The 107,437-nt window shown below is 37.9% G+C and overlaps 6 protein-coding genes across 7 annotated transcripts in view; 4 read left to right on the top strand and 2 right to left on the bottom strand.

Moving 5' to 3' along the window:
- The window catches only part of six4b (SIX homeobox 4b), a 6,308-nt gene extending 1,385 nt beyond the window's left edge, over positions 1 to 4,923 (top strand). The window contains exons 2-3 of the mRNA XM_079474736.1: positions 1,293 to 1,930; positions 3,548 to 4,923. Of these exons, the coding sequence (XP_079330862.1) occupies positions 1,293 to 1,930; positions 3,548 to 4,044 (1,135 nt within the window). The 3' untranslated portion in view covers positions 4,045 to 4,923. The remainder of the gene's footprint in view (positions 1 to 1,292; positions 1,931 to 3,547) is intronic.
- A 5,072-nt stretch (positions 4,924 to 9,995) lies between these two features.
- six1b (SIX homeobox 1b) lies at positions 9,996 to 11,965 on the top strand. Its single transcript, XM_079474737.1, has 2 exons — positions 9,996 to 10,803; positions 11,342 to 11,965. The coding sequence occupies exons 1-2, from the start codon at positions 10,244 to 10,246 to the stop codon at positions 11,634 to 11,636; spliced, it is 855 nt and encodes a 284-aa protein (XP_079330863.1). The 5' UTR covers positions 9,996 to 10,243; the 3' UTR covers positions 11,637 to 11,965.
- A 13,740-nt stretch (positions 11,966 to 25,705) lies between these two features.
- Positions 25,706 to 28,677, bottom strand: six6b (SIX homeobox 6b). Its single transcript, XM_079473945.1, has 2 exons — positions 27,703 to 28,677; positions 25,706 to 26,595 (listed from the first exon to the last, which is right to left on the bottom strand). Exons 1-2 carry the CDS (start codon positions 28,272 to 28,274, stop codon positions 26,430 to 26,432), a joined length of 738 nt encoding a protein of 245 aa, XP_079330071.1. The 5' UTR covers positions 28,275 to 28,677; the 3' UTR covers positions 25,706 to 26,429.
- A 29,850-nt stretch (positions 28,678 to 58,527) lies between these two features.
- Positions 58,528 to 63,776, bottom strand: ppm1ab (protein phosphatase, Mg2+/Mn2+ dependent, 1Ab). The gene is made up of 4 exons (XM_079475123.1): positions 63,458 to 63,776; positions 63,203 to 63,270; positions 61,973 to 62,833; positions 58,528 to 61,545 (listed from the first exon to the last, which is right to left on the bottom strand). Exons 1-4 carry the CDS (start codon positions 63,474 to 63,476, stop codon positions 61,402 to 61,404), a joined length of 1,092 nt encoding a protein of 363 aa, XP_079331249.1. The 5' UTR covers positions 63,477 to 63,776; the 3' UTR covers positions 58,528 to 61,401.
- An 8,444-nt stretch (positions 63,777 to 72,220) lies between these two features.
- rtn1b (reticulon 1b) lies at positions 72,221 to 95,890 on the top strand. 2 transcript variants are annotated; one of them, XM_079474590.1, is made up of 9 exons: positions 72,221 to 72,627; positions 79,030 to 79,752; positions 80,084 to 80,878; positions 93,159 to 93,366; positions 93,512 to 93,650; positions 93,945 to 94,014; positions 94,091 to 94,137; positions 94,282 to 94,340; positions 94,956 to 95,890. In XM_079474590.1, exons 1-9 carry the CDS (start codon positions 72,417 to 72,419, stop codon positions 94,996 to 94,998), a joined length of 2,295 nt encoding a protein of 764 aa, XP_079330716.1. In that variant the 5' UTR covers positions 72,221 to 72,416; the 3' UTR covers positions 94,999 to 95,890. The 2 variants fall into 2 exon arrangements, with proteins under 2 accessions (XP_079330716.1, XP_079330717.1); XM_079474591.1 differs by lacking the exons at positions 72,221 to 72,627; positions 79,030 to 79,752; positions 80,084 to 80,878 and adding an exon at positions 85,868 to 86,083 and having other exon boundaries at positions 94,956 to 95,884.
- A 4,568-nt stretch (positions 95,891 to 100,458) lies between these two features.
- Positions 100,459 to 104,465, top strand: rd3l (RD3 like). The gene is made up of 3 exons (XM_079475308.1): positions 100,459 to 100,737; positions 102,872 to 103,171; positions 103,350 to 104,465. Exons 1-3 carry the CDS (start codon positions 100,694 to 100,696, stop codon positions 103,705 to 103,707), a joined length of 702 nt encoding a protein of 233 aa, XP_079331434.1. The 5' UTR covers positions 100,459 to 100,693; the 3' UTR covers positions 103,708 to 104,465.
- Positions 104,466 to 107,437: the final 2,972 nt, after the last annotated feature.

Raw genomic sequence — 107,437 nt, 5'->3', positions numbered from 1 at the left:
ATTTGCAAAGTTCTTGTTTGCTTTACAGACGTTCAAGCTGCGCTAGAAAATAGTTTTAAATCATCCCGCCCGCATATGTCAATGGCATACGTCGCTTTATTTTTAAATATTAAAATCTAAAGCTTGTAAATAAGGGATGTTTTCCCTGTGCGTCAGGACTGATGCTTTGATGTAACACTGATACCATCGCCCTGACTAAGATAAGTACTTATTGTGTGAACGGAGATGCTCATGAACTCCATATGTGAGCTACGGATGAAAAAACACTAACGGCCTGTCGTGTCAATAAGATCTTTGTATAGATGACTTAGACCTCTCTGGCCGATGCACCCGCAGCTGTCATAGTCTGTAAAGAGACCCACCAAATGCCTCCAAGAGCCCTGATCCTTTTATCTCATTTTTGACCCCTGGGGGCAAGAGGTCCACTCTGGAAATGATGACTGAGATATATACAGATTTTTTCGTGTAAATTGTTTTTCTAGAGCAATACCTTTTTAAACGTTACCTACTTTTAAACTTTTATTGTAGCCCATTATTGCAGTGGTTTTAAAATTGATTTATAAAGCCGTATTAAGTTGTATTCCAATAGTGGATTGCCACTGTAGATTTAAACCAATAGTAGGCCTATATGTAATAAAAATATTATTTATATATTTGTTTGGCCATTGTATTTTATTTAGCATATTATAAAGTGTTAATTTTTTTAAACAGGGCAAAAATGCCCCACTTCTTGCTGTCATGACTTTTTGAAATGAATGTTTGACCAAAAACATACATTATTTACAGCAAAGCTTATTAAATATATATATATATATATATATATATATATATATATATATATATATATATATATATTGACACACAAATATTGTTTTGGTTTGTATTGTCTGCCTCTCAAACTACAATGTTGGCTTAAAGGGACAGTTCACCCAAAAATAAAAAATATTTTATTATTTACTCACCCACATGTCACTTCAAACATGTATGACTGACTTTACACAAAATATATTTTTAAGAACACTGGTAACCAAACAATATTGCCCCCCATTGACATCCATTGAATGAACATAAAACCAATTTTTTTGTGTTCTGCATAAGAACAAATCCTATACAGGTTTTAAACCACATGAAGGTCAATAAATGAAAGATGTCACCCCTTAAAACCAAAGACCCCAATCATTCCAAAGTTATTAAACGCAGTAGATTTGATCATTTTGACAATTTCATCAAGTTTTAACCGTTTATCAATAATGCGAACGATCTGTATTATAAACTATATGTTTTTCTAACAGCGAGTCAGATGGCAATCACAGCACAGAAGATGAGTCCAGTAAGGGCCAGGAGGACTTGTCACCACGACCCCTGTCCAGCGGTTCTTCAAGCTCAGCCACACACGGAACAGCCCCCCCTTCAGTTTACTCGGACGGAGGAACGACTGTTATTCAACAGATTGGAGATGTAAAGATGTCCTTACATGCAGCTGGAGGAATGGGTTTTAATGGTGACCTGGCCAGTGTGAATGCCCACTACATCAACGGCGGAGCCTACGCTCAGTCCCATAGTAACAATGCTCTCCTGAATGGACTTGGTGCCACAGGTGGCCATTTCTTGACCTTTGATTCTCAGAGGGTCTCCCATCATAGCCAGGAGAGGCTGTTAGGAGGGTCTTCTGTTTCTTATGCTCCTTTCTCAATGGGGGCTAATGAAACGGGTTCTGGAAAGCTGGAGACCATGCAGACTCTAGTTTCAAATGCTGAAGATGGAGTTATTTCTTCAGTGGTCTCCTTCGCTTCTGCCACCTCCACACCCTCCACTACCTCAGGAGCTCTTCATCTCAACAGTTACAGCGTGGTCAATCTCCCTGGAAGCGAAATAACCATGGGTCTCCCTCCTCTGATGCTCCCGCCGTCCTCTACATCATCCACTCATGGTAAGAGGACCTTATATACAGTATCAATTACAGTATAAAAATCTTAAATTTATGATTTAACTGGGTGTAGACAGGAGTAATATTTTCCTGACACTTTTAATTTGAAATGGCAGACTTGGTCTCTCTGCGGCTCATGCATATTTCTTTGAAGATACAAAAACACGAATGTATAAAGTAGTCAAGAGCACTTCCAGTGAGCTCATAAGAGCCGGAATAATGACATCATCACTTCGGAGAACACTATGACAGAACGTTGTACATAGTTGAGCTTGCCAAAAGCAACCACAACGCCGGATGCTAAAACGGTTTGAAAGAGGTTTCGTAAGAGAGCATTGTGGGTCACGGGTAGGTGGGGTGTATTGTGGGTAAAATAGCGAGAGGCATGTGGGGGTCTAGGTCAACTGGCTAGAGGATCATACCAAATGCAGGCCTCTCAACACCATCCCCACCTCCTCTCCATGGCTCTAACCACTCACTAATGGTTCTTTCCATGAATATTTTATGGCCACATCAATAACAGCAAGGCTAGCTGTGTTCGGCTCCTCTCTCGCTCGTCTGTTTTATCCTTTAATATGCAGTTTACGAGCCACATAAAAACAAACCCACCCCTGGCTGAACTTTTGATTTAGAGGGAAAACAGTCGAGCCCAAACGATCCAGCACAAAAATGAAGATATTAAAATTGTTTAGCCCAAACCCGGTTTCCTTCTGCTCGTAATTTAAAAGGCAATCCAATAAAATATTTCTTCATAACAACACACAAAATTTGATGTCCAGGACCAGAATTACAAAGAAACAATATAAATTTCCTTATAGTGCTGTTTTTGTATATAAAAAAGCAAAAACAAGCGCGATACGGTTACAGATCTTAACTTCAACAATAGCGAGTAATCCACAAGCAAAAATGTCCAATTTTAAAAGTGGAGGGAAAATCTGATCGTTTCAAGTTTCTGAACCACCTTCACAATGATCTCCACTAAGCAATGCCTAGAGGAAACTCAAGAAAACGTGAAAAATTTGGTTCTAGTTTCATAAATGTGTATAAGGGGGGGGGGGGGGGGGGGGTTGGGGGGCGTAGGCGCTGTGATTGTTTATCAGACATTTCTGCGAGCCTAATGGAAGAAAAGTGTCGGGCCACAAGCCAGAGGCTGTCACTGCATGAGACATGTGCCAAGAACCACATTCTAGAGTTACAAGGAAATCACAGCGAGTCCAACCGCAAACAGAAAAAGAAAAAGGTGTTTCATTTTACAGTTCACAAGAAAAGTTCAGAGGGATAGAAAGGAAGAGAGGCACAAAGAGATATTGACAGCAAGAGCCAGAGAGAAACAAGTGAATCTCTTGGGATAGAAATTAAGGAGTCTCCTCTCGATAAACCAATCACACTTTCCTCTCTCTTAGCTCTCATTGAGCTGTTATAAGTGGAGAAACTATAGCCAGCTACAAGAAAAAACAGCGCTGTGGGGGTGCAGGGTTGTTTCGTAGTCTGGTTTGGCCCAGTCAAAGTGTTTGGGGTTACCTTGAAGTCACAGCACAATATATTCATTAGTTTATGAAGTAAACATAAATCTTCAGCATAAAGCGAAACTAAATCCGTTGACCTTTTATCCCCGTACAGGCTCTGCTCCTTTGGGCAATGTGGTCAGCGATTCCCCCCAGCATTCGAGCCAAACCCTGCTCTACACCCAGACTGTCAAGCAGGAGCCTCTGGATGTGACTGGAAGCTACACCTATCCTTCTGAAATCTCTCTGGACCAAGGCAGCAACCTGGGCTACACAGCCTCGCTTTTCCTTTCTTCAAATCTCGGCTCTTCTTCATCCAACGGCGGTTCTCTTGCCCCTACCGTAACAGCCACAGTCACTTCCGACCTCTCTAGCACAGCGGTCCACCACTCCTTGAATCAAGCTGGACGTAGCCTCCAGGAAAACAACGGCACTCTGTGTTCAGACTACGGATCCGAAGGTATCCATATGCCTCTGTCCAACAGCCTGCAGGGCCCCGCTAGGGCAGTAAATGGTCCGGTCAGGGTCATGTGTGGAGATATGGAGATGGAAGGTAAGGAGCTTGCCAAGCTGCAGACCGTACAAATGGATGATGATGGAAGTGACCTCTGACTCTGAGCTTGTGCTGGACTGGTTTTGTCGCGACACGTTGTGGCATAATAACAGGGACCCTGGAAGCACAAATCCAAGTTTTGAAGCCTGATGGTGGATGTACGCGGCGAAACGATGTGAACAGTGCCTTTCTGTCCCAACTTGCACTAAGAGGGATGCAGAATGTACCAAGCAATGCACTGACCCTTTGAAGATTATGCAGCTTTACTGTCTTAGCGCTCACCTCAAAAAAATATATGAATGAAAGTCAGACACGTTAAAGCACAACGCGAATATGCTCAGAATCAAACTTAAAACTGTAGCCTCATGGTTGTTTCTTTTAACAAAATGTTGTAGAAGCACAAATGTGTTTTTGTTGTTGTTGGAATTTTTGTATTTAAATATTTTGAGTGTGATTATACAAATGTGATAAAGGTTATTTTGTTATGTTTGATTTTTGAGGAATTTAATGTTTTTTTGTGATTGCCATTGTTTTTTCAGGTATATGATCTCGACCATTAGCGGAACTGGTCACGTGTGCCTTCTATATAAAATGTAAACGTACAATGAAGCGATAACATGTAGGCTAGACAGGCAGCAAAGTTTGCAGGAATTAATCATAAGTAACTGAGCGTTTGTTTTTCTTTGTTGTGTGACGACTGTTTTTAAATAATTTTGATGTTTTGTTACATCTACTTCGGTTTTGTTTCACATTTCCTTTTGGATCAGAAAAGGCCCAACAATGAGCTCAGTGATGATCGCAGGACGTCCAGATAAATATACCAAACATAGCACTGTAGATACTGCAAGAACCACAAGAAACCTTCCAACCTATGTCCCGCCTAAAACCTATTTTTCTAAACCCTCCACAATATTAAATATTTATATTTGTACATACTTAATGAATGATCTGTGAGTTGTCTGTCATATACACCGATGTTCTACTACATTAGAGTCCTCAAGTCTCATAATTCAATAAGGGAATGACATCACTTGAAATGAATCATCTCTTATTGAAAGCACCAGGTAAGATGCCTTACGCTTTTAACCAATGGCAGGTGTGACGTCAGTCTTAAGGATATCCATTTAACAAGATTAGGCTACAGCTTGGACCCCCTGGATGGCCGGCTGTGATCTCAGACATTACTAATGCATGGACGTACACATATGCGGCGCACTAGAGATCAGGCTTGTGTTCTCACCAGGGGCGTCCTCTGTGATCGTCTGCCAAAGCCTGGCAGCTGAACACCCCCACTAGCTTTAACACAGTGTCATATGGTACCTGTCACTACTCAAAGTAAAGGTCATCCAAAAAGACAGGGTATACGAGGAGAAGTTACATATCCTTATTAGATTTCCTGAAACGTTGTCACTGGATCAGGCTGGAAGAGAATTTTGGCCGGGACTTGGGGGCAAAATCGGACTCATCTTCTTTTGCTGTTTATGAATATACATATTCAAATAACATTATTATCATTAAACTGGATTCTGCAGGTTATAAGCTGTACCAAATACTTTAACTCACAAATTGGGTACAGAATGCCAGTTTTGATTCTACAACAATGAGTAGGACAGTATACTTTCGTGGGAACATTTCCTGCTCTTGATGCACCGTCTACACCGGCCCGTGTGAGTCAGCGCTAATTGAATGCCGCCCAGGTAAGATTTTCTCCCTTGCACAAAGGAAAGACAAAAAAGCACATTGGGTAAAGAATCTATTGTTACCTGCCCAAAGGTGACCCTGTCGCCTAGGGCACCAGATTAGCTGATTGCCAGGTATCCGATGACGCCTCCTGGAATATTGAAGGGTAAGAAAGCGCCATTGTCTGGGGCTTTGAGCAAAGAAGCGGTGGCCGCAAGAATAAAGCGACATGCGTGTTTCATGTCCCCCATTTCCCCTCGGCTGACTGTGTGTCACTGTGTGTTTCATGGGAAATGGTATCGTGTTGCTTTTACCGTATTATTTCAATACAGACGTCACACCATCTTGTACAATGAATAGGGTGAATTATTGAGTGACCTTAAAGTACTTACAAAAGGCACAGAAGAGCAGAAAAATTCCTTCTTTTTAACTCCCTATCCAGTTTCACCGAAAGAATGAAGAAAAAATAAAGACGCACAACCTGAAGCAAACCAAACATTCTTACGAGAAAGGCACATGAAAATCATAAACAGAGTGCATTCGACAGATAAACAGGAATACGTCAAAATAGTCTCACGCTGCTACAAGAAAAAATATTCAGCATGCTTCCCTCCATGTTTTTAAGCATAGTATCAAAGATAGTAATAAATCCTGAGAGAGGTGGGCCATAAAAAAGAAGGAACCCTGCAGAAGTGGACTTATTAAAGAACCTGACCCCTGACTTTTTCTGGAGGTTTCAAAGTGTGACATTTAGTGAGGCGCAGCAGACTCCGTGGCATATGTAACCTGACCCTTGTGCCCACTGCGCCACAACACTATACCCTGTGCTAATGTGAGGTCAAGGGGCAACTGGGTTGGGGACCCACCACTTCTGTACTCTCCCACTTATGTCTAGTGAGCAAGGATTCTGTGGGGCCACATTCAGGGTTCGTTTTGTAAAAATACCGGGTTGAAGAATGCGTTTGCATGCGTAGGCTGGAGAATGGATTTGAACAAACCAATCTTTCCAATATGTAAATTCACATAGAGCAGGTAAATAATTGGGAATTTTATATTTATTTCTATTGGCTGTGTATGAATTGTATACGTTTAAAGGACTGCTATAGCTTGAACATCCAAGCCAGCAGGGGTCAGTGCTATATGACTTCCATGTCTGTAGTCTATTAATATTGTGACAGATAATATCATTCATTTTTAGTTTAAAAATGTAAGCAAGAAATGTTTTCAAAACAAAAATAATTATTGACAGTAAAATAAGAATATTTTTTTGTGAGATTAATTTAGTCGTCCTCTTCACCTGTTCCTGTCTCTCCAAGAGGTGAAACAACATGCAATCCATCAAGATTTACTTATTGTATTTGAAACTGAGAACGTGAGTTTTTAAGATGTATATTTAAAATATATTTAATATTGGTATTGTACCTTGATGTCAATTCATTTTAAAACTAACAGAGTAATGGGTATTTTGAACAGAATGTTATTTTTAAAATGATCTAATAATGTGAAATGTATGGTATTTGTGAAATAAATCGTGTAACTAAATTACTTTTAGAGATTACAATTATTATTTAGGACCATTCGTTTTATACATTTTAATCCAAGCTGAGCAAAATAAAAATAATTTTTAGGCAAACAAAGAAAAATCAGCATTCTCAAAATGGTCATGGAATAATAACCTTTGGACATAAGAACAAAACTAAAAATTATTTTAAATGACTTGAAATGTCTATGGCGACTTAAAGTCCGACATTGTCACCGAACAAAAATAAGACTTAACAAAAAGAGCCAAGCATAACACATGATTATAACATAAACATTTCATGTCCAACTTTTATTATTAATTGTATATCTTCACAAATGAATAAAAAATAAGCTAGTTGTAACAAACCAACCATTTTTTGTTATTTCAGAATATTGAATTAATTTGTTGCATAGCACGAAATGTTGATGTATCGAAAATGTAGATTTACGCTATTCATTTAACCTAAAGAAACGCACATTCAAAGTGGACTTTGAGTTTAGACTGTCATGAGACTCATAGGAGAATAACCTCATTGTATACTACACCTTGTCTACGGTAGTGATGTATTTTTTGGAGGGAAGTAGTTTATGGTGTGTTTACCATTGGTATGTGTTGCAGGAGTTAGCTTCGACCTTGCCAGCCCTCGCCTTTAGGCCATAAAAGAGCACATCTTGAAATGATCAAGGCCTGAGAACGGGCACGGCCTTTCGATTTCTGAGGTTTAGGGAGGGGGCGCGCCGCAATGTGGTGGAGACATTACGACAACCCGAGCGCCGTCAATCACGACCCGTGTGCGGTTACACTGGAGCTGATACTTGACCCTGCTTATGAATCGGCCTAAATGTCGTTAAATTCAATAAAGTATACAGTCAAATATACAGCAATTAAAATTTTGTTACGAATTGGAAAACCACCGTTACAAACTGATGAAACTCCGTTAGTCCAATAAGAAATGAAGTGATGCATGTCAAAAAATTTAAGAAAAAATATTGCCATAACATTTTCGCCTTTGAAAAAGCAAGCAGTTGTTAAATTTTTACCTTCATTTAAAGAACCCAAATTTAGTTAAACAAAATACAAATGTGCAAATCAAAAAGTAATTTTGTGAACACATTTTTATTTATTGCATTTTAAAGGAAAATATCACCTCAAGTGTATATATTGAACATCCTTATATTTTAAATGTTCAGCGAAAGAAAAAACGCATGTGTTGGGGTTGATTCCTAAGGACAGATGGATGGGGCAGCTTTCATTAGCCTGTTCCTCTCTGACCCTTCAGAGACAGTGAGCAAAAAGTTGTTTTCACAGGTGTACGGATTGGCTGCTAAAACCGATTAAGTCCTCGTTTCATCCCAAAGTTTCGAGGCTGAAAATGAGTTTGCAAGATCATTTCAGCTTTAGACACAGGGAACGCGGGAGGCTCCTATAGCGTCGGGCCCCTGCGCAGAGAGCGTTAGAAGGACTTCTTAAAAATGAACGTTGCGTCTAAATTAAATTAAAAAGAGGTGCTCCATTCTGGGTGAGTGATTGTGAGTTTTGCGTCGCCATGGTGTCAGGTTGCAGATTTTGACGAAGATAACGAAACGCGATCCGTGCCTTAAAACAACGTCTGGATGGCAAAACCTCGACGAACACAGAACTCATTTACTAATGCACCGGTTTTAGATTTCACTGTATAGAGAGAGGGGAGAGTGAACGTGGAAGAGCGAGGTGGGAAGAAAATGTCAATTCTGAGCCAGAACTATACAAATTATTTACGTGCCATAGGGCTATATTTACGGTATGATGTTTAAAGAAAGACAATTTATTGTTATAGGACTTAATGATTTAATGTATTGAAGCAACACTATTTCTTACATTTCCTTTCTCTCTCAAATGTTTCCACGCAAATTTTGTGGAATTCATATAAACACCAGATGGGGGAACTTCATTTTCCCTTTTCCCCGTATATAAACGCGTCTTATTCTTTTACCACAATATCCTTTAACACGCTTTGAAAAACTGCTCAAGGTTTTTTTTGTGCAGTGATGTCATCGTAGAACTATTTTTGCGTCCCCAAAATAAATGACCGTGAAATGCTCTTTAAAGAACTTCTTCTTTTAAACATTTTTACGATACACCGCGCCTTCAGGACAACAGAAAGGTTCTGCGGATTTTTAAGGTTCTATATGGAACCCTATCCTGACAATGCACCTCTGAGGATTGTAGGCTTGCGCATTCAGTCGAATAATCTTAAGAGCCGCCGTCGTTTTTATCTTGTGTCAAGCATTGGGTTATCTTACCAGCTGATTGTTTTAATGGATCTCCAAGTATCTCCGCGTGTATCTCCTTGCGCACAACGTGTGCCCTTGACAATGAGCACAAGCCAAGCCATAAAGTGAAAATTACCAATCTCATCACCTGTATGACAATTATTATAATACTCTTAATTGATGCGTATATCCATATAAACAGACACTAATATGCGATTGTTGTTGTTCTCTGGAATAGGATAAAATGGAAAAGAAACTAAATAAAATAATCCTCGTCAGTGTCCTTATGTCTTTATTTTCGAAATTATGATTTAACGTTGGCAAGGACGAAAAAAGTTCGCTTAAGAACATGTAAAGGCTTTATGTGAAATATGAGTAAACGCTACCTTTAGACAGTTGCTATAATTGATTAGTATCGAGGTGCCCGTCTCCCTCAGGTAGAACTGGAGACGGGGGATCCAGTTTCAGACCACCGGGTCCCCGTGGGAGGAAATGGAAGCAGAGTTCTCTCCACATGCTGCTGGGGATAGGGCAGATGGAGAGCCAATCAGCAGACGCGCACTGCTCTTTTAGCGCGACATGACTCGATAGTGCGCAAACTGTCTTGAACAAACACCCAAAACTTCACGGCTCGCGCAGCGGACGTCGCCAAACGCAGTGACCTGCGCAAAAATCTCGCCCGACGACCTCATCGCTCCAATTAAACGAAGACAAACAGAAGCTGTCAACCATTCCGCTTCCTTCATAGCATCACAGCGAGGAGAGCGGTTTGGCAGTTGGGATTCAGCTCACTGACCGGACGTCATGTCAATGTTGCCTTCTTTCGGGTTTACCCAGGAGCAAGTCGCGTGTGTGTGCGAGGTGCTGCAACAAGGGGGGAACCTTGAGCGTCTCGGCCGATTTCTGTGGTCTCTTCCGGCTTGCGACCATCTCCACAAGAACGAGAGCGTCCTTAAAGCCAAGGCTGTGGTCGCCTTTCATCGTGGAAACTTTAGGGAGCTTTATAAGATATTAGAGAGCCACCAGTTCTCTCCGCACAACCACCCGAAACTGCAGCAGCTATGGCTCAAGGCCCATTACGTTGAGGCTGAGAAGCTGAGGGGACGACCACTGGGAGCGGTGGGTAAATATAGGGTGCGGAGGAAATTTCCTCTGCCGCGTACGATATGGGACGGCGAGGAGACCAGCTACTGTTTTAAGGAAAAATCCCGCGGTGTACTGCGCGAATGGTACACTCACAATCCCTATCCATCTCCCCGGGAAAAGAGGGAACTGGCCGAGGCCACGGGGCTGACCACTACACAAGTGAGCAACTGGTTTAAAAACAGACGGCAACGGGATCGCGCAGCTGAGGCGAAAGAAAGGTAAGATAAATCACCTGAGCGGATGAGGATAAAAATGTGCTTTATACACAAAACAGCTTGCAAGCAATCGATTACGCGTTCTACTTTTAAGATTTTGATCATCACACGATTTGTAACGATGCTTGTTATTGTTTGTGGAGCGATGATGCTATTGTTGACAAACAGAACACGTAGAATATTTTAGTCCACGAGTGCTAATTTATTTGAGGTCTAATAACAGTATAGACATTAAAATGTAAGATTATTATTACAAGAAATGAACAGTGTAAGATATAGATTATTTCTCTTTTTGACCTTTTAGTTATCAATCATAATAAATAAGCTTTCGGTGAAGACGACATGCTTTTTCTTGTATCAATTATACCTTTCTAATGCTATTTGGCTTTGTAAAAATCTAAACAAGATTGCTTTTCAATACTGCATTTCATAATTAATTCTGTTATTTTTGAATATAAGGCCTGGAATATATAAAGAGTTTTAAAGATAAAACTAAATGCGTATACATCACATGTTCTGTGCATCTCACGATTTCTGGCAGAGAGAACAGCGAAAACAACAACGCGGGTGCTAACAAACAGAACCAGCTGTCACCGTTGGACGGCGGGAAGTCCCTGATGTCAAGCTCGGAGGACGAATTCTCGCCCCCGCAGAGTCCTGACCAGAACTCCGTGCTCCTGCTACAGGGTAACATGAGCCACCCCGGCGCGTCCGCGTACCCCATGACCGGCCTCGGCGCCGCACAGTCGGTACACGGCATGCAAGGACACCCACATCAGCTCCAAGATTCATTACTGGGACCTTTAACTTCAAGCCTAGTGGACCTTGGTTCTTAAATGATTATGACTGAGTTTTTATTTATTTTTGTTTATTTTGTACCGAATAGACTGAGATCTGCCACTTTTACTGTATATATGAAAAAGGAACAGTATAAATCTAATCAAAAACCCTTAGTTATTCTCTGGTTTGCAGAGAAATGCTCTGTGATACGCTTTACCGTGGTAGATTATTACGGACTGACATTTGCCAAGTCGTTAAACTGGTCAGAAGACAAACCAAAAGCAGTTAATAAAAGAATTCTTTTTCTTAAATTCACAAGACTTTCTTCTAGCATTTCATTATGCAATGTACTGTTTTGCACCAATAAAATCCGTTGAGACAAAGCTAAATCAGTGGAAATTTTGCTGATATTTCGGGGTGCCAATATTCGCAATAAATATATATAGGGAGGTCGAACAAAATACAGATAGGGATTCACGTTTTTTATTCTAATGTAATTATTTTAAAATTCAATGTACAATTAACTGCTAAGCAATAAAATGTTAAATTAAAAATGAAGATTGTACTATAGGTGCAAAGGGTGCCAGATGTTTATTTTTTGAAAGCATCGGTCCAAATGTGAAATGTTAAGCATTTTTTTAAATATTGTTTTACAAAAACACGTAGCTTCAAAATATATAGGCTCGATAAGTGTTTCACAAGTATTGTAAATAATAAAACTATTGTGGAATATCTTACGCTTTTTGTGTTCCTCCCAGATGTCACTTAAATATGTAAAATAGAAAGAATAATATTAAATATTAAATCAAATATAAAAAAATATACGTTTTCGATTTCCTTTCAATAAATCACCCATTTTATTCACATATCCATGTCACAAACGTTCTCATAATAATGTGGGTCAACAAAAAAGCTGGGAGTTGTTGATTTTCCTTTAGCCTCAGGAGGCGCGTGTTGCTTTTGTGGTCTCAGTGCATCGTTGGGTTTGTAGTGGGGTGTTTACTTTGCGCTCTCTCAATGTTTGTTCTGGCGGTTCTGGGCCAAAGAGAAGACATACCAGCTGCAGGAGGCACACTCACGTGGCTTCATTCATAAGTTTCTTTTGAGCAAAAACGCAAACATGCATTTCAGACAGCTGACCCGTGTTCTTTTATTTATGATTGTTCTTTCTGGATTCTGTGTATTACATATGAGGACCAAGTCTTCAGATGATGAGAATCACAACATCAAAAAATAGGCTATTGTCTCTATGCTGTACAGGTTGGAGACTTTTTGGCATGTTGAATATCGGCTCACCTACAAATATGTTCAGATGGAAGGAAAGATTTTGCAAGGACCCCTGATATCAGTTCTCAGCCTCCCACCCATCTCCACGCACGCACGTCAGGGTAATTGTTTTTAGCAGGGAGTACCGAGGATTTCCGGTCGCTAATCGGAACCAGTTGCTCGCGCTAGGTCCACTTTGTAGAGCACTGGAGGCCCAGAACCGCCCATAGAGGGGAAACTGCAATTTTGCCCCAAGGGTACGTGCAATTTTGACGTTGAATGCAACTTTTGTTGACGGCTGTAACATGTATTTTTTCATTTTTCGTTTTTGACTCTTGACCCTTGCTTTATTTACTTCTTAATATTGTTTTATCAAAAATTGTAAGTAACTTGTAAATGGCTTTCTAAAACGAATTATTGATGGTTTGGGGTTACGCAGTAAAGTATCGGGCGATTGAAGATCCTTTAATTGACTCATTTGTACTTGATAACTTTATTTAAACTTTAGGTTCATTTATAGTAAAACAAAATTGAGCCTAGCACCCCATCATGAGCCAAATATCACAGTCTTGAGAAACGAGAAAACGATTTTAAAATCTGTATCCTTGCATTTTTACTGCGTTATTTAAATCAATTATACTATAAAAAATATTATAGCTACATAAAGTATTGGTTAATTTCATTAAAAAAATAATAAGCATAACAAACATTTAATGAATTTAAAATCAATTTGATGTCAAATTTGCATGCAGGTTCAATGAGGCGTTTTAAATGTGCAAGGAATTAAACTACGTGAAACATAAGAACATGCAGGTGCATGAGAGAAATGAGAAAATATGAAGCTTTGTATTTCACTCTTGTAGCCCTAAGAGAGGGTGGGTTTGGAACGGGTGTATGGATCTGTAGGCCAAGGCGGCTTTTAAAAGGTTCAGGTTTCTAGTGCCCGTTCACTCTCAGTGCATGAGCTCCGTGCTACCGTAAAGCCAAGGTGAAGACACAAAGCACAGGCCTGTGCAAATGGTGAAAGAGACAAATCGAGTTTTTTTGTTTGGGAAGCAAAAGGGTTCGGCTGTAATGTGAGCAGCCTTCGTGGGGTTTAGGAGGGGGAATGAGTGAGTGCTATTTTCTTCATAGATAATAGTTTAGACTTTGGGGAGTTGTTAAGGGGGGTAAGAGAGAACAGGTGGGCTTCATGGCTCTCTGCCCTCTCTCTGTATTACCTTTTGTCACCTGAGCTCAGGTCATCCCTCGCCTGGAGGTTCGGCTCAATGAGGCATCATGGGATGGGACAACAAACAAACAACATAAAAAGTTTGGACAGACTGCAAAGGTTTTGAATGTCTGGAAGGGTTCTCGCGGCTATGAATTATGCATATTAAAGGAGTAGTTCAGCCAAAAATGTAAATTCTGTAATCATTTAGTCACTCGTTTTAAAGTCATAACCTTGACTTTCTTTCTTCTGCAAAACACAAAAGAAGATATTTTGTTGAATGTTGATGACCAAAAACACGGGTCCCCATTGTATTCTTTGTATGGACACAAAACGTTTTTCGTTTACCAACATTCTTCAAAATAGAACAAAGTCATACAGGTTTGAAATGACAAGAGGGTGAAAAATTTATGACAGATTTACATAAATGGTTCAACAGAAAGGAGGATATACATGTAACCGGTTTAATGAATCTTGAAAATGGGAAGATTAAGACAGCTTTTCAAGGAAAATGTTAGTTTGTGTTAACAACTTATAATGAATCACCGGAGTGCCGGAGAGGTTTGGATATTTACAAGGAAAGCGAAAGCGGTTTTCCATATGGTTGTAATGTTACAGAACCTGGCCTTGGAGGGACGTTTAACATCCCTTATCAACTCTAGTGGACTCCAAAAACCCAATGGACCATTTATTACAAAACAGAGTCATAAATCAAAAAGGAAAGATGATCCAATATCATTATTCAAAAACCATGTATTAATAATGTAGAATAATAGAACAAACCAACATGTTTGTAATGCATTAGAAGAACAGTGGGCGATATTTAAAATAATTGTTTTTCACTCTTCTCCCTTAAACATCCAAAACAAAAAAGATTTGAGCAATGTGAACGAGCCCGATAGAGTACATTGTATCCCTTTACAGGAAGCCATGACTAATTGCACAATACCACCGTGACTGTGCGTTTCTCAGACTGTCGATTAACCAGCATTGTATTGCATTACAAAATGACATCAATTTTACATTAACTATTACGTTTTAATTCACTTTATTACCTCTTCAGACAAAACAGTGCTCTCATAGCACACCACTCTGTACAGTAAGGGGAAAATAATTGTCTGCAAAGAAGGTCAGGGGAAAAAAAGCTTCAATTATGAACAAACACATGCCACGTTGCCAAATGCATTTACAAACACTCAAGCAAACACACATCATGAAGTCTTGTGTACAAAAGGGCGGGATTAAACCTGTACCGCACACCTGCCCGTCCGTGTGTCGTCACTGAACACCAAATTTCAGGGGAAGCTTTTGTCTTCCGTTCTCTTTCCGCTATAGATTTGTCAAAGAGAGACTTGCTCCATCAATTTGCAGTTTTTTCACGCTTTTATCAGTACAGAGTCGAGGGTCACACGCTTTCCCAGCACCCTCACTGGTCATGGTCTGTTCTGCAGAGTTGGGTAACGGATTACTTCCAAACGGTCACAGAAGCTCAGGTTTCAAAGCCAAGCCCCACTGATAAACGAGTGGAGGCAGTTGTCGCCCAGGCAGGGAGTCCTCCATCAGCGGTGTCTGAGGAGAAAGAGGGCAGGGGTTTTTCACAGCCTCTCTGCAAGCCTGGCGTCAGTCGCTCCAGGGTTCATACATGATATGTGGATTTGGATACACATGAACATTTTCAAACAAACCACATGCATGTTTATCTCCTAGCCTACTTGGTAGAAGAACTGTTTAGATCATTAGATAAATATTATTTATTTAGATAAATAATGTGATATTGGTTTTTCCACAAAATACGGACTGTAAAACCCTTTAACTATTCAAATCAAATAGTGACACATCCTCTTGTGGCTTATTGCTTCCAGAAGTGTTCTTCTGTTCCATTGACATCTAATTATACACAAATGCTGCAGACCGGAAATTCAAGTTCATACTAAAAAAAATCACATTTGGAGAATAATTCTGATCGGAGACTTCATAGCATGTGAAGAACGACAGAAGACTGATATGCCAGCATGACCTTTTCAAGTGCAGAAAACGTTGAAAGTAAAAGTATTATTGAACAATCTCAATTTATGCAATACAAATCTACAATATTTGGACATACGTATTTGGATGCCCCCTTCACTCAAAAATAAAAATGTCATCATTTACTCACCCTCTTGTCATTTTAAACCTGTATGACTTTCTTCTGCAAAACACAAAAGAAGATATTTTAAAGAATGTTGGTAACTGTACAACGTCGGTGCCCATTCGCAAGATCAATGCAAGTCAATGGTTACCGCCATTGTTCGGCTACCAAGTACCAATATTCTTCAAAATATCTTCTTTCGTGTTCTGTAGAAAAGGCCATAGAGGTTTGAAATGACAAGGGTGTGAGTCAATTACAACAGAACCTTTTTTTTGACCTATCCCTTTAATATTTGTTTTGATTAGAATTTACTGGAATAGATAAACATGTTTATCAGAAGGGGGTGTACCAATATTTTTGTCCACAATAAAACGCTTTGGCATATTTGGTGATATTATATTCGGATGCTGAAATTTTGCATGCCAAGTAAAATAAAACTTCTGTGATTTGGTTTCAAAGTTAAAGAGACAAAAAAACAAAATTGAACAAACTGGAACACTCCACACTGGGTTTTTGGAGCGTAGGCCTGACAAACGCCGAAAGCAGACCCTTCCTGTGCGGACACGCACGATTACAGAGGTGAAGAGGGGCAATGTGGGAGGAGACTCCCAGGTGACCGGTGCTGACAGACCCCTTGTCACAACATCTTGATCTGAGAAAAGGTTAATCATTTCGATTTGCACTGCTTTAAACCATATACTGCTATTAACCAAATTTGGAATAATATCACTCATCCTGAACTGATGCTTTTGATCTGCTCAATGTATATTGTAATACAGTTTAGGAACTATATCATTTTTCTGAGTGCGTTTTGAGTGCACCCTGAGCAAAAACCAATTATAACGGGATGGGGTACGTACTCAGATCTCAAGTCAAAGAGAGAGTCGTTTGTTCGCTGATGGCTAAGTGACTGGCCAGGTAACTCGAGCTCCTTTACCCCCACCCCCTCTCCTTACTGAGTGTAAGGGCCACTGATAAAACCCTGGATGTTCCCTCAAACATTTCAGGAAATGAAAGTTTGAAACATGATCTGGCAACGCCAACATCTCCTCCTGCTCTGGGACAAAAGAGGCTCACAAACCTGGCGGATACTGTTCACCTAACAGATGATGGAGGGCAGAGTGAACTGAAGGAGAGAGAGAGGAGGATGCCAGAGAGGTTAGTCAGGGAGAGGGTGACAAAGAGGAGACGCAAAAAAAGTGTATACTACAAATTCGCATTGTGAACTTTTCACTGTACAAAACAAAAAACAAAAGGATTTTCAGTAATGTAATTTTTATATGTGCAATTTTGGTTTTCATTAAATTCACAAAGAAATATATATTTTTATTGGCAACAATAGCCGGAAACCAAAATCCATAATATCAAATGAATACAATTAATTTTGATAGAAAGTTATGATATGATGTATAAACAACAATTGTCAATTCATTCTCAAACCTATGTTTCCAAGTCAATCACAATTTTGACATAAATGTAACTGAGCTACATAACAAAACTTAATAAAAAAATATATATTTAAAAAAAATCGCTGAATTCACAACCATCTCTAATCAGTACAAGTGCACAAAAACACATGTTCAGGACAAGATCACTATAATAAAAAGTACAAAGCAGCATTAGCCCGGTACTGTCACTTTTCCTCTAGACCCGGGTTCCAAAGTCATCCTGATTTTATCAGTCACACATCACAAAACCAAGCACTCTCTTTCTATCCTTTAATTTAGTTATATCCATTTCTAGTTCACCCAAAAATGAAAATGCCGTCATGAATTACTCTCTAGTTGTTCTGAACCTGTAGAAATATCTTTGTTTGGTTGAACCATATAGCAGGAAATATTACAATGGTAGTAAGAGGTGAACAGGACATTCTTCAAAATATGTTCTTGTGTTCAACAGAACAAACAATTATAATATATTTTCTACTATGGTAGTCAATGGGGTCCTAGAACTGTTTGGTTATGAGCATTCTTCCAAATATGTCTCTCTGTGTTCATCAGAACAAATATATTTATTCAGATTTGGAACAACTCGAAGGTGAGTAATTGATGACAGAACTGTTATTTTTGGGTGAACTATTCCTTTAATACTGGCACAGCTGTCCCGTTCCCTACTGCTCGGAATGTTTAGTGTTGTCTGTCATTGCTCACTGCAGAGCTAGTCACGCTTCGCTGAACCGTGTCTTGAGAGTTAAAGGAGTGAAAAAGCATAAACTCATAAGGTGAGACAAAAACTGGAAACCTTTGATGTCCTGCGCCTTTACTGAGACAGGTCTGGACATCTCTGTGCAGGAAATAACCTCACGTCTAGTCCTTCATTGTCTCTGCACTGCGTATTAACACCAGAAGGTATGTCCGTCCAACACTGTCTCCATCCCTTCCATTGCAAAAGTCATAACAGTCATAATTCAACAAAACAGCAATTGATTTAATTAATAATGTCAATGTGGTGTGGCTGAATTGCATTGAATTTGTGCATGTAGATATATAGGCCAGTGTGCTGTGTGTAACTTGGTTTAAATAGTCTTTATAAAGTAAGCTTTCCCATCTAAGGCTCAGGTTTTCGCTTATCCACTAAAACATCTCCGGCATTGTATTTATAGAAGCTACTCCAGTGTGATGTCAGAAGAATGAGACAAAGCCCTGATGCGCTACTGAACATTCACATCCCTACGGATGTGGCTGCTTTAGCCTCATTAGCACCCGGTGTCATCTAAAGGCCCGCTGGGATTCTGTGTGTGGGACAGGAATAACAGCAAAGAGATTCAGTGGCTCAGTCTGTATCCGTCCATCCTGGGGTGCATTAGGTTTTAACCAGGGTCTGTTTCACACTGCAAGGTGAGCATAAATTATGGATACAGGAGGAAATTTTAATGAAAAATAATCTTATTCTTCTTTTCCAAGAATGGAAAAGTACACTAATCTTTTATACATTGTATTTTTAGATACAATATGAAAACAAAAAGATCTTGCACGCACAGATCTGTTTTTGCACTTTCTGTTATTAGGGTCAATTTGGGTGAATATTGAAGAGTTTATTTGCAAAAAGAGATTTGAAATTTTTCTAAAATCATGTTTTTAACTGTGAATTCTTATTAATATCAATCAAACTGCAGTTTTTTTATAAAAAAAACAGCTAACGCAGTAAAACACAACAAAACATAACATCATAAAAACCATGATTTTAAAAGAGTTATCTCTTTTTGGAAATAAACTCTTCATATAGACTTGTTAGGATTTGGACTTGTTAGGATTTGAGAGTGTACACAGAGAGCTACAAGGAGTAGGAATGAACTGTGGTGACAGCTGCAGAAACCAGAGACCGCAGTTATTTATAAACCCTACACTGTACGATTTCAATCCTTAGACAAGTGCACTTATCAATTGGTGCCATTAATCATGCGCTATCTATACATTACAAGCATCAATATATAGGAAAATTACTTCAATCAAATAACCTGTGATATAATTTTGCATTGTATTATCATTCTAGCATTTGTTAAAAACACACAAAATTATATCTGAACATGCTTATACACCTTTTTTCCAGAGCATCTGTTGTGGGATCAATTGTGTTTTTGCGTCAGAGACAGTCACTGCATCAATAATGTGTTGCTATATTAGCAAGACGTGCTAAAGGTACAGTCCATCTGGACTGCAGGCCCAAAGGTGACAGGGAAGAGTTGTTGTGTCCTGGGCCATCAATCTAAAATTGAAGTCATTTTACAGCTTTTCATCAAGATCAATGGGAAACATGTATAAATTATTGTTTAGAGGGGTGTCATGGTATAATGCAAATTACAAATGTAATTTTCAGATTTTTTAACAAAGTGAGTAGGGGGCATGTTTGTGTGTGCATGCACCAATCTGTAAAAATATAAGAACAAATGTTCTATGGCTGTCAGACAGATAGGACCTTTGCAAAATGAAGTAACACCCCCCACACACTGGCAATAAATTCTTAAGCCTTTGGGGTGTATTCACACATCGTGGGTAGACCTCCACCTCCTGGCCATTACCAAGTATTACAAGACTTCCTAAGAGTTGTTCGTGGCTCAAGAGACAGGATTTTTCAATAAATTTAAAATAAGGTCACTTTTTAAAATTCTAAATCACTGAGACTGCAAGAATACTGTGAATGTGTAAAAAGGTATAACCCTGCTGGGAAAATAACTCGATTTCTGAATTTCTTTTGAGAAGGAATCATTGCAATACTGAATGTGTTATATTTGCTGCCATCTGGTGGACAGAGTTTGTATACCCCTCCCATGTACCCCTCCCTGCAATTGGGAATAAAAATAGCCCTGTTTGCATTGATAGTGTTAAAATCCCTATGCATTTTAACACATTTTCATCGTTTTAATCAAATTAAAATAGACAGTCCCTTGTTACATTGTTGATTTGTAGACTATTTTTGGGTTATCTTATTAAAGGGATAGATACTATTTATTCATCGTTGTATTACTTTCTTCTGCAGAACACACACAAGATAAAAGATATTGGTCCCCATTGATTTCCACTGTATGGACACAAAGCCACTGATACATTTCTCAAAATATCTTCTTTTGTATTCACAGACAACACGAAAACAAAGCTTTCATGTTCGGGTCAACTATCCCTTTAAGAAATACAACAATATATGGTTAAAAATCAGAAAGCATTGCTTTGCTTAACCCAGGACTTTGACTTAGTCAAATTAGAATATTTAAATTGCATTAACTAAAATGCCTTTTAAAAACATTACTGAGACAAAACAATGGCAATGACATGTTTTAAGATAGGTCAGGGCAATTTATTTTCAGTTACTTTAGTCTGGAACTAGTCACATAACTATAATAGCTGTAGCTGTTATACTTTTAACATAATACATTTTACACAGACTGAGGAATGAATATGAGTAAAACACCTTCAGTTAGTAACAAAAAGGGTATTTTTTAAAGTACCCAGATAATGGTATCGGATTAAAAGGGTAAAGTTAGAGTAAGGGGTCAGTTAACGTCTGTGGCACTTTAGGCGGACGATTTAGGTGAAAAGGTATAGAGGGTTCCCATGATTCCTCAGAGAGGAATAGAGGGAATGGACCTGTCGTCACTTGACCACGTGAGCCCCCATGAAAAACATTCAGCAAAATTACTGCTTACAATATCAGGAAACGCAATTCTGTGCAACATTTCAGTGTCCAGGAACACCTGATGCCTTGTAATTTCACCAAGCAGCTAATTGGCAAGGTTTTAGTCCTGGTTTCTTTCTTTCTCCTATTCTCCTCAGACATTTTGCTGCGTGTTTTACCACTCAAGGAAAGTGTCCTGGCTCTCAAGGGGGGCGTTTCCCGGCATGGGAAAGAGAGGTCAATGCATACCCTCTATATGTAAGACAGACACGTGGTTGCAAAGAGGGTGTGAGGTTACACAGGCACTGGCCTTGGTGCTGAAACAGAGAATGACTGACAAAAGCTTGTTTTCAGTAGTCATGCTGGTTCAATACAAATAGTAAAAATATTATAGAACCTTATGTGTATATTCTAAATACAATATCTTCCTAAATTTCAAGGTGGGGTATTGCATTTTGCTAGCCTAAGACAATAGTTTGTACATTGTTAGAATTCTTATCAAATGCCACGTCCAATTTTGTTATTTTAATCTCAGATCAACCTATAAAGCCGCAAACAAGAGATCACTGAGATAGAGATGCAGATTACTCCACCCAAAAATGAAAATCATCATGGATTACTCACCCTCTAGTTGTTTCAAACCTGTATGAACTTCTTTGTTTGGTTGAACACAAAGAAAGATATTTGGAAGAAATATCTGACGGACAGTTCTGGGGCACCATTGACTACCAAAGTAGAATTGTTTTGCTTTCCTACATTCTTCAAAATATCTTCTTCTGTGTTCAACAGAACCAAACAATTCTACAATTCATTTTCCGACTTTGGCAGTAAATGATGCCCCAGATTTGTCAGTTGCTAAACATCCTTCCAAATATCTTCGTGTTCAACCGAACAAAGACATTTATACAGGATTGAAACAACTAGAGGGTGAGAAATTCATGACAGAATTTTCATTTTTAGCTGGAGTATCCCGTTCACACAGCTTCCACAAAAAGTGGAAAACTGGTCTTTCTTACAAGTGAAATGTAACAAGAACAATTTGAACATCCATATGTTTGTCCATTAACTGATCAGGAAACTGAAAGTGATTATTAGATATTGTTCAATATCTCAATTACATTATTAAGATATTGTCTTTTTATTTTTCTCAGCAAACATAGACTTGTCTTTTCATCACTTCAAGTTAAGTAGGTAATGATAAGAAGTACATTTTAAGTACAACTTGTGCTTGTCAGGGAGCCCCACGAAGAATAGCATGGGCTGGATTTTACATATTCATCCTGTCAACATATTTTTTGATCTTGGATCACTCTTGGCCCATTAACTGTACCCTTAATAACAGACTTTCAAAAAAATGACTGATTGATCAACAAGAAACAAGTGTGGGGACGACCAGTTTAAAACAACACTCATTGTGCGTGCCACATGACGGGTCAATTATTCACACGAGACACAGGACAGTCTCTGCAGATTTACACAGGACGTGTTTGACATCTACATCAAGAGAAGATTCTCAATAAAGTAAAGAAAAACTAACGGAGGAAGCAGCAAACTGCACCTCACCTCTTAATTGATCGCGTTGTCCACCTATCTTCGTTCCTCGATCGCCGCCTTGGATTATGGGAAGAAGTGTGTCTGCGTTTAGGTTTGAAAATGGTGAAAATGGCCGACACACGATGTCGTGCAATATCGAGAAAAGAACAATCTTGCGGATGATCGGCGACCAGAGTCTACACATAGTCTTGCAAATGGTTGAAAGTGAGTAAAACTATTAAAGCTGCTGCTTCTAAGGGATTTCTTCAAACGTAGACCTACTCCCACCTTCGGAACAGATTAAAAACGCACTTTTTATTTACCTCCGTGTTCAAACTAAACCCACATCTCCTTTAGGCTATTATAGACTGTTTTTATTATAGCCTTTTTGAGAGAATAACACCGAGCATTTTGACGATGCGTCATTTGAATGTTGATCTGCCCAGACACATCACGGTTTTATTATTGTAGCGATTTTCACATATCCTTCCTTTGAAAGGCTACAGACAATTGTGGCTTTGGAATTTAAAAGTATGTTTTGTTACTGCAAACTTTGAACTTAACCAATGTTTAACTTTTAAATCCGGGTCCTTCGTTTTAACTGCAGAGGGCGCTCTTTTCTACTAAAGGGAAATTCATGCCTTGTTCTCGCCTGCGTTCGTCAGACGTCAAGGCACTTAAAAGTGACTTTTAACGTCTTAAAACGTATTAACTTCATTAACGTTGTCCATGTACGCAGGGAAAGGGAAAACATCTTGAATGTTTAACACCACCAGGCAAATGTGTGATTTGTGTTTCTGCAACAACCACCACACGACCAATAAATTACGAATCGGCCTAGTAAAGAAAAGAACAGATTCAGTCCTCCGACATAAGCATATTTTCTTTCGATGTATTCATAAATAACGAGATTTTGGTAAATATCCAACAACAGTCTTTCAACACAGAATAAGGAACCCGAACCCAAACATTGTAGGATATTAGGCCTACAACCAGATGTCATCTGAATTTAAAATTACACGAAAATAAGTTACAAATTCGACATTTGTGAACCGTTTGTCAAAAGAATGACTGCTTTCATGTACCAAACATATCCTTGTATCATCAGTCGCATGTGGCCTTATGCACAACCTAGAGGCACTGAATAGTTTTCTCATTGGCCCAGCTTTATGCTAGGCTTCCAAAAATCTACAACGTTTATTTTTTTTAGAGAATTTCAAAATAATAATTAGGAGGCCTAACACTTTACTACAATTTTCATTATTGGCTTGTCAAAATATCAGCATTGACTTGACCCAGTCTCATAGCAGTTCATAGTCATGACATTTAATCTATTTTTTTCGTGTCGCACACAAGGACTTAAATTACATAGACTGCGTGTGTATTTACATTTATATATTTATAACCTAATTTCAAACGTCTAAAATCACAGCCGCAAAGGCTAATTTAGTTAAAAACACGAGTTTCACCAAATGGTTCCGCTAACCCCGCCCCTAAACCTAACGTCAAAAGGGAAAAGTCAAATCATAACAAAACATATATCGTAGGAAATAGGAATTAACACGAATAAGTAACCTTGTAAAATAGGTATGAATTCCCGTCAGATTGCGTTGATGTTTATGTAGGCCTATACATATGAAAGATTCCGCGTAGTAAAATTCATTAGACTGAAAGTCGTGCTCACTGTTACGAAAAAAGGCGGACAGTCGTGTCGGGTAAAACGTAACGAAAACGACTGTATCAAGAATTCCCGTGAGACTCTGTTGTGTTATGCATACAGTATACAGTTTAAATATTTTAAAGTTGAATAAGGGTAGGCTTGTTAGTGCATATTGGGGAGAAAGCTCCCCTTCAACCCCAACAGAGTTTGAAGGGCTCACTATTGTTCCAGTAGGGTTTGAAAAGCGGTCATTACCGCTGATTAGCGCTGAAGAGTTTGACAACCATATTGACTGTGAGAAACACACTGTTCACCTTTCCGCTTTTGTCCCTTGGCAAACTCAATAACCCGCACTCTCTTTCCTACCTCAAATATATTTTCCTTTGGCTTAACACTTAGAAACAAATGTGTAGTATAATGCCATGTAAGCCTTTGGATAAGCGTCTGCCAAGTGCGTAAATGAAAATATTAATAACAATTAGTCATGGCTGGAATACACCACAAGACTTTTAAAAGAGATTTGTTAAAGCAGACATCACACACTTGCAGACTTTTTTGAAAGTTTCAGATAGAGACATACTAACTGATCGAATCTGCAGACTGGCACAGACGTTCTGCAATAAATCCACGCTGAAAATCTGGCCAAAATAGTTTTGTAGTGTATTTTAGCCAAGCATTATCAATTTATTTTAAGCAAGTTGTTCTTTAGCTCGTGGGACAGAAGTGACATTTGAATTCTAATATGACATTAAACATAAAACGAGTAAGTAACAATTTATCATGTAAGTGTTACTATAATCATAACAATAATGCATGTCATATCCTACAGGAGTCTTCGTGGCTATGCAATATTGAACTGACTTTGCTTAACAATTCAGTATGTCTTATCAACATTAACAGTTTTGTAGTATTTCTGGGTCAAATCAAATCATGAAGCGTCAGGCCTTTATATTTTACGAGTTCGAATTTACTGTATCTAGAAGCTTTTCCTAGTTTGCTCGTTTTGAAAGCAATATTAGGCGCTACGCCCTCTCGTTGACCTTCTCCTGTCAGAATGCATTACCGAACTGCGAACCCAATCACTCGGCGCGGTTAACACGTCTGGACACGCAGTAAGCTATCAGGTTAAACACACCACTATAGCCTACATTTACGGATTACTGACTGTGCATGGACCTCACACCATTTATACCAGGAATACAGAGGCAAAAGTTCAAATGGTTTGCATGCGTATAATGAAATGTGGCAGACAAATTGCATTCACACATGCTAATTCGTTTGTACATGCTGACAAAATATGGTTCGTGGGACAAGAGCAGCGTACAAAAGAATTCGAAATATGTAAATAACAACAGATGATAGAATTTGGGTTGATGTTGATTAGTAGGCTAAATATAAGTCTCTATGATACTTTGATCATCAAACAAATTTTATTAGCTTTAAGTCTTGCATTCATTAAATCATCTTATGGCGCACATGCTTTAAAGATCGACCGGTTTTCATCGAAAATGACCAGACTTAAAATGACCAAACATGTCCAAACACTTTAAAAAACCTGGAAAAACATTTAATCAAAGTCCTTAAACAATAAGGATTTGGACAAATTATTTTATGGGCACCATTTGCTTGAGGCAATCAAGGGCACCTAATGGCTTACAAAAGTGGTTTTCATTTTTTATATAATATAATTTATACGTGTTTGCCCCAATTTGCTGGAAAACTATAATAAATACAATTTTAACACAAAGCATTCCATGAATCTCATGATTCCGGGCTGGTGCCCTTCAAATAAAAAACAACAAAATAAAAAAGACGGCCTCTGATACGGTAAGGCAGGCACTATTGTGCTTGTTTATCTTGCTGATTGTCTGAATTTCCTTCGTTATGTGTTAATTTTCTCATAGTCTTCCTGTATAGCCCCCGGGGCAGTTTGTGGTGCGATGTTAGATGTCACATTCGCTGTCACTTGAAGTGATGGAGATAGCCGAAGCAGCGGCTTTGCGCGACAGGCTCGCTTCAGGGCTGGACGCGTTTTCCAGTCGATCCACAGCACCATCCTCTCCCGTTAAGGACCGAAGCGAGCCATTTGACAACACCTGCTGTTGTAACCTATAAGGGTAAAATAGTTTTATATTAAATGTGTTCCTTTTAATAAACTTAAAAATATATGTCAGTGTTTCACAGTTACAGGGTTTATGCAGAATTTGTTAAAAAAAACGCGGCTAAAATATGAGCATGCATGTTGCTTAATGTTATAAAACGCTATGCTAAATTCAGCTATGGATTAAGCCTACTAACTTAATGCCCCGGAAGAAGAAGAAATTGAAGCGCATACAACCAATACGCGTAAAGCATTTTTAATCTGTGCCGGTTATTTGAAAAAAAATAAGATTAAAATATTACACTTAGAAATTTAGTCTATTTCTAAACAATGTATCTAAACATAATCTGAAGTATAATTCAAAATCTTAACAGTTTTGAATTTCGGTCATTTTAATGGGCGTTACTAACGAAACATTTAAAATATAGTCTACAGCAAAAACGTACAGCAAAAATAAACAGAAAATATTTGACACTTTAAAAAAAGTTTTTGGCATTTTAGGTTAATAATTTTGTGGATAAGTGCCTTTTGTTTACGTCAATGACATTAACACAGTAACAGCTAGCAAAACAGAATGCATAGCCACACTTAATCGATTAAAGCCAAAAAAGGGTAGTTATTAGATAGAACGTTAAACTGATAACCAGCAATTCATCTTAATGCTTTTTTTAAATCGTTGTGATGCATCGAAAAGTGTTTTACCCAGTGATGTAGACTAGGCCCAAACCATGATACACACAAACGCAAGCGATCATTGTTTTGGTCAAAACCGACGAGTCTGCTTATACTCCCACTGAAATTTAAATGACATTACATGTCCTATATCTTCGGTTAAGATTAGAAAATAATACACTTAGTTATATCACGTTATACAATTATAATGAATTATTCGTCACAATAATGCGGGGCTCATTGGGATTTGGTACGCATTGGAATGCGTACCAAGTAAACACTGACAAATATTTGTTGTTATACTCCTCTTTCTTTTACAGTGAGCACAACATGTCTTATGTTGTACAAATGTATTGTTTAATGCGAGCTCACTTAAGGAAAAAACCCTATAGCTCAATTTGCCCTCATGGATGAAATCTGGCAAAATAAAACATAGGCTATACCTGTTTTTAGCTGCCGCAGCTCTGTCCCTTTGTCTTCGATTTTTAAACCAATTCCCCACTTGAGTGGGAGTGAGTCCAGTAGCTTGTGCAAGCTCTCTCTTTTTACTTGGGTTCGGATAAGGGTCCTGGAGATACCATTCTCGAAGTAAATGCCGGGTCCTTTCTTTAAAGCAGTGCGTCTTTTGTTCTCCATCCCAAATAGTGTTAGGCAGAGGAAACTTCTTTCGTACCCGGTATTTGTCCACTGGTCCTAACGGGCGGCCTCGGAGCTTTTCTGCCTCCTGATAGTGTGACTCCAGCCAAAGTGCTTGCAGTTTGGAGTGAGACTCTTTGGTGAACTTGTGGTTCTCCAGAATGTGATAAAGCTCACGGAAATTCCCAGTGTGAAAGGCTACGATCGCTCGAGCCCTCAGCACGGACTCATTTCGGTTAAGCACCTCGCAGGCAGCGGGCGCGACCGGTAGCGACCAGAGGAATCGGCCGAGACGCTCGATGTCTCCGCTCTCTTCCAAAGTCTCGCATACCCCCGCTACCTGCTGGGGACTAAAATTCAAGATTGGCAACTGAAACATGAAGGCTTTTCTTCCCCCCTCAGAGTCCCCTTTACCTCTAGCACAGCTTCGTTCTTTATGTGCTTTCTCTCCCAGTCGAATCCAGACAAAAAGGCAATTCCAGAGGCAATTGATGGGCGCTAGACGAACGACGACGCAGAGGAATAGAAACGACGCTCCGGCTGACTGCTGCAGCCTCGATTGGGAATACCGAGAGTTCGAGGGCACGAGATTATAGCACGAGAATGAAGATATTTTTTATGTTGAGGAGGGAAAAGACGTGCTGCCCACTTCTGATTTTCTATTGGACTTGGCAGATTGGTTGCGTAGTTTCCACGGACGCCTGTCAATCACTGTCAAGTGTGCAAATCACGCGGAATGAAGCGAGAGTAGATTTCAGCACCTCCCAGACTTCGACAGCTCCTTAGATTGTTAACATCAGTGAGTTTTGCTTCCACGAGTTATTTACGCTCAAATGCGTGTTTTTACGCACAACTTTTGACTTCAATTAATTTTAACCAGAAATGAAAGCCTACTGAAATAAACAGGGTCGTATTATCTACCACTAAGCGAGATATCCGCTTACTGGTCGACAGTCTAAATTCACGCGATTGTTTTTCTTTTTAGCATAAATTCGTGCTCACAGCAGCGTATTACGAAGACGCGGACATTTTTTTAGGATGAAATAAAAAATGATATTAAACAAGATTATTCGTGCGATGTAGATTTTCAGTGAAGACGCTATAAATAGAGGACTAGGGGGAAAATTAAGCAAGATTCGTTCAGTTACGCATTCACTGATGTGAGCTCTGACAACTCAGCGCGACACTCATTGGACTGTCAAATTTAATTTAGTGCTGTTTAGAATGAAACGAGTCTTTGCTGGACACAACATTCAGCTTTACGCACGTGGATATTAGTCTTTTAATTTTTTACAAATAAGTATTACATAAGTATTTCTAAACCAGTATTTTAAACGTTATCACTTAAAACAGACTACAGATCAATGATCTTTTTATTGCGAATTCCTAATGAGATGATTGTATTCCTAAACCAGTGCTTTCATTCCATATTATGATCATCGTCCATAATTTCAGTATTTTTGAGAATTGATCGGCATTTGACGTTCGGTATCAACGGAAAGACCTGTCCTGCGATTCGTGGAGATGCGATAGAGAAACACTGATGCTATGGTATCAGGCACAACTCGTTCTGTGATCCGGCTGGGGCAATAAATAAGAAGGCGGATGGATAGCGCAGATGGTTTGAAGTGTCGGGTCAGATTATTTCACGGCTGACTACAGTAGAAAAGTTCATTCTGACGGAAAGCCCCTGATACTATTTTCACAGACCCACACAGTTCATTTGAAGAAACCCTTCGGGCCCTTTTTGCATGATGTATGAGCTCCGATTATACGACTGTGTGTACTGGAAGCTGCTCATTTTCATGCACTGCAGTCATGTCACCGCGACTGATCCTCCTTTACACCATCATAATCTAGATTTGTACCATAGACTGTTTTAACCTTAACATCATTAGCAACAAGTTACATTTGATCTTAAATCTGCAATAATTATAATAATAAAGCATTATCTTAAAAGTGAAAAAAGAAAAAGCTTTATTGACGGATTTTCTTAATAAAAAGTTTAGAAGAATGTCATGACACAAGGTAATCGATAAATCCATTGGTTACATACTTCTTTCACCATTTGGTAAAAATGAGATGTAACATTTCAATGTCTTAAATTTGTATGGGAATCATTTGAGAATTCAACAGAGAGCTATTGACTTTTGTCTCGTATAACGTAAATGAAATATGCATTGCCGGTCGTACGAGCTTATGAAACAAACACAAACGACGTTTTAGGGTTAACATACTTCGGTCATCAAACATTTAAAGACGCTTTTATTTGATTTTATTAAATATTAATAATAATGTGTTTGAAATAGCACACCGAAAGACAAACAAGGCGATATTGTTCCTCCAAAAAACACATTCTCGGTGTCTTGGTGCAGCGTTCTTAAGTGAAACCATCATCAATTGGTAGATGAACAAATCATGATTAAAATCTCTTCTAAACGGCGTATATATTTTTGGAATCAAATGTAACATTACAGCTATACGACAATGTAATAATATTGATAAAGATAGGATTAAATTATGACACTTTTTTATTTGCTTTACATCAGTAAAGAGTTGGGCAGGGAAAAGACACAAAGCTACAAAACTGAAACTATTTAATTCCTTAAATATAACTATTTAATTTTAGGTTCCAAATCCAAAACAATTATATTATATGTATTGTTATCATAGGTGTATTTTTGTGACACATTTTCTAAATAAAAAGAAAAACGCGAATGCTGTAGGTCTATAAAGTGAAAGTCTTTTTTTAGGACAGTTGAAGCCATTTGCTGACCATAGATATTCCCACGGTGCAGGGTCACAGCATGGCCCAGAGCACAAAAAAGAGGGAGAGAAGGAGTGAGAAAGCAGGAATAGTGGGTGAGGGGCCATTAGGTGTCCCAGATTCCTCTGGATGAGCTGTGCATCATTCATAGACAGGAAAGCAGACCTCTCTCTCTCTCTCTCACACACACACACACACACCATATATCTATCATTGTATATTCCCCTCTTTAATCCATGCTATATATGGATTGAATATGCTTAAAATATATCACTCTGCCTTTATACATGCCATCATCCTGTTTCACAGAGCCCTGGTGTTCATGGCTCATTATCCATGTCTGGCACTCCCCAGTCAAACTAAGGATTATCATTCATCAAACATGTTAGATCAGTGATCATTAGATTGTGAATACTGAAAAAAATCCACAGGGGAACAGATTAAACAAACATGGGTCTAATTTTGTAAGGCTACAATCTCAGAAGATGGAGGGCTATTGCAATGTTTGGATTATGTTGTAATTAAGGTATCATGCCAGAAGTCATATTAACAACCCCTCTGGTGGACTAAATATGCACAATTAAGCCGTAAATGGGCATTTATAGTGACAGAGATCCCAGGATGATTTGGAATGTTGAGGATAATGTAGTGGATAAATCTGCTGCTTTGGATGGTGCCATCCAGTATTATAAAAGCTGCCTTTTTATAAATCATAATCTACGGATGTACAGTGTTGCGATCTCATTTCACAGGGCAGCAGACACTTAATAATCATTTACACAGGCACACACACACTTTCAGCTATCTTGTGGTCATAATCCTTTATATTAACAGGTTATTTGTAACCGTTTTTATTATAATTCTTGCAATTTAATCTTATGTTTAAATCACATTCACATTACATAGAGATAATATGACAATATATACATTTTTCAGAAGGTAAAATAACTGTAAACAAATATTTTCATGTCAGATATCCCCACACACAGCGTCAGGTTATATTACCTTCGTATGATTGCGTTAACCGCCTCAATTCAAGCAAATGTACTGAAAATAATGCTATTGCAACTGTGAGCTTTGACGTAATCTATTCCATTTATCTTTCCACATGAACATGTTCAATGTAACATTAAAATGCCTTCACACACAAATAAATACACAAACACTCTGATGGTAAAAGTGAATGCACTTTCAGTTTGTCAAGTTGCATGTAGCACAATGAGCCGAGGGGTGGAAGGAAGGTGGTTCAGGAAGAGTGAAGGCTATTTGTGTGATGACTTTATAACCATGTTTACTGTTATGATACAAGATATAAGAGCTTTGAGCTCCGTCTAGCTAATCGGCTTATTGGGAACAAATGTAAATCGGCTTAGAAGGCATGGTGGTAAATATGACTTGTAAGCACATGCTCAACACCACATCAGTTTGAAATTAAATTAAAATTTGTTTATTTCAGTTGGGCATCTACTTTTTCATTTGGGAAGGGGCGTATATTTATAAGATTTTTTATAAAAAATATATTCTGCTCCTTCGGCCAATCACATCTCTAGATCCAGATGTGATAGATTTGCTGCTACATTGTTGACAGATCAGCGCTAACTTGATGCTTTCGTTGTGAAAGTCTAATACACTCAAGCTGTACAAAGATTGAAGACATGCTGACTTGACCTTGAGACAAGGACTGTTTAACAGACCACTGCTTTATACAACCACACAAACAGCTCAGGGTCATCCCCAACTCTCCTGATCCAATTGAAAGGAGCTATGTTCAGCAAAGTAGATCACACACTATTTTGAACTCTAAAAAGAGCATTGTTTCCTGATTTGGTGCCGGTGCATGTTGTGATTCCTATTAAAAGAAACGGGATTAGGAGTAACCAGCCCTTGAGGATTCCAAGAATAAGTTGAATAAGTTATAAATAGTGTTTTGCAATGGTTTGTGCTTAACCACAAATATCACATTGATTTGCCTAAAATACCACGTGTTAAATAAAGAAATGTTGGGGAAGATTGCATAAAAGCATGTGTGGATTATGAAATAAATAAAAATGAGATAACTTGAAACTAGCAGAAGATCAAATCTGCAACACATCAATTTCTTAATATATCTTGAACCTAAAAATATCAGTCTAGGATCTAAACCAGTAGTAGCTGGAAAGAATACCTTCCCTGCAAGAAGTTGAAACATTTGAATCATTACAAAACGAAATGTTGTTGTTATTATAAAAATTAGGAACCTGTGGCATTCAGAATTTATTTGGCTAAATCCAAATAAACGTGTTTGTGATGTGATTTCATTGACTTGAAAGATATCACAATCTACTAGGTATCAGATTCACCAGAAGTATTGTTTTTAAGAGAGGATCACCATAAAGTGTGGTTGTCTTGTCTCAGTTCTCCATTTCGTCCCTCGCTGTGATCTAGTGTGCATGTTTAATATAAAGACGAAAGTGCTGTCATCGAGGTGCCGTGTGTGGCTATGAAGCTTTTGAATAATGAAGAGGGCCAATGGCACCCATGCAAGTTTCATGATGCCTGCTCTCCGTGTCCGTGTGCAGGGAACGCAAGAGCGCCTCGCGGGTGTTGTCTTGTCAGACGGTGAAGACAAGTGAACTTTCATTTCTGCCTGAATGAGCAAAACTCCATCTCTGCCCCCACAGAATCACACACAACCTGTTTCCATATAATACATGTGCTTGCTTGGCTGTTTTTATGATGTGTGTGGCGTTCTCTTAAAGAGGTCAAACTTCTTATGAACGCAGTTTCGCCCACTCACTTTTATTTCACCCATGTTTAAATATAACCATACATCACATGTTTAATATGGATTCATTATAGGAATATGAAAATGTTTTATTACTAATAAGATTAATGTGCCCAGTTTTACGAGACTTGGAGACTGTTTGGCAAAGAATAATCGTAAAACTAAGCGCTTCGCAAGACGACAGAATGCAGTAGTATAGTATAGTAGCCTATACCTGCAGGACAACAGCAAAATTACACATTACTTAACCAAGTTCATGTTGATATTATATTATATATTTATAATATGCACATCAGTTTAATAAAATAATATTTTATTTAGATAATATTGCATGATAAATAAAACAATAACGCGACCAATAAAAAAGGTACATTTGTAAATATTGAAGGAATACACTGGGTGGACGAGAATGCATTTGGTAGAAACATGTTTTGCAGAAAGCGGTTTTAATGAAATGTAAAAGACTAATGGAAGAATGCAAAGATGTGCTTTGCAGCTTGAATAAAATAGGGATTGTCTACTGTGCGTGTAAAAACGTAGCATTTTGACATTTCAGCAAATAACGAATGGACAGCGACACTGAAGGGAACACTCGCACATTCGTAGCTTTTGCACGTGTGTCAATTTAGCCAAAGAAAACACTCAACACTAAAATTCAGCGCTATCGGAATTAGCAATTGTAAAAAGGCAGCACTATAGAAACAAATGTAGTTTTTTTGTTCTGTTGACACATAATGAGATATTTTGAAGAATTTAGGAAAACAAAGAGTTCTTGAGAAACTTTGACTACCGTTTAATTCTTCCTATGGTAGCCAATGATGTCCCAGAACTGAACATTACTATCATTCTTCCAAATAGCTTTCTCTGTGTTCATCGGAACGAAGTAATTTATACAGGTTTGAAATTATATACAGTAAGAGCAAGTAAATGATGACAGAATCTAAAGTTACTTTAAGTAAAGGATGTAACGTTACTGTGCTTATACAAATGGTCATCACTAAGGATGCACCGTTATGTGAATTTAGCCAATGACCTATATATTATCCGAAATAAAGTATTAGTTCTGGCCTAATGGTTAGAGAATCGGATTTGTGACCAGAAGGTTGCCGGTTCAATTCTCAGGGCTGGTGGGTGATGACTGAGGTTCTCTCGAGCAAAAGCACCTTACTGCTACTTGCTGCAGTGATAGCTGCCCACTACTCTCTGGATGGATTAACTGCTGAGGTCACATTTCAGGTATGGGTCACCATATCTGACAAATAGGTAACTTTCACTTTTTCCAACTGAAAATGAATGTACCAAGCCTACTTTACACTACTCAACTGTTCTTTAACCTTCAAACTTTGCATTTAAACAAACGAACTACAGATGTTCTTCCAGAGCAACCCAACCCAGAAATTTTTTCTTAATATCCACATGTCTAAGATGTCTGATGTGGACGATAATTTATCTTACATTCCTAGTCATCAGAGTTTTAATCTTTTTGACTACAATGAGCCAAAGAGGGAAATCCTTTTGTGACAGTTTGTGAGAGCCAGAAGCCCTAAAAGCTCTTTGCCAGTAGGTAAAGAAACAATGACAAAGCAAATGTGTTTAATTCCATAAAACTGTATTCACTTACAAACTTTTCAACATGATGTATAGTATCACAACTTGACATTGCATTTGTGCATTTTGGCAGAGGAAGATGCAAATATGCTCCATATGTGCTGCTTTGGGCATCAAACCTTTTGTGCCGCTGGCGCAATGCTCTATCAGTTGAGATACAGCAATACAGTGCTATACATCATACAAAATAATACAATAATACAATTTCCAGCACGTTTAAAAACCAGAAGCTGACAAATAGTCTATTGGAAAGTACATGAGCAAACAAAAAAAGATTCCATGTATAGTAAATTACAAGCGAAAAGGATTTAAAAGCAAGTATGAAACAATAAAAACTGATTACTAAATATACTAAGTGATGCTTATTTGACGATTGTGAAACAGGTTTTTGTGAGATATTTTACAGTTTATATAGTATAAAAGTCATTATGTCTGTTTTCCTACAATGTAAACCTGGCACGTGTCTGTTAATACCAACTAAAATCTCCACTTTCCTTACAGAACCTGGTAATCGATTGTTTTGGCGGGTTGGCTGCCCTTCCCTTAACACTGAACAGATTGACCTCATGTGTGACACATGTCCAGCAGTAATGCCATCTTAGCGCTGCTGAGCCTCTTATCAACTCATTAAGTGGAGGCCAATGAAGTGATGGAAATCAGAAAGGTATGCATAGTCCACACCAGCAAAGATAACAATTGAAATGGTTACCATTGTTACAATTGAATGTACATTTCCGCATTTGGCAGACGCTTTTATCCAAAGCAACTTACATTGCATTATACTTTGTTTCTAAGTATGTGCAATCCCTGGGATCGAACCCATGACCTTGACGTGGTGAACTCCATGCTCTAGCCACTTCGCGACAGGAAAGCTATAGCTACATTTAGATTTCTTTAAAATGACATATACGTACATTTAGTGCATGGAGTGCATACCGAAGAACTGCATGTTAACAATGATGACATTTTTCTGATAATTCAGAAAAAAAGCCTGAAGTGTAACAAAAAGGACACGATACAAAATGACAAATTGAAATATATTAACTTTCGAAAATATACACTGTATAATACATTGTTAACATATTACAATAGGCAAATTCAAAGTTATACACAAGGAATTGGCGCTTTTCATATAATGAAAAATGTAAGCATTTGTAATCACAGCAATAAATGAAAATGTATTATATAATATACATAATTCATAAGATGTTTCAATAAATTCCCATATATTTAGGGTTTTGCCTATTATTTATGTGATGGTTCGATAAATGTATATCACTGCTTTAACAGTGGGTGAACTAGAGTTTTAGAGACACATGGATATGGAAAACATGGCTTAAGGAGGGATTGTGGGAAGGGAGTGGGGACTTCGCTTGCTAATATGATCAGTGGTTCGTAAGGATGAGTGGCTCGGGGCATAAGCCCATAAAGGAGCATTATTGCCTAATCACTTTGACAGATACCAGGTTAAAGAGACTTACAAGACCAAAGTTTTGGGACCTTCCTCGTAACATGGCTTCGTACTGCATGTGTAGTTTAATGTATTTACGAGCTTAAAAAAATTATTATGTATTTGATGACTTCTGTGTACATTAGTTGGTTTGCTGAAGATGTTTCACATAATACATATTTGCTGAATAATTTATTATAAATAGGCAATGTTCATAAAGAAGCTAGATGTGCCATGATGTCATGTCAGCGTACTGTAAAAATGTCACAACACAAACTAAACAGTGAGAGATGTTGTAAACCGTATTGGATACTGGTCAGAAATTTTCTGGCTTTGCGTAAACGGATGTCACAGAAGACCACATCACATCAGGTCACTTATAGCCACTGGTCCAGTCTTGTGTTTTTGGCTGGCATGCCAAGGTTGATTTAGCTGGTCAGATGCTTGCTGTCACCAGACCGGGTGGAGGAGCTTAGAGTCCTCTGGAGACTGTCTCAACATGGATGTTTAATAGTAGTGAAGCCAGTGGCAAGCACGGCTGTCTGCATGCAAATGTGGAGACTCGAAGACAGTGATATGCAAGACCTAGAGGGGCAAAGGAATCATTCTGACCTCTGTGAACATTCTGACCCTGTAAATCCCTAACAATATGCGTAGCCTATCTTCTGTATCTTCAGGATATTCCGTACATTTAAAAAAAGCTATTTTTGCATTATATCTGAACAAGATTTTGTCTCAACAGCAGAATGCAGGGATGCTAAGTGCAATCTACAGGAATGTATCTGAGCTATAGACATGTGTCATAATCTAGAGTGATTTAATGTATGATTGATGCTCCGGTTACACTGAGGAGAATCAATGCTCTATTTGTGACACTGGGTGCACTGAAAGCTTAAACAATACAAGCCTTAGGACTGTGAAATCATGCCATGAGCTCAGAGACGCTTGTGCACTGAGGACTGTGATGTCATCCAGCTAGAGAGACAACAGAAGATGTTTTTTAAATGAGAGATGAGTGAAAATGACATCAAAATGTGATTACTGTAAACATATATGACCTTTAATCAAAACGTGCAGGGGAAACAATATTAAATAATTTTCCTAAAGAATCAATACATACATTTCTGAAGAGAATGTCGGACATTGTATGCTGTATGTTTACATTCCAGGGAAAAACTACATTTATAATGAAAATTTGTAATCCCAGTGTTATTGATGTGACATTTTCAGTCAAAACCCGAAATATAAATTCTTAGAAAATGTATCTGAATCATCACAAGTGAAAAATGAATGCGTTTGATGCACTTCTTTGAGAGACTTCATACTTAGGATTTCAGTGAATTAAAATGCACAAACCAGAAGCAATAATACCCAGCAAATGGAGAAGGGATTGCTATTCATAAAACATAAAAAGTTACTATATTTTAATTTGTATGTGCCAATTTATAAGGAATTTGTACAGTTATGGATGTGAGAATTTACTTACCTGTCTATGGAAAACTATGTTCTAAAAACTTCACACATTAAACCACCAAATATTGACATCTGACCAATCAGAATGATGAAAACCAATTGATATTTCTAGATTTAAAATGTTCTCAAGGTTGACATTTGCATGGAATTCCCAAATAGACTATGACTGGCTATGTGGCCAATAACAGGTGTTTATACAAAACAAAACATGATATTATTATTCGTATTGTACCAAAAATATAAGCAAAAACATGCAGTTGCTACAAGCTTTTGTATTGTGCTGCTATATTGTGTTCTGTCAGACAGAGTTTCTGTTCAACAGCTTATTGAGAATCATCACTATAACCAGCACAGAAGAGCACAAGGAGGGTTAAAGACAATGTTTCCCTCTTTGGGAACTCTTTATATCGCAGTAAGTGGCAGTAGTAACGACAGGATGCGACGAGAAAGAAAAAAGCTGGGAGTGGAACGGAGAATTGAACAGCGCATAAAAGAAAAAGACGAACACGCTGCGGTTGTTAGTCACCTAGCAACAAGTCGTCCATCAACCGCCCCCCTCCAATTCCCTCAGCCTCTCTTCCAAAGTCTCCCTACTGTGCTTCCTTAATTCAGCAAATGTGCTACGGATGTACCTCCCTCCCCCTCACCCCGAGCAGTGGCGAGGACGCGAACCCGCACCTCACACACAACCACTCAGCCTCCCCATTGACCGCTGAGGCCTTTCTCTCAGCACACAAAGACCCAAGGCACAAAGCCCTGAAAAGAGGGGCAGCCCCAACAGGGAAAACATTTGCTTCTAATTGTGATTGACTGCATAATTAAAATGATGTTCTTTTTTTGTTGGGGGGGCCCTAAATGCTGAGGAGGGGCAGAAGGATGCTTGTTAAAGACAGCACTTTGTCACCAAGTAATGAGGAGAAAGCATTCCTGCCGGGTAGAGTGGCCAAATATTGAGATTGCGTCTGGAACAACTCCGAGCGCCTCTTCAAGTGTTTGCACAATAAGAAGAGAAATGCAATGGGGTCTCACACATGTGCACACGATTAGCGCCGTTCTAAGGAGACAGTATAGAAAAATTAATGCACACGTTGAAAATGTAGACTTGAGATGTACTCGCGAGACTCCACAGCGACAACATTTTCAAGAACCAATTACATGCGTGCATTTTACCATTTGATCAAATTCTTTCTGGATGCTGATTCAGATTTTTACAATTTTGTGGATATGCAGATAGTCTAGTACTTTTGTTGTTAACACGATAAAATACAAGATGGTTAATGCCCTCGAAAGCTAGACTGCAATTCAGACCTCCACGCAGGCAAACTGGAGGGCATTTGTCATCACAAGTCCCACCCAGGGTGCCATAATAGAGACATCCAAACAGCCCCAAAGGTCAACTTGTTTTCACTGCTTTTGAATATCAGAATCACCTTGGCCACCATTCTCCCCTCACCTCCATCAGTGGGTTGCCTGTTCTGTCTTCTCCCTTTGTCTCCTGCCTCAGTGGGTATACGATGGGTCACACGCCATCAAAACAAACAGACAGGAGGGTGGTAAACCTGTGGGACACCAACGGGAAAGCATTTTCAAATGCATACGGATATCTGCAAATTTGTATAAATTGACATGTTTATTGACACATTTTGCTCTGGCTCGTCTCCATGGCCATTAAAAAGAGATACAATACACAGGAAGGTTGAAAAGCCATGAGAGAGGCTGTAGTTGTAAATGGAAATGATGCACTAAGGATCATGAATGTAAAGGGAAAATTGTGCTGTGGATGGAATAGGAAAAATATATGGCTTTCGATCAGAGGTACAAAACGACTGACCCTCTCAGTGAACAGTGCAGAGATTTTATTTATGGTTTAATTTAAACCATGTTTCTGGTGCCACTGAGATCAAGCTTATCTTAGTGGTGCTTCAGGCCCGATTCACAGTCGCATATTGGCAGGTGCGCGCAAATAGGTGGCGACGCGGTCGCACATTTTTCTAGAGATGGCATCGAGAAGGAAATAGTTCAACCTTTCGGAGTGCCACGTGCTCGCGCTTTCCGCACGGTTTTAGAAGTGAAATGTGAATCGGGCCTCAGAATACATGTGACCCAATGGTTAAAGGGACTTATTGGATGTACATACATCATAACATTCTCCTTCGTATCTTAACAAAACCATTTCATGGTGAATTCAATGGTGAAGAGTAAACAGCTAAATTGGGTCCCGGATAAATATAAAGGCATACTGCAAATTTCTTTGTTTCAAGAATTGATTTGATTTGTGTTTAAAAATGTTTTATATTTATGTTTCTTCTGTATTTTTCTTTAATTTTAAAGGAAATCAACGGCTAATTCGTTAACTGTTATTAACATTTGTTAACTTTTACTCAGGCCCGGTATTGAATAACTACTGGTTGGGAAAACATTGCTCAAATAATATTATCATAGTTGGGTGCATTTAAAATGTTACAAAATTTCATTATTATTTAATACATAATAGGAAATACTTGATATCCAATTTTTTTAATTGTCAGCTGCACATTTTTGGAGTGTTTCAAAGAAAAAGTGAGGGAAAAACCCCACCATAGCCCCCGCGGACTTGGCCCTGCTTTTATTAGCTAAATATTTACAGCCTTAAAGGGATACTTCAACCAGAAAACTCCTCCACCACCGACCACCACCCCACCCATGTTGTTCCAAACCTGTAAACATTTATTTGTTCTGTTGAACACAAAGAAAAAAGATATTTGCAAAAAATATTAGCAACTGACATTTCTGCAACATCATTTACTACCAAAATTTAAATGGTTGTTAAAGGTGCACAAGAACTTTTCGCTTTTCTAAATTCTTAGACCTGTGTTACCAAAACAGTATTCCTTAAAAAATGGTCCTAGAAATGTCAGTTGCTAACATTTTTCATAAATATATTTTTTAATCACATTGCTAAAACATTTTACAAAATGCTGTATTAAAACACGTTGGACACAAACGGTATAATTCCTGAAAATGTCCCATGAACTAAAATATCCAGATCATCCTTTGTTTAGACATTTCTTGAATGCTATCTGTCTCGAACTAATGAGCTTGAGTTCAAACACAACCGTGCCTTCGAACGCAGAGTTGAGATGAGCTCTCCACAGGCCCCTACTCTGGCCCACCCATCACCTTTAGGTCTAAAATGATGTGACAGAGCAGGGACTGATCATCCCGGGCAAATTCGAGCGAGGAAAGCCCAGTCACTGCAGTCTTTCCAATAGCAGTTTGTAAAAGGTCATGAAGACTAGCTATCCTCCCAGAGCCCCTCAATGTGTCTCTTAGCTGCAGAGACTTTAAACTGACACCAATTAAAGAAATTATACGTCTCAGTTTAAAAGGCACGCTGAAGGTGATTTTATCTGACAAGGTTACCAGATGTCAGGCAGGGAGGGCACGACCTCTGAGGGTTTCAAGTGGCTTCTTAAGAGTGTTGATTTTATCACTCAAAACGCCAGTACCCACAGGCCTGCCTCTGAAGGCGTTAGTATGAATGTTGCTTCTGGTGGGAGTTAAATATACATTTATGCTCTGTCACATGAAACCAGCCTACAAATATGTTTTGAATTTGTGTTAAGTGTACACAAGTAATATGTTATATATAATATTATTTTGTATTATTAATATAATATGCTGTTAGCACGTGGTAGTCCTTTGTGCAACTCCCAGTATTTACTGACTCTCTTGTCATTCCAAACCTGTATGAATCTGCATAACACAAAAGGAGATTTTTTTAGAACATCATTGACCTCCATTGTATGGACAAAAAAAACCCACTTATTTTAAAATAGCTTATTTTGTGTTTAACAGACTTCAAATGACATAATGGTGATTGGTTAAACAAAGACACAATAAAACTACCCTTTAAAAATAAAAGGCGTTCTTTGTAGCCATACTTTTGTTTCCCAAAGAACATTTTAGGTAATGGCTGGAATACACTACAAGACCTTTAAAATCTGACATCACTGGCAGACTTTTTGAAAGTTTCAGATAGAAACATAGTAACTGACTGGCACAGACGTTCTGCAACAAGTCCAGATTGAAAATCTGAGCAAAAGTCTTGTAGTCTATTTAGCCTTAAATGCTCTTTAAAGAACCATTTACCTTTTGACAATCTCAAGAACTTTTATCCACTTCAAATAACTTTTTTGGAATGTTAAAATGTTAAAGGCTCTTTATAGAACCGTACAGAGCAACATTATACACATTTGGCAATGTTGTATGGACACAAAACCACTGATAAACTTAAAAATAGCTTATTTGTGTTTAACAGACTTTAAATGACACGACAGTGATTAAACAAAGACATACTTTTTATTTCTAGGAAAACTACTCTTTAAAAATAAAGGTCTGAAAAAAGAGTTCTTTGTAGCCATGGAAGAAACATTTGTGTTCCCCAAAGCAATTTAGGTAAATGTTCTTTTAAGAACCATTTACCTTTTGACAATCTAAACATCTTTTATCCACTAAAAATAACCTTTTTTGGAATGTTAAAATGTTAAATGCTCTTTATAGAACCCTGCATGCCAATCAAACATTTTCTTTTTGGAACTACATAATACACATTTGTAGGCCTGTACTTGCTTCTTTAAAATGATTTCAGTGTTCAATAAATAAAAGTAAATATTGACTGTGATAACAAAATGATGAATTCTCGTCAATTTTGTGAAGCACGAGTTTGTTTTCCAGAAAGCATGAAAGCTATTTTAATAGTTTACAAAAAGCTAATTGCAGAGCAACTGATTCTTTTTGTTGTGTGCATAAACACAAATGCTTGTTTCATAAAAGAACCTTGTGTGTTAAACAAGGCTGATGTAATATTCTGAGCGAACGTACTGCTGTGAATCAGCTGCTTTTTGATGAATTCTTACAAGTATTTTACTGCTTTAGAATTCAGCTCCATGGGGCAGATTGCAGCATATTTAGATGTTATTTCTTCATAGCCTTGTGACTTTTCTTTGCATGTTTTTTTTTTTACTTTTGTTTTGCAAATTTCCATAATCTTGTAATTTCTTTTACATAATATGTTAAAAAATCTTTTTAAATGAAAATTGATAGTCATGAAAAACATTACATTGCAGCATGTTTATGAAACAATTGTATAAAGGAATGTAAAATACATATTTTTTATTTTAAAAGGGTTTTTATTTTAAAGTTCTTAAAATTGGGAATTGAAGGCGGTCAACGTAAAAGTGTGCTGCTTCATTCGAAGAGAATTTGAATTAGACATCACTTTGTATTGTACAATAATGTGTCGAGGATTCAGGAGGATGCTGTTGATTTGTTTGGCTGTTTGAGGCTGCTCAGTTCTTTGTCTGTTTCCTGCCCTTCATTGAAGACTAACTGACCAGCTGCAAAAGTCAATCCCCCACCCCATCCTTTTCCTAATCACAGAGTGAAGAGTTTTTCTGCTTTACCTCCGGAAACAACATTGTGCAGTGCACACGAGAGGCAGGTGCACAGAGGAGGTTTATTTATTTGTGTGTTTATTTGAGGAACAGGTGCAGAGGAACTTGTGCGTGAGAAGGGGAGGGCGGCCTTGCTTTTAGTCTGCAATGCTATCTTCATGTCTATATGTCTGTATATGGCTAGTTTAATATATAAAAGATACACGCGTGCAAGCTTTTTTGGTCAATTACGAGAACTAACTTTTCGAGAAAATAGTAGGTCGGACGAAATTGGTGGAAATGTGGGTGTTCAATAGACAATCTTTTATAAAGGCACTCGATGACTAATACAGACCTATTTCCGAAGCCAAGAAAACAATAAGCAGACGACAGCAGTCGTACGCAGTGAACAGCGATTCCGTTTCGATTTTGTAAAATAAAATCAAAGCAAAACGAAAGCGCATATTATTAAATTGGGGGGAAGTGACTAACACAATAAACACAATTGAATCCATCTTCTTTGACAATATTATTTGGCGGTTAAAACAATGAACGCGTAATTGTCGGTTGCGCCTAAAACAATGCGCCTTTTGTAAAATTGTCAAAATATTTTTCAATCATCAATGTCCGCATGAGACTGTACAATATTCCAAAAGAATAAATCAACCGAAGCATTCGCAGCCGTTAAAACGCAAGGAAACAAATACAAGCTATTATATACACGTGAAGGTCTTTACATTCCGCTTCTTGAATAAGATCATGGCAATCTCGTTCAGGTCACGGAATGTGTTGTTAAAGCAGGAGAAGACACGGCAAATATTTAAATTCCCTCCAGAAATTTTTTTCATGGTGCTGAAATGTGAAAGGCAAGAGGCTGTTGGCTGTTATTATGGCCGTGAATTTAATTTACTTATGTTTTAATCGCCCACAATGTCAAGTTTGACGTCTTTATTTTTCCCAATTAATCTCATTAATGCTTTGGGTGACCTTTTTCAAAAGCAGCGTTTTCCCACAAATGCGGCTGGAGTCCAATCAGACGCGCACTGTAAAACCCATTGTCGACTTAAATGGAACATTCATGACTGGCTTTGGCTCCAAACACTATGGTTTTTGAGAAAAACATTGAATGGGAACACGCTTGCACAGCTGGGTCCTGTTCTGTTAGTTTGGGTGAACGTGTGTGTTGGTATCATCTTGTTCATTGGGGAGCAAAACTGTTTTAATTGAAAACATGATAAAGAAAAGCTAAATAATAGAAGCAGCGTTCGATTTGTGCAGCCTATATTTAAATGTGTATGTCAACCTTGAAAACACGGACAATACTGGAGTAGGCAGCTACAGAAATTTGGATCAAATGACTCACGATTGCACTTTAATATTTAAGTCACGTATTCTTTCTAAAATGTAATAAATCTATCTATATTGATCTTTAAGAGTATATTGCCCATGTGAATCTTTCGATGTTATTATTCTTTTTCATTTAGGCTAAATGTCACTGCTATTGTCACATTTAGCGCTCCCACTGTCTCTCATATCAAAAGAGAGTAACATATGCTCTCAAAACAAGGGCACATAAAGCCACACTTTAGGACCTTGAGATAAAAATGGCTCTATTAAACCGGATCTCTCAATACAGCCAAGAAATAAAGATCTCATACATACATTATAGACTATGATTTTACAAAGACAAACACCAGTGGAGTGGCAGGGGCAACTGCAATCATTGTTGACAAGAATTGATTTCAAAGTAAAAGGCAGATTAGAAATCAACAGAACAGTTTTATCTATAAACAAAAGTGAGAGCGAAATAGAAAAATTTGAGCAAGTTCCGGATATAAATAAAAGCAGGAGAGCAGTGTGTTCAACCAAAAGGATTAAATGACTTTCTGTGATTCCGGAAGTGTGTATATTTATGTATTTTAACATGTATTTGTAGATTATTGTTATTTTTTTTAAAACAACAATCTTGCTGCAAAGACAAATGGTCTCTAATATATGTCTGGCATATTTTAGTTCATATCAGAAGAATATGTTCTCTGTATTTACTTTGTCATTCATTTATTGGAAACTGTTCAAATTCATTTGTTGTTTCAACTTAAAAATTTAAATGACCCCGACTGCCTTAACATTTTGAGTTAATTCAGCTTAAAAATATTACAAATTATATGAATTGTTTGTAAAATAGTTATGATAACTAATATTTTTAAGTTAAATTAACCAAAGGCAGCTGGGTGACATCATTTTTTAAGTTAAAACACATTTTTACCATCCATTTAGGTATCCTCAAGTACTGTTGGCATGGAAACGATATCATCTTAAGCAAAGAATTCATAATTTAACTTAAATATAAGCTTCACTATATCAACCATTTTCAGTTAGGAAAATATTTTTTAGATTTAAGGAATTGTCTTTGCAGTTTGAGGGCCATCTGTGAAATGATCCCATGTTTGACTGTACAATTTACCAGAACCAATCAGTATTGAGCTCATGTTTGAGTGGTGGCCATTACAGAAGCAGGGTATACACCAAATGATACAAAATGCGTGTATTGCGTCTGAGGGAGCACAAATGTAAACAATTTCCTTTAATCACACAATTTCCATGATGTAAAAATATAAATGGTACAATAGTTTGGTGTTCCTTTACTGTATATGTTATCTGTAAAGCATGACACTGACAATGCCAAGGTCATGGGTTTAATTCCCCATGATATTCACTAATGTCATGTAAATTCCATACTACTCAAAAAAAATGATTACTTATTTTAATTGTTCAGTCATGTTTCACAATAAGCAGGTAATACTAAAGATTTAACCTTGCACTTAGGTCAGGCTTGGGCAAACTTTTTACCTCGAGGACCACTCCAAGTTTAAGAATCCTTGTTAAGGGCCGTATATTATTCACACATTAAATAAAATTTGTATTTATTTATTCCAATCTGATATTTGCTTTAACTACTGTGGTGTATGTAGTGTTCATTCATAATTGTCATTGAGTATAGTTGAGTATACACTTAAAGGGATAGTTCATCCAAAAATTTAAAATCTGTCACCATGTATTCACCCTCATGTTGTTAAAACCTGTGGCAAGTTCCAATGTTGTTTGGATACCAACGTTCTTCAAAATATCTTTTCAGTTTTGCAGAAGAAAGTAAAAGGTCTTTTTAGACCCCCAAAACATTGCAAGCTTGATGTATCCTGTGTCATTGTAAATGAAGTGACCTTCAGCTAACTGTAATGTTTCTGGCTTGTTTCAAACACTTCAGTGCATGCAATACGACGACCTTTAACCCCTCATAGCTTGTCAGTCCCGTCCTGCTTCAAGAGAGCCCATGCAGGCAGAGCAGACAATGGCAGTCCAGTTCCAGATGGACCGCAGCTGTGGTTCAGTGGAGCGTGGTCAAACTGCCCTCGTCAGCTGCCTGCATTGCAGCTCTGCCGCATGTTATGCAAGCCACTCGCTCTCTTAATGGCGCCCCGGCATGACTCAGGGGAGAAGGAGTGAGCTCTTTTGAGCCCAGAAAGTCAGATCCAGCATACAGTCACAGCGACAGGCATCTCTGCTGACCCGGCAGTCGTGAAAGATAGTGGGAGTGTGCCGGGAGAATGCTAATTAAAAACCCTGAATCATTTTGCTACTGCAGCAATGGACCATTAAGAAATTAAGGTTGTGCCCTGTCAGGATGTCTTTTGTTCCTATCGTGTAACTGGTAGAGCAATGCATGGGTTCGATTGCAGTGAACACATAAAGGTGCCATTCTTTTGCTGTTTTCAAAGCTTTGATTATGTTTGTTGGGTGTTTAACAATGGATGTTCATGTTTCTAGTTTCAAAAAATACTTTCTTTTTCACATATTTCAAGTCTATTGTTCACTGCTTTCCCTCTTCTAACAAATATTATATAAAGTCCCTCCTTCCAAAACGCTCTGATTGGTAAAGCTGACCCATTCTGTCGTGATTGGTTCCCCACTTAGAGCGTGTGTCTGAAGATGTCCCACCCATACCATAAGAGTGAGCTTCCGCTTCTCAAGCTGTTGTGATTGGTCGGTGCCCTTCTCAGTGCACGTGTATTCATAAGCTTTGGCTTTTATCACTAAACAGTAACAATGGTTTCAACTTCACATCCTCAACAATCTTTGTCAGAGATCGATATTCTTTTCCTACTGACCAGGAAAATGACACCGGACCGATTGGCATCAGACCTTAGGACGTTTCACAGAAGTGTTTTAGAGGTATGCGCACGCATACAATATCAGTGTTTTACACAGACGATGGTAAAGTCATGGAAGCTGTTATTTGACCGTTGGTTATATTAGAATTTGTTTAGCTGAATTCTTATTACCAGCTGTACGACTATGATGAAAGTGAAAGTCATTAAGCGTGGAGCTCAGTTAAATGTATACAATCTCTGATAACCAAACACAACTCCAGCAGCTCTTCCTCTTCTCTAAGGCCTAGCCGCTTTTTGGCGTATTCCTTAGGTTATTCAAAAACTTTGAATAGTGACATAATTTACACGGGAAGTAAAGGACTGTAGTCTGCAGGCTCAGGCTTAGATGGCACTAGGGACGTGGGGGGCATGACCCCCTCAGATTCATAGTGACCCGATCCGTCCCTCTCACTGTCCCTACGAAAGGCAAACATACATCGGTAAAACTGAGGATGAATCAGGGTTTCCGCTTTGTACATTTGCCTAAGTGGTGGCGGGTATGCTCGCTGCTCCCTTAACTATTTTGCCGTCACTGCTTCAGAATCAGGTCAGGTCAGATACAGGCTGACGCACAATAATTATCTACTGGTCACCATTACTTTGTACCCACGTTCTCACTACACGCCGTTCTGTTGTCAACACACATTTACATTCTCTGTGTACTGCTGCTAGCCTGCTACGACTCCTTTCTCTGCCCCCAGGGTCGGGAGCTGTTAGCTGCCTCAATTGTACCTGTAGTAGCGGTAACCATAGTGATTAAATGCCATCGTCTATAACTGAGCTGGTGCTGTTTCCCGAACAAAGAAATTGATTGCATACCTGCCACATAAAGGCAAAGAAGAGAAAAAACAATCCCCTCGTTTTTCAAAAACCAAACAAAGATGCGGCAGATCAGTTTTGTTATTTTTTTGGATAGCTGGTCTTCCGCGCCTAAGAAACACAGCTAAACGTGGAGAGCATGACTATGCAATTAGGTGAGTGGACAGAGGCGAATTGCGAATGAACACAAAATGAATGGTTTCATAAATCAAACAATTTATGGTCAGGAAATAATGTTTTATCTGTACTTGAATTAGGGTCCTGACATAACAACTTCATCTAACACAATTACTGTATAAGTTGACTGAGGTACATTCAATTTAATGATTTATGTTTAAATAAAACATATTTTGAAGAAGGCATGAAGTTTTGGTGTATGATTTGCATATTTGACAAATAACAGTTTGATCATGCATTGCTAGTGTTGATAGGTAGGCTTTTGTTCATTGTTGTTTATCCATGATTTCAAATAAGAATCCTCAAATGGCGTTTTAGTGCAAACCATTAGCCCAAATTACGCAAAGTAACTACTTGATTAGTAACTACTTGATTAGTTAAAGCCCAAATTACACCGTTACAATCATTTGCTGATAGCTTGGTCCCCCCTGGATAAAAAAATCCCATCTGCGCCCCTGGTGGTACAATTCCGGCTGTTCTCTGTAATCCTTTAAAAGCGAATTCTGTTAAAGACAATATCTCACTTGGCATTGAACTTTTTGAGCTTTATCATTTCGCAGATATTATTTATGCTCTAACAGCAACATTACACACTATCTAAAGTTTGAAAATTGACATCACAGGGAACGGCACCTTTAAAGGTTGAGTAGAAAAACATCAAACTGTCAAAAGTTGTAGTTGAATTTTATTCAAGGATATCATCCAGAAGAAAGATGAAGAGAAGCGACATTGAATGTAAATGATCAGAGTGAAGATCGCAGCGCTAGTTTCTGTAGTCTCTCTGGTTAGCGAAAATGAGGTCAACTGATATGGGATACAAACGAGACAATTTAAACAATCTGGGTAAATGCGGAGGCTGAGATGTGACAGAAAATCCCAGTAAAAGAAAGGCAACAGGGCTAGAGACTATCTACAGTTTGACTGTCTTTATCACAGTATTTATTCATAATCATACACACTCACACTAAGAATTCTTGGATATTTTCAAGCCATTGTTGGGTAAAAATCGGACAAACCCAACCTGTTGGATTATATTAAACGAACAGTTCACCCAAAAATGAGAGTTCTGTCTTCGGTCATCATTTACTCATCCTCACGTTGTTCCAAACCTGTAAAAATAGCTTTGTTCTGATGAACACAGAGAAATAGAATTTAGATTTTGCTTTTAACCAAACAGTTCTTCGCCACCATTGAATACCAATAGGAAAAAAGCATTATATATTTATTTTTGTTGAAGAACCTCAAGGCAAGGTTTATGTTTGCTAAAACGGTGAAATGTGCTGTAACATACAGGTGTATGATTTTAGTAATAGATAGAAACCTAATGAAATGGCTCGATACATAATGACCCCTCATTTACAGACAAGAAAAAAAGAAAATTCTGGCTACGCCACTGACTTTGCCACCTTGTAAATTAGTTACGAATTTCTGAGATCACGTCCACCCAACATGATCATAGCACCCAACTCATTTTGTACTTGATACACAATAAAGATTATTCAAGATAAACTAAGATCTACAGTAAATGTACTCACCTGTGCTATTTTGAGACATCATAAAAGTACTAAAGACTATATTTTTTGTATAATTAGTACAAACTTAAACAAAAGAGCACTTTAAGTACACGTATGGAAGTGTACCAAGTTTATATACATGAAGTGAATTTTAGTGCACCATTTTTACCTGCAGTATAAACCCAACAGTTGGGTTTGTCTCTTTTTGACCCAACCATTGCAGTGCATACATATAATTTTGTTTAGCAAGAGTCTATTGCGGGCCAATTGGCCGGAACCCCAAAAAGGTAATATTTGGGACGAGCTATAAAACCTCTATACAATGTGTTTGACCTTGATGAATTGTACCGGAGGCACGGTAGAAGTTGACTGCGAATTGTAAAAACAAGTATACGCATACTACACAACTCTCACAGCAAATACACACACATGCATTTACGCCATTAAAAAATGATATAATGGATCCCAAGACTGGAAGTAAACTGCAGGAGAGAGGGCTGACATCAGATCCCTGGGCTTCAGGGCGGAGCAGGCTAACTGCTGCATGGCCGCGTTAGTCACACTTAATGGCCTCTGTGAGATAAACAGAGCATGATGACATGGGCTAAATAACGCATGCAGCCAGAGCAAACCCAGCACTATGCTGATACAACTGGTTTATAAAGAGCAGTGCTGGGGAGGATCATTCCACCAAACACACTGTTCTCTATGTGCTAGCATGGCATGCATAGTTTTAAATATGAGAAATTTCATTTGATAAAGAAAATACACATTAAATGTTATCTAGTGAAAAATTATCGGGAAGAATATCACAACGGTCCTTCTCGATGTCGGACTTCTTATGTTATATTTCTTCAAGCATAATACAGAGAAATTATACAGTTGAATCTTGTATACTTTTGTAGAATGTTTTGAGTGACATGGAGTGAATTACGAAAAAGGCTCATAGACTTTGATTCTTTCAGATCACAGAGTTTGATTATTTCAACTAAACTCGAAATCTAGTCACCACCGATGTGTCACCAGCCTTATCTTGAATAACAGTGCAGTTGTGTAAACAGTAGAGCTGATGTGGAACAAGACAACTATTGTGAGAGAGACACAGAATATTATGATAAGTGCACAACATTGCAGCAAATAAAGATAAAGATGCTGAGCACGCTCATGTACAATATTGCGTTCCAAGTGACTAACATGCCATATATCCCCTACGGTAATGTTCAGGGTATATTCCAACTACCAATTGGTCAAAAAGCATTGTAGGTAATGAGGACATATGTGACATGTGCATACTTTAAATTAACAGCGGCAGTGTCCAAGTAAACATCAATTTTAATGCATTAGACTCTCTCGCCCACTCTCATAAAAAGCAGTTCAGCAAAACAACATGTTTCAGTGGTAATATTACCTAATCTCATTTGTTTCTCTCTCCATACCATATAACCTCCAGGGAAAAAGCAATGTGGTTTTTGTTTTTGCATTCATGCACTACTCCATATGAAATTGGTATGCCAATTGTACGTATTCTTCTTGACTTTTAGTGTTGAATAATAATTATAGTTAGCTGCAGACTTAAATTTTTCCTGTAATAACAGGCCATAATAATAATATTCAATTAAATTATGTTCAACAGCAACAATAATAATAATAATAACATAACTATTATTAGTATTAATATATTATTAAGTACTTCAATTATAAAAATTATACACAATACTATTATTGTTATTAATGTAATTATTATTAAACAAGGCTAAAATATGTATACATAATATACACATACATACACATAAAATACTCACACTATATAAATTACAACCCTGAAATTACTATAAAGGAATGACATCTCATCTGCTGGAAAAAAATGAGAACGGAAAGGGTTTTGTTCTTAATGGTACTTCAGACGAAATGGTAAAAACTACTTAAACGTGTCATGGAATTTTTTTTAATAAATCTGAGTAGAGACTAAAAGAAGCGAATAGTATTTGAACAAGCACGAATCAGATATATTGTCAATCAAAAGAATGAATCTCCAAGAATCTCTGGCGCCCTCTAGCCACAGTAGATCAGTGCTGTCTGACGGTGCCTGATGTTTATGAGAGCAGAAAATTTGCTTTTTCCTTTAGGCTAAAAAGGTCGAAAGTGTCCATATAGAAATAAATAAAATACATAGTATTTTTAATATTCTATTAAATATTTACTTAATATTCTTACATAATATTCTATTATTGGTAGTACAGAAATAAGATATGACAAGATAAGAAAGAAAGAAAGAAGTTAATTCCACAGTATACAGTAAAACCCATAATTATCCGTCATACAACAACAATAATAATAATAATAAATAAATAAATAATTATTTCCCATTTTCTCTAATTCTATAAAACGACCTTCAATAATAAAATCGCAAGGTCGGCTCACATTCGCACACCAGATGTGTTTATGTGAGTTTGTTTGTGTCCTTGCATGTGCTCTTTCTCTCCCTCTCTCTGACCCTTTGCGCCGAGGGCAGTGCCAAGTTAGGCTAACCGCCCCGCACTAGGTCGCCATATGGCTGCCCAGGAGCTCACAACCCCAGATAGCACAAAGTATCATGCATGAACGATCAGTGAAGCTGTTAATGCTGTAATTAGACAGGCACAGTCAGGTCAGCCGACCCGCATGGTTGGGACTCCGGATGATCCTATCCTCATTAGTGATACTGAAAACAAAAGGGCCCTCAGAGAACAGCATCACACATACTGTATATTAACCCAGAAGCCCCATTTATATATTCCATATAGCACATTAGGAGTAATGGAAGGTCGTGTGATCTTCCAAAGCCACTTAACTTATGTTAAACATTATTTATCCTTTACCAATTGAAGAGTTACATTTTTCAACTTTCAATAAAGGTATTTGTTTGAATATGGGTGTATTCATGTGTATGGTTAGTTTTTTTTCTTCTTACCAACAAGATAAATCTCTCTTATATGATCTTTATAAATATTGATAATATAAAACAATGCAATATATTAACTGTTCCTTTTCTACATTTTGCAATGTCACACCATAGAACACATGTATGATCTTTTCGTCAACTATACCCAAATATAGGTTGTAAGATATACAAAAAATAGATATATATTTTCATTTTACTAAAATCATGTAATGGTCATAAATATATGGGGACATATACATTGGCTGATACGACATTATTCGAAATAATAATTTTAAAAAAAGCCATAAAAACAAACGTCTTTCTTGGTCATTTCTCAAAAGGCATGAAATGAGAAAAAGAAATAAAATAATAACCAAGCGTTGAGCAGACAGAACCAAACATTAGGTCTAAATATATAAAACATGACTTTGGCTGCTGCGCTGGTAATTTGCTAGTCTGATAAAACCACTCTACAGTTGCATCCATACACAATATCCATTACTCTAAGGGAACAGCTGATTGACTGACACTTGCTATCCGGTGTCAGGCTCTAAACTACAGCCTGAGCTTTATAACAGATCCAAAAAAAGAACAAAGACAAAGCGAAAGCCAAATCAAGGCCAAGCAATTGATGATTTCCAATCCAACACTGTTGATGTTGAGACACCTGCACAAGCAGAGAATTCATGTTGAACAATATTTCGGAACTTTGTCTACTTATCCAGATTTTTGCATCTACAACAAGTCTTTACATTTCTGTAATTGTAAACATTTTTTTTATGAGTTTTTATAAATGTGTTTTTGCATTGATTTTTTAAATTATATTAAAAATAAAGAAATCTAAAATAAATGTTATTTTATTTGTATTATTTTAATACCGGTCAACCACACCTCTCACAACATTCAAAAAACGACTTAAACCCATCATTTGTGTGAATATTTTACATGCAATGGAAGAAAGAATACAAATACTAACCCTCTCTCTTTCTCTCCACAGGTAGTGGTCTGGCTTTTGTGGAAACTGGTAACTTAGTATTAGCACCTATTGTATTATTGCTCCTGTATGACATATCGCTTTATTGCTCCCTGAACTCTCTGTAAGTCACTTTGGATAAAAGCGTCTGCTAAATGACTAAATGTAAATTGAATTATTCTTTTTATTTAATTATTTCAATTTGAATTATACAAATGTCTATATGTAAATTTTATTACATAATACCGCTTTTAAATGATTCAATTCACAATAAAACAAACCTGTTTTTTAAACCAGTGTTAAACATCAAACAGGTTTCTACATCTCTGTCACTCAAGCCTTGTCTATTTTAGGTTATTCTGTACCAGGGGTCCCTTCTTTGATCCTCAAAGCAAAGGGTCAGCAAACAGATGCAGTTTGATTCCTATGATGCTCAGATCTGACCAACAATAAATCTTCGCAATTCACATCAATGACAGCTGTTCAGTTCAGTTGCCGAACAATGTTAATATAACCATCACGTCACATTGACGCAACAAAGTCTGGAGCTCCATTGCCTAGTGCGTATAAGGTTAATAATAATCATGAATAAATATGAAAAGAGACCACTCTTAGTGTCAACCCTAGATATGCCCCCATTTACAGAATATAAAAACACAAAACATAGCCTACACACAAGGAGTGGGTCAAATCACACTAGAAGCATCTCACAATGAAGCGTTCAGGTTTATGATAGGGATTCAGATCTTCACACGATGAAATCAATATACGTGTAAAGTGCCAAAACGTGCCCAGGTTAAGGATGTTTACGATAACATTCACCTTCCAAAGACAAAGCCATAAAAGTCCAATTGATATAAAGAAGGCCATAGGAAGACACAAGCAGGAGACTAAAGATGATGTGCCTAGATTAATGCAAACATTTTCAATGGAAACGGAGTCAGAAATCGAATCATTTAAGCACCACATACTGTTGAAGGTTACAGTCTGAATAGGTAGGTCTAAAAGCAGTCGATCATTCATTTAGTATTCAGTCTCTTGCTTATCAATCCCTGCATAATTGGTCCCTGGAAGGTCAGACTAAAAGAGCAAGGCCAGTGATTTGTCTGCGTGTTCTTTTTCTCACCTGCATTTCTCTTCGTCTTAACACAAACTGCGCTGAATAGAGATATTCTCCTCTCCAAGGACAGCAGATGATGGTTCAGACTCTTCCACCGTCCTAATTCATTGTTGCGGACCAATGGAAAAATAATTCCATTAGAGAGAACAGAAAATAAATCCTGCACACTTGTGTCTGATACATACTGGATAAGAGTTTCAAAGAAAATCATAATTTATGATAAGCTGAGGTGTTCTTCGGCCTCCTAATACTTATTTGCATCTCTCTTATCACGTACTCTAGAAATGTAGCATGACATAGTGGATCTTCAATAGAACGGTCAAGTACTGTATCTGCGTTAAATCTGAGGCACTCTTCATGGAAGTGTAAGGAGAACAAAAGAATGTAGATGATGACATTGTGTGGAAAGAGGAGAATCCAAACACCCTGACCACGTTGGCAACTCCATGTCAGTAGCTCAACCTCAATCTGAAAACAAGATGTTCGCACCACCCTATTATTTATACACACACAATACATATGCACGCCCTACGGGTTATTACTAGTCAAAAAGTCGTCTAAAAAAGGATATTTGTGGCAACAACTTCGTATGTAGAGGGAACGACATCCTCTCATAGTCACGACTTAAATGCGTTGCAGCCTGCACTTCTAGCACCTGGAATAATCAGAATTAGATAGACGATTTATTTCAAATTAATATATAGGCTGGAATAAAGAAAAAAATTTTATTAAGGTATTCCCATGTTATATTGAATTGCTTGTGATGGTGCCTATACACAGTGATTGCAATAATAATACCATACACATATTTAAAAAAATTAACGATTAGTGAATGGATGGAAAAAACTGTTTGGTGCCATAGATGAAATGCATTTTATTTATTGGTCATGTTCATTTGAAAGCTGTCTTGCACCATCGTGCGCAATACAATGGTTGGTTTTGACCCATGCACTAGAACTTGCCGTGCATCTACATTTATAATAACAAATTTGAGCACACAAAAGACTTGAGTCCCACGACAAAATACAAACTGCCAGTAAAAAAAAAGAAAGGCATACAAATCTTTGCGGGCTGTGCTCGTGTGAGAAATGACAGACGTCTGCCGAAGCTTCGCAAGTTTAGGGAAGAGCAGAGAAGTTGCACAGACGGGCATATAGGCCCACAAATGTTAAATAATAATAAATATTATTTCAGGAACTGCGCAAGGCCCCTCACATGCCAGGGCCCTGTCTACACAGCCACCCCCCCCCCCCACTTGCGACGCCCCTGTATGTATGTATGTGTGTGTGTGTGTGTGTGTGTGTGTGTGTATATATATATATCTATATATATCATTCGTTATCTTGTATGGAGAAGGACAGGCTGTGAATCCAATGGAATCTGAAACACAAAACAAACAATCCAAACATACATAGTACATAACGTGCACTCTACTTGTGCGCTAGCGCAACAGCAACACAATCTTTATTTCTCATTATTAATTATAGGTTTTGCTGTTAAAACATAGGACATTACGAGAGCGATTATCATTAAAGAGCCGATGTCTCTATTTTGTTGTTCATTTATGTTGGGTTTTTGACAAAATGCTAATTTATGTGCTTATTGACAAACCATAAACAACAAACATCTTTTAAAGTCATTTTGGGGCTCAAACTTTTGTACATCATATTACTGAAAAATTACCTACTGTACCTTTAATATTGCAGGTGCAGCTGCTAAAAATACTGGCTCATTTGTACTTCCTTAAGACTCTGTTGCGTTCAATAATATATTATATTGAGACTCTGCTAAATGTACTGAACAAGCCTAAACAATATGCTTTTATTTTTTACATTCGACAGTCCAGCATCAACTGGCTGGGCTTAATCATTCTCTTACTTATAGAGAAAAGCGCTGTTCTTATTTCTCTTTGTTTGTTCTGCAATTGCCAAATATTTAATTTAACATTTAAAATGCAACAATATATACTACATACTAATAACCCAACAATAGGTCTGATTTAGGCCTATATTTGGCAATAAATATAGATGTAAAGCGGTAATAAAAGCAAATAATTTTCAACGTGACAGCCCTAACCGTTTACGACTAAATAGATTGCACATAACACGTCACGTTTATTTGGGGGATCTTTACGATATGTGTGTAAACGCACACACAGATTCCAGGAAATAACTGGCAGTCAAGGGCCCCGCAACGGTTTGCTTAGGTTTGCCCCAGACATCTAGGATCGGAACTGTGAAGTATAAGATTTAAAAACTACAATTATTAACTACATTAATAATTAAAATTACAATATAAAGGTAAATAATGTAAAAAATTATGATTTTGAGATTATCTTGCAGCCCTCCCATATTGCAAATCAAACCTATTCATTTATGACCGAAACATTAAAAATATGTTGTGGCCTCATCATGCTATGATGTTCTGACTAATTAATATTACTTTCCCACTAGGTAATATCTTGTGGCCACGACAAAACTAAGTGACACGAGCACGTGCCCTCCTGGTCACCGCACATGCGGAATAAGCAGATGACATATTTAAATAGTACAATTCCGCTCACTCGATTTCTCCTACATTTTCCCACATCACACAGATCAGGGCTCTAGAAAAATTTACTCTATTCAGCCGTAAAACAAGTTTTAAAAACAAATTAAAAATAAATAGTGGTGCGCCATTAGTTTACCTCTCACACAAACAAGCACAACGACAAACGCACTTCACACAAACAACTCTTTGAGTCTTATGCACCTTCCAAACTGTATCAAGTGTGCTACAGTATTAAATGCCTTCTTAGCATATATGTCATATACAACATATATGTCACACTGTACAGCCCTGGCTGGATCTTGTTCATAGTGGTATGCTAGCTTGACAGTTTGTTTTAGTTCCCAAGCCTCATGTAACAACTTGCCAAAAATAATGTTTGACTTTGTGGCAATGAGCAGTGACCATAGAAAGGTTTATTTATTTTTTATTAGAAAACGGCTTACATTGTGATGGATAACCAAGAGCTCTTTTTGTAATATTCCCCTTAATCTGAGAATTTCCTTTAAGTGGAGGCCATGATATTATTTTCTCATCAATAGTTCAGTGACATTTTGGAAAGTACTGTATTTGGAAAGGAAGTGTGTATACATTTTAAAATACGTTAATGTAGCTAGCAGCTTGGGAAAAAAATCTTACTTGGTTTTTCTACATAACCTGGAAGCATATTGACATAGAGAAAAGAGCAAAAACACAGCATGAGTCACTGCTTAATAATGACAGGAAGTCTAATAATCATTGTCCTCATGACTCGTGCCTCGCTGCTCCAATCTGTCAAGAATGATGTTATTAAATATCCCCTGGGGCTGATACCAAATCCAAAGTTTATGAGCAACATCCTTTCACTACAACATAAACAAAACAAGCTCACAAAATCTGAGTTTACGTAAATAACTTTATTTGAATCATCTTTGACAGCCAAGAATGTCAAGATCACATTTTGTCTACATTGCCAATACCCGGGTGCTAATGTACAAAAATAAAAAATAAAGAAATAAAATACTGGGTGCTCACCCTCTAATATTGAAATACTTTTCTATGAAATAGTATTTGAAAAATCTTTCAAAATGAGCTTTATAAAACAGTTACCTTCTGAGAGGTAAAATTGAACAACATACAGACACAAACAGTCTGTTGGGATAAGAAAGGACCAATCAAAGATTGCAACCTTAAACATCATCAACCTTGGACCAATCAACTATGACAGAACGGTGAGACTTCTGAAGGTGAATAATCTACTTTGTGTACATGAACCCAAACGTAATGTTATTTAACCTCGCATAACTTTCAGGTTACATGGAGGAATAATGACACGATTATATATTTAACTCACAAATAACAATAAATACATGGAAAAAAGAAGAAAAGCGTTTAATTGCATTAGTAGTGCTTATTTGGCTAAATAAAATGGAATGCATTGACAGTTTTGTCTAGAGGTAAAATATAAAGACTAATAAATAATGAAAATAAATAGTGTCCTCTTTGCTTGTCAGTTTGGACCTGAGAGGTAAAGTAAAATGTAGGAACTAACATCACAATACAACACAGTACAATTATTTGCCAATACGAGAGTCATGTTTGCTACTTATACTCCAGATACATTTTGAATACACGTGTTACAAAAGCCTGCTTCATTTGCCGGCTGGTTACTGACATGCCAATGAGCCAAAATTTGGAAGAAAGACAGACAGACTTGTTTACTATTCTTAAATGTATCCATATTCAGCAGTGCTACAGTGTTTCCAGGAAACTACCTAAAAAACAAGGCAACCTTCTATACAAGGCAGATAATAACTGTCTTGTTTTTTAGTAAGGCAATATTTCTGTAAAGAGTCCCACCCAATTTATTGAGGGTTTGAGTTGTGCTTTGCGCAGCGATCATTTAAGTGAAGTTTGCGTAACTTGCCCGGACAAAGTGTGCTTGGACCTATTTTGCTTAAAATCATGAATGAATGTACACATGCCATTTAAAGAACAAACAAACAAAACGTCAGATGACCAAAAAGTCAAGTGAAATGCTACAATTGGCCATAGAATCACGATCATAGGCACAATTACAGGCTTTCCCGAAAGAACCTACTTGCTTGTTGTAGGTATATAAACAACACATGTCTTGTAAAGTATACAAATGTCAAATGTGTTATTTTGGAAGAAAATAATTAAGGCTAATTTGATAAACAGAGGATTATCTTTTCAAGCTAAAGATGTCAAACAGTGAGGAAACACTACAGCAAACCCAAGCCTAAGGAAACTGATATGGTCCTGAAGTGACCTACAATCATTAGAACAGGCACACACTTTTCATTCAGTTTAACCCATCTTAAAGCTAAAAATATCTTTAAAATACACAGAGACATGCTAGGAAGTTGTGTGAGCGTTCAATTATAAGGGGGAATTTAAATAAAATAATCAATTTCTGTTTTCACATCACATATTACGAAGTTTGGTGGATTCTAATAAAAATCCATCAAGGTATGAGAGTAAAGAAAAAGCCTTCACCAAATTTGGTTGCCAAAATCTATGTTAAATCATAGTACTGACAAAAAAGTACTGACTGCCTAAATCCAACTCTATGAACCAAATAGTTAATTAGTTTTACTCTATAGTCACATAGAAAAATTGGAGGATTGACAAATTGTCAGTTTGAGGCAACAAGTAGTAAACTCGTAAAGCATTGTAAAACATTAAAACCATTTTTCAAATACTGTGTTTAGTTCAGACGAAAGCTATTCCTTAAGGGTAATAAATGGATACTTTACAAATTCTTGACCGAGTATAAAACTTCTGTCATCTTAATAAGAGCTATCCCTGGTTTTACTTAACGTAGCGTACATGCAGGAGGTGTACACATCTTATCGTGCTATCTGTCCAGTGCATGCTCGAGTACCACGTCTCCACTGGATTTAATTTGACTCTTTCAAGCAGATGCGGTAGGGGTGCCAATGCTAGCCTATCAATTCTAATTAGTGTAGACGCTGTAAATTAGGACCAAGGCAGCGATGTTCCATATCACGGCTACAGAACAGGAATCATGCAGAAGAATATCCTCATGGCGACTGACGATGCTGTAGATATCTGCATCATCAGGCCATGTATAATAAAAAGAGTGTCAATTTCAGATAATCAGCAGTAGCCCTGACATTCACGCGCATTTATAATGACTGCCGTTTTTCAGATACTAATGAATAGGAGCCAGAACACATGCGTGTACAACTGGAGGACTAGAACTAGCCTAAGCCATGAGGACAAACTGACGCCAACGAAACATATCAACTCTGTTTGAACAAACATTTGTATTCTCGCAAATTTGGTCTCATTTATTAATAGAAGATGCCTCTACTTATAGCAGCTTTTCAAAACTCGACCATCCTATATCCTACAGTCTACAATTGCACTTAACATAATTTAGCTACTAATAATACGTCAATACTGGCATTAAGTATGCACTGGAGCACTGGATTTGGGATGCATTAAATAAAACCTCTAGTAAAGCTACAGTTTACACCTAAATCGTGTAGGTGCTTTTCAACATTGGCAATAAATATTCAAATTCATACTGTGTTTCTTTAGACTCGGTTAGATTGACCCTGTGCTAACTGTGTTAATACAGTACCAGTGAGTCTTTCCTCTCCAATATGGGGATTCGTTATTTGGAAACCCTAACTACGTTAACTGTATTGTATACTCGTTCAGAGAGCGTAAACTGCTAAGAACGCTCACTTTTCAAACTCTCTTTATCGTTGCAGTACATTTTATTTATTCGCCTTTTTACATGCTCCACCTTCTCTGTTCTGCAGGAACTTATCTAGCTCTGCCTCTCTCTTCACAGCTACCGGGTTGATTTTCGGAGCACCGGGAAAACATACCAAAACCACACTCATGTTGTCACGACTACCCTGTTGACACACAAAGAAAAATAGGGCAGGTTAGGGTCACAGCCAAAAAATTCAATGTTTGTTCTTGAAAGGATAGTTCAAATGTCATTCCAAAACTTTATGACTTTCTTAATCAGACACTAAAGAAGATATTTTTAAGAATGTTGGTGCCTCAACAAGATTGGGTCCCATAGACTTCCATTGTATGGTCCTAAAATCACAATGAAACTTCTCAAAATGTCTTCTTTAGTGTTCCGCGGAAGGTTTTGAATCACATGCGGGTGAATAAATGATGACAAAACTTTTGTGGCAATAGCTAACACAAGAGCCACAAAGTTAAACACAACAGTTGTCTAGACAACATATATTACGCCACATTGCATCTCGTAATATTAGCATCCAACTCAAACGGTTTAAAGCCAAACATTGCTTATCTGATTGACCTTACCTTGTACAAACAAGTGTCCACAATCTCATTACACACTCTCTCCAGGTCGTCAGTCACCTCCAGACGTGAGCGCACAAAACCACATAGTTCTTCATTTGCCATAACGTCCCATATGCCATCGCAAGCCAGGATCACAAATTCATCCTCCGTCTCTGAACGTTCAATCTCATAGACTTCAGGTTCTGGGGACACCAGCTGCTCTGTGGGCCCTTTCCCATGCACACACTTGTAGTCGAAGTCACCAAGAGCACGAGAAACGGCAAGAGATCCATTGACCCGCTGGATCATGACCGAACCGCCGGCGTTCTGGATCCGCTCCTTTTCGAGGGGATTGCTGGGCTTGTGGTCCTGGGTGAAGAAGTGAACTCGTCCCTTGCGGCTCAGCAAGGCTCTGGAGTCACCGCAGTTGATGAAGTAGAAATGACGAGGGGACATCATGATGCCCACCGCCGTGGAACCACTGCGGTCCGCCCCGTGCTTGCGTTCAGACATGGCCCGCATGTGCTCGTCAATCTGCAGAAAACCAGTGCGGATTCCTGACTTCACGTTTTCCGCGGATGGCTCGCCTCCTGTATCCGTGCCTGCTCCCCTGAAGTCTGGGTTGCTGATGATGTGCTCCAACAGATGCTCGCAGCAATAGCGGGCAACCTGAGAGCCTGCGTGTCCATCGTACACAGCAAAAAATGACCAAAGGCTGAGGCCGTAAGGCAGACCCATTACAGCGGTGTGTGCATCCTCCATCTCCACACGCCAGCCCTGCATGCTGCTAAGGCCATAGCGCAGGCTGTTCCCCTCCCCATGAGCATTGTGCTTCTCCATCTTTGGCTTGTCTAGGAACGCACCCATTCTTCTTATTTTGCTCTATTGGCCAGCAAGACCAGAAGACAAAGTGAGCATAAGGTGGTTTTATTTTTATTAGTCGACTCTCTGTCACTCATCACTGACACATTACAAGATATTCACACATGTGACAGACATGATATATATGATAAGCCACAGGTGCGCTTGTAGCAAATGTATAAGTAAATGTATCTTACGAAACAGACCATGCAAGTTTGATCACTGCAATGTAACGCCATGTAAGCCAATACTACAGAACTGTATGATGTGCTAAAGCCACTGCCCTCTTCGGCGTAACGTTACTGTATACAAACTGCTGCAAATCGTCATAGTAATAAGAAGCTAACTCTCACAATTAAACATACATCAGAGTGTCACAATATCACTTACCCAGCTTCCTAGTGTTCTCTGCTGAATGAAAACACGCGCAAAAACCGCAGACACCAGCCTTGACCGCACTTTGCAGCAGGACCAGGCAGAAGAAATAAAAGTATAATGCAATGGTTACGCTGACAGCCACAACACGCGTCAATCGATGGCTAGCCAGCTAGCTAGCTAGCTAACTAACTAACGACAACAGGCTGAGAACGAATGCGCTGTTGTTTTACGAAAAGAGATTAAAAATAAGCAAATAAAACCACGCACGTTGTTTGGAAAGCATCATTTGAAGCCATTAAGGGAGTCCGCCGCTGGGCGGTAGGGCATTTTCTGGCTCCGGTGTTTTTCTTTTGCCGAGGGGGGGCTACCGGAGCCTCTCGTTCGCTCTCTCTCTCTCTCTCTCTCTCTCTCTCTCTGCGCGATGACGGGTTTTGTTTGAGACCCGGATGCTGCAGCGGCTCGCGCGTTCCCTTTTTCACAAAATATTACATCACTGCCACGCAGCTAAGGGCTGAAAATAGATTCATTGATGAGAATAAACGACTGGTGTGTTACGAATATGTCTGTATCCAAATCCTTGCAGCTCACGCTTAACTGTGCTTTTGGTGTATTTAAAGGTTTACAAAAACAGCATACAATAATAATTTCAACCATTATGGAAGAATCAATGTAACAGGTTGTCAGTTATTATTGGGTCGGTATTTGATGTAACAGAAATAGCAGCCAATTGCGCTGTAGGTAGGACAATGTACACATTCATCGTTTTGGCTAGAAGGCATATCAATGCTACCTCCACTGGGCATGCGCATTTCGATACCGATTTGTATTGTCACGCTGAACAGTTTTTATAGTTAGGTTAGGTTTAGGGTTGAGGTAGATGTAGGAATTACCTAATGTAGTTTATTGTTATTTTATGGTAAGATTTCGCATCACTTCCGGCCGTAGCTGTATCCCTTCTTGCCACGACATATTTTCATGGGCTATCCAGAGATGACGCATTTTGTGGGAAGCCCCTGTCTGCAGACACGTGTACTACTCTATTGCTTATAAACAATAAAAAAATGTCAAGTTGTTAAAATTTATGCAGACGTTTTTTTCAACTTAATATCCCGGCTGTTTTTATGGATGCTCTTTTGTGGTGGTTTTTATATTTAGAATTTGTCCAGAGGAAAGAGGAGAAATACTTTTTTTTTATCGGTTTCCTCTATCATGTATTCCCTTTATTAATAACAAGTGGAGTGAAAAAACTAAGTGACATAAGACATAATTACACAATATTTAACAAGAAGTATTAAAAATGTTGTTTATTATCAACAAACGAGCGCTGTGTTCAGAGTGCATTGTCAGGCTTACATTCCAGTCATTCCCTTTGTGGAGGGAGTTCCAAATGCATACACGAGACACAGTAATCCCTTTCAACCATCAAATAGTTAACTTCAAGGGCTCAGCCCTTCTAAGGGAGTATAAGGCATAGGGGATGCTCACTTCCATTTGGAAATGCCCAGGGAATGAGTTGGTCACTCAGAACTCGACCAACATTACAAAATGGCGGACACCCAAAATGTGCACTATATAGGAGATGGGGGCGATTCAAGTCAAGTCAGCTTTATTTATATAGCGCTTTTTACAATTTTCATTGTTACAAAGCAGCTGTACAAGAAAAAATGACTATAAGTAAAACATAAAAGGTTATGGAATTCAAAACACAGGTCAAATATCAGACACACTAGATTCAGACACTAGGGTTTGGATTAAAAGTGTTCGTAAAAATAAAAGATAAAATCAACTATAACGTTGCAGTAAAGGCAGCGTCTGGTGCTGGAAAAACATCACCCAATCCCTCCCGTCAGACTCGCATCACACTTTCTGTTACAAAATGACAAAAAATGCCAATTATATCAGATGTTATCAGCATTATGGATGCTTGTTTAATTTCACACAATCTGCTCTGTGTTACTGTGATAGGGGAGTGAATAGTTGTTTAGTTATACAGTATGTAAACGGAAGACCATGATTATTTAGGGACATTAGAAACGTATGTGCAGTATTGAAAGCAGGGGCATATCACATGGGCCCTGTGCAAAGTAAATTGTTATTTATAATACAGCGCTGAATCTCATTTCTGTATGAATTGTGATAGCCTTATTGCATAATGGATTCAATTAATTATTTTCCTCAAAATTCTGCAAAACATTACCCTATAATGACAAAAATCTTTGAATAAAAAACGAAAAAAGCGCATATACATAAGTATTCACAGACAAGTTCTCACTCATAATTGAGCTCAGGTGCATCCTGTTTCCACTGATCTTCCTTAAGATGTTTCTACAACTTGATTGGAGTCCACCTGTGATAAATGCAGTTGATTGTACATAATTCTGGACTCTTCCTAGAGCTAGCTGCCCGGCCAAACTGAGCGATCGAGGGAGAAGGGCCTTAGTCAGGGAGGTGACCAAAAACCCTGATGGTCACTCTGACAGAGCTCCAGCATGTCTCTGTGGAGAGAGGAAAATCTTCCAGAAGAACAACCATCTCTGCGGCACTCCACCATTCAGGCCTGTATGGCAGACTGGCCAGACGGAAGCCACTCCGTAAAAGGCACATGACAGCCGCCTGAAGGACTCTCAGACCATGAGAAACTAATTTCGCTGGTCTGATGAAACAAAGATTTAACTATTTGGCCTGAATGGCAAGGTCGACTCTGGAGGAAACAAGGCACCGCTCATCACCTGGACAATACCATCGCTATAGTGAAGCATGGTGGTGGCAGCATCATGCTCTGGGGATGTTTTTCAGCGGCAGGAACAGGGAGACTAGTCAGGATCGAGGAAAAGATGAATGCAGCAATGTACAGAGACATCCTCGATGAAGAGCGCTCTGGCCTTCAGACTGGGGCGAAGGGTCATTGTCCTGTTGGAAATGAACCTAAGCACACAGGCAAGATAACGAAGGAGTGGCTACAGGACAACTCTGTGAATATTCCCAGACTTGAACCCGATTGAACATCTCTGGAGAGATCTGATAATGGCTGTGCACCAAGGCTCCCCATCCAACCTGAAGGAGCTTGAGAGATCTTGCAAAGACGAATGGGAGAAACTGCCCCAAAATAGGTGTGACATGCTTGTAGCATCATACTCAAAAAGACTCAAGGCTTTAATTGGTGTCGAAGGTGCTTCAACAAAGTATTGAGCAAAGGCTGTGAATACTTATGTACATGTGCTGTTTTTGCAACTATTTCAAAATACTTTCACGTTGTCATTATAGGGTATTGTTTGTAGAATTTATGAAAATAATGAATTTAATCCATTTTGCAATAAGGCTGTAACATGACAAAATGTGGAAAAGTTAAGCGCTGTGAATACTTTCTGGATACACTGTACTTCAATATGTAAGACCACCTCAGTATCTCATTAAACAAGAAGTGATAGTTTAACTATATTTAAATTGTGTTTCATTAATAGAGGCACCAAGCAGTCCAAAACATTTAACTATTGAATAGTAAAAAATCTACTAGTACGGCAGAAATGGTAGTAATAATGCCACTTCATGACTGTACCTGAGATTTATATTTCTTAAAAGGTCTAATGCCAAGTCGAGTTTGTCAAGAAAAATGGCTCCACCTTTTAAAAAATAAAAAGGCCTAAACACACTAGTGTCACTATCACAATCTTTTCATAACTTACTTGGCCTTTTTAACTTAAGCAGGTTACTTTTTTTAATTGAGTATTTATATATTATTGCGGATTAAATGAATATGTCAGAAGAACTCAACTTCGTACATATCCAACGTTGACCTCAATACGCAGATAAAAACAAAAAGCGCGAGATGTTTGTCCCTTCACGCGCTCCGTAGTCCGGTGTATATTGCTTTCAAGTGATTGTTTTAAAAGTTAGCAGCCTGTCCTGTATATTAATTTCCAACTATTATTTTGGTTATATATCACAGTCTCCTGCCTAATTTTTGTGAAGGCTAAGAACAGCCAATGTGGTGTTCATTTAGACCACCGATATCGATTTCAATCATTTAGGCTTCCAACAATACTGAAACAAAAACAATACATTTTCGACAAAAATACTAAAAACAAACTACCAAAATACTACTTTTATCGGATCAAGCACTAGCTGTAAAGTGTTGTACATAATCTACCTGTCGGTGGGACCAACCATCATCTGCTGTTAGCGACTCAGGGAGTCAGTGAACACAGAGACTGTGAGCGGGCAATGGAAAACCCGGAGCGGAATTGACGGATCTCTCGCGGAGTGATGACAGAAAGCCTTCTGCAGGGATGCGAGTCCATTCCACTTCACTCATACAGCCTATCATGCAGTTCGCAATGAGGCATGACAGACGCCTGACGCCCCCTGATTGAATGAACAATACAGCTGTTTATGCATTTTATAATAACGTCTAATTTATAAACGTGAGTTACAGCGCAATGTAATACTTTGTATTTCTTACCCTTGGTTAATTTTTAAGTCCTACATTTATTACGTTTTTGCACAATGAGCTTATACAAACGCAACCATGTTTTAAAGCCAGACTTTTATCCATTCTGGTACACATCAGCAAAGAATAGTCCCTGCAGATATTTTCTGAAATCCATCCATCCATCCATTTTCTACCGCTTATCCGGGGCCGGGTCGCGGGGGCAGCAGTCTAAGCAGAGATGCCCAGACATCCCTCACCCTAGACACTTCCTCCAGCTCTTCCGGGGGGACACCGAGGCGTTCCCAGGCCAGCCGGGAGACATAGTCCCACCAGCGTGTCCTAGGTCTTCCCCGGGGTCTCCTCCCGGTCGGACGGGCCCGGAGCACCTTCCGGGGAAGGCGTCCAGTAGGCATCCGTAACAGATGCCCAAGCCACCTCAGCTGACCCCTCTCGATGTGGAGGAGCAGCGGCTCTACTCCGAGCTCCTCCCGGGTGACCGAGCTTCTCACCCTATCTCTAAGGGATCGCCCAGCCACTCTGCGGAGGAAGCTCATTTCAGCCGCCTGTATCCGGGATCTTGTCCTTTCGGTCATGACCCAAAGCTTGATTTTCTGAAATCAATTCAACAAATGGTATATTTAATACAATTATTACACAATACAATTTGAATATAAATTAATATGAATATAAATCAACTAAATATAAATAGTTATATTATCAGCCATTAGGCAGACCGATCAACAAACACAGACCAGAAGTTAACTTTGGGCCAGGTTGTGCATCCGATAAAACTGTCTTTACAGTTTTACCAGAAATTACCAGGCACGTGACTATAGATATAATATCTATTAACATGTATATGCCAGCATCAGCATGTAGACAACCACTACATTTGGTAATCTATGATCAAGCTTTTAATAATGTGCCCGTCAGCCATAGAAAATATAATATTTTAGGGTTAATATATTTTTTAGAAACACAATTTAGGATTTGATTGAGTGTAATGTCTCTATGTGTCTTAAGCAGCATTAAAATCCAATGGTCATGGTCAAAAGAGTGTTGTCTTGCCATGCTTTTGTTCCATGATGGAAGGCTTCACCGTAAAGCTAATGACCTGGTAAATAATTCATCTAGGGCTGGAAGTCCAAATGAATAGCGTCTTATATTAAAGATATGTTCTCTGCAGGGTGACTTAAGTGTGTAATTCATAATGCGGCAAGCACTTAGGATAAGTAACTCCCTGCTCTAAACACCAGATGCATTAGGCCTGAACGAAAGAACCTCAAGCCAGATTTCCATTGTGATTCTGAATTTTGCACTGATCTGTTTGTTACCAATTATGCTAAATTGTTTAGAGCTATAGAACAAGCTAAGGAACAACTGCTCCTCTTGATTCATTGACAATTTCTCAAACATACAGCACGAGTCATGAAAGGGATGGATGAACACCAACCACTGAATTGTAACAGGTATAATGTTAAGAGCAGTGTGCCACAACAACATCCCCCACTTTCTGAATCCCAGACGATGTATTTGGACTCTGTTGTCTGAAACAATAACAACGACAGCTGCTGTAAATCTGGGATCGTGTGAAGCAAGCGAATCACAGTCCTGTCACCACACTTCAAAAACATCTTCTGTCTCAGGAGATACCTGAAGCAAACAGGCTTGTCAAATAAACACCTCTAAATTCACATCTGCAGCTCCATAGCCACTTAATACTGAAACTAAAAGAAAATAGGGCAGTTTATTTTTACATGCAGGAAGCTGTTGCTGTTTTATTTGCCAAAGCAAAGCAGTTCTGAATATGTTTTTGTCAGTCTTTTTTTCCTCCAACATTTCTCAAGGACGGAGAGATGATATTTCTGCCACAGAAAAGCTCTCAATCAGGTTGGTGTTATTTTTTGTCCAACAAACAATAAACATGACACACTTATCTTCCAGTTGTCTCAGGCAACATAGCAATGTATTTGCATTGTAAACATTAATGTCTATGGACATTGTTATTGTCTGTCAAATCAGAGATCAAGTATTCTCTCACAATATTCGATTCAGAATAAACAATTCCTCAATCTGTATTTGGGATCAACCGTAGCATGTAATCAGACGTATTATTTTATTTTAAATATTAAATGTATCAAAACATAGCCGGTCAGCAGTAGTAAAAAAACACAATTATTCTAAAGTGTGTTACTAATATATGCAGAACTTTATTTTGAGAGATTAAAGATTAACTTCCATATGAAATCTTCACATTCCCACTAATACAAAAAAATCTAAGCCCTTTTTGTTATTGCATACTGGCAAGACCAACCAAGTGAACAACTGCAATATTAGTTTCAGTGGATTTACTTAATATCTGGCAAAATCACAATTTGTCTGAGTTTTTGCCAGTGTCCCTAATTCCAACAGAAGGGATTACAATCTATAACACTGTGGATTATCAATACCAATTGAGTTTCTCTGTCTTAAAATGGCGCACACACAAATCCATGGCCCAATTTGTACACTTGGTTATTTCTTTTAATTCTCTGATGTAACTGAAAGTTAAGATGGAGTGCCAGTATCTCAGTTTCTTTGTAAGGATGGCCTTGCTGTTCAGAGACGATTTCTTAGACGAAAATGAGAGATATTTGAATATCACTTGTCACACTTAAAGTCTATTAAGGTGTGCACATTTTTGTTTAATATATTAACTACATATAATAACTATAAATATTGTGCAAATGTGCTCATTTTATTATATATTTAGATTTTGTCTTTTATCGTGATTAATAAGTGACACGCACACAGTCGATTTTAAGAATTTATGTTTACTTGTGAAATGCCAATTGTACATACTTTCCACAAAAGCTGGCAAGTTGTTGAACCTTTGCCACAAAGAATTGAGGCCGTTTGAATTCAACATGACACATCATGACCTTCATCTCATCAAATACATTATGATCCATGTTCTCAATATGGAGGATTAAGCGATATGAAATAAAATGACGGGACAGTAAGAGAAATGGAACACTGATGCACAATTCATGCTCTTTATGCAAATTGATTTTAAATGAGCAGAGTACAGTAGATCAGTATTCAGTTTGGGACTGCATTTGTGCAGGCATGCATATATGATATATGTATTAATTTAGGACTTTCTCACTTGATTGGCCATCTGCTTTGCCTGCATAGTAAGAATGGTCCTCAGATGGCAGATTCCATTGGATTGTTGTCAAATGCACCAAAATAAAAGTGCACTCGGTTATCAGGCTTGGATGTTTCAATGTACATGTGTGTGTGTGTGTGTGTGTGTGTGTGTGTGTGTGTGTGTGTGTGTGTGTGTGTGTGTGTGTGTGTGTGTGTGTGTGTGTGTGTGTGTGTGTGTGTGTGTGTGTGTGTGTGTGTTGTGCATTTATATAAAAAACAGTTTGAATAAACAGCTGCTTGTCAGTGATCAAAATTACAATTATAATTCCACTGATTATTGGAAGAAATTTAAAATTGAGATGTAGCATGTTTATCAATCTAGTATATTATGTGTAGCCTATTATTTCCTAAAAAGGACACTAATTTACAAACTAAAATTATGAATGGGCTGAACTCAACCGTATGTCTTTGCAACGAAAATGAGACTCTGAGGCCACCTTGTGGCAATAGTTTGTAACTATTGACTTTTTTATATTGCCTATACCAATGGTAAAGGAAAAACCCCCTTTGCAGTAACTCGTGTCTTATTGCCAAGTGATTAGACTACTTCCTCGGATCACTCCTTAAAACATTAGTGTATGATACCCTTACTTAAAAACAAATAACTATTTAAAACGTTTTCTCTACGCAACTAAATATAACCAGTCCCATATAACATTATTTATTTTAATTATTACTAATAATTAATTTATAGTTTCTTTGAACACTGACATAAATGTTTCACCGCACGCAACCTATAATAAAATAAAACGAATCGCTTAGGCATACACATTGACTGCAATGCAAAAGACGCTGTTACATATCAGACTCAGGCGCCTGGCCCGAAGTTAACTTCCGGCCTGTGTTTGGTATCAATATAACAATTTGTTTTAATTTATGTTCATATTCATTTATAAGATTTTTTCGTTGCCTGTTAATAGTATCAAATCAAAACTACTCAACATGTATTGATTCATTGCGGAGGTTTGCCGGAAGTTAAGTTTGGCCCACACAACACATTGTTGCCACTGAAACAATCTGGTAAAATAAGCTTATCTTTTGACACCACCGTGTTATAATTTGTAAGAGATTTAGTCTTCCACACACACCGTAGTTAGCTGTGAAAACACAAGATAACGCTATTTTCTAAAATTTCTAAGAGAATAGTCCACATTCTCCTGTAATTTAAGACAATGTTCTGAACCACTTTGCACTTTAGGCGTGGTTGCATTAGTTTAGATTTTACGGATTTTTACATAAATATATATTAATTTCGGCTGAACTTACTTTTCTGGTAGGCTAAGTATGCTTCCTTATTTAACTCACTCCAACAGAAACACTTTTAGATGTTGGAAGTTTATATTATTCCTTTCAAGCTCTTAAGTTAATACGTGTGTGTTTTAAATGCCGCCGCCTGCCCACTATGAGCCCTTGACATGGTGACGTCAGCTCGGAAGCACTCAACTAAACAAGCCATTTTCACAAGCGTGAGTCCCTGCCGGAGAGCTCGGCCTGCCCAAAACCTCTTCACACAGTTTACAGCCTCACAACAGTCTCCAGACCGCTTTTATTCTGCCGGTGTGACCGCGTCTCCTTTGAAAAGCATCGCACAAAGAACCCTCAGCAATGTCTGTGAAACCAGAGGCGGGAGGTTGGTGCGAGGACTATCCTGAAGAGACTGATCGCTTTGCGAGCACCACGGCCGGGCGTGATGACTTGGAAGAGCAGCGGCATATGAGAGACGTGGAGGACGATTCAAGTGAAGAGAAGGAGTTCTTCAGCCATCCCGAAAGCGCCCGGCAACCGCTCCCTGTTGTCATGGAAACTGCCTCCACAGGTAATGCGGGCATCCCGTGTACTTTGTATACATGTATGCACAGCTGCGTCAGACCTCTTAGTGTTTCGAACGGGGCCTTGTTTTTAGTTTACGTGTTACCTTGGCTTACTGACTGGCTGTCTGCTGTTGAAGTGCTTTGTTACAGAGGTTTTATAAATATTGATTTGACTTTATTTAAGTTTAACCCGCACATTACTTCAGTCGAATATCATCTATTCACTTTGTCATGTCTTGTTGTTTTGCATTTATGGATAATAGTAGGATACAAACAAGAATAATTTGAATTTCATTATAAATAAGGGGTTGATTTTAAATGTTGTTGTACAGAATGCAACAAACAAAGTTAAGTTATCATAGTCCTTCAAACGTGACAAGCTAATGTGGTCAGTGATCCATATCCACAGCCTGTTTGTTTGATATAACTTTATACTGTTGTATGGGTCATAATAGCATCCAGCCACTGCTCTTTTAGAGTTACATTTTGTGTTTTAGAATGATAGAAATTTCAGGTAAAGGTATAACTGATATAATGCATCATTTTATTGAATACATCTTAAATATATTGTTGGATTTTTTAAATTTCAATATATATTTCTCGTTTCCTCTGCTAACTTTTTGATAAATTATATAATCCATTGTACCCCGGCTGTTTCTGAGAACATGGCACTTTACAGTAACCTTTAGAAATCACTTACCGCATAGAAATCAATAATTTACATTTACATTCAAACATCTCATAGGCGTAGATCGAAATTCTATGTAACGTGAGAGCTGTGATGGTGGTATAGTAACAGAGGAAGACCAAGGCAGACCCAGACATGTTTGTCATTTTATTTCAGTGATCCATTTCAATTAAACCCCAGTCTAAAATTAATCTTTACAATTGGACAGAAACAAAGGCTTGGATACACTGTAATAGTAAATAGATAGGAAAAGAATAGTAAAAGATAATTTTACAGAATTTTTCTGTTATTTTCTACAGATTTAACATCGTTTAATGTTCAAAAACTTTACAGCAATGTACTGTTAAAAATATTATCAAATATTTGGGCAAAAACGGCTTTATTTCTGGCGCCTCAGTAATTGTATACAGTAAAAGTAAGTATAGTGTACATTTATTTGGCGTACCGTATGACACTATATACAGTAACATAATTCTTAATTTATTAGTATCATCTAACCAAATTAGGGCCATGCAAAGTGAAAAATGTCAAATATTTTCATAGTTGAGCCCCATATATCATGGCAAAAACTATATTATAGTGACTCATCTTTGAAGCATACACAATATTTGCTAATACAACATTAGTTAACCATCAGATGCTTGGTAATTGGATATTGTCTTCATGCTGAGACCCCACAGCTATATGGATGCAGTGTCAGATGTGATATGACGATATCCTGCTGTGACCACAAGAATCCCCACAGATCGTACGGTTCTGAATCAAAAACTCACATCTTGATAAGCGTATCGTTCTATTGTTTGATCGATAATTCAATCTACATTAGGTAGGTTTAAATATTTTTTAAGAAAATATTATATAGCTACTTACAGTACATACTTTAATTTGTAAAATAGAACAGTTGAGCAATAGAAGTAATCTATTCTATGAGTCAAATGGGTGTGTTTGTAATGACTCCACTGATTCATTGAAATAAAGCCATCCATGTGTGCATGAATAATATAGTGGACAAAAGTGAGCAATAACCTTTGGTTCAATCTGACTACAGTCTTTGTTTATGGACAAATATGACATGGGTGCAAAGGAACAAGATTATGAGTAAAATGTACATACAGTTGAGTGCAAACATATTTTTCATTTAAACCTAGAATAAACACAAACATGTCAAAAGTTCATTACAGTTAGAAGTTAAATAAACTGGTAAAAAAGAATAAAAACTTTCAAGGTCAACAAAAAATTCAAGGCAATCACATTTATTCCATAAAACCATTTTCAAAAAAATGTTCAGACATTTAGGTCTAGTGGTATATTTAGGTTATGTATTGGACAGACTCCTCAAAGTGCTTTTCTTACACAGTACTTATACACATGTTCGGCTATTAGAAAGCTTTTGAATTGTGTACATTATATTATGCAGGAAGTTGATTTTAATGTCTTAGAGAGCCTTTTGTTCCTCAGTGACTCAGGGAAACTGAAATGTATGTTAAAATCCTCATGCTTTTCATGAGCTATGCACAAAATAAGAGTGAGTTTTTGTTTGCAGAATGTCACATTGACATCAGACAAATATGATGAAAAATCTTTTTTATGTTTTTCTTTTAATAAATGTCTTGATAACCACCCAATAAAGTAGTTGTAATACATTACATTATATACAGGGGAGTAAAATTTGAGAGACCACTCCAAATTTTCATTTCAAAATCAGCATTTCTAGACGTATTATTCCAGTCCAATAATAATGTTTGTTAAATTCAAACCTTAGGAGTGACACGGAGTCATCCATCAGCAATGTGAAGGACTGACAGAATGTCAGGACACATGAAAACTTTAATAAAAATCGAGGTTAGCATAAAACAAAATATTTTCGAACTTTTCCTAAATACATGTAGACATATTGCTGTTGAATTGCTTAAAAGTGAATATGAACAGTATTTGAGGTCAGACAAATACAGAGCATCTTTTTTCTGACCTGTTTCTCCAGTTTACCTTTTCTGCACATAAATGCAAATAGAAACAATACATTTATTTGAAATTTGGTAAAGATATAGTTAGTAGTTCATAGAATAAAACAAAACATTTATTTTTACATAAACACTTGTAGGCTAGATTAGATTTTACAATGAGAAAAATGGTATGTTATTTTTTTCTGCAGCTGTTTATACTGTGTACAATGCAAGAATGTGAATAATCAAACGTACATGAATAATGCCCTGCAATAAAATTTACTTTAATAATAATAATCTACTTTAAATATCTATTTTACGGTCTCCATATGTCGACACTTAGCACTTTATGTGCCAATACCCTATTAGAGACACATCATATCCAGCCTCTCTATTCTGATCATTATTTAGATCTTCTTACTGCACAGCAAAGTTATTGAATGTCTTAAATAACGCCCATCCTAAATGCCAAATTTCTCTCTGAAGTGAATATGAAATTAGCCTAGAGCGTGTTACCGTAAAGCTCTGATAATCTCTTCATCTCCTGTCACGCTTTTCCTCCGAATCCCTTTGAGTTCCGAAAGGCAGTATTGCTTCATCAGTGTTTTCCTGTGAAGATGGTCCTGACGCTGAGCGGAAAATAACACAGACTGCAGGAAGGAAGTCGCCACAATGCACTGATCTAACTAAAGCCAATAGGATCAGAAAACAAGAAATTAGTTTCTTGTTTAAAAAGAATGAAGTTGTGAGTTAAAAGCGAGATGGATTACGACAGCATTTGTTAGTGTGTAAAGTCTTTAAAGGGGTAGTTCACCAAAAACTGACAATTCTGTCATCATTTACTCCTCAGGTTGTTCAAACCTTTTTCTAAATGTATTTGTTCTCCCAAACACAAGGCAAGATATTTGGAAGACCGTCAGTAACCAAACAGGTCTCCTCACCCATTTACTGCCATTATAGGGAAAGTAAATACTATGGTATTCAATAGGGGTTGAGATCTGTTTGGTTACTGACATTCTTCCTTTGTGTTTAGCAGAACAAAGAAATGAATATAGGTTTGAACCAATCTAAGGGTGGGTAAATGATGACAGTTTTTGTATTTTGAGGTGAACTAACCCTTAAATAAGTCTTCATTCTAAAAATTTTTTTGCTCATAATATGTGTGTGATTTCATGTAATGTAAATGGAGAGAGTGCACAGTAATTTAGTGGCAAGGATGTTTACAATTAGAAATTAGAAACTTGATACTCAAAACCCGTATCAGCTTTTCCCATGAGTCTTTTAAAACAAGACTTCGTCTTGATGTCATAGTTATCAAATGCCACCATTTATCAATAGTCCAGTGCTTACAATGTATTGACCTGTTACATTATATTCTGTTGTTACAGTCATTTCTTTGTTTATTTATTACTTTCTTTCCTCTCTCAGAAAGGTATGTGCAAAATTTGTCATGCCTATATTTTTTATTTACTCTGAATTTCAGCACATTTGCCAACAATAGAGCAAGGGCCCTAACACACATTTACATACAGACACACACTTCTTTGAGCCAATATATTGGTATAGTAAACAAAATATTACCAGATTGAAAACAAATTCAATCCCCAGAGTGCCATGCTATTAAATAACCAAATTTTTTGTATTCATCTGGGAGGTCTTTGATGAATATGTTCAAGGACATCCCTCATATAAAGTTAGTATTAAAAGATTGAAAGGCTTGGCAGCCCACTTGCTCCAGGAGTGGTTTTTATATCATCCCTAGTGCTGGTGAAGCACATTTCTGATATGAAGGCCTATGCAAAAGGAAAGATCAACACTTACATCCACCATGTGCTCTGGCTATGACACTTTTTGAGAGGATGACTCATGGCTTGCGCACTGGTTGAATGTTAAGGGTGATGATGTGTGAGCTGGAGATTTTGTGAGAATGAATACTTGTGTGAGTTTGTGATACAGGCCGAGACCCTACTGTGATGTTCCTAAAACAAAGCTGATGATATGTTCATGTTCAGTAAACCAATTACAATGTAAGAGAATCAATCCTATAGTTGTAGTATCAGTTGGTGGTCAAGGTTTGGTGTAGGTTGTTGGAATTCCTATAGAACGAATGAGATGTGATGTGTTGTGTTGTGCGTGGTCCATGCAGGTGATTCTGTGCACTTATTCCCATAAAACCAGACATTTTTCAGCCACTGATGGTTAAAAATAAAGTCTCAGTGGAGCAGGTTTGCCCAGTGAATGTAGGGCAGGGAGATAGAGGAACATGCTTTCAGATGGAGTGGGGTGAGGTTAGCGAAGTGATTTACATAAATCGTGTCATTATCCACAGTTATTATTGTTAAAGAACACCTGTTGTCAAAAATGATCTTTTTTTAAACCCCCAAATTAAAACATTGAGCTTGTTAATGAGCATAATACAGTATGAGATAACGAAAAATAGTAGGATAACATATTTAATAGAGAATGAGTACTAACATTTGGTCAGAACCATAATAGAATTAGCAACTGATACATTTATTTGAATCCCCTAAAATAAATTTACTTAAAATTTGCATAAATATTCTTGAAGAGGAAGTATTTAAATTTAAATTTACACTTCCTCAAGGATGCGTTTTACATAATGTACTTGTTTGATTTACAGTGTTTTCTATGGATGTTTTCTTTTTTACTTTTCCATAAGAACTTTCAGCAGTAACCGACCTTGAAACAGTGAATACAGATATCTGACCACTACATCTGACAACTGCTGGGTCATAAAACCTCAAACTACGTACAGTATTACATTTTTTTAAAAATTAATATTTAGAATGCTTCCACAAACACAAAAATTCACAGTGTGTGTTTGTGCATGCGTGTGTGCGTGCTTAAGCTTCTCCAGCCCTGGTGGGAACCACTGCAGTCGACCTGCAGATAGAAATTGAGCCGAAAAACTGCCATCAGCCAAAAATAGGCACAATAGTAGAGAGGAGGACAGAAAGCGAGGAAGCCAGTGTGATGGGAAGGACTATTTGACATATAAGATCAGGATTGTGTTGTCATTCACTGCTGATAAGGGCAGTGATCACTGTCATGCCCCACTTGAGCACTTTGAAGGACACTTGAGCACAGTGGCAACCTGAGCACAAATACACATAGGATGTCTCAAAAAACATATAGTGTGTACACCGTATGTAACAACTAGGTTTTGGACAAAGTGAGATTGTCATTGCTAACATAATTGCACAAATTCACAAAAAATGTATGGCATGTGGACAGTGTGTGTCACTGACATTACAGAAACAGATAGAGGTCAAACACTTGCACTGATTTTTTCAGAAAATTCTTAACTGCAGACCAGGTAAACTTGTGAGAGGAATAAAACTCCCCCTCACGGGCGACTGCCGGCGACACACACAAACCATAACAAATGTACGGGCCTGGTCCTCTCTCACTGACGGTCCGGTCGCTCGTCCTCTTATGCTCCCCAATCTCCTCCGTGATACGAGACCGGTGTGCCTCGCATCCCGGCTCTCGTCCAGCCTACCTCGCTACAAGTGGGTTGTGGATAAATGTGTAAAAGAGTCTATGTCATCTCTCTCTTAAAAATATAAATTCAACATTGAAGAAGCAGTTTTCTTTTGAATGTATTCAGGAAGATCACATAATTTTAGAGGAAAATATTATATTAGCATTGTTTCTTTAGATTAGTTTATAATGTTAAAATAATGTTAACATAATTATAAAAATATATACTGTACCTAACTAATGTCACCCTCTCCCGTCATCCTCCCATACAGATAGATCTGAATGTAACTTCCAAAAGACATCCACTGATGACCTATACACCTCCCTCTTGTCTGATCAAAGTTATGCCTCACAAGAAGAGACCTCCTATTTTTCTGGCAACATGGGCAGAGCTGAGGAAACTCAAAAACCACATACTGATGAAATCTCCGGCTCTCATTCCCTCCTGTTGACCTCAGACTCCGGCATCGAAATAACTTCCACTGGAGACTTGAGTGACAGCTCCCACAAGACACATGACTCTGAAAAAACTTTTGACTTGTCTTACAATTACATGGACATCACCAGTAAAGAGGACTCCCTTAGCTCACACCGCCCCCTGGAGGACTGGAGGATGAGTGATCTCTCAGAGCCCACCCAGTATACCATGTTTGAGAAGAGCCCATCCCCTGTTGAAGTGGATGTGGAAGAGCTCGGTTCTGCTGCAGTTCAAGACTCTCATACCTTTGCATATGTGGAGGAACCTTCCGATGAAGAATTGTCCGATTATCAGCCGTATCGCTCTCCGGGTACAGGTAGCAGTGCCAGCCCGGTTAAAATAACCCTGTGCGAAACTCCTCCTACATCTGTATCGCCCACCACAGTCCAGCATAGTCCGACAGTTACAGTTTCAGAGAAAGAGAGTATCCTGAGTCTGGGACTTGAGGGAGTGCCCACTGTCACTCTTTCAGAAGCAGAGGACGACAGCCCGGAGTCATCTACTCCACCTCTGACAGGTAGGCATAACCCACACAAAAGCACTTTAGTTTAATGGTATGCTAGATAGTCCTGTTCCAGTGGTAGCTTTACATGTGAACTGAAAACTTTAGTACCTGCCAAACATTCATACAATGTATTTCGACTTACAGATCAAATGTTTGAGGTTCAATTGTAAGTGTAAATTGTGACTGAAGATTGCATTGTGAAATAAGCTGTTTCGAAGATCAATTTACTATTAAGAGACAGAAGTTTGGGAAGGTGATTTAGGGAGAGCAGACGGCCATGGGACACCTTACCCCTTGCAAAACTCTTATCTTTCTCTTTCATCTTCTGTCTGTATTTTTATAGAAGAATCTGACTCTCCATCAGATCCTAACATCCAGGCTTTTGAAACTAAATTAATAAGTTTCTCTACACCAGACAAATCTCAAGCATCCCTCATCTCAGCATCTCAGCCCACCTTCAAGCAAGACAGATCCCCCACAGAGGTGAAGGTCTCCCCCACAAAACCCTCCAGCTCCCCCACCATCCCTCCTCATTCCCAGGATGTTGAGGGTAGCGGTACAGAATCTGGCGACTCTGAGATTGAGCTAGTATATGAGGAGCCTATTCCACAACCTCCTACCTCTGACTACATGAGCTTCAGTAAGAAGCCAAATATCACTCCGGCGTCCACAGTACCATCCGTCCTGTCTTCTGCTCCTGTTACGGCTCCTGCGACTGCCTCTGGTCCTGCAATGCAGTACAGCATCTTGAGGGAGGAGCGTGAGGCAGAACTGGACAGTGAACTGGCTCTGGAGTCCTGTGGGGAAGAAAGTCCCAAGAGATTGAGCCATGACTCTGTACAGCCGGTCAAAAACCCCACAATCCCTTCTTCAACCACAGCACACCATGTGACTCCCACTCTTTCTCCGACTGTTCCGATTCCAACCTGTGCTCCTAATGAAAAGACACCCACCACTGAAGAGAAGCCCAAGGTCAGCACAACCCCAGTCCCTAGTCCGGGCCTGCCAGAGCTTAAGGTGGAACATCCTATTGGCGAGGTGCCCAGAGGAGAGAGGAGACGATCCAGTCAAGGCCGCAGGGGCTCAGAAAGACAGACAGCACCACCCGCCATCGTCCAGGGTCTAACCAGGGAGAAAGGTAAATGCATTTACTTATAGTTCTGTTTTTAAGAGCTTGTTGTCCCTACCAGGCTTCTTGTCGACAGTTGCATGGATTTGGTGGGTTAAGTACCTGTTTTAAGTAGGACAGGCTTAGTAAACATCTAGTCTCGCTATACTTTTCTTAAAAGTCTAGTGTATGAAATTTAACGGCATCTGGCGATGAGGTTACGAATTGCAACCAATGGCTAACTCCACCCCACCCTTTGCGAAGATCTACTGCGGTTCTCACATCTCCAAGATGATGTCACGTTTTTGCAGAAGGAGATAACAGATTTATGAAAGAGCAGTTTGTCTATTAAGGGCTTCTGTAGAAACAACACGATGAGTTCCATGTAAGGGTGCCCACGTGTATGTAGATAGAAATAGCTCATTCTCAGGTAAAAAAAAAACATAACGCTTCAGTATTTAAGGCCTTTTACACCTCTGAAGACATAGTCATGTATATTAAAATAGCATTTCTTTCAATAGATCCTCCACAAAAATTACAAATTGGACCTTTAAAGAGAACTGGATGATGACTTTGATGGCTTCTCTCAGTTTGGAAACTCCCTTTGGCTTTAATAACAGGAAAAGCACATTTTAAAGGCCCTTTAGAATCAGCCCGTCGGTTTCAAAACCAGGCATGCACAGGCCAGCTCATATCATGTATTGACATTCAATATTCTCCTAATATTACATAAAGGCAGGCTAATTTAATGTGGTAAATTTATTTCTGTTCTAGCACATTGATTTAATACTCACATGGGGTTACAAAGGGATTAAACAATTATGAGAATGTATAAGTGCAGTAAAGATGAGGACACAAGGTTCTGTGATACTTGAGAACACACAAACACATGCTCGGCTAATGGGATTTATTCAGCTCATCCTCTCATAGAAGAAGATTATGCACAATAGGTAGAAGCCCGCTATATTATGACCAAAACTTCAGAAATCTCCTGCATTTTAGGCCTGCAGCTGTTTTTATTTTATACCTGACTGCAGTCTGCATCTGCTGTTTATGTCTTCAGCTCTCAGTAGACCTCAGGAAATAGATTGTGTGAAGCAGAGAACAAACTATTAAGAAAGAGCTGGCTGACCTGTCAAAGCTACAGATTTATGAAAAGCATTTTCATTGATCTCTGCCTTTCAGTGATGGGAAACCATCCCAGTGGAAAGTGAGAGATACTGTATAAACTATAAATATGTCAAATCTGGCTGTTTTGCTCTGTTTATGTGGACCTATTCTTTTGTACATTTCCACACTTAGAGTTTTGTTTAAATTATTGTCTCTAACCATCTAAAGGATGTGATGAAACAGTTGTCTACTTAAACTATTTGAACAATCAGTATGTTTTAAAAGCATGTTTTTACAACATATCCTTATTTCACAAAATTGCTCCTAACCAACTGCATAAACCATTTAATATAGAATTCTGACTAAAATATAAAATATATTTCTTTAAACACCTAAAAGGTTCACTCTTCACTGGAGAAATGATGGCACTGCAGCATGTGCTTGCCTGCTGTAAGAAGAACCTGATGAGTTAGCAGTGGGTCACATGACCAATTCTCGCATTTCTATTGGTTAATTTTGAGTCATGTCCTTCATAATTTGATGCTTTTGTTAGCCAAATAAATAGACGATTTGTGATTTTGGCGTGTTATAGATATGGGATTAGATCTGCATTTGTTTGGTATGGGATGTTTGCACTGCACAAACAGCATTTAATAATGCATCAGCTGTGGGCTGGACTCACCTTAAAAGAGTAAACATCTTTATATGGTTCTGGGCTGGGTTTCCCGAAACCATCTTAACGCCAGTCATTAAGTTATACCTTAAATATAGCAACATATTCTTAAGAACGGCATACGGAGGTTCCGGAAACCCGGGCCAGTTTCAGTCTGTTCCAGTCTGTATTAACACTGCCATCTTGTGTTGATATAGTCGCAGTACAGAAGGAGTATAATTACATGTAGCTGTCAGACAGCTGTTAATGCTTTAGACTACTAATGTTAATGTATAACTCCAATAGTCAAATTCGTGTTATATTGCATCACTCTGAGACAGAATAAAAATGTATGTGCAATACTGAATTAACATGTTTTTCCTTTCATACACTTTGTAAAAACACCCCAGGTTTTCTGTTGCCTGTAGTGAACACCCATTTTGTCTCTATCTGTATCTGTGGAGCTCTGCGAATGAGTGTCTGTGTTTGACGTGCCCCCTCCTCTCTTGAGCTCAGCATCTCATCGAAGCCTCTAGAAATGTGATGGCTGGTGTACCAGCACATATAAACATTGAAGATAGATGTCATTGCATTAGTCCTTCGACAGAGGGCTTTATCTACGCCTTTATTTATGTCTAATGTTATGTAGATCATATCAATGCTCGTTTTGCAGAGTCTATCTATGGAAGTGGATGATGTCCCAGAACTGAAAATTGCTAACATTCTTCCAAATATCTTTCTCTGTGTTCATTGGAACAAATAAATGTTCCAATGCAATTAAAAGCGGCTACTAACTGATTTGATTAATTGAATACAAGTCTGGCCCATGTTTCACCTGAGGATTAATTTGCTTTGATGTCTTCATCCACAGACATATACAGTTCACAGAGTTTAGCTTTAAGATGATAAGTGCACGATGCTCAACATGTGGGATTTCCATTGCTTATCGTATTTGAACATGTTCTTGTCATCTTGTCCCTCCCCAAATCCCTTATTATTCAGCAGGGTATTGGAGTCAGACAGGAGGTATACAGGGTTATATTTGGACGGCACTGCAGTGCTTAGACATTCTTAGAAAACAGAGAGCGAGTACCAGTCCTTCAAATGTGCTGAAGTCATCATGCAAGAATTTCATTTGGAATCTTTATTTCTGTGGCTTCTTCCAGCTGTGACTGCTTTTGACTGGCTACAGTTTACAGTTTTCTACAGTATCACCTGACATATGGAATCATGTTGGAGGTTCAGTGTGCACTGAAGTGTCTCATTGCCATCTGTTACCACATTGCACTAAACCAGAAACCATGATTAGGCATTTTTATATCGCTGACTGAGATTTTAAACCATTCAAAGGCTCATGGATAATATCAGTAAGCAAGTCCATCCTTTAAAAAGGGTATGATGGTCACTAACAAAAAGGAATTGTAACATTAATTGTTACGTTTTCCTGTGTAACACATCCTTGTGACTTATTTTGTAAATGAGGTGATTTTAGATCTTACACTGAGTTTTGCAGCAAGTTTCCAGTAACTTACTGTAGATTTCATATACAATTTTGTTTAAAATGTGAGCTTACATAGTTCTGATATTTTGTTTCATAAAACAAGACTAAATATCACTTTTCTTGTAGATGTATCGTAATTTAAGAAGTTTTAAATAGAAAACAAAACAAGAATGCTTTGGAAGAATGTCTTTTTTTTGCAGTGTCTCTTCTTGCTCATTTTGAATCTCAAAAGTCAAAGTGTTTTTATTTTAACTAAATTAAAGTCTAACTAAAATAAAAATTTACTGATATGAAAATATTAAGTATTAATCAAATCTACAGTAAGTTTTACAGTGTCCATAAATGCACCCAAAGACAAGTCCCACTGAAGAAATCAGTTAAATGATTTTAAAAAAAATTATTAGTTTAATATAACTCTATAAACCACATGAATAGTTTTTTTGAGTGCACCGCATGAAAGCGGCGCAATGCGATTTGACAAAAGCCTATAAAACCCATTATAAACAGAAATTCTGTCCCAACTGGATGTGATGTGACAAAGACCTTGTTCTTAAAGGGATACTTCACCCAAAAATGAAAATTCTGACATAATTTACTCAACCTCTGACAATTAATTTAAACCTTTCGAGTTGTTCTGATGAACTGAGAAATATTTGGAAGAAAGCTTATAACAGACAGATTTTGCCCCCCCCCCCCCCGATTACTGTAGTAAGAAAAAATGCAATGCTTGTCAAAAGTGCCCCAGAAAACTACATTCTTCAAAACGTCTTCTTTTGTATTCAACAGAACAAAAATGTTTATACATTTTTCCTACTATGGGAATCAATGGGGGGCAGAATCTGTTTGGTTATAACAGGCATTCTTCCAAATATCTTTCTTTGTGTTCATCAGTACAAAGAAATGTATATACAGTAGATTTGGAACAACTCGAAGGCGAGTAAATGATGATAGGTGACATTTGTGGGTGAAATATGCCTTTAATGGTTTCAATTGTCATGGCCCCGCTCAAGTGCAGTAAAGAAAGGGTGTTATACATACATTTTGCTCATACACTATCAAGGTGACATTCCGATAAAAATAAAAAGGGCAGTGACTTATGGCTTTGTCTTCCAACATTCACATATGAAGCTCTTTTCAATGCATAAGAATGTTGATAACATGGGGATGTATTTGCTTTTGACATAATTTATTTGTTGTGTACTAGGCATTAAATTACAGCTATTATTTTAGGTTTATTATTTTAGATTATCTACAAGATCAATTGAATCAATAGGCACACAGGACTGACGCTTCCTTGCAAGTGTTCCCTGTTTTAACTGAGAAAGCTGAGTCATTCTCCATACCTCTTGGTATCCTCCATGCACGCCCGGCTCACACACACACACACACACACACACACACACACACGATTATTCAATTATTTAACCCATTCCTTCATCCTTATGTTCTTTGAAAATTTTTATGACAATAGGCAGAATGTTAGTAAACGCATTTATTCACTTTAATAATAAATGTATGAACACAAATTCTCAAAAATCTCTTGTGTCCCACTGAACACAATTTTATTGTAAAAATGACTCAATTTAATTTAGCATCCCTTCTGATTTGCTTTCAAATCTATCAGTCATTACCGTTTGCCCATCTCCTTGTTGTCTGCCCTCTCCCTTCCTCCACCAGTGGGCAGCAGCATCATTATGTATCCCAGTCCTTCCGTTCTCCATCCCTGCCTCCCCTCCTCACTGTCTCCTCCTCCTATGGGTCATTCATGCGATGGTGTGAGCCAGTGAGCGAGAGAGAAAGAGAGAGAGAGAGGGAAACGATAGAGACGGAGCCAACAGCAGAGCGGCAGTAGCATTAGCAGAAAGCCATTCGCAGTCTTTCCCCTTACCCCAGCCTAGCATGCAGGCCAGCACCATGGCAGCCGCAGACTCAACCAAGATGGAAGGTTTCTGGAGCAGCTGGAAAGGCCAGGGTACTGTGAGTGTGTGCGGAGAGAGGGATGGATATTGGGGGGGGATGCAAGATGGGTGGAACGAAGTGCATGTTCTATTTTGGGAGGATGATGGTGAAAGGAATGTAGTGGGGTTACATTTTTTGTATGTTTAGCGTGTGGGGAACGCTTAAAACGGATGCAGGTGCATGTGAGATTGCATGGACACATACATGTTTTTTATCGAGGCGGCCGCCATCGTTGGCCAACGATCAGCCGGCCGCATGGGGGGTTTTAGACAGCTGGGCACACCCTTCTTTTCTCCCCCTCCTGTTTATATTGGGGGGATCCATCCTGAATTCGCCGACTGTGGGTATGATGGAATCAAATCATTAGGCAATGATATGCATGAGTACCTATTTTTCAGGTCAGTTGTTCATTTGGATGGGGGTAGATCCATACAACGATCTATCAAATGCTCAGTCTCTTTCAATGAATTTTGTGAATTGCTTGTTTGTTGTATACTGTAGGCCATAGAAAACAAAAAGAAGAAAGAGATGGAGACAGGTGTGGTAGGGTGTGGCTGTTCAGCACATCTGTGATGCTTCTCTAATTGTTGACCTCTGCGGCCCATTTTATTAATTAGCTAACAGTCGCAGCATCTTCATGACTGTTTATTTGTGTATACGCTATGTAATAATATTGAAATATCAATAGCAAGCATTTATTAACTATAATCCTATAAAGCTCGAGAGCTATTAAAAAAATCTAGAGCATCATGTTATAAAACTCTTGCAGGGAAAGGAAAACTAGAAAAAGTGTTTCTGGTACCGGCTATTTATATGTGAGCATGTTGAACATCTGTCTCTTCGGGGCATATAACCACAAATAGGTCTATTAGTAGAATTTATCTGGGCCTTTTGCCTGTCTCTCAAAAATGTTTCATGCATTTGATCTTTTTAATTTTTAAGGCTGGCTATATAGGTGAATTTGGATGTGTTTATTCAGTGAGTAAGAAATGGGACTAATGCTCTATTTTAGTATGCAGCATCCCCTCCGACTGACTGTAAAGCGTTTCATAGTTAATTCTGTCAGCAGTTGTGTATCAATTTACATCAGATTTTATTTCATTGTTATTTATTTAACACACACCTGATTGGTCATTCGGGCCCTTCAACTTGATCAGGATCTTGAATTTAGTGCCTCATCGAAAGAAAACTGTGTTTGCGGTTTCTGTTAAATTGCTCTGTTAGCACTAAAACACCAAGCCATTAAATAAATTAAAACAGACTTGAAGATCTTTCTTGAATATACACCTTGGGTGCAAACACAATTATTGTCATTTCTGTCTAAACTCATGCCTGTTGGCTTGGGATTGCTAATACCTGCGTCCTCAAGGTATTGATTTTCAATGTACCAACTATAAAGTCAAACTGCTGCATAGGTGCTAGCTTTTATTACATCAGCAGTTTCGGTTTCTCCTCAGAGTCTTGTGTCAATTATGCAGTTTGGTCAAAACTGTTCTGCGGGTTGCCATGTTGGCACTGTTACTGTCTTGATGGTCATTTGTTAACAGGCCAAAATGATCACTACCAGTTCTTCTCTTCACCAGTGATATTCCAAAGAGGGAATGAGAAGTGTTAGCGGGGGTTAGCACAGCTCACATTTTAAAATGATGCAGAACATCCTATTTAGTAGCCACGTGCACTTGTGCTACAGAAGGTGTCACTATAAAGATACTGTTTTGAGTTGTCATCCCCTTTCTCCCACTTACTATGCAGAATTACAAAAACAGGGTTTTAGAGAGTTTATTGGGGATTTATCACCATGATCACAGTGCACTCAGAATATGCATAGCAAAATGTCATGTCAAGTATGCTTTAGACGGTTTCAGCAGCAACAACAGTGGCCCAAATGTATCTTCCAGTAGACCTCCGCAAATAATAAATAACTGTAGTTTTATTTGAATTGAATTGAATACAATACGTATAAAGTAAAATATTAAAATAAATACATTTTTATATAAATTAAATTGTTATATTACACAGACTAGAAGTTAACTTTGGCTCAGGCACGTGTCCGGTGAAACCGACTACATAGAAGGCATTGGCATTTACTGTTTGTGTCTTTGCAGGTTCATTAAATTGAATAAAACTAAAGGTATGAAAACATTAATGTTACTTAAAATAAAATAAAATGAAATATCGGACTAAATATTCAAAAATGTTAAAGCAAAATTGCTTAATAAACTGAAATAATTTTAAGATGAGAAACAAAAATTATTACAACTGAATAATTATTAAATGAATAAATAATGAATTGACAAAATTAATAAATACAAAAATATGAAATGAATTAAAGGTAAATAGCAACCTTAATTTTTTTTTAAATACATAAGGACAAAAGCACATTGCTAAATGTAATTTAAATGAACACGAAAGCGTAAAATGTACAAATAAATGATAATTCAAAATATCAATAAAATACATCTTCTGTGTAGTCTAAAACTGTGGGTGTTGAATTATATTACAGCTAAACAGTTGGGCACAATCATGATAACCATGCAAATTAAGTCATGAAAACCATGCAAATTACACAAATACATTTCATTTGCCTTGATAGCTCACTTTACTACCCAGATATCCAACCTATAGCACTATCACATCATACACGAGTTTGACCTATATACTTATGCATATAAGACCCCGATCTGTACTAGAGGAGTGATTAAAAACAGCCATTAATTAGTTCTGACTTGTCACGTCTCTCACTTTGTACGTCTTCTTTTGGCATCCATAACATGTATAATTTCACTATATTACAAGGCCCACTGAATTGTTATTTTTATGTTATATCTGGAGGCTACTCTTGTTTGCCATTTTGTGATGATACAGCATGTGACATTGCTCTGAAAGAGCTTTCATTATTACTAGCTGAGAAATTCATCTAGCCTTGTGTATATCTGTGGAATCGCCTTGTATCTCGCCAAAGTTGTTGTCATCCCGACTACCCGTGTAATGTTAGTCATAGACTGACTGAAGCGATCTCTTTGTTTTAAGAGTTTGAACCACTGACGTCAAGAACAGAGCTATTCAGTTTAGGTTTGGTTTGATTTATATGCTTACATAAACCATAAATCAAGTTCTTCATGTCTCTGTACTTTATATACTATATGTCATACTTGGATGATTTGTTAGTTTATGTGGGTTTGTTTGGATCCCACACATTGAGACTTGATATAGATCATTACATTTCCATTTTAGGGTTTGATGATCATAAAAATGTGTGTTTCTGAATGCGCTTTTTATTTGGGTTCTGTGTGTATCCATGTTGCCAGTTGCATCGTGATAGCTATATTTGGCTGCCCCAAGGACAAGATTATTGTTCACTGTTGTCTATCTTTCAGCTTTGCGTAAAGCAAAGGTCTTACAGTATGTGAACGAGAGGCACGGCACTGTCAGCATTAGAGGGTCTTTGCTTTATGTTTCTGTTTCCAGCGTTAGCTCCTATTCCCCCTCCCCCATCGTTTCATCAGCACCTTATTACTTTGGCAGGCAGCTTGTGCTGAAAGGGTGGGTGGCGGGGAAAGGGGGGGCAATCTCCATCGCTATGGCAACTGCATCACTGCTCACTCCACTGCGCCCATCTCTCCAGTTTCCGTGGCGACGGTGCTCCCTTCAGCTCAGAGCTCAACTGCCAACTTTACCCCGAAACATTTTATTCGAACCTCACCATAATGACCCCATAAACACGCCTGTGTCAGTGCAAGAACGGCTGGAAGCAGATGACATTGTGGACATTGTGCATTTGTGTGTTGATTTTTACTTAAATGTAAATTAAAATGACATTTTATAGTGCTTTGTTTAATGAAAGCATCTGTTTGTCATTCCGCATGTGTATTCTGTTAAGGTGTATGAATATTGATCATTGACTAATATGAGCTTAAGATATATAGAACCTATGAATTATATATTTTGCACATCAGTGGTCTTGCATAATGGGGTGTTAACCACACCTTCATAACACACACAAAGATCCAGCGAGTATATGCGCACATAGGTGATGCAATTGTGGGTCTATGATGCTTTTCCTGATCCAGCCTTTATTTGTGTCACAGCCTAAAATAACACTAGTTAGTTAGTTTTTAGCTTCCTCAAGCTGCCGGGTGTGACGGACCCCCATCTGAGGAAATGATCACAGAAATCTGTCTAGACAATGAAGCTCCACGTAGTACAGATACATGTCTGCGATGATAGCAAACTGCAGCTGTATGTGGTCCATTATCCGCTATTATCTAGCTTCATCATTCATCAATCCGCTTGATTTCTTATCTCTAGAGTTGAACCTCTACGTTGCACCATTCTAAACACATCAGAAAACAAAGACCAGAGGGACGAGCTTGGGAATGGGTGTGGTGCAACTCAATTCATATGCAACAGTGGGTCGATAATACTGTATGCAACTGCATAGAACGCAGGAAGTACACAGAAATTATTTTAGATTTAATTGGTTTGGTTCTGTGTATTATTCTAAATGTGATTCATAAGCACAAATGTACACTATAAGGCTTAAAAAAACAGAAAGTGTGGTTATGTAAACGCAGGTACGGTAAGAGACAACAGTTTAAGTGAAATAGAAACGGCACACAAATGCATTATTTATATGCAGATTTGTTGGTTTTGTTAAATAAAAGAGCAATACATTCCATGGAACATTAAGAATCCAGAACAAAAAATGAAGTCAACATGAAAGATGCATTTTCCCTGCTAGCAGTATTAAAACGTTTCAATATTGATCATTTTCACAAAAAATGTATGTCCCCCGGAATATTTTCTTCTATAGACTGTTTCATCTTAACAACATAAACAAAAGTTACTTTGCATGCACATTTTGTGACCCAGCTGAACTTCCAGTATACATTCACAAAAATTGAGTGCCTGTAGAAAAACTGTTACTAGGCTAAACTTGTTTCTCTGATATTTTGAATTTAGACTCCGATACCAAGCGCAACTGCTCGATGTCAATGTACCTTATGGTTTTTTTAAATGCGTCCGAACCACAGGACCCATTCAACAAATTGTTTATTTAATAAAATGAACATACAACAAAATTCAACAAATCGCTAATTTAATACAATTATAATACAGTTAAATATAATACAAATTAATATTAACATAAATTAAATTAAATAAATAGTTATATTATTAGATACTAGCCAAATACAAACTGGAAGTCAACTGGTCAGGCACGTGCGCATCCCATGAAACGACCATAAAATATATAAAATTCCCTCCTCACTATATTACAGTAAATACATGGAAAGCTGTAAAAACTTGCCAATGGTGAGGAAACATGTCATAAATGATGGGAAATTGTATCTTTCATTCTCTGTTTATTATTTATATTGCAAGTTGTATTTAATACAATAATAATAAAACAGCTGTGGCCCTAAGTGCAGAACAAAACATGAACAGAAAAGATAGCACTCAATAATTAATGATGAACACAACAGTGAACATCTTGACACAGTTTGTCACGAAATGGCTTAGGACAGAACCCAGATGCAGGAAGACGAAGGGTTAACAAAAAACTTTATTAAATAAAACACCCGCAATGGGGAAAAACAAGAACAAAAACACACTAGAAAACAAACACTAGAAACAAAACACTTCACAAAACCGAAACAGGAAACAGGGTAGTCCAAAAAGACGAGAAACAGGGGATACTACCGTGAGCGTTGATACAAACACCAACATCAGACAAAAGATAAAGACAATGCACCAACACTGAACAGAGAGAAACTGAGACCATATAAAGGGAGACACTAACGAGGAGTGATTACATGGGGAGAGTGGTGACAGCTGATGGGAATGAAACTCTAACGAGGTGAATTACAAAACAGACGATGGGAATGAAACCCTAATGAAATTACAGGAGATAGGAGGGTGGGGCTGAGAGACATAACAGGAAGACACGTGGCATCACGTAACCACATAAAGCCACATGTCTCCACACATAACACAACAGAAACCCGAAAGACGTGGCAATGTCATGACTCTGCCCAGGGAGCTTGAAAGCTCGAGACAGGAAGGACAGAGTCCTAACACAGTTAGGATGGGGGAAAATAAAAGACTACAAATGAACATGGACGGGACTACAACAGGAAGTGACATCATTAACATAACTCAAACTCAAAGTAAAAATTTAAACCTGACAAAATGTCTCTATTAGATAAATTATTTAAAACCTCTGATACACCGTAAACAATCCTGTAAAAATGGGAATTTTTTGGGAGCATGGGGTGCCAGAAAAATAATTTTCCCTGTAAAATGACATATTTCCCGTTTTTCTTGAGAATGTATGGTCTTGTTCTGTAATTTTACAGTTAATGTAAAAAAACACTTAGATAATATGTGGAAAAACTGAAAAAGTCTGTAAAAATATGTTTTTTTTTCACTGTAGAATGTTTTTATTTTATTTTTTATGTTTGTTCACTCCCTTTTTTTAATGAGCTGCTTTTTATAGTTATTACTGTATTGTAGACATACTTCTTTAAATCATTCCACGTCATTAGGCTCCTTTGAATCTGTTAAAAATTTATTATGTATACATTTGGACATTATGCTTGAGACACAATTACGTATAACACTACTGTCATTTTGGAGATTTAATGATAGACCTCATTATATACCATATGAATAGTGGCACCAAAATGTTCCACATTTGTGCACCTGGTTCCAGAATGTTGCCATGGTCACCATGCTGTCATTTGGCCAGAATAGTTTCTGAGCATGTGGGCAGAAAGGCCACAGGGACAGCATCTATTGCTTCTGTGTTCTGCAGGTTAAACCCAGCTATATTTTCTGAGATGTTTGTGTAATCTTTTTTAATTATATAATGTCTGACTCAGCACTAATGTGATTCAGCAATTGTTAGGTCATTGTATGTGACATCATGCAGTAAGTGTTGATTACCGGATCCAACAGAATCGATCAAGAATATTAGATTTGCTGTGTACCTTTAACCCCCCCCCCCATCCCTGTGTGTGCATGAGACAGTCCACTCCTAATTTTCCGTTTCTATAACTTACCCTCTTTCTCTTTTTCTCTCCACCCAGCGATGGAGTTGCTGTACTGGCGGGACCTTAAGCAGAGTGGGCTGGTGTTTGGCAGTGTACTGCTGTTGCTTTTCTCCCTGACTCAGTTCAGCGTAGTCAGTGTGGTGGCATATCTTGCCCTGGCTTCTCTCTCTGCAACCATCAGCTTCAGAGTCTACAAGTCTGTGCTGCAAGCTGTGCAGAAGACAGATGAGGGCCATCCCTTCAAGTAAGACAACTGTATGTTTGTGTGTGTGCATGTGTGTTCATTTATTAAAATAGAAATATTATTCATATTATTACTGTTGTTACTTTGTAATTACTATGTTATTACTATGTTTTTAAATACATTATTCCCTAAATCCCTCATGCAGAACATATCTGGATGTGGAGATGTCACTGTCCCATGATCAGATGCAGAAGTATGCAGACAAAGTCCAGTACTATATCAACAGCACACTGAAAGAACTACGCAGACTGTTCCTGGTTCAGGATTTGGTGGACTCACTAAAGGTGACCTTTTATTTAATTTTATTTATTTAAAATTGTATAATCAGTTATTTACATTGCACTGTGATACAATCCAGTAGAAAAAACAGATGCCAAAAAATCTAGTTTTCAAGTTTCAAAAATACAGGAAACATCTGTAAAATGAGGATGTCTTAGTAGTTAACAACTAATGAATCATGCAGTGTTTCTCTTGCCATATGTCAGTGTACAGGTCCAAAATCCATCACAAATCATTTGATACCCGTATATGTTGTGCATATCGGTGTTCTAAATGCTGACTTTGTTTTTTGACCCAAGTTTGCAGTGCTGATGTGGTTGCTGACCTATGTGGGTGCACTGTTCAATGGACTCACTCTTCTTATTATGGGTGAGCACATACTTTGAATTAAATTTGTTTTGCAATTTAGCAATTTTATTCAGTCTTTTTTTATTTCTTGCTTTAGTGGTGTTCTCCATGTTCTCCATGCCTGTGGTCTACGAGAAATACCAGGTCAGTGGAATTCTTTGTTACCATGACTACAGGGTCATCTCTTACCCAGACTACAATGTATGCATTTGTTTTTCACATGCTCACTATTTAAATTCCACTCTCATCCCTCTCACTTTCACTGTCTGTTTCTCTCATTCTCTACAGGCACAAATTGATCAGTATCTGGACCTAATAAGGACCAATGTCAACTCTGTGGTGGCAAAGTAAGGACCCTCTAAGCATGTTTTGAGATTATCTGGTTTAAACCTTTTGTTAAAGGTTATAAAAAGGTTTTGTGAACTTTCCTCCAAGCCTTTATAATTTTAATTCTTGCTTTTTTTGCTCTCTGTGTTTAAATGTATTGGTTTGGCTGATCCAGATCCAATGACATTTATTTTTACAAACAGTATGTTTTATTTTATTTCCTTTATTATTATCGCATACAGTATATATTTAAGTCTTAAATATGTTTGTTTAACATTTAAATTTTGTTCTAACATTATCTTTTAATTGTTTTATAAATTTATAAAGAACTGTGTTGTTACGTCTTGCAAAATGGTTTACAATACTAATCTAAACAAAAAGAGAAATAAAAAAAATATTAAGTATTGATTTTTTTCTATAAAGGTTCTACTCTGTCTTTTTAGGGTGTGTAAGATGTGAGCAAGGAATCATTTTCACCATAGAATAAATAGTGAATTGTTAAACATTGTTAGTACACAAAATCAAAAACAAAGGTGTTTCTGATAATATATCTAACTTCTAATGTCTGAGCATGTTAACATTTATATTCGATGCATACTGTATGTGTCTAATTTGTGGACATTTACTTTGTACAGGATCCAGGAGAAGATTCCTGGGGCCAAACGAAAGGCTGAGTAGTGGGAGCTGAATGATGATCAAGGGTTCCTCTTTGTCCACACATATTCACACATACACACACATAAACATCACTGGAACATAGTTCTACTTTGTACACATTGTGACGTCTAGAGCAACGGCCAAGCTGTGCAGGAGAAGTCCCATCCTCGCCTTATAACCATACAAAATTAGGAAAAAAGCAAAGAGTGCTGTCACTCAAATTGAGATAGTGGGAAGTACGGCAAATTGATGAATTGTCAATGTAACCCTGAAACATGTAATTCAAATCCGGACTAGATGTGAATTTTTTTGTGTTGCTCATTTTGCTCAAGTGCATGAAGTCAAGAGTCTCAATGCTGTTGAAGTTTTACCTTTCATTTTCTGTGCTTTCTCAGCTGTGCTGAAAGATGTTTTTAGTTTTATTGGGTGAAAGATCTCTCCAGCTTTACTGCTCTCCCGTGACCTCTTTTTGGAAAAAAGCTTTTGGCGTTGGTGGGGCTTTTCCTCTTTCATCACTAAACGTGACTAATATAATCGTCACTGTCAGCTAGACGCATGAATCTGCTGAGGTACATGGTATTGTAACGTAAGGCACACACGCAACTATTTAGCCAATGTTCGAATTAGATTGGTCGGCTCGCTCGTAGCATTTTGTTTCTTTCTTCGTAGGACTGATAAAAGGAGCTACAGATTCATGTTTTTAGGTGCAGTCATTGATGATTTGTTTCGTAAATGATACAAAACAGAGAGTGAGGAGATGGAAGCTTCAGTGAGGGATTGCCAGGTAGAGTCTGTCAATCTTTGTGTTATAGTCACGTGTTGCTCATTCTGTTAGCCATTGACTCTTAACTATTTGCACTTAAGATGTACTAAAAAAAAGAATGCGAAAATAAATGTTCTTAAATGTATCTCGACTCCCGAGCTTCATTTAAATGGAAGAATCATTTTATCATAATGTTTATCATATTATTTAATTGATGTTTTGTTATGAAATTAGCCAAATACTAAAAAATATCTTGTTTTAATACATGTAAATATTAAATATTTATTTTTAATTGATATATTTCAAGATTTAAGTAAATATTTTTTAGTTTCTTGAGGTCTCTTAGCTTAAATAAATTCTTTTTTTTTTCTTATTTTACATATTTTTAATTCATCTTGAGGCCCTTTTGGAAGAAGGAGACCGCCATCTGTCAGTGGGCACTGCTGGTTGTGCCCAGTGTACCTGTGCATGTCTAAATCCTACATGTCCAATCCAGGAACAGGTGGGACGGGCAGTTAGACAACAGCGGGATCTGTTTCCGCTCCCTGGCGTTGTCTGCAACACATTTTCCACAACACTATTACCCCTGTTTTATCATTGTGGTCTGTATATTGCTGTAGATTTTTAAAGTAGTTATTTATTTAAAGGTATGCCTGATCCTTCAGTTTGACTCTGGGGGACAATAGCAACTGAAACAGTTGATGGATGCATGGTGAAGATGCTTTCAGCTCACTAATGGGACACGTGTGAGCTCGCCTCGCTCTCTGCTGGTGCATACAGAGAACTGCACTTCAGAGAGAGAGAGTGATGCACATCTCATTATGCTAGAGTGTTGTAAAAAGGGGCAATGGGGAATTTGCTGTCTGTGGGTGTGACATCCGAACAGATCACCGGAGCAGGAAATGAAGGCTCTGCTGTGCATCTGATAAGAGTTAGAACCTCACAAAAGATAATATTACAAACAAATGCGAATGTTACAATGTGTTGTGATTATGGATGGATATGTCTGCTTATACACTACAGAGTCCATAGAAATTTGGAAAGCGATTTGTATACAGTAAAGACCCACATTTCACTTTTATTTGAGCTACTATGCTTTGAGCTCTTGGAGACAGACTGGTTTCCTTTCCTACAGAAATAGACCTTTTAAACATGACAAAATATCTAATATTATCAGCTCTGATAAGCTTGTTATGAGCTATTTATAACCATGACCTCCTGTTTAGGGCTGCCGTGATTCGTACTATGAACTTAAATATAGATTTGTCACATAAACAAAACATTAAATATTACAAACGTTGACACAGGTCACATGTCGGCTATTCAACCAATAGAATTAAAGAGGTGTCATGCCATTAAGCTCTATATCTTACATATTGCATATAAACCAGCCCCAGTGCCTCCTAGTAAGGGAATACCCTATGCTGTCAGATGGGTTGAGAACATTTTATGCCGTGAATCAGTGGAAGAACCCAAGTGCAGGCAGCGGGAATGAATGTGTAAACAGACTTTAATTATAAATACAAAACAAACACCCACGATGGGGAAAACACTAACTAAACTAAATCTCAAAACAGAAAACAAATACTTCCCACAAGGGGGGCAAAAATAAACAATCAGGAAAACAAGGAACTTTGCAATATACATACAGGAACTTGGACCACAAAGTACAGGGCAGGAAACCTGTACAACAAAAGAGCACAAGACAATAGACAAGAGGGCAATATATAGGGAGACTAACAAAGGAGATAACGATGGGCAGGTGTGGGTAATGAGACACAGGAGGAAAGCTACACTAGGAACGAGAGGGGCGAGGCCAAATGACGAGACTGGAGAGAACGCATATTATGTCCTGATTGACAATAATATGTTTCTCTCCACATAAAACACGTGGGTCTGTCATGATTCTGCCCCTAGACCAGAAAATCAAGACAAGGCAGAATCATGACAATTTTACATTAAAATTGATGCTTGCCTTATTTTCGTATATTATAGAGACTGTAAAAATAAGATTTCAATGTTTCATTTTATCATACACCAAACGTGAATTACAATTAGCAAAATATGAAACAATACTAAAAAATCACCATCATGGAGACAGTCACTCTGGGTCAGATGGCCTTGAGGTGCCATCCTGTGTGTCTGTACCTAAGCAAAGGTCAACTGTGCCCTCATAAGCTCAAACTAGGTCAGTCATGACTGGCCCGTATCTCCTTTTTTAACTCGCCTCTTGACGGTGAAAACAGACCTCAGAACCATTAAGCAAATCTAGCGGATAAAATGAGAACAAACGTATTGCTGTTAGACACTTCATTCAGAGGAGAGATCTATATTTTAACAAATGAAATGTTGTTCAAACCCTTTAAGGAGAAATGCCATGGGTGAAGTCTGATGATTGGAAAATGTCAAAGTTACTGGTTAGAAAGCATCAGAGTGCCAACAGAAGAGATCTCGGACACCAAACTCTTAATGCAAACTTCTACCTCTTTGTTCACATGACACTTTCTATAAATCACACAAGCTTAATGGAATTACCTTGTGTTCTTGAAACACAAATACTACCTCTGGCTCTTCTGTGTGGAAGAGGAAGAGCACTGCCCATTCTAATAACATTATCATTGGAAGACAGCAACGTGTGAACATTCTGGCATATTGTGTGGCCACCGGTTACCCAGAAAGCTTTAGTTACCTGCAATTTCAGATTTCATTGTAATGTTTTATAGTTACCAATGTAATTCTGAAAATGCAATATTTGTAGAATTCAGCTGGTCCTGTGATTTCAACATTCCTACTTGTAAGACTTCAGCCTTCATCTCATGTGAATGTATCTAGATGTAATGCTTGTTTTGACAAACTTTACACAAGCACACCTTATTAAGGGAAAAGATCCTTGTGTAATCACGCACACTGCCTTCTGGTGCAACAATACGGGCATACCAGTCATGTCCCAAAACATCACTGTCCAAACACGGGCACCCTGCCAGTGGCAATGACATCACCCACCTCAGAACACAGACTGACAGTCAAAATTAGCCTCTCTCTCTGTGGGTATGTGTGACAGGGCTGCTACGATCTCCCTGTTTGGCGACTTCAGATGACTGACTTAAATGACTGCCTGCATCTCCTCTGGGTAGGGAGTGCTTTAGTGAAGATGCTAAAAGGTCCTGTGCCATTTCCAGTGGATTTCTTCCTTTAAATAAAGGTTACATCATCTGAGGCAAAAATAAAAAGACGTTTTTACAGAAAACAATAAAAAATTTTCATTGTAGAATTAATGATCAACTTCTTCACAGCAAATATAGAGAAACACTGAAAAAATATGATGTGACTAAATAGATGGAAATAATTGGACATCCGATGAGGTCATGTCTTGCGTTCTGAGTTTGCAATGGAAATAACGTATTGTTTTTGTCAGTCTCTCTTTTCATACTTAGCCTGTGGGGAAGAGCTACAAATGCAAAGAGTGGAAGGTTGAGGGAAAAGGATGAATGACACACACCACATCTGCTGCAGTGTTGATGGATGACCTCAAAAAAGTGTGGAAAATAAATTCTCTCTAAACTTTAAACATCAAAATAAATTATAATATGATATGGTGCGATAAAATAAATACAATAATAAAGGTTTCTTAAACTAAATTTATGTTTCTTACTCAATTGGTCAGATCATTTTTCTTGTATTAACTCACTCAATTTAGATTTGCACGTTTCGTAATATACATTATTACTTTCGGCAAAGAAGCAAGAACGTGATGACATCATCATTTAATTCATAATCTCACCACTAGATGGCACTAAATTTCATACACTGAACATTTAAATAAAGGGTTCAGATATTTGCACAGAGCTTGAAAATGACATGTTATCTACATGGATGATTTTTTGGGATGTACAGGGTGAACAGGGCATGTGGCAAAGACAACAGTCTGGTGCTTTGCTCTGATCTGACCCAGAACTAGACGCTGGGCTGTAATACTGTGTCTCTGAAGACCCTAAAGCCTGCAGTATTCCCAGAGGTCCCCATATGGACCAATCTGTAATGGAATGCCGCTTGGATGGAATGCTTTTTACATTCAATTTGTTATTGAGAATTTGCATAAATATGGTCATGCACATACCAAAAGTAGTTCAGTTCGCTAATTTATTGAAATTTTTTGGATTATTTACTCGTGGTTAGGGAAAAACCTAAAGTTTGGTTGTTTCATTGCAAAATGATTGGGTCAAATATGAACCCAATGGTTGGATTTGTCCGTTTGCTACTAATATTAATCACAATGGTAATGATGTGGATAAACTATGCTGTGTTGTGGATGATTTTTATTTATTTTATGTAAAGAGACGGCTCTGTAGTCAGCCCATTTTACAATTCAAATTTAATCTATTTTTGTTTTAATAGGGCCATGATTTTACATGAAAGAATTATTATCCTCAAGCCACGTTCAACATCTCACTGATGATCACAAATTCTGAATGTATGACAGTGCTCGGAAAATGCAGTGAAAGGAAATGTTGACACAGATTATAATTTTATTAGATAATTGTACATATATTCTAATAGGTTTACTGTAATATAACTGATATAAGTTTTTTTATTTAGGAGCTGATATTGTAATGTGCGTGCACATGTGTTCGTGCTGTGTAGTGAGTGGGAGATGAGGAAGAGTGGGCTGGGTTATCAGAGCAAAGAGACATAAGCCAGTTTGCTGTGGGCAGAGACTCACATTTTTCTTCCTAACTTTGCCGGGTGCTGTCATCTACACAGCACCAGTTCTGTTTGCCACTGCCACAAGCTTTTAATCTTTTTTGCTCATCTATATTTAGCCTTTTTTTGTTTCTACTCTTCTATTGCTAGTGTTTTTATCTGTCGTTTTTCATATCTTCTCATTCTGTCTGTGTCTATTTGCTTAATTTTTTGTGCATAACCTGATGCAGTTGCAGTTTTTGGTGTTTTGAGATGGAGTCAAGGCATCATGTACCTCAACCTTTCAGGCACACAAGGTAAAAATATGACTTTGTTATTCTTCTTTGTAAGTGTTTGACACTTTGGTAGTTCCTTTTCTTGTCATTCTGCTCTATCCATCATCTCACGGCTTGTCCCATCATGTTTCTATTTTCACCTTAACAGTTTTGAATCAGTTTTTTCTGTCTCTATATGTCAATTTATGTGTTTTTTATTTTTCTCAACACATTATTGTCTTGTTTAGTCAGACCATCAGAGATGTAAAGAGGATCTGAAAACCTTGTGTGAAAGTACAGATACCTTGCAATAAAAATGACTCCATTACAAGTTACAGGAACGACTTGAGTAAAAGTCTTAATAAGTATCTTATTTTAACAGCATTTTACTCATACTGAATGTAAACTCAAAGAAGCACTTGTCCTCAACATCTAAGAGACATATCAGTGAAAAACAAGTAACAGTTTATTCGTGACGAGAGCAATGCCATCAAACTGCATACCTCAAAATTGCAACAAATCAAGGTGGACACCATAGCCTACGTCTATTACAAACGTCTCGGTTAAGCTCAAATGCTCATAAGCAAACCATTATCAAAAACCATTACCCTTCATTAAAAGGGATAAATAAAGTAAAAAATTCAAAGTCAAAGCCTTTTTGCACTGGACATGCTGGTTTTGGCCTTATCGCCGGCTCCAGTCATGTCCTCTTCTCACATAAAACACCAGCGATGCCAACTAACCCACAATGCACCCACATAAAGAAGCCATGTTGAAAAGTTTCAGTAGGTAAGGGGAAAAAAGCAGAAGATATAGTCCCTTCAATGCCCTATAAATGGCAATATTGCTTCTTCTGTAGCAGAAATAAACTGCTGCAGAAAAAGTAAGGTGCCATTCAAAATGTAATGTGTAATTGCATTAGTCATTACATATGTAGTGGAGTAAAGAGTATACCCATTCATAAATGTAGTCAAGTAGAGAGTAAAAGTTGCTAATATCTTAAATACTCTTGTACTTTTTAGTACAACTACAAGGTAGCCCAAAAGATACTTAACTACAGTAACTAATTACATTTACTCCAATACTTAACACCACTGAAGACCATCATTTGGATCTATATCCTTCTTTCTTTCTGATTATACTTTGCATTTAGGGGGCAAATGCAAATGGAATGTATGCAGTTTATGTTTGGTCTTCAAATAGTCAAGTTTACTTTTAGATTGTTGTTCATTCTTTTCAAAAGAAAAGTGCTTTCTGAGCATTCTCAGCATTATCACTGAATATTGTAATGTTATGTTCCCTTTGAATACTACCAAGATAATGCACTGAAACAATTTTCCTCCAGACGCACAGAGGCGATCTATTCTGCTGATGTAACTCAGATGAGCAAATCTTGATGTGATACAATGTGAAGGACTGTCTTCAAATAAGGATCAAGCTCTTTATTCCAGTCACATTTCATTTTTTAGATGACTGTAGAGAGAGATTGACTTTGGATCTAACAGAAGATATCATTCCTTTGTACAATAGTTAAATTGCTGTAAACCTGTCTCACTATTTGAAGATTTATTTTACTCATTTTTATTTTCTCTTTTGAAAAGTTACAGGCTTGGCTGTAAATATAGAGTTTTGGGGTCAGAATATTGTGGGAGGATGGTAGCAGACGATCTTAGAGTTGTACCGTAAAAGACAACTCTGTTTACCCCTGTAGCGATAGTCCTGGTTTCCATTCTCATGTGAAGGACAGGTTGGTTTTTCATTGATCATATTGTATATCTAAAAATCCTGTAACCAAATGCCAAACCAACTTTCAGGGAATTGAAGGTATACCTTTTATTAGTATGTATGTTCCCTGGGAATTCGAACCAAAAACTATGCTGCAAGCACAATGTGCTACCAACTGAGCAACAGGACTATATAGACAATATAGGATCTATTAAAACAACATCAAATAATGGAGTATTAATTCAAAGTGATCATTAGAAAAAAGTATTTGATAATTAATGACAGTGAATGGAACCTAATCTAGTAACCTTGAAATATGACTTTATATTTTTTCATACAGAGCCTTATCTCTGTAAGCAAGTGCTTTTAGTGGAAAGCTTACGTGTGTCTGCGCTTCCGAATATATGCTTTTTTGTTTATGTATGTAGTAATACATCTTTCTACACTGCAGCCCAGCAACGCCGTTCTTAGGTTGGTCGAAATGGCCCCAAGCAAAAGGTGAATCAGCACAAGGATGTGTGGCACCTGCAGGTCCAATGTTACTGCGGGAGTTCCTTTGGCAGCTAGAGCAAAGAGCACTTCTGTTTCAAGAGGCAGAGTTCCAATACTGCTTCTCCCGTGGCATTCTGGGATACCATCACCCCCAAGCACACCCGAACTTGCTAGCCCTCATACCCGCTTCTGAGCACCGTCAGCTAGAGCGCCTCTGTGGACGCATCCCACCCTCACATACTGCTGTAGTACTTTCCAGGTAAAGTGCAATATTTACATTAAAATAGTTGTTTGTTTGTGCTCATTTCCTCTCATTGTGCTTATAAAAAGAGGGTTTATTTTTGGAATTTGCTGTCTTGCTAATATTTTTAATGGTATTGTTTTAAAAAAATATTGTACAGAATTATTTCATTAGAATGATGTATTTTTCCACAAAGGCTCCATGATCTTCTGGCTCACAATGACATTCCTCCCTGGGATTTGGTGAGCATCTTCAAGCAAGTTCTTAGGGACTTTCTGAGGAGACAGGAAGATGGAATGCAGAGACGTCAACTGCCTTCAGCTTCACCTGCTATTATTTCTACTCCCTTTCCACCGACAGAGAGTAATAACAGAAATCACATGACAGAAAACGCTTTCCCAGAGGAGTCAGGAAGGCAAAGAGAGGAGATTCCAACTATATCTAGTTATGTGGATAAACACTTGTATGCCACCTGTCCCTACTCTATGCACAGAGATTGGAGCCTGCCGTTTTGCCATCCTATTAGTTATGAGGCCTACAGCACGACATTGTAAACCTCACCTATTGTAATTGTAATCTGTCAGATGTATATGCACAATCTGTATATTCTGATAGAGGTATGATCTACTGTATTTAGATGAATTACTTATTTCTTACCCAAATAAAGCATGTTAATCCACAAAGACATTATCAACAAAAGGTGTAATCGTACCGTAATCTCTTAAAGCCACAATTTCTGTTTATCGAAACATTTACAATGTTTCACAGTTGAATTACAACATTAGATCTAGTAAAATTCCTTTAGTTTAAAAAAAAGATTTTTTAATTATCTGCATTGTATAACTGAGAAAACTGGAAGCAGCACGCACAAATGATCGCGTACACCCAGAGCAGTCAACCCAGTTATCCAACCTAATCTGTCTTTTTTCATAGTTATATTTCTGGATTACAGAGCAGAGATTAGCCCAAGGGGAGAGCATTGCACCACTTTGCCTTTGCGCATCAGTGGGTCCCGCACTTACCAATCAATTACCTAGCGTGCTTTATACCTCCCTAAAGCTTTTCAGAGCACAGCCACCGTTGACCCAGAAGTGAGGCCGAACTTTATTGCGTGGTGGCAGTGATCATCCAAAACAATTGCAGCAATACCAAATTGTGTCTTTAAACCTGGTTGATTTGTGTTATTGTGTCTTGCATATCAAGAGTGTTTAGTGTAATTGTCATCAGTGTAATTGCTAAATGTTATTTAATTGCTTCTGTGAACCCTGCAAACTATCCTATTTTTTCACCATGTTTGTCAAATAAATTTCAAATGTATTGATATGGCACATTCATATCATGGCTGCATAACCGCAAGCTTTTTTAAGTGATAAATAATGTATAGAAGTCGATGATGAACAGGAGAATAACCACTGTATTCGCAAGATTTCTTTTTAGGTGTCAGGCGATTTTATTGGGATATCATATTAATTTGTTAAAATATAATTAAATAAAACTCGCAGGTAGTCAAATTAGAACAAATAAAGAGTTTGGTTCCGAAATGAGATAACATTTTCAAAATCATGTTTTTTATTATGTTATCATGTTTTTATTGTGTTAGTCAGCTGTATTTCTTTAGTTATTATGGCTTAAATCACAACAAAAAAACTGCAGTTTGATTGATATTAATTGGGATCCACAATAAAAAACTCAAGTTATCTCAACTCTTCAAATATATAATAAATTAATACGATACCTGATCTTTTAGATACATTTTGGTGAAATATGTATAACTTTGTATGCTGAATATTTAGCTGCCTGTTGAAAAATAAATTTAAATTTACTCATCTTCCGGAGCAGATCTCCCCCTCCATTCACTCCCATAGTATTTATTTTCCCTACTATGGCAGTAAAATGGGGCGAGATCTGGTCGTTTACTGACATTCTTCAAAATATCCGTCTTTCTGTTTGGCAGAACAAAGAAATGTGTACAGGTTTGGAAGTAATTGATGACAGAATTTTTATTTTTGGGTGAACTATCCCTTTAAGGCTTACTTATTTTGTGTCCAATGTTTTGAGCCTTTGCCGAACCTCGTTAATGTGAAAATGTATCACAACAATTTTTTTTGTAATGGTTTTGTAATGGTAATTTCATGAAAACGATACATTTAAGAAATTATTATTTCGATAATTGATCTTAAATGGCCCAGCGATTATCTAAGGTGAAATAATGATACCTTAATCATAAAATTGGAAACCATTTGGTGTTGGACTTTTATTTTGGAAACGCGGCTTTTATTTACTAAACGGAAGCCTGTAGATATCTTCCGTTGTGTCTCCCATACCAAGCTAGCGTAGAACAGTGACCTTCTCCGAGTGGTCCAGCGCAGTTACTTTCTAGAGGTGAGTTAACGCACATTTCTCCTTAATGAAATGCAAGAGATGTTAATTTGTAGCATATTAGACTATCAATGGCCAGTACAAGAAGACGGACTGTCGTTTGAGCCAGTATTTTTGTCTTATTATGCCATAAACGACAAGGCCTTTCTCAACGCCTTCAATGAATTAACATCGACAAGTGCACTTTGCTAATTTGACATCTACGAAGCACACACACACTTATCAATGCGCAAATTTCCTCTGTCTAGGTGGACACTAACCTTAGACAGTGGAAATAAACTGCGGTTCTTTTCGATATTGAAGTGACCGCACGCGTTAACGATCTGTCATCTAAACTGCTTGATATTAGCGTTGCGTTAACTAGTGCAACACAGTGTTTGTTATGATCGTACAGTATCTTATTTCTAAACACCTTATCCTTAAGGTTCTTGGATTTGAATGGTTTGTGAATGTTTCATTTGTGTCCTTGAAGGTACTCATTTTTTCTTTTTTCCTATTTGAATATTTTCTTAACATGGTTGTGTTCTACACATTTAAAGCAGGCTCACCATTCGCCCAGATGTGTATCGCCCATATGTGTAATGTGTTAATAAACTTTATAGTAAATTTTACATGCATCCCTATGTTCTGGACACTAGATGGCAGGTGGTGCATTTGCTGGCTGGTGGACAAAGGTGGCCCCTTACTACACCAGGGCTTACCAGGAGATGTGGCTTGGTGTAGGAATCATGACCTTTATGTACTACAAACTTTCATATGGAGGTGAGAAGTCAAGGTTGTTAAAAAGTCTGTACATGTTAAAACGGCATAAACCACATTCAGAGCTTTTTGTTGCATGGACATGGCTGCTAAATCTACAAATTAAAAACACAGACATGCTTTTAGTCATAAAGAATTAACAAGTGTGGTGTTTTGCAGGAAAGAAGAAAGCAGTGCAGTCAAGTAAGTCAACTTTTTTTTTGTAATTCAGTATGTTTTTTTTGTCTCGAACCTTTGCTTGTTGAAACATTTAGATAAACAAAGTGAAATTATTATAGATATTATGAGTACAGACCCAAATGTAATCTATAAACTGATTAAAAGCACAAAGATGACAATGACCACTAAAATGTATGAGAAACTGTATATGATATATGAAATATTGATTTCTTGGACATGTCAATAAACTCTTGAAATATAACCCGACCTTTATTCCTTACAGAGCCTGCCCATTGATTGGACCACTGGGCAAGATTGTCATTCCCCATGTCCCCTCTGTAAATCTTCCCCAGAAGAACTTCAGCTGGTTATCTGTATTTTGTTTTAAGGAAAGAATAAAAGGCTTGATTTGGATCACCCTATGGATAATTCACTCACTTGCTGTCTTTCATTCTGTCATGCAGTAAATACATTTGATGCTGGTTTACAGCTGTGATACCTAATATCATGAAACATGAAACAGTTTGGTTAATTTATGAAAATAAAATATTAAAGCAAGACTCTTTGAAAGTTAGTTTGTTAATGGTGACAAAGTTCTTGAGTTTCCACTAAAATGCTTGTGATAATACTTTGTTATAAGTTTATGAATATTTCACTTGTCACAGAACATAAGTAACATTTTCTGTCTTGTTTTGAAAGTATTTCACATTCAGTGCTTGAAATTATAAATTACACGGTGTTGAGGAATATTTAGCATTTTAATTCATTAACATTAAACATAAAACATTCAAAAAATTATTCAATCCAGATTTTATTCTGTATATGATTGATAGGTACTTCGTGTTTAAAGAGTAAATAATTTTCGTTTTTAGCGTGAACTATCCCTTCAAGTTTTTGTAGCTCAAAACGAATCTCGAATATAAAAATAAATGTATTAGAAAGCTTATATATGAATCTGTCATAAAGTCTGTACCTTTTCAACATGAA

This window comes from Barbatula barbatula (assembly GCF_947034865.1).
Source record: "Barbatula barbatula genome assembly, chromosome: 15".
Taxonomy (NCBI): domain Eukaryota; kingdom Metazoa; phylum Chordata; class Actinopteri; order Cypriniformes; family Nemacheilidae; genus Barbatula; species Barbatula barbatula.
This window is presented reverse-complemented; position numbering and strand designations above follow the sequence as displayed.

Coding starts and splice junctions, on each gene's coding strand:
- six1b (XM_079474737.1), top strand. CDS start 10,244: ATGTCAATGTTGCCTTCTTTCGGGTTTACCCAGGAGCAAGTCGCGTGT. Junction 10,804..11,341: donor GCAGCTGAGGCGAAAGAAAG/GTAAGATAAATC, acceptor GATTTCTGGCAG/AGAGAACAGCGAAAACAACA.
- six6b (XM_079473945.1), bottom strand. CDS start 28,274: ATGTTTCAGTTGCCAATCTTGAATTTTAGTCCCCAGCAGGTAGCGGGG. Junction 26,596..27,702: donor GCTGCGGCAGCTAAAAACAG/GTATAGCCTATG, acceptor TTACCCTTATAG/GTTACAACAGCAGGTGTTGT.
- ppm1ab (XM_079475123.1), bottom strand. Junction 62,834..63,202: donor AGAGAACACTAGGAAGCTGG/GTAAGTGATATT, acceptor GCTGGCCAATAG/AGCAAAATAAGAAGAATGGG. Junction 61,546..61,972: donor TGGACACTTGTTTGTACAAG/GTAAGGTCAATC, acceptor GTGTGTCAACAG/GGTAGTCGTGACAACATGAG.
- rtn1b (XM_079474590.1), top strand. CDS start 72,417: ATGTCTGTGAAACCAGAGGCGGGAGGTTGGTGCGAGGACTATCCTGAA. Junction 79,753..80,083: donor ATCTACTCCACCTCTGACAG/GTAGGCATAACC, acceptor GTATTTTTATAG/AAGAATCTGACTCTCCATCA. Junction 93,651..93,944: donor ATTTGGTGGACTCACTAAAG/GTGACCTTTTAT, acceptor TTTTGACCCAAG/TTTGCAGTGCTGATGTGGTT.
- rd3l (XM_079475308.1), top strand. CDS start 100,694: ATGGAGTCAAGGCATCATGTACCTCAACCTTTCAGGCACACAAG. Junction 100,738..102,871: donor CAACCTTTCAGGCACACAAG/GTAAAAATATGA, acceptor TCTACACTGCAG/CCCAGCAACGCCGTTCTTAG. Junction 103,172..103,349: donor ACTGCTGTAGTACTTTCCAG/GTAAAGTGCAAT, acceptor TTTTCCACAAAG/GCTCCATGATCTTCTGGCTC.